The sequence below is a fragment of the Thermobia domestica genome, chromosome 1, assembly GCF_964235325.1.
Source record: "Thermobia domestica chromosome 1, izTheDome1.hap1.1, whole genome shotgun sequence".
In the NCBI taxonomy this organism is placed as follows: Eukaryota; Metazoa; Arthropoda; class Insecta; order Zygentoma; family Lepismatidae; genus Thermobia; species Thermobia domestica.
This window is the reverse complement of record NC_137454.1, coordinates 128,593,288-128,737,466: the sequence shown is the minus strand read 5'-3', so window position 1 is coordinate 128,737,466 and position 144,179 is coordinate 128,593,288. Positions and strand designations below refer to the sequence as shown.

At 35.0% G+C, this 144,179-nt stretch overlaps 3 protein-coding genes and 1 long non-coding RNA gene across 4 annotated transcripts in view; 3 read left to right on the top strand and 1 right to left on the bottom strand.

Annotated features, from left to right (window-relative positions):
• Positions 1-28,420, top strand: part of SMC3 (structural maintenance of chromosomes 3) — a 152,963-nt gene extending 124,543 nt beyond the window's left edge. Inside the window, exon 26 of the mRNA XM_081763303.1 lies at positions 27,147-28,420. Coding sequence (XP_081619429.1) covers positions 27,147-27,218 — 72 coding nt within the window. The 3' untranslated portion in view covers positions 27,219-28,420. The remainder of the gene's footprint in view (positions 1-27,146) is intronic.
• A 19,318-nt stretch (positions 28,421-47,738) lies between these two features.
• On the top strand, positions 47,739-72,337 carry LOC145663093 (ionotropic receptor 93a-like). Its single transcript, XM_081729404.1, has 7 exons — positions 47,739-47,881; positions 56,619-56,739; positions 62,041-62,193; positions 63,271-63,363; positions 65,725-65,874; positions 70,299-70,453; positions 72,329-72,337. The coding sequence occupies exons 2-7, from the start codon at positions 56,649-56,651 to the stop codon at positions 72,335-72,337; spliced, it is 651 nt and encodes a 216-aa protein (XP_081585530.1). The 5' UTR covers positions 47,739-47,881; positions 56,619-56,648.
• LOC145689154 (ionotropic receptor 93a-like) lies at positions 69,427-134,971 on the top strand. The gene is made up of 15 exons (XM_081763288.1): positions 69,427-69,441; positions 72,329-72,434; positions 74,927-75,085; positions 91,966-92,133; positions 92,889-93,092; positions 94,397-94,503; positions 95,087-95,159; positions 101,311-101,385; positions 103,267-103,422; positions 104,874-105,036; positions 111,654-111,874; positions 123,840-124,020; positions 133,317-133,395; positions 133,717-133,874; positions 134,124-134,971. Exons 2-15 carry the CDS (start codon positions 72,426-72,428, stop codon positions 134,219-134,221), a joined length of 1,851 nt encoding a protein of 616 aa, XP_081619414.1. The 5' UTR covers positions 69,427-69,441; positions 72,329-72,425; the 3' UTR covers positions 134,222-134,971.
• A 2,007-nt stretch (positions 134,972-136,978) lies between these two features.
• On the bottom strand, positions 136,979-141,849 carry LOC145689160 (uncharacterized). The gene is made up of 2 exons (XR_014132102.1): positions 141,640-141,849; positions 136,979-137,926 (listed from the first exon to the last, which is right to left on the bottom strand). It is a non-coding gene; the product is annotated as an uncharacterized LOC145689160 (long non-coding RNA).
• Between the last annotated feature and the right edge of the window lie 2,330 nt (positions 141,850-144,179).

The window sequence follows — 144,179 nt, the reverse complement described above, 5'->3', positions numbered from 1 at the left end:
ATAAAAGTGACTACTTTTGTGACTTAATAACTTTTGAACCACCCATCGATCACAATCAAATTTTCAACATAGATGAGTTCCAGCCTGGGATGGTTTTTATTATTTCATTTTAACGGTACAATGTAAGGGAGGGGAAGGGGGATTCATTCAAAAATGATCGAAAATTACCGATATTAATGTCGAATTCATAGTTTTTAGTGTCTTGAGATGAACAGTGACACTTCCGATGCCGTTTAAATCCAAATTCAGCTCTGCAAATTGGAGGAAGGAATGGGTATATATATATATATATATATATATATATATATATATATATATATATATATATATATATATATATATATATATATATATATATGTGTGTGTGTGTGTGTGTGTGAGTGTGTGTACATATGTATACCTTTCGGGTCCTTGTCTTCAAAAGCGAATTGCACTTTGTGGCAACGTCGCAGATAAAGAACCATTGATTAGATCTACCAATGCATCAAATAATTACATCGATTCTTGCCAGGTAACAGTTAAAGTCAATCATGGGCATCTCTAGCATGTTAAAATTGGGGGGCGGGGACGAGTAGAATGCTAGTAGACCTCAACTAAAGTTATGTGAAAATTATGAGTAAACTGAAATCTACTTTACTAATGACATCCGCTCTTACTAGCCTTAGCAACACAGTTCATCATAATTTTCTTCCATGACTTTTAGACTACTTGCCGAAAAAAAATATGTTTGTATATAATATGGTTATTAGGTTATTTCTTCACCTTGACATTCCTACCGTTGAATTCCAGCTGAGTTTTCTTAAACGCATTTGCAGCAGTGTAGTTTTATAGTTCTCATATATTTTGATTGTTTAGCTAACAAAATCTTAACTCTCTGAAAGAAGTCTTATGATGATGCTTGATTTGATTGTGAATTTCGATTTTTTTTTAAAATTTTTCTTCTTCTGCGTTCTTAATGAACTCAAAAGGTATATTATCTACCTTTTTGTTCTTCATTTCGCTGTATGTTTTTGAACTCCTCCAATGAACCATCCTCGTTTACTTCATTTTCCGTTTTAATGTCTAAAATGTACTGTTTATTCATCATGGTAGTAGGTGTCATCCGACTCCTCAATGTATTCTTTCCATCTTCTTCAAACTCAATTCACTCATTAAACACTCATTTCTATCTTTAGTTTATATATTGTCATAGTAGTTGTCCCTTGCTGTCCTTCTACAGTATTCGCATGAAATTTACTCTCATATATAATATTCAAATTTCTCTATCTTTTAAAATTCTTTTTGGTCACCTTCGATTCTATTGTATATTTCCGTCCTTGTAGATTTCCCTTCTTAATTCGCAGATAAACTTTCTATACATCCTTTCCTCCCCTTATCCAGTCTCCCTTCGTCATGGAAACCAATTGTTGCTGGTTAAGCAATGAAAAATTTATGTTCCTGCAGCAGATACTACTTTGACTAACCAAGAAGCGTAACTTTAAAAATAAATAAAATCCTTCTTTCAAAGTGACATACGTCAGGCGGGCATTCTATTCCCGTTAACCTGATGTTTAAGAACAGGCATAACTTTAATTTGTTCTGCCTATATTTTTACTTCTTCCACATATATCTAAATACTTTCAGCATGATCCATTTATCTCGTACTCAGAATATTTGGGGGACGCGTCCCCTCTTTAGACCGCCAGAGACGCCCGTGAAGTCAATAGACGTTGATACTAGCACCAATTATTATCTTAACAATCGATATAACTGTTTGATGGATTTGTAGAGCGATGCTAATGCTCCAAATTAATATGCGATGTTGCCACATAGTGAAATTTTAATTCCCCATACCAGCTGAGGGAGGCCCCGAAGAGCATTCCATCATATAAGATTTTCCCTTTATTTTGACCTGCAGAATAGTGTTCTGTAGTTTGTGGGTGCCATTTTTAGGACATCCGATATACTATATATAAAAATAACCGATAGTAGTGTCGAATCCATAATTTTCGGGGTCCCTGAGACGAACAGTGACACTTCCGATGCTGTTTAAATCTTCTAAGTCCAGCTCCCATTAGTGCTCTTAAAGGGGATGGTGACTTAAAAATAATTGACAATAATCGATATTAGTGTCGAATTCATAGTTGATTGATGACAGTATTTTAGCCCTATATTCCAAAATGAAACTTATTCTCCCCGTGCAAAGAACGGGCATTCTGGTAGCGAACAATAAATGAGAAATTGTAAAATTTAAATTTCCTATCATTCAAATACATTCTTGCTGCTATCTACTGTGTTATCTGGTAGAATATTGAATAACAGCAGGAAGGAAATTAACTATAGTATTGAAGTTGACTGTGAAGAGTTTCTCTGCATAGCAAGTACTGAGGTTATATGATAAGATCTGTTGTTTAAAGTGAAATGTGGATCACTATTCGAGTTTTATCCAATGTTTGATATACACCCTAATGATTGAACCCGCGAACACGCATAAAAAGCACGAGTGTTGGCCACCTAGCTACGAATGGATATGCCACACAACGATTCAAATAGAATAATAAAAGCAAAAAATGATACTACTTACACATTTTATTTACTTTATACTATTTACTTTGAGACGAGATCGATCGGGACTGAGACCACTTTTGTCAAACGAAACGAAACCGAAACTGCAGCCTCGTGTGTATACCATCCCTACCCGAACTCCTTCAAATTCGACGATTCTTTAAAAGAGCTTTAGTCTCAAAAAAAAAAAAAAAAAAAAAAAAAAAAAAACTATAATTTAATTTAGAAAGTTTTAATGATTTTTATGATCAATTTTATATCAATTTGCGATCATTATTAGCGAATCATTCATATAGGTATTGAGAGTAATCAATAAATCACCATAAATCATCACCAGGACTGTTGTTCACACAGGCGGTGTCAGATACAACTATATGTAAAATTTGAATGGCTGATGCCATGAATGATAAGAACGGTACCATGTTTTATTAAGCTTATTTCTACTGTATGTGCCAGATAAAAAGGAAAGACAACCATATCTTTGAAGATTTTTAGGGTACACAGACAGTAGAGCCTACAAACAATGAAAGCAAATATTATCTACTCTAAATGCACTAGCTCATTCGTAACACTTGAGCAAGTGACAAGAGAGCGTTGCTTTTTTATAATAAGAAAAAAGAAAAGAAAAAGAATGAAAAAACAACTAACATAGTTTTCTTGAAACATTCATCGTAAAGGGAAATTCAAAAGATTTAAGAACACAAAGGAAACATTTAACTTGATGATACCACATGGAAGGAGTCCCCCCCTTCCGCATTATGAAACCTTTTGCTGTGATTTTTCCGTTTCCCGACTATCCACTCATGGGCGGCGATTAGGGGGGGCAAGAGGGGGCAGTTGCCCCCCCCCACTTTTTTGAAGTGATCACTTAACTCTTTTAAATTATATAATCTATTTTTCATTGATAGGCTAGAATATTCATTATTCGATTTTAAAAAGTACTAAAAAAAGCTTTTTAATTCTTTTTTCTCAAGTCTGGAGGCATTGTAAAACACGTTACATATGCTTTCACGCCTTTCTGCGTCGAGACGTAGAGTGTGATGACGTCATAACAAAAATATTTTTTGTTATGACTATTTTTATTACTTTTGCAGGCCTTACTTTTGTAGCTAGAAGATTGAAATTTTGCACACACATTCAGTGCACCCCTTAATATTTTCCAGATTCTTGTCAGATTTCTGCGATAAAACAGGGGTGTCCGGAGGGGACAAAACGTAAAAAAAAAAAAAAAAGGATTTATTTTTAACAAAAATCCCTTTTTTCGCGATTTTCCCTCCTCAGATACATGATGGAGACATGTGAATGGTACCGTTTGAAAGGCTGTTCTGTTCCAAAAAGAATGATGTACGAACCATGATTTTAGTATAAATAGGGATGTCTCAGGGAAGTTTTACCTGAGATCCTTTTTATACGGGAATCTGGAGTATTCTAGAGATACTATTTTTGGCGGGCTTACTTTTGCAGCTAGAAGATTGAAATTTTGCACACACATTTAGTACACTCCTTAGTATTTTTCAGATTTGTTTCAGATCTCTGCGTTAAAACAGCGGGGTACAGAGGGGCAAAAAAGTACAAAGAAGGAATATTTTTTAAACAAATAATCCATTTTTTCATGATTTTTCCACCTCAGGTACATAATGGAGACATGTGAGTGGTACCGTTTGAAAGTATTTTCTATTCTAAACGGAATGATGTTTGAACAATGATCATAGGATAAATAGGGATGTTTCAGAAAAAATCTATATTACATCCGGGTCATCTGGGGCATTGTGGGAATGTTCTTAGCTCATTTGTAAACATTTTCCCGCACTTAGTTTTCAAGATAGAAGCTTGAAATTTTTTTATACACATTTAGTACACCCCTTCGTATTTTTCAGTTGATTTTGCGATCTGTGCGTTAACAAAGGGGGTCCAGAGGGGATCAAAGTTTGAAAAAAATCCAGATTTCCCTCAAAATTTCCCATTCTTAGGGACACGATAGGAAAACGTAAGTGGAACCGTTTGAAAGGTGTTCTATTCTGAAGGAAATGAGGTACTAACCATGATCCTAGGATAAATAGGGATGATGCTGTAGCTGATTGACAGAAATTCAATAACTTACCTTTAAAAAGCCATAATTTAAAATGGTTAATGCTTATAGTTTCATTTGGAAATGTAAAGTTTTTGCATATATTACTGGTTCATAGAAAAAAATGGTACCATATAATATTTGTCGTTGCGTAAGTGTGTATTGGTTATTTGTCTTCCCGTGGAGTTAAGACAGCTACAGGAATTGCGTTTTAATTGCAATTCAAAGGAATTAATATTACAATTGCATCGTAGCATATGCTTATAGTATTTACTGTCTTTCATTTTCTAAGAGTAATAACATACCTTTAATGACAAGTGTGGAATTAAAAAAGTAAGTTGTTCATTAATCCCCAGTTTCAATATAACTTTTACAAAACAAGCCTCATTATTCATTAGCGTGATTAATAATATCCTTTCTATTTATTTGTTTTACAAATATATTATTAAATAATTTGATCACACAATTTTTCTGACAGAATTTTAAGATGTTCATGAGCAAAGAATCAAGGGTTAGTACCTATGTGCGTTTCTCTTGTCAATTTACCTAATTAAATATGAAACACGATACACGGTGTTTTAACTTAAAAAGATGGTATCCTATTAGTTATACAACCTTTCGTCAAATAAAGTGTTAGAAACAACCAGGAACAGTAACATTGATATACACATATTCAGATCATATCTTGCCCCCCACTTTTAACGTCCAATCGCCGCCACTGTATCCACTACCGATTTCTTCACACAACTGGATACTTGAGATGATACTTGAGAGTTTACAGAGGTCACATGGATCACAAGCACTTTTGAAAGACACCTGTGAAAAAGGGGTAAGGGGTCATCGGGTTAGTGATCCCTAAAGGGTACCGCAGTGACTAAATGCTAAAGGTATAACATCTGGTGATATTCGTCCTTTGTTCAATGGCAGGAAATTTCATGTGAATTTTATAGTGTACAACGCGGTGTTTGAGCTTTATTCTACCTTTCTTTTGCATTTTCATTACATGGGTTCCTCCATTATAATTCACTGTACATCATTGTTGTTCTTCATCTCAATGGGAGTAAAACGAAGATGTTGAGGACTCATGCTTGGTTTAGAGGTTAGAACGCTTGCCTTCGGCGCGCGTAGCCCTAGGTTTGATTCCCACGTGATACTAAAAAAGGGTTCTGATTCCACAATAATAAGTAGGTTCACGTCTCCTTCAGCCACCACGGCGTAAGAGTGGGACGTTAAACTCAAACAAACCAAAAACAAAAATAGGTTAAGCTTTCATTTCATGTCGAGTTTTCTTCAATTATGAGTTTTATTTTTAAAAGTAGTGTACTTAACCCGTAGTTTTAAACACAACTTACGAGTAACGAGTAAGTTCTATGTTTAATTCTATGTCTAAAATCCGTCGATCGAGTTTTTCATTGCTGCAATGTTTTGAAATATTTTCCATAAAATTTATTCTACCCGTGCGAATAGCGGTCATCATAGGCGCCGACTTCGGGGGAAGGGGGCAGGACACTTTTGCCCCCCCCCCCCAATATTTAAAGGTGGGGTCCTCGCCCCCCAATATAATCCAGTTTAGGAAAAAGTAATAAAGAGAACTGTCGTAAACTTCGTCGTACCTTTAATTCAATATTAGGAACAACCTTCTTATTCGATACAAAACGCCACTTCCAAAGTTGTGTTTAATAGAGCACTGAAGCTTCAACTAACACTATCGCAGCACTGATATGACAAGGGACGATCAATGTGGTGCGCAAACTTGCAGTGAAGTTCCCAAATTTTGAACTTGAATTTGTTTTAGGCAAATTTGATTTAGGTCTTGAAATTCGCAGCGGAACGGATGGAGCGGACCAAGATCCTGTGGGGAAGGGGCTTTTATCCAGCACCTGATAGAAAACGTCTGAATATGATGATATATTTATTCATTGTTTGCCCCTTCCCCCCCGATCGGCGCAAATCCGTCTTCAACATTGAGCGGGACGGGTAATATATATAAGCAATGTACAAAATATTTATGAAATTCAAAAACAATGTTGTGGAGGATCAGGGGAGCAGAGTTGTCTTCAGTGGCGTATAGGGTGCTATCGGGCTCAAGATCGCCCCGCAATAAATATGTTAGATTTTCGCATTCCACTTAGAACAATAATCAATAATCCTTCTTAGCATTTCCAAGAATTTCATTGACTTTCCATTTTCTCATGCTCTTTGTTCAGAAATAATACTGTATTTGTCAAATTTCATATAATGTAAGAACTGCGTCCTCTGTTTCTTTCTTTGTTCCTTTCTAATTTTCTGTTTCTTTTTCTTGATGTTACTATCTTTGGTTTCGCCTATCATACTTTATCGACCGTTGTTAGTTGTGATTCAAGTCGGCTGTCATCAGTAACACCTAAACTAACAGGAGTTGATAAGTGAAACTGGTGTTCCACACTAACTTGCGTGGATATCAACATAAGGGAACTTTAGTTATTATAACAAAGGAAAAATTATATCGTTTTGTTATTTTAAAAAGAAGAAAATGTTTGAATTAAAGAAAATCAAAACGGGGGAATAATTAACCTAGAAAATTAGGTAGGCCAAGAATATACTTCCTTTTTCTTCTATGGATAGAATAAAAGGTGAGATTCACTCCTAAGTTTTTGTATTATACCATATAGAATTTATCGGTCTGCAATTCTTGCCATTGAAATTTCAATTCATGCATAAATTAAAATACATTTAATTCTCAAACTCAGGTGGGCAATTGCCACTTCCTTCCCTGTGTTGGGCGTAGCCCTTCGAAACAAAATCCTAAAGGCCCCACTGGTTGTCTGCAACATTGCGAGGTGGGCAGATTTGAAACTTATTCTAGGGAAGGGAGATGAAATCCATATTACGGTAAAGGGCCGCAGTGGCTCAGTGGTAGAGCGTTCACCTCTGATGCATCGGGTCCCGGATTCAAATCCTGCTCCCGCAACGTGCACTTTGTAGTGGACAAACACCATGTGCGTGGGTTTATTCGCGGTTCTCCCGTTTCCTTCCACTTTCTTCGTTCCACCATTTCATTTATTTCTCATTATCACAGTCTCCTTTAGCACAGCCATCATAACCATGGGACATAAAACTCAAAGATTTTCATATTACGGTAGATGAATCTGATTTCTGTGATGAACACGTTGTAGAGTATATTATATATTAGGCGATGTAGATGAAGTAGTAGTAGTACACATCCGTATTACAAATCACTGCCGTGAACGCATTCTGAAATCTTAATACATGAATATTTATAATTGGTATGTTTCCAATTAGGCATCAACAATGATCCACGTTAAAATTTTGGACACTTGTTTTATAATAATATAAATAATGACTTCCCCAAAACTATGAAGAAAGAAAATTATGTATGACGCAACAATACTCTTATTTGAGCAAAATGATGATAATCTCAACAGCATTACAGGAATCGTTACAGAAATCTGACACGTGTCATATACACTTTAGTTAACAGATGTAACCTTAAGATTACGGAGAAAAATATTCCAGCAATTAAATTCTTTTCTTTACTTACGAAGCATAAGTAGATGCTTAGGCTGATACTACAAATAGATGAAATGCGCGTTTACTGAAAAGATGGGTTCTACTGACGTAGGGTAGTCTATATACTCTTCGTGTGCTAGGGTCTAGGAGAGTGGAGGAGATAAGATTTCACATCAGGTTACGTCACGCACAGTCGCACACCTTCATTTTAATTAAAAATGGAAGAGCCAAAACAAATCAATGTCATCTCACTTTCCTTTGAGGGAGTCGGACACAAATATCACACTTATCTGCAAAAAGCACTTTTAAAAACGGATTATTGGGGGAGCCTCCAGTTCCAATGTTGGGGGACATGTCTTCCAATTTCCCCGGGATTTTTGCCCGTACCTACAGCTGAAACAATTTTCCAGAATGAGGAGAGGGGCATATTCTCCTCTGGCATTTATTGCAATTTGTGCCCAAGTAGCGGATGTGGAATTAATACATATTGATGAAACTACTAAACGCACTACAGCACGAAGTTCAGTTTGAAATACTACAGAATCAGAGTTGGCGTGGGTCAATGAAAACATGACCCACGACCCACTGACCCACCACCCGCCATGACCCACTCTGACCCACGACCCACCACCCACCGTGACCCACTCTGACCCACCACCCACCATGACCCACTCTGACCCACCACCCACCATGACCCACTCTGACCCACCACCCACCATGAACCACTCTCATCCACTTTGACCTACTCTGACTCACCAAAATCCATCGTCATCAACTCTGAACACGATCCACGGCCTCTTCGAAACTGACTAAATTTTTACACTTGTAATAAAACAAGACTGTGAAATTGTCACTAATTGGAGTTTGAATTTCTAGTCAATCGCTCAAGCACCACTCTGTTACAATAACAGTGGATCTGCCCTTTACGATATAAAATGGTAAAGTGTTTATCAGTGAAGAAGTTGAAACAGTTTGAGGTGGGGGAAATTAGTGTGTGCCTAAAATATACTTGTACTAAGAGAGTATTCTTTCAAGTGTTAATTTCTGAACGCATTCCACAAGAAACTATTCGCAGGAAAATACCCCTGTACAATATGGAAAAGGTTATGATATCTCAGTTCACAGTATTTTTCTCACAAAAGACTTGAAAAATCAGTTGTTCATAGGGTATAAAGGTGCTCGGTTACCCTCTGTGAGAGCATCTCCATAAAGTATGCTCATAATTGTAATTTGTGTAATCACTAAAACACCATGTTAAATTTAAGTTACAATTATGCATAATTGCAATTATTATGAATATTTATTCAAAGTACCGTAGTTTACCTAAAGCAAAGAAGAGACTTACTAAAAATTAGGTACAAAGTTGAATAACACAAATAAGCCATTAGTAATACAAGTATACATTTTCCGTAACACGTAATTTTCCACCTTAAAACAAATCTGAAATCGGATTTATTTCCTGTTGGTAACTTTTTGGCGGTAAATCATCAGCAGTGGAATGATGTCCATCCTTCAGCCAAGAAATAACTAACTCGTCTACTTTGAGCTTGTCTAGCGGTGGGCCATTAACATTGATGAGCAACAAGTTAGACAATGTTTGAGTACTTGGTGTATTTCTAATACTAGTCATCTGTAAATTCATAAGGGGAATTTCCCGTTCGCACTCTGTCGTGGAAATTGATAATATTTCTACCCGATTTCTGCAACTTCTCATCGACAATGTACTTGTTAGACTTAATGGGCCCGCGGTGGCTCAGTGGTAGAGCGTTCACCTCTGGTGCATGGGATCCCGGGTTCAAACCCTGCTCCGGCCAAGTGAACTTTGTGGTGGACAAACACCGTGTGCGTAGGTTTTCTCGGGGTTCTCCCGTTTCCCCCCACTTTCTTCATTCCACCATTTCATTCATTTCTCATAATCACCGTCTCCTTTAGCCTAACCGGCATAACCGTGGGACGTAAAACTCAAAGATTTCATTTCATTTCATTTCATTTCATTTCATTTTGTTAAACTTAAGTAAGTCTGATAACGATTTTTCTTGGTTAGGTTTGAAATACTCAGCAAGAATTATCATCTCTCTATCACCATACATATTTTCCATATCGACCATGTCGTTGGTAATGTCGACCCATGTAGAACAGAAACTTCATCTACCACGCCTTTGATAGGGAATCTTGTGAATAAATTATCAATTAAAGCCTGATAAACTGATGATTTCTTATTTGTTTATAAATTTAATTTTTGTAATTACACATGAAGGTTTGATACCATTACCAAGTTCCCTCCCGCGTCTAGAAAGCGAAAGGGAACGAGGTTCCTGGAAAGTGTTCAGAGGTGAATGGGAATTTCCCTCCTTCTTCAACTTCAATTACCACACTGCTGTTTGCCATGTGCCAAATCACGATGAATTTCAATTAAATTATCATAGTATAATTATTTCCTTGTTGAATTATCAATACTTTTCAGTGGAAAAAGGATGAAATTTCAAAGTTCCAAATCAAAGTAAGTAGACCAACGTAAAGGGAGAAAAAGTATAAAATTTTCCATACAATTATGCGTACAATCCAAACTTCAAATTTCCGTGTAATTAAGTTTACAGTACAAATTTTATGCCTATTTTTCTCACAACTTTATGGGTTGATTGCCTTGTGCTGTAAGCGCTCCATATAATAAACATAAGCTTCAGCAATTATTATAGCAGAAAGCAATAGATATATGAAGCCAAGCACAGTATTTTTTGTTTCTAATTTTTTTTTTCATAAATAACATCGATCGTTTTCGATCATTTTTACAAACCAATTCACTACCAATTTTCCATATATAGAAATGCCCCCCCCCCCACATGAAGGAAAATTTTAAAAAATGCAAGGACACACACTATTTATTTTCAATAAAGAGTTAATACACTGAATTTCATCTCCGTAAGTTTAACGGCTTGCGAGATACTCATTTTTTCCCCCCGCAAAAATTCGGATCCTCTCTACCTCCTTAGGATATTATGCATTATAATAAAAGCAATATAACATCCCAATTTGGATTAAGGCCTAACTATATACCAAAAGTAATTTCATTTGACTTTGCAATTTGACCGTGATGATCAGGCACACATAGTTACATTCATTTTTTTTATATATATATATAATAATTTATATATTACAGTGATTCAAAAATGTATTTTTTCCAGTAGTTAGCTCTAAAAACTCACAGGTCTCGAAAGCCAAGTAGTAGTGTAAGTTCTATTGCTATTATTACTATTAAAAATATCAATATCCAAAAGTGCCTGAAGTTCTTTTTTCACTTGGTTAGATATACTCACCTCAGGTAAGTAGACAGAAACAAGTGGAAAAGAAAGGGAAATGAAGGTCTTGAAAGTAAAATGTAGACAAATTTACCAGTCCTCAGAAGATACTGTCTACAATGCAGTGAGCAGAGAGGGTCGGTAGATCATACTGAGTCGGTGGGTCGCAGTGGGTCACGGTGGGTGGTGGGTCGCAGTGGGTCATGATGGGTCACAGTGGGTCATGGTTGGTGGTGGGTCACAGTGGGTCCCGGTGGGTGGTGGGTCACAGTGGTTCACGTGCTGTTGACCCACGACCCACTGACCCACCCAGAAAACTTGACCCACTTGACCCACTGACCCACTCCATCTCTGTACAGAATGCGATTCTTTCTTATATATATATATATATATATATATATATATATATATATATATATATATATACCGGTAAAAGCTAAGAGAAATACATTCCTTTATGGCAGACGGGCACAAATCATAACACTTATCCCAAAAAGCACTTTTCACGTCAGATTATTGGAGGGACTGTCCCCCAGGTCCAAGATTGGGGGACATGTCCCTCTCATCCTCCCGGGATTTGCGCCAGTGCCCCCCAATATTTTCTTCAAGTCGGCGCCTATGAGTGTTACATTCCTTTATTTTCATCTTTTTATTAAGTCATCTGGGGCATGATGTGTGTGTGTTTGGTATAAGTTATTATTAATGTCTGTATAACATGAATTATGATATATTCTTATTAACACTCCTAAAGGCAATATTTAGATGCATGTAGCAAATTCCTTAGTGTGTCGAATTTTCAACAGCTTCTCTCTCCCTACTATGTTCTAAGAAATATGGGTATATTTTATAGGTTTTAAAATATATCACCGATAAAAGCGTCAACCAGAATAGCTATAGCGCGAATTCCATTGCAATCAGTACAATAATTTCCAACTTACAAAGGTGTACAAGTATACACAATTTTGAATCAACCTTTTATCTTATCGGTGTCATTATGAGGTTTCACTGTATATTATTATTAATATTATTATTTTATGTCATTCTTTTTTCATGACGTAGCATTCATATATCACACAGCTGGAAAACTGGGATTATAGTTCTGTATAGTTAATGAGACCATGTAATTAATACATTCGTTTAATGTATCTTTTAATGTCTTTATTACTGATGTTGAACAATAAATCACATTTTACTTATTTTTGCATAAAACGTGATATTTGATATACTTCTTAGTAGATGTAGCGAATGTGTTCCTCAGGGATTTTGCTATTTCAAGAATTTCAAACCAAAGTATTCTAAAATCAATACTTTGTATTTTTCTGCAAACATAAAGTATGTAACTGAATTAAATTATGTACCGCTGTATTTTCTAGTTTTCTTGTATTGCTGATAAAACATTCTAGTCTTGGATTTGTGTGCCTTAATATGCATCTCTATTACAGTACACAAATGGCATGTCTGTTACAGCATAAATATTCATGAGCCAAGTGAGTTTATATCATAAGATTTGTAAAAGGAGCTTCAATTCTTCCCAGATTCTGTATGCAATAAATAAACTCTTTCTTGTAATCTTTGGTGACTTTGCCATTGCACCCTCGGTATTCATATCTCCCTCACGTAAGAAATCCGTCTGGCTATTCGTGGCTAAGTGCTAGAGTGTTTACTTTGGTGTATGGGGTCCCGGGTTCAAACCCTGCTCCCACCAAGTAAACTTTGTGGTGGACAAACACCGTGTGCGTAGGTTTCCTCGTGAATCTCCCGTTTCCTCCCACTTTCCTCATTCTGCCATTTCATTTATTTCTTATCATCACCCTCTCCGTTAGCCTAGCCGAAATAACCTTGGGACGTAAGATTTCATTTCATTTTTCCGGCTGGCTATTGGCCCTCTAACGCCCCTTTTCCTCGTTAATAATACTTCTGTGTAATTTGCAATCGCGGAAAATAAACTTCCACAGATTCTAAACATTTCATATCAGTCTCTACTGTGAAGGCACGGAAAATTCTGGAGTGCTAGATGTTAATAGAACGACGTCATAATTCTATCTTTTTAATCGATTAAATTTGGAAGTGGTAAAAACAAAGTAATATGGAAATCAAAGAATCGGAACAAAACTCTCCCTAAAGACAGAATCTACTGCCATGATGGCTTGTAGTTAGGGATGGACATGGCGAGTCCAAGCGAGTTTTCTTTCAATTCCACTCGAGAGCTCGGCTCGGAAAATTTATCCAACTCGACTCGAGTCAAATCCTGTGTAGTTTGAAGTACACTGGATGGGCGGATATATGAAGAGGGAAAGGATCACACGCGAGTATTTTCTTTGTTCAAGGGAAGGATACAAGGAGGAGTTCGGACCTTCAGCACCGAGGTCACATTCGACCTTTAGGTTGGGCAAGGATTAAGAAAGAAAGGGGCTCTAGCCTAAAAGAGTAACTATCATCCCAGCATTCACCTGAAGGGCTTGAATAAATCAGGAAACCCCTCAGTCAGGATGTCCTACCGGAGCAGGGTTCTTGCAAACCTCGACCTACTAAATAACGCGTGGCAGGCAGAGTGATCTCTACTCCACCGGCTGAGTGATTACACGCGACTTCAATATTCATGGCAGTACCGTAACTACTCATAAACAAGAGGAAGGGGCAAATACAAAAAAAAAAAAAAATAAAATAAAATAAATAAAATAAATAAAAATAAATAAAAATTAAAAAAGGGTGAATTTTACTATACATATGTTTATTAAAACGTTGATATTTAGTTATGATAATAACAGAAAATATAGAAAAATAAATATCTGTCTACTGAGCAATGAGCATTACTATCTCAATAGAAGTGGCCTAATAGATTAAAGAATTTGTCTTCAGAACAACAACTGGTAGTTAAATGTTAATTCGTACTGTTCTCCAGCGTTGGATAAAGGGAAAATGTCTGCCTATTAAACGGTTTATTCGTTTCACAATAAATGAAATTCCAACCTTGAATCAACGTATGTATCAGAGATGGAGTGGGTCAGTGGATCGGTGGGTCAGTGGGTCAAGTGGGTCAACTTTTCTGAGTGGGTCAGTGGGTCGTGGGTTAACAGCATGTGAACCACTGTGACCCACCACCCACCGTGACCCACTGCGACCCACCACCCACCATGACCCACTGTGACCCACCACCCATCATGACCCACTGCGACCCACCACCCACCATGACCCACTGCGACCCACCGACTCAGTATGATATACCGACCCTCTCTGCTCACTGCATTGTAGACAGTATCTTCTGAAGACTGGTAAATTTGTCTCCGTTTTACTTTCAAGACCTTCATTTCCCTTCCTTTTCCACTTGTTTCTGTCTACTTACCTGAGGTGAGTATGTCTAACCAAGTGAAAAAAGTACTTCAGGCACTTTTGGATATTGATATTTTTAATAGTAATAATAGCAATAGGACTTACACTACAACTTGGCTTTCGAGACCTGTGAATTTTTAGAGCTAACTACTGGAAAAAATACATTTTTGAATCACTGTAATATATAAATTGTTATATAAAAAATTGAATGTAACTATGTGTACCTGATCATCACGGTCAAATTGCAAAGTCAAATGAAATTACTTTTAGTATATAGTTAGGCCTTAATCCAAACTGGGATATTATATTGCATTCATTATAATGTATAATATCCTAAGGGGGTAGTGAGGATCCGAATTTTTGCAACAAAAACAAAAAAAAAAAAAAGAGTATGTCGCAAGCCGTTAAACTTATGGAGCTGAAATTCAATGTATTAACTCTTTATTGAAAATAAACAGTGTGTGTATCCTAGCATTTTTTTAAAATTCTGCTTTATGTGGGGGGGGGGGGCACTTTCTATATATGGAAAATTGGTTTGTAAAAATGATCGAAAACGTTCGATGTTATTTAAGAAAAAATTCAGAAACAAAAAATATAGTGCTTGGCTTCATATATTCATTGCTTTCTGCTATAATAATTGCTGAAGCTTATGTTTATTATATGGAGCGCTTACAGCACAGGGCAATCAACTCATAAAGCTGTGAGAAAATACGCATAAAATTTGTACTGTAAGCTTAATTACACGGAAATTTAAAGTTTGGATTGTACGCATAATTGTATGGAAAACTTTACACTTTTTTCCCTTTATGTTGGTCTACTTACTTTGATTTGGAACTTTGCTTTTTTCCACTGAAAAGTATTGATAATTCAACAAGGAAATAATTATACCATGATAATTTAATTGAAATTCATCGTAATTTGGCGCATGGCAAACAGCAGTGTGGTAATTGAAGTTGAAGAAGGAGGGAAATTCCCATTCACCTCTGAACACTTTCCAGGAACCTCGTTTCCTTTCGCTTTCTAGACGCGGGAGGGAACTTGGTAATGGTATCAAACCTTCATGTGTAATTACAAAAATTAAATTTATAAACAAATAAGAAATCATCAGTTTATCAGGCTTTAATTGATAATTTATTCACAAGATTCCCTATCAAAGGCGTGGTAGATGAAGTTTCTGTTCTACATGGGTCAACATTGCCAACTGACATGGTCGATATGGGAAAGATGTTGTATGGTGATAGAGAGATGAAACTACTTGCTGAGTATTTCAAACCTGACCAAGAAAAATTGTTATCAGACTTAAGTCTAACAAGTAGATTGTCGATGAGAAGTTGCAGAAATCGGGTAGAAGTATTATCAATTTCCACGACAGAGTGCGAACGGGGATTTCCCTTTATGAATTTACAGATGACTGATATTAGAAATAGACTAAGTGCTTAAACATTGTCTAACTTGTTGCTCATCAATGTTAATGGCCCACCGTTAAACATGCTCAAAGTAGACGAGCTAGTTATTTCTTGGCTGAAGGATGGACATCATTCCACTGCGGATGATGATACCAACAGGAAATAAATCTGATTTCAGATTTGTTTTAAGGTGGAAAATTACGAGTTACGGAAAATGTATACTTGTATTACTAATGGCTTATTTGTGTTATTCAACTTTGTACCTAATTTTTAGTAAGTCTCTTCTTTGCTTTAGGTAAACTACGGTACTTTGAATAAATATTCATAATAATTGCAATTATGCATATTTGTAACTTAAATTTAACGTGGTGTTTTAGTAATTACACAAATTACAATTATGAGCATACTTTATGGAGATGCTCTCACAGAGGGTAACCGAGCACCTTTATACCCTATGAACAACTGATTTTTCAAGTCTTTTGTGAGAAAAATACTGTGAACTGAGATATCATAACCTTTTCCATATTGTACAGGGATATTTTCCTACGAATAGAAGTTTCTTGTGGAATGCGTTCAGAAATTAACACTTGCAAGAACACTCTCTTACTACAAGTATATTTTAGGCACACGTTAATTTCCCCCCACCTCGAATTGTTTCAATTTCCTCACTAACAAACACTTTACCATTTTATATCGTAACGGTCAGATCCACCGTTATTGTAACAGAGTGGTGCTTGAACGATTGACTAGAAATTCAAACTCCGATTAGTGACAATTTCACAGTCTTGTTTTATTACAAGTGTAAACTAGTCAGTTCAGAAGAGGCCGTGGATCGTGTTCAGAGTAGGTCACGGTGGGTGGTGGGTCAGAGTGGGTCACCGTGGGTGGTGGGTCATGTTGGGTCAGAGTGGGTCTCGGTGGGTGGTGGGTCAGATTGGTTCATCGTGGGTGGTGGGTCATGGTGGGTCACAGTGGGTCACGGTGGGTGGTAGGTGAGTGGGTCGTGGGTCAAGTTTTCATTGACCCACGCCAACTCTGGAAGGTTTGTGGTGACGCCAGTGCCGTGAACATTGAAGTGGGATGTGATCCTTCATCCTTCATATGCTCGTCTCTTCATCTTTCATCTTTCTTGGTTCAGAACACTTCAAACTACCCCGTCTTTCATCCACTTTGTCCATTAATGGCGTGGCGTGGTAACGCTACATTATTCTTTAATTGAGCGCTACACAACTGTAGAGCAGAGATGTTTGGTCCAATTTGAAATATTGCAACATTTTAGACCGAAAGCCTATAATTTCCAGTAACATTGCTCTCTTATGTCTCATCACTTTTTCATATCTTTAATCGCTATCTAGATGGCCTGTGCAACCAGACTTATGGGGCACCGTTTATTTATACAGTACACTCACATCCTATATAATATACTGTACATACGGGGATAATGTGTGCAGATGGATGTTTGTTGTTCATGAAAGTAATAGTACTTCAGATGTTTTTAATAATATTGAAAACAAATCTTTCACAAAGCCTGTAACACATTGTTGGAAATCCCTGAGAAAATGAATCGTTGCAGAATGTTAAGCAGCAAGCAGGGGTGCAGCTGCACTGCAACAGAAAATATACTTATTCCTTGTCCACTTTGTTGAAATGATCTGAATATTTTCTTAAAGAAACGTAGCATTCAGAAAACAATGCTCTGAATAACTAAATTTCTCCACCAAAAAAAGAAAAAAAAACGGGAACAGTAAATGAAAAATTAAAGTTGGGGTGCACATGCATTCAATTGGTGGTACTTGGTTTAAAATGAATGAAAATAAAAGTTTTATATAATTTCAAACTTAGTTTTAAATTCTATATAAAAGTGCTCTCAAGGTACTCGTATTAGTAACTCCTGAATCAAAAGGCCACCCTGAAAAAATAACTATATGCATGTGAAAGAAATGGATGAGAATAAAGTGTAACAGTTTCAAAAGTTTCAATTCTGTAAAAATGCTCCAAAGAACCATGTCATAGTGTTTCTGAGGTCAACTTAAAAATTTTAAGTGATAACTGTTACAAAAAGTAGTGTTTTCTAATTCTAGAAGTTAAAAAAGTTACTTCGGAGTCTGAGGGAGAAGCCCCGAGAGGAGCTTCGGGGACGAAACCCACATGCGTAGAAACATGGAATATGAGGGCCTATACCTACGCTTGGTTCGTCGGTGTCCGGGTCAGGGATCCTTGCGGCGGATTATCGGGGTTCTACGGTAATAGATTTTCACACTATTCTTCCGAGTTCATCCGCAGGTTAGTAAGCACTGTGTTAGCTTTTTCTCGAACTACTGGGGAAGAATCCTATTTACAAAATTTTAGCTTGATTTTGCTACATACAGCGATGTTCATTAGACGATATTTCAGATTGTCTCGTGTTGTCTCAGAGTAATGCAGTCTCGTCTCGTTTTCGGGATGTGACGAGATGTGAGAATTGCCCTTTCTCGGGAGCAACACTAAAATTATTCCACATTACTGCTTACTTTTTCATAGCTTTCGTTTTCGAAACAAAGAAATCTATGATCTCTAAATGAGCTAAAAGGAGCCGCACGGGTGAACGAAGTATCAAACTCGATTCGACTCGAAACTCGACCTAAAAGTGTGACTAGAATACAGAAAATTTCTTTGGCTCGGCTGAAAACTCGACTCGTGCCCATACCTACTTGTAATAATCTCACAGTCTTCTAAGGCTATTCGTGGTATTTCTCGTGCCTTAACCGGCCTCTGGGGCCGCGATTGTGCACCATTTTGTGTAAAAGTAAACAAATCATTATTTTGGCAGGTTATCCTTAAATATTCACGAATATAACCACAACTAGGAATTCAGAATACATGTGTGTATGGTTTTGTTCGGAAAGTATGTCCGTGCTGAGGATAATGACGTATAATACACGATCCACATGACTACACCAGCAAATCAATTTGTAGTTGTAACTATATTTTCGGAATGTGTATTTTCAGTTCTCCGAGAAGCATTGAAACCCTTGCAAAATAGTCCAAATTGTTTGAAGTTTCACTTTTTTAAAAATTATTTGTCTTTCCTCAAGAGAGTAACACATAAATAGGTGATTATATTACGATAATTATCGAACGATCTATGGACCCTCGAAAACGGACATTTTTCTTGTAAATATACGCTGATAGAAGAATTCTTAAGGAAATATTACACATGGCCTTACGCTTCTCTTTAAGTCCCATTCCACTTTGAAACTCTTAAGTAACAAGACAATTTGGCCGTAGAAATAATGGAAATGAAGATTGTTTCGAAAGTAAACTGTGTAATTTGAATTTCCTTATCTTGTGTTCCATTCTATTATTTTTATATCTGCATCTTTAAAGAATTATAAATGGGTGACGATAAAACTCTATATTATGAGAATTCAACTAGACAATAATACATTATAATTCATTTTAGAAACAAATTCAATCTCGAAAGTCGAGATGTGACTACGTGAGATAGCTTAGTGCCGCAACGTAGAATAGTGGTCAAAGTACTTGTTCCAGTTTCTATTCTCTGTAGCATACTAAGCGTGAATGAAGAACAGACAAAACGCATTATATCATTACAGAAACATTATATTATGTAGCTTCGTTTATGAACAGGAACGTCAGATTGCACCTAATAAAATAATCGAAAACTTATTTGTTATACTTTGCGCAGTTTTATCACTACAAGATGCTATATACCCAGGAATACTTTCTTGTTACCAAATAAGCAAAAATCGACCGTATTCACCAGCTCGTTTCATTGATTGTCATATTCTTTGCATAGCCTGTTGTAAAGGCAGACAAAAGGAGCTGCAAAGCAATAAATCACCTCTAGTTTCCACGTGTCAGTACCTCACTAATATTATTTTCCTCTTGGGAATTCACTTTACGTGTAGTTTTTACTTATACACGATATACCATAACAAGTAAGCGGAAATAATGTGTTTGTTATGATTTTCAGTAATAATTTTGTTATTTTTTTATTTTCAAAATTTAATACCTACTTAATACTAATCCATATTTAGTCAATTATAAACACACAATAATCTCTGAGTTGCTTCGTGTAAATAGACAGAAGACATACTAGCTGAGACTAAGCGAAAACTTGCATTGACGCACTGTAGTGTCCATAAATCATGTCTATTTACTGTATAATTGCAGTATGTTTTCTTCTTCACAGAGAGAATGAAAATACTGTAAAGCATATCGAGAATGTAGATTACACTTTATAGCCAAAAGCCATATTTGTAACAAGTTTTGGCTATTTTTGTCTCATGGTAGCTAGCTATTTCAGCCTTTTAAAACGGGAGTCATAACAGTGTATAGAAAAATAGTCGAAAACGTTGTTTCATTTAGTCGTCCGTTTTAGACCCCTTGCATATTTTAGTTCATTCCAAGATGGGTCTAAAAGTGACGAAAACGACGCGAATAAACCCCTTGAATATGAGGCGCTTCTATCTATCTGAACTTACAACAAATGGCAACAGCGAATCAAATGGCATACTTTGACTCAATCGTGTGTGGGCAGCGCGTTGACATCCAATAGTATTTATTTATTTATTTTATTTTATTTTATTTTATTTATTTTGTTTTTGTTGAAACAAAGATTTGATAGCTCATAATGTAAGGGTTTCCCAATTGCCTTAAAACACGAGAGCAACACCGTAATAGTCATAATAAATTAAACTGTGAACGAAAGAAATCTCGAAGAATCTATTACGAGAAGATAACTTACAGCTTAGAAGCTGAAACAGAACAATCTTATATAGAAAGATGGTCACGTGATGAAAAAGGAGTTGAAGACAGACATATTTTTGTACTGTTAATAATATTAAAGTATTAGCAGAGAGTGGTGGGTCTGGTGTAACCAAACAAACTAAACATAAGAACATCAACATATTGTAATATAGTAATCAAAAATAGAAAATTTTCATCATGAGTTTAAAATACTTTTGTATCTGTATGTATATAAAACCATCTGCTAACTTTTATTTTGAACAGAATGCTTGGTTACAGGATTTTCCGATTGCAAATCAGTAAAGATCGCCGATGCTCGCCCAGTAAATACACATCCTGCTTTGACCTCTATTGATACACATATTTGCGGGCAAGTAAACCTCAGTATGATGAAGCCGTAGTTACTCTGTTATTGTACACTAGAGACCTGCATGAGCCGAATTTTTCGGCCCAAGCCCAATCCAGTCTGAATGTACGTAGGCCCGGCCCAGCCCGGGCCCGAAAACTTCTGGAGATTTTCGGCCCGAGCCTGGCCCGATAAGTTTTTTAAAATTCTTGGCCCAAGCCCGGCCCGGGCCCGATAAATTTTGGAAGTTTCATTTTGTAACATTTTTCACGGGCACACTTTATTCTAATTATCGTTTAACGAATGTCAATAATTATTAAAGAATTGCAATTAATCGGCCCCAGCCCCAAAGAAATATTAGAGTCGGCCCGCCCAAGCCCGGTCCGCGGGGTTTCGGGCCAGGCCCGGCCCGTGCAGGTCTCTATTGTACACGTAAAATCTCTAATTCTATAGCTTTATACTCTGCAGTTTTTACATACATTTTTGAACATGTCAGAATTGCTCTCTCTAATTGTGTACTATTGGTCTACTAATCTCGACTGTGTCCAGCAGAATACTTCCTTACAAGTACACATACATGCACAGATGCATCACTTTCTAGTAGAAGATCCCTGGCAGGACTAGATTAAATCATCTGGAAACCCGGGGCTAGAAAAAAATAGTGAGCTCTGTAGACTTTGCTTAATACATTTCTGTGAAAGTGCAATAGGAAAGTTAAGAGAATAATATTTTTGGTTATATTTTATCTTATGATGATTGTATCTTGTATGATTCGTTTCAGACAGCCAGTTGAGACTTTGATCAAATTCGGGGCCCCATCCGCCTTTAGGCTCAGGGCTACACCCCCCTAAGCCCTCCTTAATCCGGCCTTGATCCGTGGGTAGGAAATGAAATGAAATCCTTGAGTTTTATGTCCCACGATTATGCCGGATAGGCTAAAGGAGACGGTGATGGTGAGAAATGAATGAAATGGTGAAATGAAGAAATTGGGAGGAAATAGGAAAATCCTGAGGAAATCCACGTACACGGTGTTTGTCCACCACAAAGTTCATTTGGCGCGAGCTGGGATCGAACCAGGAACCCCAAGCACCAGAGGTGAACGCTCTACCACTAAGCCAATGCGGCCACTAATCCCTGGGTAGGTTTAACAATATTTTTATTTAATTATGCTATATCAATTCCTGTTGTTCATAGAACTTTCGTGTGGCCTTAAACTTAAAGTAATTTGACAATAATTGAATTTCGCAAAATAACTATAGAAGAATATACTCAAAACACAAACTAGACAAAACATATATTTAGATGAGAAATTAGAGTAAATACTGGCATATTTAGAAACATTAGAAATTTTTAAAGTTGGAAAATTAAGTGCATTAAAAATGTTTACTTTGCATTGGAATGATTATATTTTTTAATAATATAAACAATAACACACCGTGGCGTATTTAGGAGGGTCTTCCGGGCTTAAGCCCTCAGAAATCTTACTTACTTAGTAAAGTAAATGAAATATCTTGCAAAATTTTCACATTCACAGGCTAAGCCCCCCTCCCCGAAAGTTAGCAAAGCCCCTCCCGAAACGAAATTTTAAGTACGCCACTGATAACACATATTGCGATTTTCCACTCATTCAATCTAATGAATGTAATCCTTCTCTCTTTGAATTATAGAATCTGTAAATCCGAGAATGTTAACACAAATAAAAAGCTAGTTGTTATTAATGATCCTATTAGCTATATTGATTACTGAGGGAGTAATCAAAATTCGCATTACACTAAACTGTCAATTAAAGAAACACTCATTTTGGAACAGGTTGGCCCCTTTTGTAAGTTTGCATTCATGGCATGGCTTCCACACATAAGGGCACGGGTTAAATGAGATGACGTACATCTTTCATGTTTAACTTAAACCAAACATACCAGTGCCCCTTTGTTATTTAATATACATTTAGGCTTTGTCTACCTTACCATCCATCTAACTCAGCGTTTCCCAACTGATGTGCCGTGAATGGGCCGCCGGTGTGCCGCGAAGAATCGAAACATAATTATTAATTTTATAGCAATCAAATTGCAAAACGTAGGGCAAAATGTATATTTGTATTTTACATTACTATGAACCTCTATTATGAATCTACAATTTAAGTTTCATACCGGGTTACTGTTCTGTACATTTCTAATGTTGAAAAAAGTATTTGTTATCATTGTTATGACCATTATTGCTTCTTTATTGTTGCAGACTATTTTGTAACTTGAAAATTTAAAATATCATTCAATCCTTTCGACAAATTACCTACATTTATGTTTTAAGAGTAAAAGAGATTTGTTTGTTCGTTCGTTATTTAGTGATCTTCCTTCTTAGTAAAATGTTGGATACAGTTTCTAAAAAGAAAGCGTATTTTTAAAAACCTGAGTCCAATATTTCATTGCAATTGTTTTCTATTTTTAAATTAGAATGAAAAATAAGCATAATGATTTACCACGGGGAAAAACCAGTGATAGAGTTTTCTTCTCTGTGAGAAGGAGATCAATAATCACAGAAAAATACCGCTGTGTTTTATATTTACAAATAATAATATCTGTAAGTGTGCCGCGAGAATCCAAGTAACAACTGTAGTGTGCCGCAAGTTGAAAAAGGTTGGGAAACGCTGATCTAAGTGGAAGCTTCCAAATATCTAGTTCTTAATTGGGTTGTAGTCAGGGAAGTGTGGGGTAAATGACAAAGTATAAATAAATCATTATGTGTACCTCTAAGAAGCCTGGGGTGATTGGAGCACGGTGGCTAGAAACTGTTTGCCACTAGATGGATTTAAAATACTTTTTCCCAAGTTAAATTTTTTCCTTACCAAAGGCGTAAGAGTAGTGAACTTTGAATGCATACTACAGGTATCTCTTTACTGTTTCATAAGTTGAGACTAATCTAATTCGCTTCCGTGTATCACGACTTTTTTTTTTTTTTTAGTTCTTGTGAAAGCTGGTAGATCAATTTTCAAGATGTAATATATACACTTTCAATTTTTCCCCAAACTTTTTGCTGGTCTAGTAATTAACACGCACCCTTGGTTCATTAGATCATGGGTTCGATTCGTGATGAAAGAGTACCTAAATTTTAAAGTATTATGGTCGTTCACATTCCATATTTCAGCTGTAGATCTACGTCTTATATAGCCTTGGTGCATAAAAGAGATGCTAAACTTCTATAATCATCATAGTCTTTCCCCCACATACTTGTAACCGGTTTGAGTTTTATGAAAGTTGAAACACATTTAGTTTGCAACATCATACTTGAAAAAGGACTTTGACCACATTTCGTGAAAATAGTGGAGCTTACAAAATGTTTTTTTCTACGGGGGCTATGAATCCTCCCACACTTGATAATAAATGATACGGGAGAACCCGGAGAATACCGATGCACACGGTGTTTTTCTATCCCAAATCTGACTTGGCACTAGCCACCATCGAACCAGGAAACGCCACCATAAGCGGTCTACAACTTTATCAATAAGATATTTATAAACTATACCGAAAAGATGTCCCAAATTGTAAATGCTACATCAAGTGTTTAATGTTTTATGTTTCTATTTTAATGTTTTTGTGTATTTATCTTTTTATTTATTAAGTATTCCGAATTACTTGGAATTAAGATGTGTTTTGTTTACTTGGATGACTGTACTTTTAGTGATCTTGAAATAATGGTAGAGTTGAAAACTAGTATAATATTTTTCATTTAAAAAAATCCCAAATTAGATGGAAGAAATATAATGGATATATGTAGTTTGATACTATAATGCTACCACAAGCTCGTATGTCATGATTATTGCTATTCTCGTTGCTATAGTGGCTAGCACTCACGACTTTGGTACGTGGGGTTCCGAGTTTGATTCCCGGTTGAAAAGAACAGAAATTGGAACGCACAAATGTAATTCGGATTCCACCTCAAACTTTAGATTCAAGTGTCTAATAGCCTTACTGCTGAAAAGAAACACTAAACTTCAAATCACTATCAGATGAGCATAATTTATAAAGTTTCAGTAAAATATATTGAACACTTCAAGAAAAGTATGTTGGTAGCACTGGTCGTCCTACTTAGACCCCTCCGTCCCATTTAAACCCCTATCGTCCGGCTTAGACCCATTTTTGGTCCTCAATAGACCCATTCGTCCCGTATAGACCCCTTGTGTATTTTCGTGCATTGCAAAAGGGGTCTAAACTGAACGAAAACGTCCGGAATAGACCCATTGCAGCTACCTATCTATCTATCTATCTATCTATCTATCTATCTATCTATCTATCTATCTATCTATCTATATATCTATATATATATATATATATATATATATATATATATATATATATATATATATATATATATATATATATATATATATAACAGTACATTAATAAATAAAATACCTGTTCCAGCAGAATATAAACTCAGTTCTTATGAGCAATTAACGAAATATTTTTTACCGCGGTAAAAATTCATTTTTCTCAATTTTCTAGAAAACTGCACATCAGCATTTACCCTCAAGCATCTTATTTTATTTAGCTCTGTATTATAAATCGACTGATGTTATGTCTTACATTTAGGCAATATTTTAACAGGAATTAAAATTTATGAATTAGTGACAATTTTAGACTATATATCATTAACTAAATTATGTACTGTCGTCTTTCTAGTATAATGAACAGCGTAATTAGGGTATATTTCTCTACTAGTTTCACCTCATTAAGTGATATGGTTCTCGTACTGCATCAGTTTTTAGATATACAAATTAATTGGTATTGAATACCCATTTTCTCGAAAACTACGCATGAACTTTTACACCCACATATATCATTTTGTTCAGCTCAGTAAGATTTATCGATGGGTGTATGTCTCATTTTTATACAGTTTTTTTTTTTTTTTCTATTAATCGCTAATAATATTGTAGAATTTGCTGTTTACACTCTGAATTGTGTATTGTCATTGTTCATATAACAATAAACTTTTAAAGCAAGAAGTATTTATTTTACTCAATACAAATATTTTTTTCACACATGTGCTCTTTCTTTTGACTTTGTGTATAATCATAGAGAAAGAAAATAACTTTTCAGTCAAGCAAAATATTCTGACTAAATGTTTATTCAATTGCGCTTTGTTCTTCTTTTGAAAAATGCGAAATTTATTATTAATGTTGAAGAAAATGTGTTATTTCTTCACCGTTATGTCAGTAACCGTTTAAATGCTATTAATAACCAAAGCCGGGAAATAAATATAGATAAAAAAAAGGCAACAAAGTCTAAATATTTATTTAATCAGTAATAATATTGGAGATGGAGAAATACAAATACTTAAGCGTAGTTATAACACTAAGAATACAGTTTCTGAGGAAATAAAAGTAAATTAATGGTAGAAAGTGCATGAGTACTTCGTAAAATACTCCGGCGGCTGTTAGAGCTGTTCTGTAATATTGGCACAGATGTCCATGCACAATGTGGTACAGTTCATCTGGTTTCAGAGGTAGAATGTATGGTTGTTCAGAGAGCGAAACGGGAAGCGTAGTGGTAAACACGTCAGCACGGTAAACTGGAGACCTGGGTTCGAATTCCGATCCAGTCATACATTTTTTCACTTTTTATATACTCATAGATTGTACTTCATAAGTTTCCAGTGTTTAAAGTTAAGTAACCAAATAATTAAATGAAAATTGAATAGCTTTTTCTTGATACAAGATTGCATTTGAATTTTACAAGCCTCGACAGCCTCGCTCATGATAAAGCATGAAGAAGACTATTCTGTAATTTTCTGAAATAGGCATGACTCAAAATTTGAGTTGAAAATATGTTAAAGATATCCATTTAATATCGTGATGTTTATAACTATTTAAAAATAAACCTTTTTTTTTTTTTTGTTTATAGGTAAGTCACGTAGAGTGTGTGACGAGAGAGGAGGCCTATGATTTCGTTGAAGATGATACAACCCACGGCTAATGTTCTTACGAATATGAATGGGATATGCATTGATTCTCTGCATGTACTTGTGTGTGTGATAGCGTGTGTGTTGCTTTGAAGACGTACAAAAGACCGTAAGAATATTTGGGCCTCGTTGAAAGCAGACATTCCATCATTGTTGTGTTCTTGATGAGTATAAAATGATTGAAGTGTCAAGAAGAACAGTCATTTTAATTAGCAAGAAGAGTATTTTTAGTTAGTGCTTATTTTGTTGCAAGAATTGTGGTAAATAAGATGTATTAAACATGGCAATATGATTGCATTATGTTGAGAACGAAACTCATAAATATATTTATTTTATGAAGTTTCTAACAGGCATGTGAAAAGAAAAATTAGGTGAATTTTGTATATTTATTTTAGTCCGTTGAAGCTAAATAAAATGATCAGTAGCACCAGTTAACTAACTGAACTACGTAACTTGCCAAGCACTTTGAAATATTTATTGAAGCAATTTCTTCCATTGTTCGTATAGCTCAGGAAAAATTAAGGTGGGAAGATATATGGAAGGGATAAGCAATGAGGACAGATGTACCCGAAGTGCGTTTAATTTTATATCTTCTACACCATGATAAACAGATATTTCAGGGTACTTGATAAGTTACATGTAATGAGTTTAGTTAATATGGTAGCACATATCGTAATTAAAATGAATCCATAACACCAAGTGTTATCGAAGTTGATAAGAATTGAATCATTGGCTATTTGATACTTGACTATTCGCGATATATAGAGAAGAATTATGTTAAAAGTACAAATTATTTTATGAAATAAAGTATATTTGCAAAATACAGTCAGCTTGTATAGTTGGGGAAAACGAATGGACACCTCTTTTTGTTTTAAATTTTGTGCTTGCTGATGCCTAATAAGGTATTCGGTGTGCCTCTGAACTGTACAATTCTACGTGTGAACACAATTTTTAAGGGTAAAAGGAGGTAGCCAGACTTCGTTTTCAAGGACATCTATTTATATGTTTTGTAGATTTACATTACTCCTTGCAATTATATTCTTTTATATGGAAATTTCTAGAGAATCTTCATTTTTCTATTGTGTCTAAATTATTTTTGTTCTATAAGTGAATTTACCTGACATTGTAAATAAGTTTTAAAAAGTAAGGAGTAATTATTTAGTTGTAATGTTTACGAAATGAATAAAGAGGAATGGAGTATACACTTTTTTCATAAGAGTTATTGTATTCTTTCAAAGACCTTTTGTATTTGAATGTTAGTGGTGAGGGATTCAATTCCTTGGGAAAATGTAGCAATTGTACCGATGTCTGTTTCGAAACTGTTAATTACTCTTCTGACTTCCTGTTTAGTACTCCTTGTTTGCACACACACAATTCTAGGTTACAATTTTTTTTCCGGTTCCGTAGCAACTATGAATGCAGCTGTGTAATCTTGCGATTAACGTACAAATATCTTATTTTTTATTACTTCTCTTTGAAAGGCTGTATTTTGCGTTCGTTTTATTCTAAATACAACGCTGTTACCCTTATCGACTGTTGAATGTAAAAATGATCAGTGCATACTTGTGATGATAAAATGCGAAAACACCTTTTTATGGAGAGATTGCCAAGTACTCACCTTCCTTTACTTTGAATACAGTGGCAAGGACCCATCCCAACAAACCTGAAACTATAACAGGCTGTGGAAGATGAGGTTTGTCTCTGACAATCAATGAATTGAGCATTAAATGTTTTTATCGGCAGAGTATTTATCAGTTGATGAGCAAAGAGACACGAGAGACTTACGGGACAAAATGGAACCAAATCTACAAATTCCATGATTCCGTAAATATACTGTGCATAAAACATTGGCTAGTAGAAGTCTTCGGTCTTCGCACGGGAAGAATAAGGATGAGTGAATAACACATTCGTCACGTGTGTAGCTGTTCGTGACACACTTTGTGCATTATCAGAAAACTTCTGCTGGATGGAGCGATTGAAGATTGTGGCGCAAGCTCGACACACCCACCACCTCTTTCTCTTTTTATGTAAAATATCAAGAAGTATAGAAATATTTTCTTAATTATTTTAAATGAAAGTCTAAATTTAAATTTCATTTCACAATACCTAAGTAATTCCGAGATACGAGCATTTTAATGAATCACACCCACCAATTTTTCTCCCCTTTAGGTAAAATATTTAACGAAAACAAATGGAACACTCTTTTAATTACTTTAAATGAAAGTTTAAACTCCAAATTTTGTCTTTAAACTCCAAATTTTATTTCTGCCAGATTTTTTTCAAAGAAAATTTGAGAATTTGGTGGAAAACCTTCTTTAGACTGCAAATTAATATTTTTAAATGAAAAATGTTATGTACAATGCACCGTGAGCGATTTATGGCCCGTAACATATATGGCACGCTAGGCAGAAGAGTGAATTTTGCCCTAGCGCATTGGTATATGTCACATTAAGCAATAGAAATTAATATTTGAAGCACAAAATATAGTTTTGCAAGTAGTAATGTTCAAGAAAGAAAAAAAAAGTTGGTGTGGAATGGCTCAAAACATTCAATACATAAGCCTACTTCACATCTCAAACATATAGTGCGGAGGGAACTTTCACAGTTTTCTGCAGTACAACAGCGACGTTTCTTGTCTAGGATCATTGCCGGTATGTGATTCCTTCGATCGTATGTTTTGTCAATCTTTACTCTTGTGGTTACCAGTGAGCTTCCTGGACGCTCAGGGCCCTTGAGAAGTGATGAATTAGTAGTAAGATAACGTTCCACGATGTGTGTTCTAAATTGCAGCTGCGACATGTTTTGTCCAGGTTTCATTGAAAGGATTCAGGCATTTTGAACACAAGTGTCCAGAAGTCACGTAAATATGTGCCACCATCAATTTTTCTCCTCTTACGTGAAACTTATATTTTGAAACACTGACCCATTCTGTCTGTACCACCCATGAACTGGTTGTACTTCCCTATAAGACTGGTCGAGTAACAGCAGTCTTCTTTTTCACTTCCGTGGAAAGTCTGGATGAAAATGACACGGGTTCCACTGCATTAGATGTGATGGCGATGGTTACCACTGAATTATCTAGCCAGTCACAGACAACAACTCCACTATCTTTGCTACTTTTATATTCGTAATATCCTCTTTTCTTCTTCTGAACCATTCTTTAGATGATTTCAGGTCACAGTTCTTGGGAATTATGTTCTAACAGTTCAAGTTGCCCCATAACCACGTTCTGGAAACTCTTTACCCTCATTATCTTCATCATCGCTATATTTAGTGCCTCCGATGCGTAAATTATTTTGAAGTGCAGCTGCCTGAGGTTGTTACTGTCGTGGACCCAGGTTATCTAACAATCCGCGACTGTCATCAACGGCTGAACCGATATAGGGTGCAGGGGGCTCTATGTACACGCAATGGATATCAGATTCCTCATTTTCTAGTATTTCTGATATCTCGTGGACGCTCAGGCCCCTGAAAAGAGAATTTTGAGTAAACTTCAGTGAACTGCCTAGCGTCATATATGTAACACTAAATTCAAATACAAACCACAACAGGAAACAAGCCTTTATATAAAGAAAATGTTTGTGTGAAAAAAGTACAATCATTCGTACTTGTATCAATGCCATCAATATGTCTTTAATGTTAGTTAGACATAAAAAATATACATACCTTTGTTAAACTACAGCTATGCTAAAAATTAATTATATAATATCGACTAAACAGCGTTATAATTTTTATATGTATTTAACTATTAATCAGTGTCACAAGAAACTATCAGTATAAAACTAATTTCAAGAGCACATCTTCTATTACAAACTATTTTCCACAAACTTCTAGAATGTCTCAACATTCTACTTCTTTCTTTTCTTATCAAAAGGAAGGAATGTGCACCAAAATTAAGCAGATTCCTCCCTAACATCCTCCTCCCCTCTAAGAAATGTTTACTCATATCCCGATAGTAATTATGTAATTTTGTATTAATAGACCCCTTCCAGAACGCATACCAATATAGAATAAATTACTAAATACAGATATGGTTTTATATACATAGATAATAATTTGTTAATAAACGAGTTTCACATATAAACATTAAAAATATCTTCATGGAAACACACGTTTATCTTAATAAAAAACATTCCAAATCCACAGTGTATAAAATATACACTCAAAACTAGGTTCTGTTTTAAAAGCATTTTCTATCAACAGCTCACCCCTTCAATTAAAAAGTTACCAAATAAATTTTCAAAATCAAATCTTCAGTCGCAAACCTAACCGGTAATAATATATTCATACGTAATCTAACCTAACAAGTCAGTAAAAGGCCGTACAATTCCTCCTGAACAATGTCAAGAAACCTCATCCTCAGCGATACAGGATAGTTTCTACTAAAAGGGTGCATAAATTCTCCACCATGCCTCAAGCGATACAGGACTCTATCCACCACGCCAGGCAATACAGGACTCTCCACCATGCCTCAAGCGATACAGGATTCTATCCACCACGCCAGGCAATACAGGACTTTTATTCAATCACTTCGCATAAAGCGATACAAGAAACATTACCACGCCCTATACGCTACAGGGAATCACTTTGTCATCCACCATGCTAAGGTGAACTTGATTATTATGCTGATTCATTTAGGCTACAAACATCGAGATCTATTCATGGAGCTCAGCCGGCTTTTCTTCTTTCTAATTGAAATAAAATACACATGTGCTTTTCATTTCTTTTCCCTACCGTCTGTCAGGAACGTAAATTCTTGAATGCACCCGCCAAATGTTAAACTACAGCTATGCTAAAAATAAATTATATCGATTAAACAGCGTTATACTTTTTATATATTTAACTATTAATCAGTCACAAGAAACTATGAGTATAAAACTAATTTCAAGAGCACATCTTCTATTACAAACTATGTTCCACAAACTTCTAGAATATCTCAACATTCTCCTTCTTTCTTTTCTTATATAAAAGAAGGCATGTGTACCAAAACTATAGCAGAATTCTGCCCTAACAACCTTTTATGCGTATTCATTCTTCGTTAGCTGTCAGCAGATTGGAAGCTTCCGAAGACAATAAGACGAACAAAACAAAGGTTCTCAAGTGTGCTGGTTATCGCATAGCAGTAAATCACATGATCATGTTGCCAGTCCGTAATAAAAATTTTTTCATAATAGTTTTTTTTTTTTTTTTTTAACGTTTATATTCTGTTCCATATATGACACACTAGACAGAAATGGGTTAAGGGATTCCGAAGTATGAATATCATATTACAATAATTGCAATTCCCATTTTACTCCGTACAAAGCCGAATTTCCAATAAGATGTCCATATCTAGGAACCCGTTAGGTCTAGACGTGAAATGAAATGAAATCTTTGAGTTTTACGTCCCACAGTTATGCCGGTGAGGCTAAAGGAGACGGTGATGATGAGTAATGAATGAAATGATGGAATGAAGAAAGTGGGAGGAAACGAAAGAACCCCTAGGAAACCAACTCACACGGTGTTTGTCCAGCACAAAGTTCACTTGGCGGGTCTAGACGTGAAATTTGTTATTTAGATTAAGTAAACACTTGTTTCAGCGTTTCCTGATATTTGGCCTAGATAAGTAAACTACCTCTGTAATGCGTCACGTATTAACACTCGCTTCAATTCGTGATGCATTCGAAAGTTCCTTGTTTTATATTTTATCTAATTCTTATTTTTCAATTTCAAACTCATTCTTCTTCCTGATAATCATTGATGTTAAGGAGCCGCGGTGGCTCAGTGGTAGAGCGTTCACCTCTGGTGCATGGGGTTCCGGGATCAATCCCAGCTCGCGCCAAGTGAACTTTGTAGTGGACAAACACCGTGTGCGTGGGTTTCCTCGGGGTTCTCCCGTTTCCTCCCTCTTCATTCCATTTCATTCATTTCTCATCATCACCGTCTCCTTTAGCTTAGCCGACATAGCCATTGGACGTAAAACTCAAAAGATTTAATTTAATTTTCAATCTTAGTTGATATTATTTCACAATCATGGATGTGCTTTACCATTGGCATCTCAAGACACAAATTTTGACGTCCATCATATATATATAAGGTAAGTGCAACAATAGCTGACACTTTAAGGATGCATTTCTAAATCTAATGCTTTGGTTTGTAAATGAAGCAACATAGGAAAATTATGGCTTTAGTAACTGAAAGGTTTAAGTTTAAGGAAAGGTTTTCAATTTATATTGGAATATAACCCACTTGTACCAGTTGCTGACACAGAAAATACCAATGATCCAATACCTGACATAGTAATGTACCAAAAGCTGACAGTTTTACTTTAAAGAATGTATATATAATGAAATCATTTATTAGTAAGAATAACTTCACGTATTTTTTTAAAATATAGGTTAAACAGAAGTAACAGATTTATAATAGGTAGAATCTGCTCTTTGTTTAGTACTTATTCAAATATATCCATTTAAAATTTCAAGACATTTCTTACCTTTTGTTAACGCGATAATTCTCAGTTTCTTCTATCAGATATGCTCCCACCTTGGAATCAAATTATATTTAGGTGAATTGATTCTTTTCCAATATGTTTTCATATGCATACCATAGCTTGTCTTCAACTTCCGGCCAACACCAGCCATATCTAGTCTTTAGCGTATCTTTGACGAAAGCTTCGTTTTGCTTAGTCTTCAAAACCTTCCTGGAAAATATTCACTTTTATATTGAACATTTACATAAACACGTGAAGATTGCCCTCGGACTCACTTTCACAAGTTGACAGCCTTCCCTGATACCAATCGCCACTGTCTGTCAGATTCAAGTTGAACCTCAATGGAAGAGTCGGATGATTCCTCGAAGAAAATGTCACATTTTCTCTTTCGTCGAACTTTTAGTTTCTTCTCTTCCTTGCCTTCTTCGCTAATTTTCTTTGTTTCCTCCTTTCTCCCTTTCCTTCCTGGATACATTCCTTTTCCTTTCGCTTATTTTCATTATATTTCTTCCACTCTGCCGATGTTGCGACTGAAGCTATTTTCTCTCGGTGCAGCCAAAATAAAGTTCTTTTAAATGGTGAGGGAATTAATAGTATCAGTACTTTCCTTTGCTCCCTGTTCATGGGTAGGAACGCCAGTTTCTGTAGTTTTCGAAGTCCTTGGAATTGAAAACATAGTTTCACTTCTGTTTTGATAAGTAGAAATTTTAGTTACTTCTGCAACTTGTTCTTGCGTAGAAACGTGAGTTCCTGTAATTTCCAAAGTGCTTGAAATTGATACGAGTATAATAGTAGTGTCATTCGTATTTTGTTGAGTAGGTATTTCATCCGTAACTTGTTTGTTGTCTATTCTGAGTGGAGGATCATGTCTGCTACACTTCTCCGCATCCATAGGAGGAAAAGATTTTTATCTTCTATGTTGCCTAAAAGCGTGCCATCACAATCGGAGATTTTTTTTAACTTTCTCAGTACAAATTGTTTGTTCTAGAAAACGCAAGAATTAATTTATTTGGCCGTGAGGAGTTTCATTGGAGAGATTTCCGGAAGATATCTCTAAAGTTGTTCCTCCTTTCCTGAACTTTTGATAGTCTACATTATCAGCGTTGAATGGGTAGAGACCACATGCTCTGAATCCATTTTGTATTGGAGTTGGAGTTATTGACATTTTCTTTTCTTTTTTCTTTCTTTTTCTTTTCTTTTTTTTTTCAAAAGAGGTGCAAAGTCTTTATTTCTTAGCTTTCTACCGTCATGTTTGATTCTCCACTGATGCACACCACATTTCCAAGCGCTCTTGAGTGGATGGAAAACTGAAACATCCATCGGTTAAAGAACATGAGTGGAATTCGGATACAAAGCTGCAAGCACAATACCATTGTTACTACAAAAAGTGCTTAGAGACTCAGTGAGATGCGATGCATGACCATCAAGGAAAACCAACACAAGACTTTTGATATTTGACTTTTCAAGCCATGGTTGAAACACATTAGTTATATATTCATAAAATGTCTCTAGTGTCATCCAACCTACTCAGATCTACCAATACCCCAATTCTTAGGCATTGAATTAGCTACAAAAGCTGGTATTCGTTTGCAACTCTATACAACCATCGGGGAAGTCAAAATACATGCTCTAGTTGTAATCAGCATTGTCATACATTCTTTTGCATCATTGCTTGCATATGTGTATATAGTTTTTTCTTCCTTACGAACTAACACCTTATTTCCTTTCGGAAACAAAAAGGATGCAGTCTCGCCTGCGTTAAGAATTTTGGATGGATCTTAAGGTGCCTGGATAAAATAGCACTCTCGGCTGTTCCAAGAAGCTCACACACCTCGGCTCATCTAGTTGCCAACTACAGGAGAAAGTGACACTATCTATCTGTGTTCTAATCAACGAAAAGATAAAAAGAAGCAGATCACGAATTATTTTGTCTTCAATCTGTTTCAGAACAACCATGAAATATTTTTTTTTCTGTAAAATAATGATGTTTGCATCATTGTGTTGCTCAAATCCATTGAAAATTTTTATGTCAGGTCTTGGTACAAAACAGTATTTTGCTGCTCTAATAAGTGACAACCCCTGTCAGCTTTTGGACCGAGACATCCAAATTTAGTGAAATTGATAACAGAAGACAAGTGTTACTTTCTCGTGTAAATTATGTATGAAATTCATAAATAAACTTCTCTAAACGGACATCAATGGAACCGATTATTTCTCCGTAAATGAGAGGTATCCCTAAAAGGAAGCGTTCTCTCTCATAACACCACACCACACATATTTATGGCATGGAAGAATAAGAAAGTTTGTCCTTTTATGAAAATGTCCACTATTGAGAGATGCCCGTTAAGAGAGATTTCACTGTATTAGGAATTAACCTCAAATATTTCACCCAGTAATTACATGTGAATTGATTACATACGAATTATTGTAATTATTTTGCAAAATTCTGCTATTATTTCAATTTATTCACCCCAGCAAGTTTTAGTGGGTGATTTTTTCCAAAATATTAATTGGGAAAAAAATTCCCTCGTCCCATGCTCAAATCACATTCGTTTAGTAATTAATACTGTATATAGTTCCAATTTCATTATTTTAATATTCTAACCCTGTTGTTAACGTTAATTTTTCTAATATAATTTGATCTCTTAATCTCCAAAGACCTGCCCTTTCCTGGCTACGTTATTCGCTCTGAATATATTTCATAAGAAAATTAATCATTGATTTAGTTGTTTTCCAGAAATCCAGTTTTTCAATTTACAAATATTTTGTATCTTTCTGTTTTGTCTTCTTTAATATACCCTAATTTTAATAATCCCAGGGCTCATAGTGGTCTCTGGCCTCTTGTAAATAGTTGAAAAGTGACCAAAAATGGCCGAAAGCACACGATAAAATGACCAAAATCTCATCATGACCCTTTTTTTCTTTGTCAATTTCTCCATCACCTCTCTCTTTGTTGTTTTGTTTCTTCTTTACTTCTTTTTGAGCTTCCTCCTTTCTTAGGATTTCAAAGTATGCTTTGTAGTTACGGTAAGCAGACTTAACAGATGTAAAAAGCTTCTGAGTAAGTGGAACCAGTTCTGGCTTATTTCCGAATTTCTTCATCCCAGACATTATATTTAACTTAACATTAAGAGTTCTCAAAAACGTGAAATATTCAAATTCATCACCTACTCTTAAGAAGAACATTCAAGAAGCATAACACAAGACGAACATGATGAACCACACAAATACACACACAACGTTGAGCGTAGCGTTAACTATTACGAGAGAAGACTCAAAAACTATTATGATAGAAGAAAGAATAGACACAGAAGGATTCTCAACCCCACCTTGAGAGCTTAAGCACCCACCAACCGTCCACTGTGCTTTAGAAAGAATAAAAGCTGAAGCGAGAATAAAGCTGACTGTTTCACATGTGGCAGCAAGTGCTGAAGCTTTCAGAAGAGTAATGAGTAATAAGTTTCTGCCTTTTTCCATTTGTTTTTATATTTTTCTTAGAAAACTGCCAATGTAAAACATAAATCACACGAAAAAGTCACTTTACCTCTCAAAAAAGTAACTTTTAGTGACAAATTTGAAAAAAAAGTAACTTTTAGTGACAAACTTGAAAAAAAGTAAATTTTAGTTTAAAAAGTGACTCGCTATGAACCCTGTTCCGCTCAATAAATTTACGTGAATAAAAATATACTTTACAAAAAATTAAGCTAGCGCAAATTGCGTTCCTGCATATCACTAGACTCAGTCTAAAATATATATAATTCTTAATTCGACCGATCTCTTCATTTCTAAAACGTTTTGACTACACCCTTCTAACGTTCGTCCGTTGATACACCACTTGCAGGGTAGGCTCGAAACCAGCCACAGAGCTTTGGGGAAGGGGGGGGCATGAATATGTTAGGAGGGGCCAAGTTATTAAAAATTCTCTTACAAATATCTAAATTGTGCATTTTGTATTGAGGTCTGGAGGGGACATGAAAAATTTAGGGAGGGCCAGGCCTTCCCTAGCCCCCCTCTGGTTGCGAGCCTGTTGCAGAGTAGCACTTACCAACTGAATCTGGTATAGGCTTATTACTATATTGTCACATTTTTCCTTATTGAGGAGGAGGTAGGTGAATGACCGCTCAAGACGATGTCAGTCATCTGCATCTGTCCATCAATCTATTTTCTCGGAAACGACCGCGGAGCCCAGAAGGGTAGGTATCAGCGGTCTGTTTTGTCAATTGTTTCAATCGAAACACCGCCCGAAACAATGAGGTCATGTGGTTCTCGAAGCCGTACATGAGAAAGAAGTCGCTTCGTATTATGAAGTGAAATAAATAAATAAGAATATTACCTTCCTTCCTAAACGCTAAACCTTTTTAAACTTGATTTAATAAATAACCTATATGATACTGATTGATACAATTGGATTTGGGGGAGTATTCCTTTTCCATCCAGGGGTGTGTGTAAAGAAATTTGGAGGAGTGTTAGGGGGGTGTTGGGGGGGGGTGTAGATTACTCCCTGATTGTAAACATTTCTCCTCTCGATTCTAGAAAAAATGTATGTCCATTCTATAAGTAACAATTGCTCTGTAGACTGAATCTTATAGGGTTTTTGTTACTTTGTATTTCAGAGCTCATTGAATTATGGTCTATGTAGGTATTTTTATAACAAAGCTTTTATAATTACCTCTGCATATCCTAAAAATTAGTTTCTTAATGCCTTACTGTTGAGTGATATTCAGTTATTTTATTACAGCTATTTTCCTTAAAACATACAGTAGAATACTTTCTACATGAAACTTTAGTGGAAAGCTTGTGTTTAAAATGTGGGTAGTTGCAGAGGCGTGTCTTGAAGGTATTGGATCCCTCTCCGAAATCCCTAGGTTTACGTAAGTTTTGCCAAATTTTAGGGCAACTTTAAAAGTTTTAATACCATTATTTATTATATATTATTATTATTATTATTATTATTATTATTATTATTATTATTATTATTATTATTATTATTATTATTATTATTACTGAAGTGTTGTTAATTTGAAGATTCACCCTCTTCCACCCAGCTCACGTCTAGTGGGATTGTGCTGAACAAACACCCTGTGTGTAGGTTTTCTCCGGGTTCCGCTTCCTCCCACTTTCTTTATTCCAATATTTCTTTCATTCTCATCATCGACGTCTTCTGTAGCTTAGCCGACATAACCATTACTTAAAAACAAGTTTTCTTATGTCTCTTGTCAGTTCTGTATCCCTACTTTCTACATGAAATTTACCTCGAAACTTAGCTATAACATTTAGCTATTTGTAGGGACGTATGCAGAGGGTATGTCTTGATGGTCCTGACACTTCTCTCCAATCCCGGCTATTTTGTAACTTCTGCCTAACGCTACGGCGATTTTACAGATTTTAATACAATGTGTCCTCATACAGAATTTGTCTTCTATATTATTATTATTATTATTATTATTATTATTATTATTATTATTATTATTATTATTATTATTATTATTATTATTATTATTAATATCATTATTATTATTATTATTGTGAGAAAAATAGCCATAACATTTGTAATGTTAGCTTCTGTACGTTGGTTTACTGCCCTTGAATTAGGGCTTTAAAATTTCATCCGTTTTCCCACTTAAAAGTATCGATAATTCAACAAGGAAATAATTAGACCATGATAATTTAATTGAAATTCTTCGTAATTTTACCAATGACAAACACTTTACCATTTTATATCGTAAAGGTCAGATCCATCATTATTGTAAGAGGTGCTTGAGCGATTGACGGTAGAAATTCAAACTCCGATTAGTTAGAATTTCACAACCTGATTGTATTACAAGTGTAAACTCTTTAGTCGGTAAAGAGGCCGTGGATCATGTCAGAGTTGATGACGATGTGTTTTGGTGAGTCAGTGGTTCATGGTGGTTTGTGAGTCAGAGTGGGTGGTGGGCGATAGTGGGTCACCGTGGGTCATGGGTCAGACTAGGTCAAGGTGGGTGGTCGGTCGTGGGTCACGGTGGGTGCTGGGTCAGTGGGTTGTGGGTCAAGGTTTAATTGACCCACGCCATCTCTGGGTTAACTGGTTTGGGTTCGGTTTAAACTTGAAACAGAATGTGTCCGTTTATTTCAGAAAACGAACCGTAATTTGGTTCAGTTTTGTTTGAAAATAGACACTATATTGCCACTTTTCAGAATATCCTTGCATATTTTGGAAAACTTCCAAACGAAATGTAATGGTTTCGTTTTAGGTTAAGGTATTATGAGTCTGCTGTTTCACTTTTGAATGGAATTACGATTCCCATGTTTTTTTCTACATATTTTTTGTGAAAAACGCTAATGAGCAATAGAAAACACAACTGTTTTCTCGATTCGGATTGGTTTGGGCTTACAGTTTGAAAATGAAATCTTTACGTTTAATGTCCAACGATTATGCCTGTTAAGTTGAGGAAGACTATGATTGAAGCAAGTGAATTATGATCGACGAAATGGTGGAACGAGAAAGTGGGAGTGTCCCAAGAAAACCCACGAACACACGTTGTCCGTCTCAAGCTTACTTGCCTTGGGAACGAACTAGGCACCCCACCCATCAGATAGTTGAGTAGGCGGGGTCTCAGTTTCGATTCCCGGTGGGAGAGCCTTTGAAATATTAAATGTCCTCGATGTATCTGTGTTCGTGTCCCTGTCGTTCAAGGTTACTGGAAATACCTGTAAAACGAGAATAACCGGATATAATAGAGATAAGTTACGGAGATACTTTCGGTCTCTTTTTAAAATTTAAACTTGAATTCTCTGGACTATAGTATTTTATCATGACCGACATCAGTGTTTCATCGTTAACAAAATATTGGAATCGTAAACGTCTGCAATTTGCTACATAGACGAGTGTTTCTTGACTCTTATTTAAAAGAGCGATCTTAGGGTAGTGGCTTGAGCATTCGTTTCGTGAGTTAGAGGTCCGTGCTTTGCGTCCCTCCGAGAATATTCAGAAAACTTTTATAATTTAGAAGGTAGATATTTCTGAAGTATAATAACATGAAAAATAGTCAATTTCTCTCGTTCTTACAAGTTAGAGTTGAAAAGACTTCCTTCACAGGGGAAAATCTAATATGACATTATAGTCTACAATCTCGATTCCTACTGTCTGAAAACTTCGCATATTTCGCAAAGAATTCATGAATACAAACGGGTCATCCTTCAGGCCTAGTATGAGTGATAAATTTGTCTGAAACGTCATTGTGGAATTGTCATTAAGTTCTTCTACTCTAACTAGAAATAATAATATTTTCGTTCGCCAATTTTCAACACGTTCCATACATTCGTTCAACAAAAATTGGTAAATAGGAACTATTCTTTTTTATATTTGTTTCTATATTTTGTTAAAATATCAATATAACACATACATAATCCAATGTCTTTAACCCAAAGAAAGGGTGTTACTATGTATCGTGATGAAGACAAATCCTACATAATTTCTGCTAAGGCATCCGAAGGTTCGATTTTCATATTTTCCAGTACCTGACACCTTCTTTTCCCCCTCTTTTCTTTCCAAAGTATATCTTTTGAGGCAATTCATCCTTATAGAGGATCTAAAACTTTTCGTTTTATTTTTTTTAACTTGAGTATGCTAATTTGCATTGGAATAGGACGTAATATTGAGGTCTCAAATATACAGTAATAATAATAATAATAATAATAATAATAATAATAATAATAATAATAATAATAATAATAATAATAATATAGAAGACAAATTCTGTATGAGCACACACTGTATTAAAATCTGTAAAATCGCCCGTAGCGTTAGGCAGAAGTTACAAAATAGCCGGGATTGGAGAGAAGTGTCAGGACCATCAAGACATACCCTCTGCATACGTCCCTACAAATAGCTAAATGTTATAGCTAAGTTTCGAGGTAAATTTCATGTAGAAAGTAGGGATACAGAACTGACAAGAGACATAAGAAAACTTGTTTTTAAGTAATGGTTATGTCGGCTAAGCTACAGAAGACGTCGATGATGAGAATGAAAGAAATATTGGAATAAAGAAAGTGGGAGGAAGCGGAACCCGGAGAAAACCTACACACAGGGTGTTTGTTCAGCACAATCCCACTAGACGTGAGCTGGGTGGAAGAGGGTGAATCTTCAAATTAACAACACTTCAGTAATAATAATAATAATAATAATAATAATAATAATAATAATAATAATAATAATAATAATAATAATAATAATAATAATAATATATAATAAATAATGGTATTAAAACTTTTAAAGTTGCCCTAAAATTTGGCAAAACTTACGTAAACCTAGGGATTTCGGAGAGGGGTCCGTACCTTCAAGACACGCCTCTGCAATTACCCACATTTTAAACACAAGCTTTCCACTAAAGTTTCATGTAGAAAGTATTCTACTGTATGTTTTAAGGAAAATAACTGTAATAAAATAACTGAATATCACTCAACAGTAAGGCATTAAGAAATTAATTTTTAGGATATGCAGAGGTAATTATAAAAGCTTTGCTACAAAAATACCTACACAGACCATAATTCAATGAGCTCTGAAATACAAAGTAACAAAAACCCTATAAGATTCAGTCTACAGAGCAATTGTTACTTAAAGAATGGACATACACTATTTCCAGAATCGAGACGAGAAATGTTTACAATACTTTTCATCTCGTCTCGATTCTCATTTCCAAAGCGAGACGATAATTTGAGTTAGCCTTGTCCCGTCTCGAATATAAAATGTTAATTCTATTTTTTTATGTTTGTTTTAGAAACGAGGTGAAAAAGTCCTCTTCTCGTGGGCAAGATTAAACAAAACCAAAATATTATTGCCAAATGTCACGTTTCTGTTTGTAATGGTATGAACTGAGCGATAGTTAGCTCCTAGCTTTTAATCTACGAAATAATAATTATTATTATTACTCTTATTATTCATGAAGATTTGATAGTTCAAGTATTGAAACATCCGAGAATTCGAATATCTGAATATAATAAAACGTGTCATCGGCGATCAAGGGCCATTAAAAATCCTAAAGTAAAAAAAAATCCCGACGTGGATTCGAACCACGAACATCCAGATTACTGATCCAGAGCCTTGACCACTGAACCACGATCACTACGTGATAAATGACCCGTCTTTAGTCTCGTTACTGTAGGTTTCTTTGCCTCCGCTTGAAAAGTTGTATTTCTTCGTTTCAGAACGTATTTCGTATTCCTTTTATGATGATATAAGTGAATAATCTTCGGCAAAGTTTATATTAATAACTTGAGTTGTTCTTAAACCTTTGGTTCACAAGTTTGTTTCTTCTCCACACGAAACCACAGATATGACTGATTTAATTCTCATACTCTACATTTGTTTCAAAGCAGTCGCCATTACCTGATCATCAATGATTTATATCCGCCACGATACATTGTAACTAAGTTACAAGAGGTTTACGTCCTATCTGAACGGCGCATCCACCGAGTCAACTTTTGGAACATCCCATTAAGTTAGCTTTCATCGTAGCTAAAGGAAACGTATGTAAATGAGTGCATAGAGTTCTCCGTAGCAGAATGGATAAAGTCATGGTTCGATAATTGCAAGGTTCGTGATTCGAAACCCGTCTCGGAAGTTTCACATTTTTTAAATTCTTAATTCCTCAGTTCTCAAGATCTTTCTCTGCCTTCATAATCATCTGATGCTCTAAAAAGAGTTCACCTTAATTCAACAACTGCCTAATGTGATCCTCGCAGTTCAAAACCTTCCCTTCTTCTGTTTCACAAAATTACAATTTTCGTCATAATACGAATGCTGTCCGATTATTTTTCCCCAATTCTAAATCTGTGTATATAAATCATCCTTCTCTGTCTCCATACTCTAATCTCCTTCTCTCTCAATGTCGCCCAGGAACTCATATTGCTTGAGATCAAACCTTTGACTCTTGAAACCAAATGTAAGCTCTTTAGCAATGTGATATCGTAACTCTATAGGTTTTTTGCTAAAAGCAGTGTCTTTTAGATTTTATTAGGGGGGTGGGGAGGAGATTCTCCGCTGACATAAGATTTTCACTTTTTTATTAGTGTATTACTATACATACAATCAAACAATACATATTTATGAAGCTCAAGGGAGGGGGAATTACACCCTCCTGTCCTGCCCGAATGACGCTCCTGGAACATTTGCTTGCAATTACTGAAAAGAAATGAAATGAATCATTGAATAACACTCATTTCTGTCAGTAGATATTTTAGAGCTCTGTGCGTGCACTACAGACTTTAGGAAGCACAACACCTACTGCCGTTATTGGGAATTTCCATAGATTTCTTAGGGAGCATCTTACTAGCTTGCAGTCTTTAAAGAAGGGAAAGAATGAAACTAAAGGTCTTTATGAAGCTCTGGGAACATTGTGAGGCCTTTTTTTTTTTAAATTTAGGCTCTTAAAAATATTTCAGAAAAAACGAATGGAAAAGACTGTTTTAAAGCTCTAACGTTGTAATCTTGATTTCTGTTTCTTTTTCAGCTGAATACTACGTCACACTCACTGCTTTAGACAAGGAGAGGTGGAGGAGGGGGAGGAGTTGTATTGAATACTAGAAGAAACTATTTGATTGAGATATGTATTTCTGGATGCATAAGAAACGGGGTACGAGTTTGTTATTAATTTGGACTTAGAAGTTTTGTAACAATTTCTATGCCGCGAACTGTATCAAACTCAACAGTCAATGATTTCTGACATTTTAAATGAGGTGCGACAGCTGCGCCTCCTGTGGTTTGTTGCTAGTTCCGACGTCCTTTTCTCATCTTTGGTAGTAGCCACGGCAGCTCGCGAATACCCGACAAGTCGCGCTGCTTCGGAGGTGGCCATAGTTGTCTGGCCATCATAATTTGGTTCCAATCAAACTCTTCCGATCGTCGTCACTCTACGCGCAAGCATCACATTGACTGATCAAGCGAGATACTTGTCACCGTCTAGGGAGCGGTTCTACTGCTCTTTGTGCCTCTTACACGTCACCCTAACAACTAAGTTCGAAAAGCAGCGGGTTTTGGCTGATAAGTATTTGTTTACTTCTCAATTAAATGAAAACACCTGGAGTTAGCACCATGTCTGATGTCAGGGTTGGCAATGCTCAGGCGATGTTTGTGGTGGTTTATTAGGTGCAAACTCCGTACTACATGAGGACAGTGTGCAGTGAACTGAGCAGCAGTGATAGTGGAAAATTTGCGACCTCTCTTATTTCCAAAAGGGGGAATTGTTGATGAGTGTGTGTTGTATGTGTTATGAGGGGCAGTATGAGAACAGTGGACGTAAGAAAATCCTCAGTGACAGATTCCGCCGAGCATTAGGCGGATTGTCCTTCAGAAGCAGAACCATTGATAAGGGACCATTAACACAACGCCAACGTTAACATGGACTGCTGATGACTGAAAATCTGTGATATGATCGGATGAGTCATCGTTTGCTCTATTTCAAATCACAGACCACTTTTATATGTGGTAGACGCCGAAAGAAGCATATGATCCGCAATGTCTTCACCCTGGAACACCGCAATGGCTCTGTTATGAAGAGCTGCAATATTATTACCGGTCGCGTCACTGCAATATCGTTACCGGTTATGTCACCATTTTGGGGCACCATGCCCATGTCCAGATATTGTTTCCGGGCAAAGATATATACCAGGATGATAATGTGCCCATTTACATATCATGGTTTGAGCATATCGGAATGAAGTTACAAAGTTCCCCTAGCCCGCCCAATTCCCAGACTTAAATATAATTGAATATTATGGTATCTTTTGTAAACACGAATCCGGTACAAATTTCCGATGCCGCCTCTCTTACTCGGAACTGAGTGATGCACTGCACGTGGAATGGAGTAACATTCGAGTTGGTACATTCACTGTCTGTATTACTTCGTTCAACGTCGGATCTGAGCTGTTTCGAGGACAAAAAGTGGACCAACGTCATATTAATCATGTGAGTTGCAGTTTCCTATTAAATATACAGAGTGGTTGCAAACTCAATACCTATTTTTAATTTAGATTATCCTATAAACTACCATAAGCTCTAGCTGGCGTGTAATACTGTTTACTAATGTGAAGTTTACCATTTATGATTTTAGAAGTTGATCCAGTGAAAACCACAAAATGGCTAATGTATACAGCGTAGGAGACAGATCTAAGATTGCCGTCAGTATAAAGTTTGGAGGTGGTGGTGTAAGTGCAGAGATGGTGAAGACAAGAGCGAAGTAGAAATGCAACGCTCAACCCTAAGACAATAAAAAGCTTACAAGAAATTAATGACAACTGGTAATGCGTTAGATGCAAGTCGATCTGGATGGTCCTCAACATCCAAATCGGAAGATAATGTGCATGTTGTTCAGGACATGTTTGAACCTAGCTCTTCAAAGTCCACAAGACAAGCTGCTAGGGAAACGGTATTGTCACGTCACATGGTAATGACCATTTTAAAAAGTGAATTAAATTTTCGACCTTGGAAGCCAAATTACATTCATGAACTTTTTGATGAGAATGAGGCAGGCGATTGGAATTTTGTGAGATTATGCTTGGTTGGGGAGATTATTATCCAAATTTATACGACGATATCTTGTAGTTGATGAAGCGGTATTTCACATTGGAGGTTTTGTGAACCGTCACAATTATCATTATTGGTCACATTTCGATCCAGCTGTAACGGTGGAAAAAATGCAATCAAGACTAAAAATAGCCGTCTGGTGTGGAATGACGTCTAGCAGATTCATTGGTCCATACGTGCAACGCAACACCATGAACGGTGGACGATACTTAGAGATTCTTCGAACTTAGTATGGCCTGTGATTCAAGAATGGGAAAATAGAAGGGAATTGCTGTTCATTCAAGATGGAGCCTGCCCCACTACGCAATTCCAGTGACAGCATGGCTTGATGACAATTTCCCTGGCAGATGGATTGGCCGCCGGGGACCGACAGAGTGGCCTGCACGTGGTCCCGATCTAACCTCATGCGGCTTCTCCCTTTGGGGTTGGGCTAAGGAACAACTGTACAAGTTAAAACCAAGGGATATTAACAGCCTTGAACAAACTATTAGTGAAATGTTTGCAAATGTTCCAGTTGAGATGCTAAGAAGAGCTGTGGATCCTGTTCCTAAAAGATTCCAGAAGTGTGTGGAAAATGAGGGTGCATATGTTGAAACATAACTTAATAACCCAATAGTAATCTTAATAATGTATTCAATGGAAATAAAACTGTGATAAGTTGTTTACTTTTTGAAATATTCAATGTTACAAATAGATACTGACTTTACAACAACTTGTATCTATATCAAACTGAATCTGGCTAATTTTCGCCTTCTTCCTCTAAGTGGTGCACCTGGGCTGTATTAAAACGAAAAGCTTCATGAACGTGTAGTTTCATATTTGAAACCTTTGTTCTTTCTAAATAATCGTCTGGTTATAAATCTTAGAAAAATATGCTAAAATATTTGTCAACGTTCTTAGAAAGAATACGAAGTTTTTGTGCTATTTGTTAATACACCTGTCTCTTTTAATTTTTAATTATACTCTTTCGTTGTTCTTAGATTTTAGAATATTATTTGGGAGAGATGAGTGTCGCAGGTGTACTCTGATTACGTATTGATAATGAAATATTCACAGTGACATTTCTTATTTCTTTTACTCGTAAACAAAAGTTTAATGTACGGTATTACAATTTCATTATATTTTCAGCTTCAATTCTTCGTTTATTAGATTTATAGATAAAATGAAATAACCAAATTGCACGTGGTCTCCATTTTTATGTATAATTTATTTTGTATTATTCTTTCTGATTAGAAACAATTGAGAAGAGAGAGACTGATTGAATTCTTATGAGCATGTTTTTTCAGGTGTACCAATGCAACAACAGTGTTACACGTGGACTAACGGCACACCCATGCATGAAATCTTAAAGTGGCGTGGGTGACCTTTCCAAAAAATTGTGCAGTATTGATGAGCTTTTTACTACTACCTGACTTGTCACTCTTTAACACGCTAACCATCTGCCCGATTAGCCAAGATCTTTTACCTTCAGTTTTCAAATAGCTGTTGCACAATGAAGAACAGTCATCGATTTCAGCAACTTAAACAATCTTCGAAAATTATTAGTATTTTGTTTGGAATTTATGATGGTACTCGTTTATGCGTAAGAGTGTCTGCAGTGGTGAAACTTTAAAGATACTAATGCAAGATAAGAGACAATCGTAATAGTAAGTGTTTATTTATGTTGGTTTTCTCTGTGTTTGAACGATGTTTTTATATAATTTATTTTACAAGGTCTGGTTATTATGTATATTTACACAATAGGGCTTCGTTGAACTACGAGCATAGTAATAATTTACGTATAGAAATGAAAATGCTGCTGTGCTAAGGTGTTGAAAAGATGAGTGGTGAGCAATATTTGCTGTAGACTTATATAATTGTCTTATTTCTCTCCCTGTCTATCTATCTACAGGGTGTTACAAAAGCTCCACTACTATGGGACCTATCGAAGATGGGTCAAGATATCACTGAGGAACTATCCAAATATCCATGTTTAAGAATGCTCCAGTACTTGAACACTAATTTTTAGAGGTAGGTGAAGAGAGTTCAAGTACTCCCAAACAATCTCTCTAAAAATGACCGTACAATTACCGGAGGTTGTGAAAGATGGACAAGTCACATAGTAGTTCCTCAGTGATGTCTTGACACGACTACAATCGGTTCTATGGTAATGGAATTATGGACCTTTAAAGTTCATTTTTTCACGTTTTCGTCCACCTGTAACTACGAAACTATGCACTTACGATTACAGATCCATATTAACTTTTTTGTTTATTTTGATGTGAAGAATCTATTCCCAAAATATAGTGACAAATTTTTGTAACACCCTGTATGATTGTATCTATATCTACGTACGTATCTATTTTATTTACCTCCATTACTGTGACACAAAACGAAAAAAATATGCCTTTGAAACTATTTTAAGACAAATATGTCAGTACGTCATTGCATTTCTAATAGTAAAAAATCATGCTAATATTTGTTACTAGCAGCGTTTCCTGCCTAATGCTGATGGACGTCACTAGGGTACAGACATTGCAGATTTAAAACTATTGTGACTATTAAATTTCAATTTAAAAACTGTATTGTTTCAATTTAATTGTTTCAAAATAGAACAAGAGCCGTAACCATATTAGATTTGAGCATTAGAGCCACCAAATATAACATTTATTGATTTGGCCATGGGCTATAAGCCCACCAAATTTGGTTCAGATCTGCCTAGTAGTTACCGAGAAACAAAGTACCATAAGCAAGGCAAGCTGAGGCTGTCCCTGGCGGAGTCCCGGCCATTAAATATAAACGACATTTATTTCTAGGTCAATGAGTTACTCCCCACTGAATTTCGTGTAAATGCGACTAGTAGCTACCGAGAAATAAAGTACCATATGCAAGGCGATTCGAGCCTAGCCAGGCCTGTAGCTGGCCTCCGGCCATTAAATATAACATTATTTATTGATTTGGCCATGGGCTATTTGCCCACCAAATTTGGTTCAGATCGGGTCAGTAGTTATCAAGAAATAAAATACCACATACAAAATGAAATGAAAATTATTTTTTTAAAGTTTTACGTCCCACGATTACGCCGGCTAGGCTAAAGGAGACGGTGATGATGAGAAATGAATGAAATGTTGGAATGAAGAAAGTGGGAGGAAACGGGAGAACTCCGAATAAACCCATACATACTGTGTTTGTCCACTGCGAAGTTAACTTGGCGCGAGCTAGGATCGAACCTGGGACCCCATATACCAGAGGTGAACGCTCTACCACTGAGTCACCGTAACCCCGTACCACATACAAGGCGAGCCGAGCCTGTTCCTGCACAGAGAAGAAGAAAACGTATGTGGCGTACGTAAAAGCGTAGGCTACGTTTTTGCACTTAATGTAGTACTACTATATGTAACATCCTGGAGGAAATGTATAAGTGACAACGTATGTTTTATAATACTTTCCGTATAAGTAATCTATTTATTCGTATCTTCCATATGAAAGAAAGAACTGTATATAAGCGATAAGAATCTCACACACAGATGGACGTATATAACATATATCTGACGTATGTAACATAACATACGTATGTAATATACGGAAGACTGTTAAATGTCAGACATCCTGCAGCGGCATGCTGTAACATCTAAGGGGAAAAAAGCAGTACGTATGTAACATATGGATAACGTATGCTCCGTACAGATTTACGTAATAAACATATGGAGTCCGTATTTTGTACAATATACCGCTGTCCGGATAACGGATTTTTCTCAGTGTGGCCGAGCCTAGCCACTAAATATAGCATTTTTTAAATACATACTTGGTCTTGGCCATTGCTTACCAAATTTGGTTCAGATCTGGCTAGTAGTTAACGAGAAATAAAGTACTGCATACACCTGAGTGAAATTTAAGCTCCCGTACAGGTAAGCCGGGATCTAAAAATGAATAATGATTATATTGATCATGAATGCGCTTTGCTGTTTATCATTAATACAAGGGCAGGAACCATATTTAGATTTGAGAATTAATATTTGTGTAACTGCAAGTTGCTTAATGAACAGACTGTGAAAGAAATTAAACGCAAACGTTTAGAGCTCTTAATTAAACACAGAAGGCCGAACTCTTGGAAGCAATAGAAAATTAATAACTATAATTTGCAACGAATTCTTTATCTAAAATTTTTATTCTAATTCTGAAATACCTAGACCGAAAGAATGTAACCTGTTTATGTTCCTGGAACATTTTGCAAGTTCCTGGAATTTTAGAATTGAAGAATATTTATTGCTGTCAAGGGAATTACGAAATATGGAACTGTAATTTAATCATTGTTCTCATTTCGCCCTAAATGGTGTGCTGATTGTAGCTTTTATCTTCTAAATCTGAAGTAAGTCTCAAGGACGAAACAAGTAGTAATAATGTAATTCCAGGGAACTCAAGAAACTGGTTTCCTGAATTACTTTTCTTAATAATAATAATAATAATAATAATAATAATAATAATAATAATAATAATAATAATAATAATAATAATAATAATAATAATAATAATAATTTGTTGTTTTTGTTGCTGCTGCTGCTGCTGTAGCAGTTTCATTGATAATTATATTATCTGTGTAGGATACTTGAAGAGAGTACTTTGAACAACACACAAGGCTTAGCTCGAATTGGCTCGTTTTAGCTCGACTCGACTCGAAACTCGACCAGAATTAGAGTCGAGTTGCAGCAAATTTTTCGAGCCGAGTTCTCGACTCGATATCAAAGACGTCTGTTTCGAGTCGAGTCGAGTTTCAAAGAAAACTCGCTGGAACTCGCTCGTGTCCATCCCTATTTGCTCAGCTTGGAGATGTGAGGTAATATTTATGAGCTAACCGACATGAATGATGTATATGAGAAAATATATGATACCGTACTGCAAGGCATAGTTTTGAAGTAGCATTTCCAATAAAGAATAATTTTATTAAAATAAAAAATAAAAAATAAAATGGATTAAACCTGGAATCTTAAAAGCAAGTATATTAAATATACAACTAAATAAAACTAGGAAGCGTTACCCTACTAGAATGAATAAATTAAATTACAAACAACACAAAACTAGTTATAAAAAATGTTGAAGATAGCGAAACAAAATTTTAACAGTACAAAAATTCTTCAGTCACACAATAAAACAAAGGCAATGTGAAAAATAATTAAAGAAGCGCTCAACATGCAAACGCATAGTACCCATATAAGTAACATAATTTATGAGGCGTAAACATGACAAATCCAAAGGACACAGCAACATCTTTAATAAATATTTCACAAATGTTGGGCAAACCCTTATTTAAAACAAAAGAAACAAGTAAAACTAACTTAACGGAACTTAAAATTACGAAATGAGTTAAATCTACATTCTTAAAACCAGTAACAGAGTGAAATTAATCATCACAATAAAACAAATGAAAAATTCGAATTCGGCTGGGACGGATGAAATATCTAACAGTTTGATAAAAAGTTGTTACAAATATTTAAAATTAAACTAATATGTTATCTCTAAAATATTTCACTCCCATAGGAACCTTTCCTGATAAACTAAAAGTTGCAAAAGTTAAACCATTACACTAAAAAGATAAACGCAACGAAATAGAAAATTATAGACCAATATATAGACTATAGGTAAAATTCTGGCCAACACACAACATGGTTTCTTGAAAGGTAAATCTACAGAGACAGCAATTTTTCATTTTCTAGAAACCTGCAGAAAGTTGCTGGATGAAAAAGGATTATGTATAGGAACATTTTTGGATCTAACAAAAGCCTTTGATTTAGTAAATCATAATATATTGCTAGGAAAAACGTAGTTGCTATGGTATTAAAGGTTTAGCAAATAAAGGTTTGAATCATATCTTAAAGGTCGGGTAGCAAGTAACTGAAATCACAGGAATAATTAAGAATAAAATTCAAAAATGTGTATCAAGTGAAGAAACTATTAATCGTGGAGTACCACAGGGATCAATTCTAGGGCCACTTCTCTTTCTTCTTTATATAAATGATCTTTCTGAACATATAAACAGTTCATGTGTGACTTTATATGCAGATGGTACAAAATATAATAGTTAGTGGGAAAGATGAAAGCGAATTAGCTTCAAACTGCCAAACAACAACGAACCAACTTTCAAGTTGGATGAATAAAAATGACCTAATTATTAATGCAAATAAAACACGAGCCTTAAATTTTCACAATGATAAAAGTAATCAAGCCAATATAATAATAAGAATAAATAATAAAACAATTAAATATGTAGAAACTGCTACCTTTCTCTGAGTTAAAATAATAATTTCAACTGGGAACTACATATAGAACATGTAAGAAGTAAGTTAAGCAAACTGTCTTATGCAATTAGATGTATAAGTGATAAGATTAATGTAAAAACAGCTAAGTATATATATTACTCAAATTTTCATTTTATAGTAAAATATGGCTTGATGTTCTGGGGAAATACACCTAAAAGTCTTGTCATCTTTAGGCTACAGAAGAAAGTGGTAAGGATACTTGCAGCAGTAGAATGGAACTCTCCTTGCAGAAATATTTTTAAGGAACTTGAAATAATTACTCTTCGCTCAATGTATTTGTTCGAAATATTAATATATTTGAAAAAAATAGTAGTGCATTTATTGTTTACAAAGACATTCACAGATACAACACAAGAAGTAAAGAAGACCTTTACTTGCATACACATAGAACAAGTATATACAATAAATCAGTTACTCACGAAGGTATTCTATTATACGATCTACTTCCATCATGTATTAAAAAAAAATCAGGCCATCTGTAAGTAGCTTTAGGATCAAACTTAAAATGTACTTGATAGAACAGCGCTTTTACTCTGTTGAAGCATATATGTGCAAAATAATTCGTTATAGAGATGTTCTCGGGATGTCAGCCAGGTGAAGTCCGACGATAGAGCCGACGTTTCAAGAAATGCCATCGTTCTCGTCTTCAGGGCTCTATCGTCGGACTTCACCTGGCTGATATCCCGAGAACTCTCTATAATATTCGCCGCCAGAAAAGCTTCAATTCTTATTTTAAAATAATTCGTATAAGTAAAATTAGTGAATCTATAAGAATCCATATGTAATAATAATATGTATGTTTATGTATACCGGTATAACTGACATGTCCAATTTCGTTGTATGACGATGAACGGATGCAATAAATCATGATTATGATTGTGATTGTGAATGCTTGGATGATTGGTGTCAGTGGCATAGCAATAGGGTATTCAGGGTAGGCATTGCCTACGGGCGCAGGAGATTTCGGTATATTAGGGGCGCCCCAGGCTTTTAATAATAAAGAAGCAAATTATGTACATAGGGCCCCAAGTTTCGCTGTCTTCATTTCCGAACATGGCAAGAATAAAAATTCCACTTCACTCGCAGCTTATTACATTTGCATATCAAATTATTGGCATTAATGTAAAATCGTCGAGGTTATAGCACTGTCTGATTAAGAAATTAATACTCCTGTAGTACACTGGCGTCTCTGGCATGTAATTTTTTTGGGGGGAGGGACATCAAAGAAAGTGATTTAAATGGTACTACCTAGCTCAACCTGTTTATTAACTTCGATTACATTTGTTACCTTTTTGCTTACCTTCACGGACCCCCTAAGGTATATCAAGAACTCGATTACAATCGTTTCACAGCCTGAATATTATATTCCAAATAAATATAATTATTATTATTTACATGATATTCTCTCGTTAGTAAATAAATTAAATTAGAATAAAATATTGAATATTTTGTACTTCAAAATATTGGGGGGACGCGTCCCCCTCGTCCCCCCACCAGAGATGCCCGTGTTGTAGTAATACGATATCAGTTCTATATTACATGTACTGAGGTTACTAATGTTAAATAAAATTCCCCTGTGCAACAGGCATCAACAATAATGACAAATTCTATGACCTAGAAGATCTGGATTAAAACGAGTTAAAAATAGTTGACATGGTTATGAGGCACAGTACAATTGCCACGTACCGCGGCTACCCAGAACCAAGCATAAGCACCAAGGGTCGGGCAAACCGCGTAACTGCCGGGAGCGTCAATGTCAGGGGGCGCCCAAACCAGCACACCAAAATAAATTTTCGAACGTATTTCTAATATCACTACGATAAAATATTAAATATAGGCTAGGACTAAGTGGGAGGGGGAGGAAGACACTGACTGGGTGAAAATTTTCTCATGAATTGGACATCTCTGATCTGATAAAAGAATTTACAGCAGTAAAAGTGACAAAGAAACACTTCTGATTTTGTATACAATTTGTTGATTTAAAAAAAAAAAAAAAAAAACAAGCGGTTTCAGAAGATTTTATAATTTATTTTATAATTATGTAAGATCGTAACATACTATATAGATATACTCACTTGAAATCCTTTTGGTAATATTGTTTGATACATTACTGTTTATTTACACTACCACTACCAAAAAACAACAAAAAAAGTCCGAAATTTACATGAGTATATTCTTAATGAACAGGAAACTCTGTCTAGTTTACTTTTTAAAGACATACCACAACGATATGAAAAGAAAAACGATCAATAGTCTCATTGATAATTTTCGGTTTATGGTCATTTCTGCGCGTATACATAAGTTATAGATGGTCATGCATGAAGTCTATCCGATGGATGAGGAGGCACCACTAGGAATTTGGCCTACGGGCGCCAAAGACTATTGTTACGTCCCTGATTGGTGTTCAATGTTCCTGCATAGTGCATACTCTTGTGTCGAATAACGTGCATTTGACTCGAGCATGCTTTTACTTTGCTCCGTCATCAACCTTTGTGAACCTCTATGACCAAGATACATCGTTGAGACTGGGGATGACCATTTCCGGAAATCACATTTTCCATTTTCCGTTTTTTTCGGAAAATTTTTCGTCTTCCGTTTTCAATTTTCCGATTTCCGGAAAATATTTTCCGTTTTCCGTTTTTCCGGAAAATGTGGCCATCCCTAGTTGAGACCAGCCAGCATTTTGTGTACAATTTTAGCACTGACGTTCTTGTAGATCATTATTATGCAAACTTGACGCAATTCTTTACAAGCTTGACGCGTGTTTTTCTCTTTACAGAAGTTAACCGTAAAATATGGACAAAATACGGTTGGTTTTCTATCTTCAGCTTGTAAAATCCGGATTCCCAACGAAAGTTTTTCCTTTTTTTTTAATGATGCTATAATAATTATCATCTGTCAATGTCTGTAGGCAATACCGTAGTATTTGTTGTTATTTTTGCTGTACCATAGCAACGTTGCGAAGTTGATTCTTAAATTTGTGTTGGTTGGTTAGTTTAGCGTTCCGTTATTCAGCAAGGCTATATGAGACGTGAATCTACAGCTTAACATGGGATTCGAACCACAAGAGCGGAAACCGAACCCAAGCTTCCAACGACAAAGTCGCGTACGCTACTATATAGCCAGGAGGGGCCTCTGTTAAACTTGTTATCTTCATTAAACGCACATAAGCAACGAAAAACTGACCATCAATTTCTCTCTCCAGTAATGTACCTTTTTGTTTCCTCTTGTAGATAATATTTAGAAAGATATTATCCAAAGCCTTCTAAAATTCCTCTTTGTTTGTTTGGAGTTGAATGTTCATTTTCAGCACTGAGGCTATAGAAGACACGGGTGTGTAATTTAACGTAGTATTCCGAACCACATGCACTCCCACCGAGAATCAAATACGCGTCTCAAACAGCACACTGAAGAAACCGTGAAATGAGAACATAAACCTGTAAATAAACAAGCAATAGACAAAAATAGTTAGTGACGAAATTGACGGAATGTAGAATTCAAGGTTATACCCCAAGAAATCCTATTCTTACAACATCTCCACTGTAAATCCTTGAGAATCTGAGGGTAAACTCGCATCTATACACATTAGAAATGGGTATAATCTATAATCAAAATTATTTTCATGGAAAGGATAGAAATTTTGTTACTGATTTTAGCGAACACTAATAGTTGCTTGGTATGGAGTATCTTTTTATTAAGAGACTTCACTATACTCATATTTCTTTTCTGGAATTTCATTGAATACTTAAGAAAAAAATATAAAGTTACAGAATAAAACACATAATGTGTAAAAAATGCTATGAAATAAATTAATTAATAAATGTTCTCAAACCTTCTTACAGGGCAAGAAATTTGAGTATACACTTTCTGGCAACATAATTCTCGGGCACTCAATTTTTTGCACAATACGAAAGAGTTTAAGGGTATTAAAAGTTAGTGTATTAATTAAATAAATTACTCTAAAAAATTATATTAGTTGTTGTTATTGATTGCTAAGGAGCCATATATAAAGAAATACTGTATAATTGATGCATTTATGGCATGTTCAATTTTCTTTAGTATTACAAATAACGAAAGTATTTCTTTCCAGTCTTAGTTGAAATACAAATGACAGGCAATAATGAAACCAGTGATGTTCCTCAGCCTTTTATTTTTCTTGATTATTCCGGTAGAACCAGAACCAAACCAGGTTTTTGCCAACATAACATTAGGTAAGTGGCCTTTGTTAATTCGTTTTAATTATTGAAAAAGAAATGTACTGCATATATACTTTTAACTTTTTGTTAATTTTATGAGTGTGCTAATTTTAAATGTTGTTTTGAATGTGGGTATCTATACTGTATTGTTACAAGTACCGGTACCATCACATATTCAGAACATATTCGCGCGGTGAATGGATTTATATACTATTTGCACATGAAAACCATTGCGCTATTACAATAATAGTTTCTTTGAATTTACATGTTCAATATAGATTTCAACGAGTAATTTTATTTAAGGAAAAGGAACTAGGCATTCAATAATAATAATAATAATAATAATAATAATAATAATAATAATAATAATAATAATAATAATAACAAACGGAGCAATTCGATTAGCACACGAGCTTCTTCGTGGCTAAGCTGTTAGCGTATGTACATTTGGCGTGGGGCACCCGGGTTCAATCCTTGGCGGGAGCTCATGTGGTTCGGGTTCCACGTTAATCAATAGGTTCCGTTTCATATTTCTATAGCCTCGCTGCTGAAAGGGACGTTAAACTGAAATTCAACTCAACTCCACTCGATTTGCACACAAACAAACTTAGATAGCTTTAATGTCTTTTTTTCGTTCTTAAGTTTTATCAATATACTCGTATGTTCTTTCCTTATTTCGCGATTCGTAGATTTGGGTTTCAAAATCATTCTGACTTTATTATTATTATTATTATTATTATTATTATTATTATTATTATTATTATTATTATTATTTAATTATGACATTGAAGGGAAAGGTTGAATTGGGATTTTGTGTATCTTTCAACACCGAGGTTATATAAGACATGGATCTACAGTTTAAATGTGGTATCCGAACCACATGAGCTCCCACTGGGAATTGAACACGAGTCTTCTGTAGTTCAAACAAGGAAAAGGGCCAAGCCATCAGTCAGCATATCTTACGTATCTTATACGCTATACAATGTAGTTCTCTGCCTTCTATTAATGTATTTTCTTAGATGTAAGGCTTAATATTGTGATGAGAACTTAAGAATGGAACTATTTATCTTATAAACATATTGTCTTGTGTTATTGTTGTTTACCATTTTCTCTTAATTCACCGAAAATGATTTGAACGCTTTTTTCGATCGCCTTATCTACAAATGGAATAAGCAACAAGTATAATGTGTACTTTCTTAGAATTTTGCCACAATGTCACAATCTCTATATATATCGTAAATGAAAGTGACTATGTTCGTAACTTAATAACTCTTGAATCACCCGAACGATCAAATTTTCAACATAGGTGAGGTTCCGGCCTGGGATGGTTTCTATCATTTCACTTTGAAGTTGCAACTTGGGGAGGGGGTAGATATATAAAAATGTTCAAAATGACCAATATTAGTGTCGAATCCATAATTTTCGGGGTCTCTGAGGTGAACAGTAATAGTTCCGATGCCGTTTAAATCCAAATTCAGCACCCATTGGTACTTCTAAGGGGGATGGTGGCATATAAAAATAATTGAAAACAATAGTGTCGAAGTCATAGTTTTTGGGGTCCCTAAGTTGATTGGTGGCAATTTTGGTGCTTTTTATGTCTAAAATTAAATGTATTCTCCCCGTGCGAAGAATGGGTATTCTGCTAGTAGTTTAATAATTTCTTACTTAAAACTTATTTTCCTGCAGAGATCGCGCATGCTTCCCATCGCGAAATGATTGACTTCGTCTTTTCTGCTGGAGCTCTGAGTTCCATCCCCAGTAGAAACTCACATTGCTTTTGAATCCTATGTTAAACTACTGTATACGTTCGAGTCTTCCATGGTATCGGTGCTTTAAGAAAAACTAAACTACAAGTGAAGAAGCAAACAAATATGAAAGATGTTACGAATTGCTGTTCTTCCTTCGTAATATGATTGTTTCGAAGAAACATATAGTTCTCATTTGCTTGGGAAAATGAAATAAAATGCAAGGGAAAACTCAGCTAGACAATCAAACTCACTATCAGTACCTTTTGATCACGAAAGAATACTGTGTACTGGAAAGTAAATGGAAAGCTTGGTATCTTAACAAGTTTATTCGTCATGTCTTACCATTTCCTGGATGTGTGCGTGTTTCAGTAAATCTTCGCCCTTGACAGGAAGCCCGTGTTGAAGAACTTTGATTTTAAAAGGAGAAATTAGGTCAAACTCTCATCGTGGCCTAATTTGGCCTATCCTTGAATCTTCACTCCCCCATCTTGCCTTGTGCAACCTCATTAATCAATCATAGCGTCGACTCAAGCAGTGAGCGCAGACACAGCTCGTTCAATAATAGACGCAAAAGTTTTGCATCTCCGAACTCAGCAGATTTGTTTTCATTGAAACAAAAGTAAAATTTAAGAGCAAAAGTAGAAAGACCCTTTTTTTTTCTGTTAAATTATATCCTCGCTCGAACGTGCCAACATCCCATGTATATTATACATACATGATGTAAGTTTATCACTGACTAAAACTTATAAAATGCCGTGAGAAAACGGTACATTGATGAATTAAATGCAGATATAATGTTGTAAATAACTCTTCAGTTGCACTTTAAACTGCATATGTTTGTTTTAAAGTAAATTTGTGAAATCGTGTAAATTTGTGTGTGTGTTCACTTTGTATTCAATGCTCATTTACGAGCGGAAAGGCATTTTTACACAAAGTTGCTGCCTAAAAATTTTAGTTTGAATTTTAAATAAGTTATTCATCTAAAGTAGTTAAAAATAAACTCATGGTTATTACATTATATTTGAGTAATGTAAATCGACTTTAAAGATCTTATATAGGTGATAATCCTAGATTTAGTCAAGAGACTCATTACAAGCGAAAAGAACTCATCACAAGTGTAAACTACAGTACTTGTAAACTTTTTAATGAAAAACTAATTATATAATATTATAGGATTGTTAATGGACATTTATTTATGAAATATAAACAAAATTGCTTGGGCTGTTTTTGAGGAAAGCATTTGAACTGAACTCAACCCTACTCTTGGATTTAATGGGATAAATTGAACACACATTTCATAATTGTCACAAACACATGTTGTAAATGCTATTTTATTCGTTCTACCCTGAAGTAACTCATTTGTTAAATTCAGTCTTACGAAAAATCCAAGCATTAAATTTTCAATGCACGTATATCATTATCACGAGTATGTATTGTATTAACATTTTATTTTCATGAAAATAAGTGCAGTAAAAACAGTTGGTGTAGATTACCGTGAATACCATCAAATGAACATCCTTGGTATCTCGAATATAATCTTGCATTTTCTTCCAGTTCTGACACGCATGCTTTTTCTTTGTCTCCTCACATTGAATCCGTGCAAGTAAACGAAAAATTCATTTCTATATATCGAAAATTCCTCATATACTAAATTTTGTGCCTTTATGTCCATCGATTCAAGAGAATCAGGATAATGTTTTTTTTTTTTTTTTTTAATTCGTGGAAACAAGTGACACATTCTTACTCTGTATAGAAGGCACGGTGGCTCAGTGGTAGAGCGCTTACCTCTTGAGCACGGAGTGAATGGTTCGATTCCCGGCCAAGTAAGTTTGTGGTGGACTACATTGTGTATGTAGGTTTTCTCGAGGTACTCCCGTTTTCTCTTATTTTCTCATTCCACTAATTCTTCCATCATTATTCACTTGCTTTAATCATCATCTCCCTTAGCCTAACGGGCATAATTGTGGGACGTTGAACCAAAAGATTTCATTTCATTTTTTCTTACTTTGTATATCATAAGTCTCTATGTAACAAATTTCACGTCTACATTTAGAACGCCTCAGAAGAACTTTGCTTGTTCTGTGTATGTGTATCACTGTTGGAGTTGCGTATGATCGTTAGGACTAGGAATGTACTCAGGGGGTTGGTTTTAGAGATCCGGGTCCCCGAACTCTAGACTTCTCTGCAAATTTAATCTAATGTTAGTTGTAATATTACAAATTTTAGTATAGTTCAACCTGAAATTGAATTTAGACCCCGTTTGGAGCTTTGGAAGCCCTCCGAAATTTATGTCAGTTTATTCACCTCGATTTCATGTATCGACTCATGTATGTGTCATTTTTACACAACGTTACAGTTAAAACAATTACTAAAGTTTACGAGTTAATCATAATTCGGATTCTTATCTCATTAACCACATTTTGTAGGGCCTAACTAGTGTTAGGTGTATATTGGTAGTGTCATAATAAAAAGCTAGATCAGTTTCATCTTAAATCATCAGAGGCGTAGCAGCTATGTTTAGATTTAAAAAAAAAACATGTTTTTGTCGATGTTGTCGAAAACCACACATGAAAATTTAGTGTCACCCATATATTTTTGTTCAGCTTAAGAGATCTATCGGTTGTTGTACACCGAGAAAGAGACGTACCTTGTGTACGTAAAACCGTGTGTTACATACGTAAATCCTGTAGTTTTTATACTTAACGTACAACCCTATGTAACATCATGCAGCAAACATATAATTGAAAACGTATCAGTCCTGGTTTCGATTCCCGGTGGGGTCACTCGGTCGAAAAAGTATAAAAAGCTTCTTCAGACCAGTCATCCTGAATGAGGTTTTCCTCATTCACACCAGGCAAATGCCGGGATGGTACCTAATATATAGATCGCAGGCTCCTTCATTCCTTCCCTTTCCCCGGATAGTGTGCTCGCCGAGGGACGTCATCCATCAAACATGACGGACTAATATGGTCATAGATGCCGAAAACCCAGAACTCTAAACCCTAAATGCTGAAAACATATGTTTTGTACATACTTTCCGTGTAAGTGTTCCGCATAAATGTACTTTCCGTGCGAAAGAAAGAGCGGTCAGGATCTCACATACAGATGTACATATATAACATACGTATATGTATGTCATATACGGAAGAATACTAGATGTCAGACACCCTGCTACGACATGATGTAACATCTAAGTGGAAAAAGGCAGTACATATGTAGCATATGGATAATGTATGCTCCTTACAGATTTCCGTAGAAAACATAAGGATTCCGTATATTTATACAATACACCGCTGTCCGGACAACAGAGTTTCTCAGTGTATATCTCTGTTTGGACAGTTTGTTTCGTTAAACTCTATTAATATAGTATACTTTCTTACTGAATATCAAATTTACATAAATAGCTACCTCTACATGATTCCACAGATATACAATCAAATTACGTACTTGGCTAACTTGGTTAGTTTCACTGTATTTATTAATAAACATTACTTTTATAAATTGTATACTGTATACTAATTGAAATGAAAACAATACTACTCATTTTTTTGTTTTGTTTTGTTTGTAGGTGTTGTTGTAGACAGAAAGTTTGGGGCGACTCTCGGAAGAAATATGCTAGCGACTGTCAGAGATCAAATAGCGCAAGCAACAGAAAATTACCTCAAACACGCTGGAGTTACTGCAGTGTTTTCGACACACCCTGGAAGAGACTTCAATCATGGTAAAAATATATATATTTTTAATTCAATAGTCTTTAATTCAGACAATTGCATCAGTGTATTCATTTATATACTATGTGAAACATCTATACATTTAACTGAATATTTTATTTATTTTATAAAGGAACTTCTCATTAAACTTAAGTCTAAAAGAATTTATCCTTAAATTATTTCCTCCGTGAAATAAATAGTTGTAATGCATATTTGTCACATGCCATTGTCTCATTTGCGAGGGGATAACCACCGTACATTAGCATAACTGCATATTGCATGAAATTAGGCCTAGTCAGTAAAAATTTCTGAGATTTTATGAAATTGAATAAAAATTGAAATAAACTAATCCAATATCTCAAACGAAGCTTAATGTAATTTTAGTTTCGAATTGCCATAGTTACAAAGAGTGTATTCTTATTGCGAAGTCCCAATTTGAAACTTCTACTTGGTGACTTGAATAATTAAATCAAATTAAAGTAATAAACATATACCTAAATAAATAAATAAATAAGTCGAGGCTACTTGAGTTTCTATTCGTAGATTTAGTATAACTTCTGCAGTAAAGTTTATACACTGAGAAAAGATCGTATGTATCGTACGTAAAATCGTATGTTACACTTGTAAATCCTGTGATTTTTTGACTTAACGTACAGCAAACGTATAACTGAAAACGCATGTTTTATAATACTTTCTGTATAATTGTTCTATCTATACGTACTTGCCGTTTGAAACAATATAGGTGATCAGAATCTCACACAAATGGACGTATATAACATATAGCTAACGAATGTAACATACATATATGTATGTAATATAAGGAAGACTGTTTGATATCAGACATCCTGCAACGGCATGATGTAACGTCTAAGGGCAGTGCCTATGTAACATACGAATAACGTATGCTCCGTACTGATTTCTGCAGTAAGCAAGATGATTCCGTATATTTGTACAATATACCGCTGTCCGGAGAACGAACTTTTCTCAGTGTAGCGTTAGTCACTAATTCCTCATATGAGAGTTGTAAATACGTGTATGTTTGATTTATTCTTCTTAAGTTCTTTTCCACTTTATTCTTCTTTTGTTAGATGTGATAGCAGTGTTAACAGTGAGTTCTTGTGATGATACATGGAAAATTCACGAAGATATGGACGCAGACATGCTGCATCTAGCCGTTACAGGTATAGAAGCTGTCGATCTGAATGTACACGCACAAATACAATATCGGAAAGACTAATTAAAACGTCTTACTATTGTAGAGTTGTTGCAGTAAAATATATAGAATTGTCCATCTTTCTGATATGGCTGTATATTACGTTGAATGTTAGACCATGTAAGCGTAGGCACATGCTGTTATAACTCACTAAATTGGTCACTATTTTTGTACAAGTTAGACATTTTCTGTAGAAATAATTAATTGTGTGCCATACGAGGGGAGTCTGGAAAGTTCATGAAATGGCCAAGAAGAAATCTACCTGGAAGAAACATTTTAATACACTAATCAACGTATTCCCCCCGAAGCTCAATACACTTTTCACAACGATGTTGCAACATTTCTAACCCTTGCAAACAAAAGGTCTTGTTCTGGTGTGCCTACCAGCCCTCCACCTCCGCAATGAATACCTCATCGGATGGAAAATGTTTGCATTTGAGATGTTTTTTGAGATGTGGGAAGAGGTGATGGTCGGAGGGGTCAGATCAGGTGAGTAGGGTGGGCGAGGTACACAGACGAAACCCAGATCCACCAGCAATTGCATGGTTTGATGACACTTGTGGGAGGGTGCATTGTCCTGGAGAAACTGAATACCATTGCTCACTTTTCCCCGACGTTGTTTCTTCAGAGCCTCCTTCAGCTCAATCAAATAGTTGGAATAAAAACCAGCATTGATGGTTTCACCCTTTGTAAGATATTTGATGACACCGTCCTTATCCCAAAACACCGATGAAAGCACCTTCCCAGCTGATCTTTGGCCTCGGAACTTCTTCGGTCGAGGAGATCCACTGTGGCGCCACTACATGGATTGCTGTTTAGTCTCTGGATCATAGTAGTGCAGCCATGTTTCATTTTGTCACCAGACTGCGCAAGAACTCACCAGGGTTTTGAAACTTTTGCAAAATTTCCTGTGAAATCTGCACCCGTGTTCTATTCTGGCCAACATTCAAACATTTTAGGATCCATTTGGCACTGACCTTCCGCATGTCCAAATATTCTGCTATTATGGCACCCACACGCTCACGCAATATCCCCACACACGCAGCAATGTTTTTGATCGATATGCGCCTATCCTCCATGATCATATCATGCATTTTGTCTATGTTTTCCGTGGTCACTGCACTTGAAGGCCTGCCTGAGCGAGGTTCATCTTCAGTCTCACGATTACCAGTCTTAAAACGCCTCACCCACTTCGCTATTGTTGTATATCCAGGAACGTGTTCCCCCAAAGTATCCTGCAAAGTTTTATGAATTTACGTAAATGATTTGTCTTGCAGCATAAAAAAACTTGATGACTGCGAAGCTCATTCTTCTCGAATTTCCTTAGATCCTCCGCCATATCTTCTTACAGAACCTGTAACAAAGGAAATAACATTGATAAAATGACCATATACGGGATGAGAGGTTCACAATATATGACCTTTCTAATGACTACAATAATATGTTACAATTTGGTGATTTCATGAATTTTCCAGCCTCCCTCTCACATATTGTGTACCATTTACCTTAAAACCTCCATGTAACTTACAAAGTAATTGACTATATTTGATGAAGTTTTGCAATAAGCAAATATTGACAGGGAATATTGTTTGATACACCCAACTAACATTATAAAACAAACATAAAGTTGTATTTTTTTTTAAAAAAAAAATAGTACTGCATCCGGCTATCATACATTTCAAATTTACATGTTAAGCAAAAACTTACAATTCCCTTATTGTGTTACAAACTTAAGAACACTACGGTATCACTTTAATGTCTACATGGAACAGTTGTGACTCAACACGTTAGTAGGGTATATGTGAGAAAAAAAACACATTTAAGTACGTAAAACAATAATCTGATGTGCACTATGTTCTGTGTGCCCTTAATTATTTTCCGATACTCTTTGATGCATCACTTGTCAATTATGTGTGACTAACAGAGTACAACAAAATGTGGAAAAAATATGAAAACACTATTCATCTCATCACATTATAACATTGAACTTGATATAATAATGTAGATTGCTACAGATAAGTTACTAATGAACAGTGGCGTATTTACGATTTTGTTTCGGGAGGGGCTTTGCCTGGAAATGTGAAAATTCTGCAAGATATTTCATTTACTTTACTGTACTAAGTAAGATTTCGGGGGGGGGGGGCTTAAGCCCGGAAGCCACCCCCTAAATACGCCACTGCTAATGAATAAATGTTTTAAAGAGTAAATACATTTCATAATTTATAACTTCACTCATAATTAACTCAGTGCGTCAGTATTTTAGTAGCAGTAGTTTTCAATAAGATTTTCAAAATTTAATCCTGTCTAATTTTCTACTTACTTTTGTCAGATACAGACTGTGAAAGATTGCCACTGGAGAAGGCTGTTACAGTTCCTTTAATGGACAGTGGTAAAGAACTCTCTCAATTAATTCTAGATTTGAGAACTACTAAAGCCATTAACTGGAAAACTGTTGTAGTTATTTATGATGATACTGTGGGTAAGTTGCATATATTTCCCTAAATATTCAATATAATTTTTAAAGTGTGGTCAACCTATTTCTTCTGCGGTTGACCGTAGAAACCACTAACATAACCGTGATGTATTTTCTCTTCCTTTTCTCTTGTTTTACTTTAAGATTGACAGATTTCTCCAGGTTATGCGCTAGTGAACATCACCACTACAAGATTTTGGAAATTAGGGCAATACGATGTAGCTGGGGATTTAAAAATTGCAACGTAGAGTTTAATCTTAATATACAAATTTCTGTTGACCATCGAAGCTACTTTACATTTGTTATTATTCATAGACAAATTAAGAACAATACGAGTCTGCATACGTATAATTAATTAAACCAGGATATTATTATTTTCTTTCAAATCCTCTTTCACTGCTTTTTTCTTCTTCCTTCAATTCAGTATTAATATGTAGAGATTTCTGAGGGAGAGACAGCTCACTTGTCAGTTAGGCCTTTTGTAATTTTAGTAGAGGGCACGGTGGCTCAGTGATAGAGCGCTTACTTCTGGTGTGTGGGGATCCTTCGTTCGATCTCCGGCCAAGTAAGTTTGTGATGGACAATATCATGTCCGTGGGTTTTCTCTCGGGATACTCATGTTTCTTCTCACATTCTCATTCCACAAATTCTTCCATCTTCATTCACTTGCATTAATGATCCGTCTTTCATAGCCTAACGGTATAATTGTGGGACATTAAGTTGGAAGATTTCATTTCATTTTTTGCAATTTTAGTGGAGGAAACTAATAAATAACGTAACTAAAAAGTGATCTACTGATAACAGAATTGTGACTGAAAAAGACTTATTAAGGTGTTTCAATAAATAATAATAATAATAATAATAATAATAATAATAATAATAATAATAATAATAATAATAATAATAATAATAATAATAATAATAATAATATATTGGTTGTGCCGTATGAAGTGATACAAAATTAGAAATCTTAAATTCCTTAGTTTAATTTACCTTAAAATAAGCTATGCTAACTGATCTTTAGGGCCATCGTTAATCTATAAGCGAAACTTACCTAACCACAGCTAATTTAAGACAAACTTATATAACCTTAGCTAAACGTGTGAGTGTGATTTCGAAGAGCTTCTTCTCAACCCAGTGACTATAGCACTTCAACTCTCAAACTGCTTACCTATCTTTACTTTCCAGCCTGCTGAGTGTGGATCCACATACTACACTGAATGCCGGGTGCAGACGCCAAATACAAGTATGCAGACACGTAATACGAGTGTCTTTCCATGCCCCATCAGAGCATAATCTTTCTGCTCAAAATTAATTAGACTATATGCAAACGGATATTAAACTATGATGATAGAAGGTTTAATATGTAGAATTTCTACCGAGAAAAAAAAATACTTTTAAAAAATCTATTCGCTCGTAGATTGGTTTCTAGGTATAAAATAACTAGCCAGCGAATTCATATTTTCCCTCCAGGACCCAGACATTTGAGTGTCCGATCACTGTCATAATTAAGGTAACTAGCAAGAAGAAATCTCCTTCGTGAAAGTTACAATCTCACGGAATTATTCTTATTTAATAAAAGTCTTCTAGAAGGAGCTAGTTCCTTCCAGTTACACCTGACACTTTATAGAAAAGTTAGGAATTTGAAAATGGATTTCTACAAAACGTCATGTTTTTACCGGCTACTGAAAGTGTGAATGGTTGCCGTTCATAAGTAAATTTCTTGTGTTGGCGAGAAATAAATCTCTGAGTCGTTAAGAAGACCTACATAATTAATGTAGCTAAATCTCGTGAATATTTTTGGATGAGGGACTTAGCTGAACGAGACAACGAGACACACACACACACAATATATATATATATATATATATATATATATATATATATATATATATAGCCGGCTATGTTTCAAAACAACACCGACAACGTTTGGGAGGTGATTCCTGACACCAAGACAAAAATTATTGACCAACCTGGGTGCACAAGTGTTTCCTTTCGGAGTTATAGGCTGCCGAAAACATGAAAAAATCAACTTTGAAGGTCTATAGTTCTAAATCTATGGGGCCTACCGTAGTCGGGTCAAGACTTCACTTAGGAACTAGTATGTGCCCTATTCAAATTTCCATGTTTCAGAATCCTGCAACACTTCCACAACAATTTTTATAGAGGTAGTTGATGAGTACTTCAAGTGATATGACTGTAGAAAAACGCCCTCTATAACAATTGTTGTGTGAGTACCTTAGGATTTTGAAACGTGTATTTTTGGATAGCGCACATATTAGCACATATTAGAAGGTTTTAGAGGAAACTGCTACAAGAAACTCTGAAACTGCTTCAAGAAGGTATGCTCTGGTGTAGATAGACCTGTTTCTGAAGGGTAAATATCCTCAACGGAAGTTGCGTTTTTATCTTGCTGGTTTGTGATTTGTTTACACTGTGCATTCGAATCCAAATTCGGTTCACTTTCGTTCACTGGCTCAGGGTAATCTGTACTAGCAGCTGGTGTAGATACAAATGGTTTGGAAAAAATATCTTGGTTGAAAGGACATATGCTAGTTGCTTTGAATCCATTAAGGACATTAAGCGTTTTTGTAGATTTCAAATAAGCATTTGAAAACAATTTGACGTCTTTACTAAGACTCACCGTTTTTCCCGGATGTTTTTCAGCCACTTTTTCACTTCTTGATTGTAATAAGTGACAAATGTATTTGAAGAAAACTGTTTTAAACGCTTCAGAATTTTAGCAGATTAAACCAGGGCAAAATTGCATAGTACAGTATTTACTGTGCCATCTTGCCCTGATGAGCAGGAAAATCAGAAGCAGGTAGCTGCACATTATGTAAAAGCTTAACCTTGAAGTTTCTACACTTAACCTAACTTTGATTGAATGTACTTTACAATTGATATGTTTAAATGTCTGTACTTTCTTGTGTTGTAAAATAATTCAACATCAAAAACAGAAGAAAATAAAAGTTTTACCAACAAAATCACCTTTTCGCTGATAATAGCTATTGCGTTTCACCTACACACGCGCCATTTTTACTCACTAGTGTTTGTAGATCAAACTATCATTTAAACCATTTGCTGACTGTTTCTAATCAAACACTTTTCGAAAACAGCCACTATGCAATTTTTGGCCGGTTTCCCATATATATATATATATATATATATATATATATATATATATATATATATATATATATATATATATATATATGTGTGTGTGTGTGTGTGTGTGTGTGTTTGTGTGTGTGTTGTGTCTTCAAAAAGTAGGGTTATTTTAACTTCAAAGTTATTTTTGAACTATTTCTACATACTTTGAATGTTGTAATTTTCAAATATACAGAACAGTATGCCTTTGCCATTGACTATCTTATCCGTGGCTTTTCCTTGCATCGCTTATTTACTTCTTCTCCGTCTTTTAAATATTAAACTTATTTGTCTTTTATAATTAGGTCCATGGTTGGTTCGTCGAGTTATTAATGTCCTTTCAAGGGAAGTAATTCAGCATGGCGTTCCCTCAGCTTCAGTCACAGTTTATCGTATTGAAGAGCTGAATACAGATTATGCCAGGTAAGAACAAAACTAGACCAAAGCCTCCAATATACTTTAATGGAAATAATAATTATCAATTTAAGGAAGATAAAACGAATGCTTTGAGAGAGACAGGGACGTTGAACTCAAAATCAACTCAACTCAACGAATACACTACCAAATTCTTTCTATATCAAGCCTTGAGACTTGGTGTATCAAGAGTAAACGAAGAATGTTGATCTTCACATGTATCCGAATGAGTAGTGCCTATGTCTTAGATTTCCGGTGAAGGCAAATATGTTGTTTTGATCTAACAGCGTGAGACAACGTGGGAGTTACCTGAATTAAAAGGTAACTAAAGCTGGATCAAATAGGATGAGTATGTATTTTGAGCTACATTACCCAAATATAAGCCCTAGTGGCAGAGAGTTCGATTTTAGATTTTTTTTTTTTTAAGGTACTGACTTGTAACTAATTTTTATAGGAGCTTTATGCTTTATTAATTTTAAGCATACCATTTTCCGTTTATATACTATATCATTTTAGAAAGTCACTTTCTATTATTATTTTATAAAAACCTTCCAATCTCCCTATGAGTATATGAATATTTTATTGAAGTTTTCAGTATGCATATTTAAGTAAATCCCTAACTATAAGGATACACATTTATAATGTCATTGTTCGATTAGTAAATATTGTACACTAAGAAATAAACATAAATCCCACAGTCACGTCATAAAAGACTGTATTACAACTCTTAGTTAAATTTTTGAGAGAAGAACACTGAACGTAAATCAAACAAAAATCTGAAGCTTTGATGTGGACCCAGTAATTCATTTTATTGTGTAATTTGGATTAACTTCGTAATTTTAATTGATTTTGATTTGATTTTTAAGATGATGGAACCCCTTCGTGGCATTCGTTGAAGAATTATTCGAGAATTCTTCAGGCAGTAGACCAGTTCATTAGAACTATCAACAAAACAGGTGCAGCTACGGGTATTCAACGACTTCCATATCCAATGCTGGTGACTGCATTGAAAGGTTGTCCTGTAAACCTTTGTAACATATATCTTTTTTTTGTATCATTTGTATCAGTTGTAAATAAACACACACAAACACACACACACACACACACACACACACACACATATATATATATATATATATATATATATATATATATATATATATATATATATATATATATATATATATATATATATATAAAGATTTTATGTGTCTTTGTACGGCCTGGAGACCAAACGAGTAGACCGGAAGTTGCCAAATTTTGGTCACGGGTAACTTGGTCCAGGCCCCAAACCGAGACAAAGCGTTTTCCTCAAAATTCGAACCAGGGAGGGGGCGTTTATCGGGACATGTAAAAGTAGTAGAAAACGACCGATATCAGTGGCTAATTCATAGTTTTCGCGGTATATATAATGAGAGAGAGAGATACAGGGTAGACTATTTATCGACAAGGGGATATTGCTTAACATACACTGTGATACTACCAGATTAACAGTGTATGCTAATCCAACTTAAAGTTATGTTTTTTTCGTATAGAACTACAACGTCAGGTTATTACATATTTCAAATCTACATGTTAGACGAAAACTTACAATATCAGATTTGTTATTCAATGTTGCAATTTGAGGACAATACAGTATCACAAACATCCATATTTTTGGTGGTCTCTACAGCAGTAACAACACAAGTGAGACAGATGGTGCATTGGAGATTCAAATTATTTTGGTATAATACTATGTTCATGATATGTCAGATTTCGAATTAACAGGAACAAAGTATAGAGGGATTGAACATTTGACTTTTTTAAAAAAAATCTTTATTTATCAAAACTGCTTAAATAAGTACCTAATCCAATTTCATAGATAACTTTCAATAGATGCAAAGATCATAATACCGTTTATAACAAATTGATATCCCAAACCGTTCTGAAGACATGATAAATACTTAGAAACCTTGCAACAGTGATTGAAATTATGTAATTCCGAGTACTTGTTGCAAATACACCTACCAAAGAAATATTGTTGTAATATCGTAGAAGAAAAGTAATTAAAAAAGGCGTTTTAAAAAGTCTTACAAATTCGCAATTTTAAATATATTAATTTTAACCTTGCTTTTCTACTTCCAAAATGGTTTTAAATATCGAATGGTTCTAAATGGCATTGTAATCTTTATGTAAATTGAAAACCATCTACGCAATTGGATGTGATATTTATCTAAACACGTTTTTGAAATATAGACCTTTTAAAGAAAAGTAGATGTTCCGATTCCTTGTAATTATATTTCAACTTTTTCGAAATACATCATATGATGACCGTATATTTGACACTAAGAAACTTTGGATGTGCGTTACCTCGTCCGTTTCGTTTCCGTAATTACTGTAGTAGAAGCCTTCGAAGTTTGATTGTTTTGCGAAATTTGTGATACTGTAGCGTCCTCTGTTTGCAACACTACACAATAAGTGTGAAAGTTCTCGTTTACGTGTAGATTTGAAACAAAGTTACATGAAACAAAGCAATAACCTGACTTAGCGCCATTTGAAAAAAAAAAAAAAAATAAAACTTTATGTTGTATTGGCAACACTATTAACCAGGTGATATTGAAGAGTATGTCAAACAACGTCCTTCTCTAGATATTTTCATAGTTCTAAATTTCCTGTGTTTTGTATCTATTAGTTTAAAAGTTACAAGGCCTTATCAAGATAAGTAAAAGGTCCTCCCTGTATGTATTTTATATGATTCATAACATTTCATATAAGCTTTTGAATGACAATAGAAAACATTATTACCAAAGTTTTATAGGGCATGTACGAACAGTGATATAAGTTGCAATCGTTGGTTTCCAAGAACTATTCAATTTGTATTTTATAGTAATAATAATTTACATATTCTCTTTTACAGACGCTTTAGTATAAGGAATATATTAAAAAATCTTCCTGTTGAGCGCCTAGGATCCAATTTTATTGCAATTGTAAATAGAAATTTGGTGGGAGTTATTATGGACGTTGTAAGTATTTTTTTACACATTTATACACTTTCATTTACTGTTTTCAATAGTTAAATAATATTTTATTAATTTTCAGTAAATACAATCGCATACAACCCGTATTATAGTCAGTTAACTTCTGAAGAATCTTTTTGTCTTTTGCAACATCATTTTTGTCGTAGTTTTAACTTATTTGGGGGCGTCTACATATTTATAACGAGGCAAGAGGGAGGAGGGGTTTGACTTTGTGTTGTCAAGTATGACAAGGAGGAGGAGGTTTATGCCTTCGTTACGTAATGCGTTTTTTCTGTAATTCTTATTTTTATTTTCAGGTTTATATGCAACCTTTGAAACAATTTTATTCAGTTCTTTTCCTTTTTATAAATAAAAACTAATCTTTCTGTTGTTTTGGAAAATTGTAAACGTATAGCCTGCATAAAATGAATCTTTCAAAAGGGATTCAAAGATAATATTAAACACCAGCATGAACGGTGATGAACCCTGCATGTATTACAATACAATAAAACACTGTTTTGTGGCTTACGGCACACGAAGCTTTTCTGGAGTTAGCTGTTAGCGATCGTAATAGCTTAAAAATGCCCTCGCGTGCCCTTAGCGATCGTATTGCTTTTTCCGATAATATGATTAAAAAGTTTTGATTTTAATCATTACCCAGATTCTAAGGAGTTTCGCAAATAAGAAACTCTTTTTCGTGAAATAATATTTTCTGCCACGGAATGATCCATGATTTGCAGAGCAAAATAAGATAGAGCAGGTTAAGTGCGCTAGCATTGCTAAGCATTGAAAGTGAAGCGTGTCGCAAACTAGACCTGGACGTTGTGATGAACAGATTTTTAACCGTCAAACAAAGGCGATTTCGAAAATGTTGCACGTATGAAAGCCTATTAGGTTGGCAACTTTTTTCAACTTCAGAAGAAATTTTGGGTTGCTTAGTGAAAAATTATTTAAAAAAGATTTGTTAATTTTCAGAAATGATTTGAAAACTTTTAATGCTTCTAGTGTATTTGACATTCTGATATACGTGTGTTGTTCTATGTTTCTTTTCTTTCTTACACGAAATGGCGTTTACGTTTGAGTTTGATTTCTTAAACCAAATGTGGTATGAAACTATATAGAATTCAGTTCTGTGTTCAGAAGCAGGTTAAAACCAGAAATTATGCAAAAGTGTACATTTCTGAACTATTTCATCATAAGCCTTGATATCCAGCAAGTATCGGTATTTTTTTGAATTGAATGTTTATATTCTTCGTGTTTGTATGACCAAAAAAAAAAAAAAAAAAACGTTTTCTGTGTTTCAGTCGTTCGGTTTCAAACCGGATTTTGTCTATTTACAGTAAATCACGGAAAACTGAGAAAACTTGTAGAATCTGTATGTTTTGTAGAACTGGAGGAAATACTTGAGGGTGTTCAAGAGATTCACGTGAACCCATTCAAGTACGTCCAGTTCTATAAAACTCAGATCCTACGAGTTTTCTCAGTTCTCTTGTATTTGGACAATAGCTGGTTTGGAACTGAACGAATCATATAGGCATAACTTTTAGAAGTATTGTACAGTGGTGGTTTCCGATCTATGGTGATAAATTTCATAAGCCATTATAGCATCAGTAAGTCTTTCTTGAAAGTTGCAATAATCGTCCCTGTGTTTCGTATAGTCTTTCCAATAGAAACATGGAAAAGGGACCCCACTCCACGCTGTCTGCAGGGGAACCGCGAGCCTTTGTTACGCCATTGCATAATGTCATCATATAATTTATACGAGGGTTTGTTTTTTTCAACCTCCGTTATTCCACCAGAGGAGCACCACGTGAGATGACGAAACGGGAATAAGACAAAGCTATTCATTGAACGTTGCACACCCTTCACACCATTAAACAGACTGACATTCAACCATATGGAATGCGATCGAAACTCCCGCCAAGTGTAAACTATGTGAAGTTTGGCGCTGATCTTGAACTTTCAGAAAAATTAAGCAGGCAGTTCAGAAACCATAATCTCAGTATATTTCACAAACCACAAAATTTACGTGTTCAGCAAGGTCATCTGCTGCCAAAAATGTTCATCCTTAGTCACTCTCTTCGTGTACATCTGGTAAGCCCTTCTTTAATGCACAAAGACATCACTTGCAAAATTCCTGCCGTAATTCTTACTCATTTGACAATGAATTACGGCTGTATTTTTCCTGGGAAAATGGAATTACATATCATACTTTACACTAGGCGGGAACTTCGATTCAATTGCACTCCAAATGTTTTCAAGTTCTCTACTCTACAACAAGGATAGAGTGGTGGTGGGCGACGATCAGCTTTGTCTTATCTTCGTTTCCTCTGGTGGCTTAACGGAGGTTTAAAGAATTAGTCCACACTGTAATCTCAATAAAATATCATTTTATTAATACAAAACTTTAAATATTCAAGACTCATAGCTACATTTGTTGTAAATATTTAGAATTATTCTGTAATTGTTGAGAAATAACACATGAACTTTATTTTCAGGCGAAGATGTACAATTTGGTTCGGCCCACAACGCAATGGCTCTATTTGATCCCTGATACTAGTCATCTTTCGGATGTTTCAGAGTTCGCTGCTCTTGTAGGTGAAGGAGACAATGTAGCCTTCGTGTTCAATGCTACACAGCATGAAGTAAAATGCACGGTAAGAACAATAAAAATACATATGTTGCTTTTTCTGTCGATCCTGTACTTTAGGGTCCATTTAGTTGTAGTGCGACATCTTCAAATTCGAATTTTAACTAGCTAAGAATTTTGTCCAATTTTTGTCCATTTTTGTCCACCCAAGAAAAAATTTTGTACCATTAAAATAAACGAGGGAGGGCCATTTCAAAATTTGGGGTACTTCGATCACCTGTAGTGCGACATCTTCAAATTCGAATTTTAAGTAGCTCAGAATTTTGTCCAATTTTTGTCCATTTTTGTCCACCCAAGAAAAAATTTTGTACCATTAAAATAAAGGAGGGAGAGCCATTTCAAAATTTGGCCGAACCATTTAGCTGTAGTGCGACATCTTCAAATTCGAATTTTAAGTAGCTCAGAATTTTGTCCATTTTTTGTCCATTTTTGTCCACCCAAGAAAAAAGTTTGTACCATTAAAATAAACGAGGGAGGGCCATTTCAAAATTTGGCCGAACCATTTAGCTGTAGTGCGACATCTTCAAATTCGAATTTTAAGTAGCTCAGAATTTTGTCCAATTTTTGTCCATTTTTGTCCACCCAAGAAAAAATTTTGTACCATTAAAATAAAGGAGGGAGAGCCATTTCAAAATTTGGCCGAACCATTTAGCTGTAGTGCGACATCTTCAAATTCGAATTTTAAGTAGCTCAGAATTTTGTCCAATTTTTGTCCATTTTTGTCCACCCAAGAAAAAATTTTGTACCATTAAAATAAACGAGGGAGGGCCATTTCAAAATTTGGCCGAACCATTTAGCTGTAGTGCGACATCTTCAAATTCGAATTTTAAGTAGCTCAGAATTTTGTCCAATTTTTGTCCATTTTTGTCCACCCAAGAAAAAATTTTGTACCATTAAAATAAACGAGGGAGGGCCATTTCAAAATTTGGCCGAACCATTTAGCTGTAGTGCGACATCTTCAAATTCGAATTTTAAGTATTTGGTCTAGGAATTAATTCGTGCGGGTGGACAAGAGATGGCGCAACGAACGGAGCGTCCCACAGTTCCGTGTATCCACACATGTGTTGCGAACCCCTGTCATCGCGTATCGTTCGTAGTATAGGGCAGTGGATTAAAGCGTCAACAACACCAGTTTGTAGTTAAGTGAACATGGCGCAATTTGTGCCTGATAAAGTGTTTTTGCGGGGTGTCCTGCTGCATTACTTTAACATGCAGAAAAGTGCGACTGAAAGTCATCGTATTTTGGTGGAAGTGTATGGTGACCATGCTCTAGCTGAGCGAACGTGTCAGAAGTGGTTTGCACGGTTTAGAAGTGGTGATTTCGGCTTGGCAGACCAAGAGCGAGCTGGACAGCCAAAAAAATTTCAAGACGAAGAATTGACAGCATTGCTCGAGCAGGATTCGTGTCAAACGCAGGAACAACTTGCAGCAGCATTAGGCGTTGATCAAACAACAGTCTCCAAACGCTTGAAAGCCATGGGAATGATTCAAAAGATGTCACATTGGGTTCCACATGAATTGAAAGACAGAGACGTTGAAAGACGAAAAACCATTTGCGAATTGCTGCTTCAACGACAGAGCAGAAAGGGGTTTCTGCATCGAATTATTACGGGTGATGAGAAGTGGATCCATTACGAGAACCCTAAACGAAAAAAGGCCTGGGTGAAACCAGGTGAACCAGGTCCATCACAACCAAAACGAGATATTCACTGTGCAAAGGTTATGCTGTGCATATGGTGGGATATGAAAGGTGTGGTGTACTATGAGCTGCTGCAACCGGGTGAAACTATGAATGGAGAACGTTATCGACGACAATTAATGCGTTTGAAGCAAGCTCTGGCCAGAACACGACCAGAATGGGAGAACAGACATGATAAACTTATTGTTCAACATGATAACGCTCGCCCACATGTCGCAAAACCGGTCAAAACCTATTTAGAAAATGTCGGATGGGAAGTTTTACCCCACCTGCCGTATTCACCAGACGTTGCTCCTTCGGACTACTACTTGTTCGATTGCATGAACAACGATTTGATTGGACAGCGGTTTACTTCTTCAGAAGATATCGAAACATGGGTCTCTGACTGGATCGCTTCCAAGGATGAGGACTTCTTTCGCCACGGAATCCGTACATTGCCTGACAGATGGGCGAAAGTGGTGGCTAGCGATGGACAATATTTTTCTTAAGGTATTTATGTATTTTGTGTTTGTACTACAGCTTCAATGTGTGCGTACCAACCGCACGAATTAATTCCTAGACCAAATAGCTCAGAATTTTGTCCATTTTTGTCCACCCAAGAAAAAATTTTGTACCATTTGAGATGCGCTTTGCCTAGCTAATGCGCTTTGTAGTATTTAATATTGCCTGGGTCGCCACCACGCGTTCTGACGTGGAAAAGTCTTCTCAGAAGATTCAGGTAAGTGTGGAGATACTAAGTGTAACAACAACCAGGAAACAATCACATCGCGCGGGCACTGAACACCGCGACTTCGTTATTATTTGTGGATTATCTATGTATTGATTTAATTAAACTAATAAGCATTAAAGAAATCAAATGTCACAGTAACAGGAAGTCAAATTTATGTTCTAATGGAATTACAATAGCTTCTTGTAGGTGAAACAATATACATAAAACTGAATAAGTTGAAGCAGCATAGACAAAATTACATATAACTGAATTTATATATATATCACATAACATTGTAAGAATCCGACAGTCCGGCAGAAGACAACTGTATATATATTCCCTATATTAAACTTCATATTAATTACATTATTTCAATTACTCTTAACACATTTAATTGTATAATTCAATATCTTTATTATAATTATGTATCTTTTTATCTTAATAAACCTTCACCTATGTCATAATTATTCTTACTTTGCCGTAATTATACAATGCATAACTTCATAACTTTGTAATGCTGGATTAACCGGGTAATCTTGAGTTATTCAACTCCTATAAATCATATTAGGTGCTGTGCTACTGAATACCATTATCGACATTTTTAATAAAATATTTGGTCATTAACATATTAGCTTTGCTAACAATGAAGGTCACGCCAATAGCATATATCATATCAGGTTGTATATCCTTCCGAAGAAATACAATTTTAGAGAAATTGTCACTGCGAAATATAAATACTAAAATTTTGTTTGCTTTGTATTTGTTAAGCCATGTTTTTAACTAAATCGTATTTATCTGGTGTCACGGCGATACAGAAGAATAAGGGCCGAAGCCCCCAGAACAGATTATTTAGCTTCTCATGTTGGTTATTTTCAGGTCCACCATTATAAAATATCTTCAATATTCTAATAATTTATCTAATTTTCTGTTATTTCAAACGTTAATAATTCTTCGTTTTCTACATTGTATCTTTCTTCTTTTTTTTAAACATTTTAAAGTACAAAATCTTTTTCTCTTCTTCTTCTCGCAATATATATTTCACATTCACTAATTAGTGTATTAAATAGGTAAATAGTAATTTTGGTGCAGGTAAATAATAAAGTAGCCAATTAAATACAGTAGGAAATTACGACCTTAGAAAAATTAATCAAACGACCACTATTACGAATTGCATAACATAAACACATTAACTTATAAACTAAGTCTGTGAATAAAATAAACCAAGTTAAAAGTAACAAATAAAAACAGAACTGTTAATGCCAGTAGTGGGGCATAACACATTAAAATAAAGGAGGGAGGGCCATTTCAAAATTTAGCCGAACCATTTAGCTGTAGTGCGACATCTTCAAATTCGAATTTTAAGTAGCTCAGAATTTTGTCCAATTTTTGTCCAATTTTGTCCACCCAAGAAAAAATTTTGTACCATTAAAATAAACGAGGGAGGGCCATTTCAAAATTTGGCCGAACCATTTAGCTGTAGTGCGACATCTTCAAATTCGAATTTTAAGTAGCTCAGAATTTTGTCCAATTTTTGTCCATTTTTGTCCACTCAAGAAAAAATTTTGTACCATGAAAATAAACGAGCGAGGGCCATTTCAAAACTTGGGACATTTCGATCACCCGTAGGGCGACATCTTCGAATTCGAATTTTAACTAACTTAGAATTTTGTCCAATTTTTGTCTCTAGTGCCGTTTCAAAATTTTTCCATATACATCACTTGTAGTGATAAAGTTCAAATTCTAATTTTAATTATTCAAAATTTAGTCTAGCTTTTGTTCATTTTTGTAAAACCATGAAAAAAAATTGTACTATTCAATTTAACAATGGAGGGTAATTACAAATAGTGGCCAGTTCGATCACCTGAAGTGCGATATCTTTTTATTCGAATTTTGACTAACTGACAAGTGAGAACTAAGTACATTTCTCTTACCACAAAGAACTTTGTACCATTCAATTAAACGATGGAGGGTCATTTCAAGATTTGGCCAATTCGATGTCTTGTAGTGTGACAATATTGAAATCCTAATTTTAATTAACTCATAATTTTGTCCGATGCGTGTACGTTGTTGTAGAACCAAAAATAATTTTGTAATATTTAAAAGAACGAATTAAGGACATTTTTAAATTTTAACCACATGGATTATTTGTAGTGCAACATCTTTAAATTAAAGCTTTTAACAAGCTTACAATTTTGTCTAAATTTTGTGCTTTCTTCTATCACCAGTAAAAGATTTTCTATAATTTAGGAAAGCATCAAGGGGTCATTTCAAAGTTTGGCCTATTCGAACACCTGTTCATAGTGATGTCAACCTGTTCGGCTCGGCAGGAGCCATCTCGGTTGCGATAAGCCATCGGCTCAGCTCAGGCGACCCATCGGCTCGACTCAGGTTAGCCACGGCTTGGGTCGGTTCGGCTCACGTGAGACATGGGCTCGGTTTGATTCGGCGGAATTGAGTCATCAGCTCGAACCGGCTCAGTTGTGACGAGACACCGGCTCAGTTCGGCTCGGCTCAGGTGAGCCATCATCTCTCTTTTTCTCGGCTCGGCTCAGCTCATGTGAGACATCGGCTCGGACCGGCTCGGTTTTGAGATCTGTTGGCTCGGCTCAATTCTCGGTTCTTCTCGGTAGTGACTTAACCGTGAGCCGAGCCGCTCGAGCCGTTGACAATACTATTATATTCGAATGTTATGTAGCTCAGAACTTAGTGAATTTTTACTATCAACAAAACTTTTGTAAAATTCAAATAAACGTGGAAGAGTCATTTCAAATTTGGCCAATTAGATCACCTGTAGTGTGACCATCTTCAAATTCTGAATTCAAAATGCCGAATTACCATTAACTTGGAATGCCACCAATTCGTATTAAAGAATTAAGAACAACAGCGTCCTCTACGAGTTTTGCACCTTCAGAAAATGTAGATATTTTATTTTGTACCCTCGCCGTTAATGAGAAATTCCTAATTAAAAATGGGGAATTACCATTAACTTGGAACACCACCAGCGTCTTCTACGAGTTTTGCACCCTCCGAAAATGTCGATATTTCATTTTGTACCCTCGCCGTTAATGAGAAATTCCAAATTACCATTAACTTGGAACGCCACTATTTTATACTGAAGAATTAAGAACACCAGCGTCTTCTACGAGTTTTGCACCCTCAGGAAATGTCGCTATTTCATTTTGTAGCCTCACTGGTAATGATAAATTCTTAATTCCAAATGCCGAATTACTATTAACTTGGAACGCCACTATTTTGTACTGAAGAATTAAGAACACCAGCGTCTTCTACGAGTTTTGCACCCTCCGAAAATGTCGATATTTCATTATGTACCCTCGCTGTTAATGAGAAATTCCTAATTCAAAATGCCGAATTTCCATTAGCTTGGAACGCCACCAATTCGTATTGAAGAACCAAGAATACCAGCGTTTTCTAGAAGTTTTTTACGAACAGAAAATGTCGATATTTCATTTTGTAACCTCACAGTTAATGAGAAATTCCAAACTCAGAATGCCGAAATAACATTAACCTGGAAAGCCAACAACACATTTTGAAGAAATAACAACATTAGAGTCTTCTGCCGTTTTAGCATTTTCAGAAAATGTGAATAATGAGAAATTTAAAATTCAAAATGCCGAATAATCATTAATTTGGAATGCCACCAATTCGTATTGCAGAACTAAGAACACTTCTACGTCTTCTACGAGTTCTATATTCTCTGAAACTGTCGATATTTCATTTTGTACCCTTACAGTTAATGAGAAATTTTCAATCTAAAGTGCCTAATTATCATTAACTTGAAACAGCACGAACTCATTTTGAAGAAATAAGATAAGCGTTTCCTATGAGTCCTGCTCCGTCAGAAAATGCCGATAATTCGTTTTGTGTCTTGTCAGTTAACGAGGAATTCAAATTCAACATGTCACAAATCACATTTTGTCTACAGTAAAACAACATATTTTAGCAAAAGGATAGTTTAGTAATGAATAATTAATTAAACTGTACTAATACGTAGATATTAGGTTACAAGATAGTTCAGTTAATTACGTTAAAATATGACTAAGTATACTGATAAAGTACATTATTTTATTATTAGCATAGGTGAAAGTGGATCTGAAAAGGAAGAGGACACATGAGGTCTCGCTGTTCCTGTACCTATCTTTGTCAATTGTATTTTTTTTTTTTTTTTTTTTTTTAGGAAGTAGAGAATGCCATAGATATTGTCATTAACTTTTAACGCCATAGATAGTTTTTGGAAGCGGGGTAACGGCGTCCACTTGCGTTCCCCCTTCACTTTTACATCCAATTGTTTGCTCGAAGTTATTTCGATGTGCAAAACTCGTAGAATAAGCTGGTGTTCTTAATTCTTCAAAATGAGTTGGTGGCGTTCCAAGTTAATGGTAATTCGGCATTTTGAATTTTGAATTTCTCATTAACTGTGAGAGTACAAAATAAATTATCGACATTTTCTAAGGGTGCAAAACTTGTAGAAGACGCTGGTGTTTTTAATTCTTCTGTACAAATTAATGGCGATCCAAAATAATGGTAATTCGGCATTTTGAATACGGAATTTCTCAACTATAGGGGTACAAAACGAAATATCGACATTTTCTGAGGGTGAAAAACTCGTAGAGGACGCTGTCGTCTTAATTCTTTAATACGAAATTGCTGGCATTCCAAGTTAATTGTAATTCGGCATTTTGAATTCGGAATTTCTCATTAACTGTCAGATACAAAACTACATATCGACATTTTCTGCGTGTGCAAAATCGTAGAAGACATTGGTGTTCTTTATTCTTCAATACAAATTGGTGGTTTTCCAAGTTAATGATAATTCGGCATTTTGAATTTTAGTTATCTCATTTACTGGGAGGGTTCAAAATGAAATATAGACATCTTCGGAGGGTGCAAAACTCGTGGAAGGCGCTGGTGTTCTTAATTCTTCAGTACGAAATAGTGGCGTTCCAAGTTAATGGTAATTCGGCATTTTGAATTCAGAATTTCTCATTAACTGTGAGGGTACAAAATGAAATATCGACATTTTCTGCAGGTGCAAAACTCGTAGAAGACGCTGGTGTTCTTAATTCTTTCAAACGAGCTGGTGGCGTTCCAAGTTAATGGTAATTCGGAATTTTGAATTCGGAATTTCTCATTAACTGTAAGGGTATAAAATGAAATATTGGTATTTTCTGAGGGGGCAAAACTCGTAGAAAACGCTGATGTTCTTAATTCTTTAATACGAATTGGTGGCGTTAAAATTTAATGGTAATTCGAAGTTTTGAATTTTAGATTTCTCATTAACTGTGAGGGTACAAAATGAAATATCGACATTTTGTGAGAGTGCAAAACTCGTAGATGACACTGATATTGTTAATTCTTCGAAATGAGTTGGTCAAGTACCCCAAATTTTGAAATGGCCCTCGCTCGTTTATTTTAATGGTACAAATTTTTTTCTTGGGTCGACAAAAATGGACAAAAATTGGACAAAATTCTGAGCTACTTAAAATTCGAGTTTGAAGATGTCGCACTACAGCTAAATGGTTCGGCCAAATTTTGAAATGGCCCTCCCTCGTTTATTTTAATGGTACACAATTTTTTCTTGGGTGGACAAAAATGGACAAAAATTGGACAAAATTCTGAGCTACTTAAAATTCGAATTTGAAGATGTCGCACTACAGCTAAATGGTTCGGTAAATTTTGAAATGGCCCTCCCTCGTTTATTTTAATGGTACAAAATTTTTTCTTGGGTGGACAAAAATGGACAAAAATTGGACAAAATTCTGAGCTACTTAAAATTCGAATTTGAAGATGTCGCACTACAGCTAAATGGTTCGGCCAAATTTTGAAATGGCCCTCCCTCGTTTATTTTAATGGTACACAATTTTTTCTTGGGTGGACAAAAATGGACAAAAATTGGACAAAATTCTGAGCTACTTAAAATTCGAATTTGAAGATGTCGCACTACAGCTAAATGGTTCGGCCAAATTTTGAAATGACTCTCCCTCGTTTATTTTAATGGTACAAAATTTTTTCTTGGGTGGACAAAAATGGACAAAAATTGGACAAAATTCTGAGCTACTTAAAATTCGAATTTGAAGATGTCGCACTACAGCTAAATGGTTCGGCCAAATTTTAAAATGGCTCTCCCTCCTTTATTTTAATGGTACAAATTTTTTTCTTGGGTGGACAAAAATGGACAAAATTTGGACAAAATTCTGAGCTACTTAAAATTCGAATTTGAAGATGTCGCACTACAACTAAATGGACCCTGTACTTTATCCTCAGATAAGCATATATGGTTTCAATATGATTTTATAATGCTGTTTCATGTCTCATATATGCTGAGTGTGAAAAAAGAACATAAAACTACAAACAGACAAATGAATAATGAAGCACAAATTAATTATGATACAATACTATTATTTACAGGAATGCCCAAAGATCAGACATATAAAAATCGATAGATCTCTCTGATAAGGGGTAGAAGTGACGGGGAACGCTGGGAACGCGTCTATCTAAAGCGACCCCCACTTCATAAAAAATACAATGGCCAAAGATAGGCACGGGGGACGGAGTGACGTCATGCGTCCTCCCACCTTTTCAATTCCACTTTTATCCCTGCCTGATATATCCCTAATTAATAATAACCACAGATGTCAACACAAAGTTTTCTCTATGGTTCAGTTCAATGCTAGATGACAAAAGAGTTCAATTGGAAGACGTTGTAATGGCCAAACAAATTAGACGTACACAATAAACCCGATATCCGCCAATATATAGAGGCAGACATAATAATGGTGAGAATTTGACACAACATGAACGAAAAACTTTAACATCAAAAACTGGATGATAATAGAACGTAGTACTACAACGATCATAATGTATTAATATTAGCCAACTCGAACACCAATGTATACATAAATGAACCAATAATGAAAAGCCTTAATATAACCAATAAAATGAATTGTGAAAAGTTTGCAAGAAATTTATGTCTTCCCAATATCAATTACACAGATGACCCAAACAATACAGCAGAAGAGGTAGATAATATAATTAAGGAGGCTCTTTCGAACTGCTCATGCAAAGAGAAGATAAGCAACTCTTTTAGAAAATCATTTCAGAACCCTCAACTTCAGAGACTACGAAAAATAATGAGAGCATCAAGGAAAAGCTATCAACACTCATCTAATCAATTAATTAAACAAAGAATACGGGAAAAATATAGAAGAGATAAAGAAGAATATCGTAATGCACTAGTTAAGACAAAACAAGTCTCATGAGAAAGATTTATCAAAGGAAAATTTATATACCAACCCATGAGGTTTCGCTTATAAAATTATTACGGAAAAAATTGGATCCCCAATTCAATTATATCAACAATAAAGAAACTGGATGGAAGGATGAACAAGAATTGGGAAGAAACAACCAATGTTCTCTTCTACTCCCTTTTACAGGAAATCAAAATAACTAAAACAAATATCTTAAAGAACTAAAAAGTAACTTTAACAATACTGAAAATATTCCAGGAATAAATGAAAAAATATAGAACCTATAACTAAGGAAATGGAAATAATTAAAAATGTAAGAAAAAAGCTCCTGAACCAGATTAGATAAAAAAAATATTCAAAGAACTGAAAGATTTCTGGACTCTCTATATCTGAAGATTATTAAACTTGTGCATACAAAAGCAAATTTTCCCAATGATTTGGAAAAAAGCAAATTACTACATAAAGAAAAAGATAGAGATAAAACACTTAGCAAATCGCACAGGCATATCTGTCTTCTAAATACCTTAGGAAAAATATTCGAGAACACTAGTAAACAGGATTAACAAATTAAGTCCCAATCTGGATCAAGACAAGATACAACACGGATACAGGAAGAATAAATCCACAGAAGATGCAATAAACAGATTTCTTAAGTTAATCAATAATGATAGCGTAAATCGTAAATATGCAGCAGCAATGTTTGTAGATATTTCTGGAGCTTTTGACAATATATAATGGCCGGCACTATTAAACAAGATGATTAATTTAAATTTTCCGAAATCACTTTTCAAATTATGAGAAATTACTGTGATGGCAGAGGAGCGACATTAACCCATTACTGCCCCTTGGCAACTTAAGTTGCCACGGCAATTTTTCGTTATAGCGCAGAAATTCATGGATTGACGTTGCAGGTTTTAACCATGAAGTTACTTTGGAGTCTGTTTCGTCATAGCATCGTTGCATTTTCTTTCTATGATATATTGACGTAAGATTAGCATTGTTTTTGGCTACAATGTGTTTTGAGGAGAAAGACTCAACTGGATTGATTTCAAAGACTCCAGAAGGAAAGATTGAAGGTCTGTAAAGGAAGGATTAGCTCGATTTTAATAGTTATGTTTTCGCAGTGTATTTTCTCCCTCAAAATTGTAACTTTCCAAAATGTTCCCTTTTTTGAATATGTATGTGCCATTTGGCAACTTAAGTTGCCGGTCTAAAAAACAAGAAAAAATAAATATTTTTCAAAAATATTCTAATGTCTATTTTAGAGTACTATTAAGACCAAATAGGCGAAAAGAAACTTTTCAAAATACCACTGGGGAATTCTGGGCACTAATGGGTTAATATCACCTTGTAAAGATTTTTCTAAGAAAATCACTAAGGGATACCTACAGGGATCTGTATGTGGTCCCGTATTATGGGACATTGCTATCGACCCCTGCTTAAAATTATTAAATAATGTGGAGGAGACTATGCAGATGATTTAGCTATATGGTTGGCGCCCTAAGTAGAGTTCAAGTTCAATAAAATTATGGAAAATTTGGAAGTCTGGTGATAATAATAAATTGTAGATTTCAACAGACAAAACAAAATACCTGCTGGTAAATAGAAAATTAATCAGAAATTCAACATAATCAAAATATAAAAAGAATGAAAGTATTTAAATACTTAGGTATAATCGTAGATGAACAAGGGAATTATAACTCATATAAAAACGATAATTAACAAAACCAAAAGAGTAGCTTATAATGTTATAAACATAGCTCTAAAAAGCCATATACCAAGAAAAGCAATAATAACATACAATAATGTCATCCTTAACTCAATATTAGTCTATGGAGCTAGTGTCTGGGCCCACCGTGTAAACAATAAAAGAAACAGGAAATGATTGATGCAGCAAAACGCACAATTTTATTAAGACTCACCGACTCCTACCTACAGAACAATATCTCAGGGGTGGATTCAGGGGGGGGGTGATCGGGGCAATCGCCCCCCCAGAAGAGGAAACTTTCTTGGAGCCCTTAAAAGTAGCAGTATGACAACCCATCGCCCTCCCAGAAGTCGGTCCTGGATCCGCTCCTGCAATATCTACATCATTACTCACTAGTACAGTGGGTATTGCTTTCCCAGTTTGAACATTAAAGAAAAGGCAGTTAAATCCTGAATGAAGAAAGACCAACAAATCCGAGTAACCGAAATAATGGAAGATCAAATCCATAAAAACAATACCAAGGAGCTTACCATTAGAAAATGGCAACAACAATGGAAAATTGAAGATAAAGAAGGATATGTGAATTGATCCCTAGCATTAAAGAAAGTTTAGGACTCACATATTTTCAACCAAACGATGGACTTATACGTTTCGTATCGAGATATGGTCCATATGAAGCAATTCTACATAGGTTGGGACTCAAGATGACGTCTTTCTGTCACTGTGGAACCATTAGAACATCAGAGCACAAAATTTTCTTTCGCCAAGATATATTCAATCCAAGATTTGAGTCCCTTAGAGCAAAATTACAAAATATAAATATAAATGATGTATTAATCAACAAACTGAAGTATGAGAAACCCCAGATTTGGAGTACCATGGTTTCACAAATAATGAAGGAACGCTTTGTAGTGGAAAGGAGAATAAACCATAACTAACAAGGGACATATGCGAACCATGACAGCTAGATATTTATGAAAATTGGCACCCTAACTAATCGTGGATCGCTAATCATCGTGGTGACAGTCACTCGGTGCGGAAATGCCTTGTTTACCCGCTATATATAATACATATACCAAGCAGTGACCGTGTGAGGCTGTGCCGAGTTATATCCCAAAAACGCCAGAAAAAGGCAGAAAATGAAAAATGTATGCAGGTAAGCTGATACCCACGAGAGCGGGACGCGTGACCAACAACACGGCAGTATAGTCATACAGTTGTTTGCCATCTTAATACAAATTTATAGTTTTTCAGATAGAACGTATACCATTTTACATCATTAAAACAATTGTCATAAAACGTAAAAGAAAATGAGCAAAAGGTGGGTTATCATTGTTGTCAAACAAGGGAAATATGAGGCCCTAAAATTAATAAATGAGGCTCTAATGGAGTTCTTACAGAGGAATGAACAATGTACAAGAAAAAGACTGCACAAGAATCAAATGTACAGTAGAAAGTAAACTACAGCATGCACAGCATCCAGTGACTATCCATCTTGATACAGGATTCACCCAAAAGGGGCACATGGTAGAATTGCCGTAGAAAGAAGAAATTCCATGAGACATTATGCGGAAATGTGAACAAGTTCTCCTGTAGCGCAGCAACTTCAATGGCGTTTGTGTGGAATCAATATCAGGAACCGTTCCCGAGAGCTATACAATGAACTGTTTTGGGATTGCAGCACTGTATAAAATCCTGCATGCCTTCCAAACCACAGAAACGAAGACGTAGTGCCTGAAAAGAGTACAGTAAAGCTATGATACGAAAGGTAACACATCTGTAATAAAAAAGTAGGTCAGAATCAATTTGCAAAGATTAATGAACTGTGATAGGTGTCAGTCGAGAGTACAGGAAACGTATAGTTAGCATGTGAGATAACGATGAAGATAAAACACACTGCATTCAGGTTACCAGTAATATACAGGTGCCAAATAGTTTAATATAATACACCAATACATACAACAGAAAAGCCACACATAGTATCGTAAAATACATACATTTCTCGCCCTAACCACACACTCGACATGACGGATCAAGCCTGTTAGTCACTGGATGCTGTGCATGCTGTGATTTACTCCCTACTGTACATTTGGTCTTTCTGCAGTCTTGTTGTTGTTATACATTTGTTTGTTTCATTGTACAGACCCCATAATTTCTCAACTTCATAGCCTCATATCTCACATATTTGGCAACATTAATAACGCAAGTTTTGCTTATTTTCTTTCACGTTTTATGACAATTGTCTTAATGCCATAAAATGGTATACGTTCTATTTGAAAAGCTATAAGTTTGTTTTGGAATGGCAACACTGCTGGCGTGAGACTACTGCCGTATTCTTGGTTACCTGTCCCCCTCCGGTAGGTATCAGGTTACCTGCATACATTTTTCATTTTCTGCGTTTTCCGGCATTTTTGGGGTATAACTCGCACAACCTTATCCGGTCACTGCTTGACACACTACTATTATTATACATAGCGGGTAAACAAGGCATTTTCGCACCGAGTGAGTATCACCACGATGATTAACGGTCCACGATTAGTCAGGGTACTAAGTTTCATAAATATTTAGCTGTCGCGGTTCGCATACATCCCTTGTAAGTCTACCCCTCTTCCAGTTTTTCCATATCAAGAATCACATACAACAAAAGGATGGACGACGAAATGGATTTAAAAGAGGAAAAGTGATTAATGAATGAGTATGATAAAGTGGTCCCCAACTTCAGAGTGCTGGAAGTCCATACTCTGAGATGCTTACGGTGGTCCAAAATGGGTTAGTTTGAGACATTAGTTTATGTGTGGAAGTAGAAATGACTAGAAGTATGAGTGCATGGTAATTGTGAAATTGTTAAAAATAATAATTATGTGTATATGTTAAAATTTACATGAACATTAGTGAATATAATTGTACAAATAAAGTAAGTAACAAAAGTGAAAAGTGTAGCGTGTTCCCGAGAGAGAAACCAAACTTATTTTAAAGAACCTAACAAAGTACCCAGAAGTAAAAATAATTATTTAATAGTTTTTAAACGTAAATATATATTACCAAGAAACAATTTGCAATTACATGTTGAAATCTTGTTTTAAACGATAAGAGACAGGACTGTAATAAGCAGTAAATAAATAAGTGAATAAACAGTATGTTGAGTCCATGTCCTAATGAAAAATACACATAATTATATGTATTTACATAAGCTACCATATGCATGTACAAAAATCATTTTCACGAAAACAGGTCGATGGGGAAATGTCACAATTAGATCTGGATTGAGGAGTGAATTATCTTCCAGAAACAGTTTGTATTGATCCTGTGCCATATATATATATATATATATATATATATATATATATATATATATATATATATATATATATATATATATATATATATTCTTTTTGTTTATATCTATGTATGTCTTCGTGTCTTCTCCTAGTAGTGACATATGTACTCCTAACAGTTATGAATATAGTACTTGCCACATTTTGTCATATTAATTCAATTTTTCACCAATGTTGGTATATATTTTCCAAAACTAGGAACCATGGGTAAGAATGTACAGAATAACGTAGATAATGCAGACAGTGAAAATTTCATAGTAAAACTTTCATTTCATTTTTTGTGACCATTTAGATTGGCTCAAAACTACATAATTTAAAATGTAATATATGGACAACATAAATACATAAACAGTATACTCAAAAGAATAAATTACTAGGACCTTGACATTAAAGAAGAAAATATTAGTGAGGTAGCATCTTAAAGAGAAAGTTTCTATAACGAAACGGGCAGTCACACAAGAGTTGATTTTATTTCTTCTAGTCCTGGTCACAAAAATGACTACAATTTTGTATGTATATACAAAAGTAAGAAATGTACAAAGTGGGGTGTATTTTTCTCCAATCATTTTAATTTCTGAGTTTCACTGTAGACCTATTTTTAGATTCTGATTCACGAGATAAGTTATGAAGAAATGGGTTTATTGAAAGCACGTGTATTTTCTGGAAAATGACAAAATAGAATTTAAGACTAATTATTCGGCACATTTAAAAGTGAAGGAAAATCTTATGTTCATGAAACTATCACACACTATGTACGATGATTACGTAGTGTGTGATTGTTCTATAATATTAGGAGCGTTTAACGAGAAAAAAAGTATCCAAAGATGAAGCAGATATCAAATCGATAGATTTCATTGAGCTCAACGGAGTAAATTCTCATGCGTATTTTTCAAGAAAACAGTTAAAAACTACTTTCTTTTTGTAAAGTTAAGAATGTACGCTGTACTTTAAAGTGAAGCCGACCCTGAAGTACAAATTGATCGAGTTTTTCATTGTCACTAGTAAGACGACAGTATATAGCATGATTGATGAGATATAACACAAATTTATTATCTAAACATAAAAAGTTTTACTGTTATATTCTTTAAAGTTAATACATATATCAATGGGTAAATCACATTGAGATGAAGAAAATGACAACATAAATACACAATGGCATGCTTCAAGATGAACTATCGCCTGTAGTTTTCGAGAAAATCGGGAGAAACGAATTTTTATAGCATTTAAAATGCATGTCATTTGATGCCAATGTGATTCAGCTGATAATTTTTATTCTGCTGGCTTTTTAGCTATTAATGTATGTACTGTATAAGAAAAATATGACCCATTGAACAGAAGATTGTCTCTATCTGGTTTGATTTTCCCTAATAGTGACGCACATATTACTTGTAAAGGTAATACTGACACTCATTCGAAAAGTTTACGCATTTATCCTTGAACAAACATATATGGTAACATGTTAACAATACTGTAGGCTCGAAATGCCAGCATCTTGTGCGGAATGGTAATCAACATTGTTTGTACGGCAGATGCAGACTTCGATCCTTGGTGGCAATACAAGTTCGGATCCTATAATCTACTATAGATTCTCGTTTTATATAGTCTCGACACTGGGAATCGGCATTAAAATCCGTAATAAACGAATTAACAGCTAAATTATACTTATAGTATTATGAAAGTAGAATTGTTAACGGGACAAAATTTTCATGACATGCAGAACGAGATAGAGCTCTTACAATAGAAACAGTTGCACTCTCAGAGACGAGACATCAGCATCACGACATTTCTCACGATAGTCTTACCATAACATCAATTGCTGTGTTGTAGGCAACCCTATAATAAACTGAGTACTGGAATTTTCTGTATAAAAGAAAAGACAAATTCTGACCAAAGCATATACTATTTAATAAATAATATCATTAAAGTTTCGATAAAGTATCTTTGCCTTCATCAGACACATTATAAATCTAAGAAAATGAGAGGAGGTCATATCCAGGAACCAAAAAGATCCGTCTTTCATTTTTAACAGTTAGAATTTATCTTTTGTTTTATACAAGAAGTTCCGAAGCTAGAATGAATGATATTCAGATGGAAGTTTCTTTTCTCATCATTACTTTTACTTCACTAATAAAGATAAGATGATAGTAATTGTTCTGTATTTTTCTTTATAGGCTGGTGCAATATGTCATGTGGGAGAACTGGTGGATAGTTTCATTCGGGCAGTTGAAAAGACTTTCAAAGAAGAATCTGACCTTAAGAAACAAGTATCTGAAGAGGAGTGGGAAGACATAAGGCCTTCTATTGAAAGCCAAAGAAACTCCATTCTAACTAGCCTCAAGGTGTCAGCATATCAATATTTATAGATCTTTTTCGATACATAATTCGTTCCGTCTGCTTCTTTGCGTTAAACTTCATTCTTCCATCCATATCATGCTCAAGAAATTACTCTCACCTGATTTTTGGAAGCATTCTGTTTCCCTTTCTAGTTATACTTTAATTTATAAGTTTGTTTGTGGGAACGATATAAGTTAATTTTTACGTCATACATTCTCTTATCGTATTGCTGAAAGTTGAAAATCTTAAAAACATTGACTATATTATTTTTGTGGAATTCGAATAAAGAATGAAATCACTGTTTCACTGCATAACTGAAAAATTATCCAAAAAATATCTATTTTTAAAAAGGACATACCTGTTCATTTACTGAAATTATTAAATGCTATATGGTTTTTGCAATATTTTGAAGAAATAAAACGCCATAAAAGTCAACTATTAGAAGAGAGAGAGAGAGAGATTGATAGTTAAATAGAGAGAGACATAGATAGATAAATAGAGAGATAGATAGATTGATAGATAAATAGAGAGAGAAGTTATATGAAAGTAATGCATGATGATCTCAGCAAATGATCACTCACTAAGTTTTTTGTTAAGAAGAATCAGTATCCTGAAGTTAGTGTTCAGTTAACGATATTCTCTGAGATGATCGTAAGTTTTTAAAGAAAAATGTTCTGTAAGTAGATCCAGTTGCCGGTTGCTATGTATAAAATTTTTCGAACTTTTATAATAACTATATATGATCATTTTCTGTTTAAAGGGATTTCTCTTAAATGAGGGTCATTGTGGCAGATGTATAAATTGGAGACTTCAGGCTGCTGAATCGTGGGGCACTGGTGGCAATGTTCAACTTCTAGATGTTGGTTCGTGGAAGCCAAGAGAAGGACCAATTCTAAAGGATCATGTATTCCCTCACGTAGCACATGGGTTCAGAGGTCGTAATATTCCTATTACATCATTCCATGTAAGTATTAACAAAATACTGTTTTGATTTTACATATATAAAATTAAAATAAGAATGGATTCGAAAAATTAAACAGAAATATGAGGTTTAAAACATTCTTATGGGAGATGTACATATCTGAATTAATTACAAGAAGGTGGTTAACCCTCTTTTTAAAGTCAATGGAAAGCTTTTGTGAAGGCAGCATTGCACCTCCGGGTTCCATAGGTCATAAAGTTAGTTAGTTAAAAGTGTACAGATTTTAAATGCAATATTAAAAATAAAAAAGACTATTTTGTGAGTTATAAACAAAATATTTATTCTATTGTAAAGTAAAAGCTATACTCAATTCAATAGTGTTATTCTTAAAGTAACTAAAATTGAATATCTACAGGCATAAAAAATGTAACATATTAAGTTGTGAGAGACTATATCCTTCAAAATGTTCTTGAAGCAGAATAATTATTAATTGCATACTTTTAGTTTGCTCTCAAGGTGCACATCTTTTATTATGAGGATTCTGAAAACATGAGTCAGAATCTTCATACCTGCTACAGTAGATTGTTTTCTCTTAATAGGGTAAACTTTCCAAAGTTTCTACTTAACTGTTTCGATAAGATAAATAAAATAATTTGTATGTTGTCAAATTCCTGACAATTGTGTATATGAAATAAATTAATGATTCAACTGAACTTAGAAAAAGAGCAACAATTTAATTAAATCAATTGATAAGTAAGGTGTGAAACAGGGGCGGATCCAGGACCGACTTCTGGGGGGGCGGTAGGTTTTTATACTGCTACTTTTAAGGGCTCCAAACTTTGGGATGGGTTTTATTCATATAGGCAAAATAAGAAATTTTCCTCTTCTGAGGGGGGGGGGGGTGATTGCCCCGATCGCCCCCCTGGATCCGCCCCTGGTGTGAAATAAGTTTTGTCTTGTCACTTTATTTCGATAAAACATCAAACTGCAAGCAAATATTTGTTACTCAGTGAAAAAATCCTAGAACTTAACACCTATGAAAGGAATTTTAGTAATTAAAACATTATTTACATTATGTATGTATTTTGCATATAGTCAGTGGAATAAAGTTGAGAGTAACCATTTTTTACATGATAATGTGAAAGACTAATTAAAAGATAAATATTTGTGATGGTGTGCAGCGTGATCAATTGAATATTTTACTTGTCTTTACTGAATGTCTTTTGTTATATATATATATATATGTGTGTGTGTGTATGTATGTATGTATGTATGTATATAATGCTTTCATTGCTATGTTCTTACTGTGATTTCTTTAATTTTAATTTGTGTTTATGATTAAATAGTTTCCTCCATGGCAAATTTTACGTTTCAATGAAAGTGGACATGGTGTAGAATTTAAGGGACTCATATTTGAAATTGTTGATGAGTTGGCGAAAAATTTAAATTTTAGGTAAGTTTGAAAATGCGTATACCATATCATAAATATAATGTTTAAAATGTTCTCTTAATTTTGTTATTGCATATGATAATTTAATTAAAAATAAGAGTATCATTATGATAGTTCTCTTTATTTTAAATACGTTATATGGTGTTATCAAAATCGTATATAAATAAAATCCTCTCATCCTATATAAATAACATATCAAGCTTGATGTATAAACAAAACACATATTGCTATTGTGTTAAGTACAATACTTCAAATAAGTTTATGCTTGAAATTGATTTCGCTAGAGAAAATGGCCAATCCTTAAACAGTCGTTTCGATAATGTGTTTATATATACTTCAAAACTCTGTAGAGATTAAAAAAAAAAAAAAAAGATTTCTTGAATAACATCTTTAAAAGAAACACTTATAAATCGAATAATAAGTAATAAGCTTCTTATTTGTAATTTATTAGTGCAAATTTTGAACCACAAACATCTATTCAATTTTCAGAATCAAATGCAACTTATTTTTATTTTTTTAAAACTTATTTTGATACTTTTTTCACCCTTATCAAATGTCTATTCAATTTCTCTCTCTCTTATTGTAGTTATTCTGTATTTGTGTTCTCGGAACATAGAGAGAAACTGACCAATGAAACTGTGTTAGCAGTTCAATCAGCAGTAAGTATAGATATTTACTTTTTAGAGTATCAAAATACGTTATGGGAAAGTATAGGATGTCTTGTAGAACTATTCTGTTTGTCCGTACGACTTCCACGGCTATCAGAGTACAGTAAAAACCGTAAGATAGCAAGAAACTTTTTCCCAACATAGATTAGGCTATTTAATAATTGGATTGAGCTCTGGCTTGTTTTTGAAGATATTAGATGAAAGAGTACTCAATACAGCTATCACTGATTTCCAATAATCGGCGGTCCGTTTTATATGTTCCCGGCACAGTTTCTTCGATCTAAAGCGTTCTTGATGGTGTTAAAAAGGTAGGAAATTTCAACTCGATTGTGAATGTTCAGATTATTAATTCGTGTCGGATTGTTACAATAGGCTGTTCTAGGTACTGATTGAGCTCCGCAGGCACTTTTGTCGCATTCGCTCAATTGTTCTTAGTAACAACCCCTTTTAATGTTCGGCAGTCCCTGTCACAGAGGCTTCTCTTCCATCTACTATTACTTATCGCTGTTGTTTTCCCGTGAGCTCTGTAGGTCATCATCACCTTGGACACTTCCTTACAACGCACTTAACAGACTGAAGACTTTAGGTACACTTACGCCAAGTAACCGCGTAGCTACAATTTAGCTTCTTTAAAATTCAGAAGGATTTCCCAGTTTACATCATCACCACCTGCCCGCTTCAACAGACGCGTCCGTTCAACGTGCTGACGTACTACAAACAGGAGTAAAAGTGGATCAGAAAAGATAGGGGACGCATGACGTCACACCGTCCCCCTTCCCTATCTTTGTCCATTGTAACTTTTTTTTAGAAAGTGAGGGGACGCCACATATATTTTGTGAAAGTAGGGGGACGGCGTCCCCGCCTTCACCCTCACTTTTATCACTGACTACAGACTATTATCCAATGTTCGTAGGTTTCCTTAAGAAAATTTCCCTTGACTAACACAAAATTTTCCCTTTTCTTATCAAATTTTCCCTAGTTTATTGAGAGTCCAATACCCATGACAGAATTTGTGATAAGATTAATTTAGCTATATTGAAAGAAATACCAACCACATGTGTTTTATTCATTTGCTTTTTGCTTCTTTTAACTTTTTTCTTGACTTTTTCAACAAAAATATACACACAAATAACTCAGCCAACAATGTGTGCAAATTAACGCGTGTCAAGTTAGACCAACCACCAACACCAAAACGCACGGAACATATCTCAGAATTATGGGCTATTTATGGGCTAATTAGTTGCTCTAATCCCAATTTTTGGGCTCCTACTGTTTAGCGGGAAATCGGATTCAAAGTGGGCGAGTCCAGCTTGATATCAAGCTAGAACCCCCCATATGGTTAGAATGGTCCTATCGAAAAAATTCAAACGCCAGAATTATGGGCTATTTATGGGCTAATTAGTTGCTCTAATCCCAATTTTTGGGCTCCTACTGTTTAGCGGGAAATCGGATTCAAAGTGGGCGAGTCCAGCTTGATATCAAGCTAGAACCCCCCATATGGTTAGAATGGTCCGATCGAAAAAATTCAAACGCCAGAATTATGGGCTATTTATGGGCTAATTAGTTGCTCTAATCCCAATTTTGGGCTCCTACTGTTTAGCGGGAAATCGGATTCAAATTGGGCGAGTCCAGCTTGATATCAAGCTAGAACCCCCCATATGGTAAGAATGGTCCGATCGAAAAAATTCAAACGCCAGAATTATGGGCTATTTATGGGCTAATTAGTTGCTCTAATCCCAATTTTTGGGCTCCTACTGTTTAGCGGGAAATCGGATTCAAAGTGGGCGAGTCCAGCTTGATATCAAGCTAGAACCCCCCATATGGTTAGAATGGTCCGATCGAAAAAATTCAAACGCCAGAATTATGGGCTATTTATGGGCTAATTAGTTGCTCTAATCCCAATTTTTGGGCTCCCACTGTTTAGCGGGAAATCGGATTCAAAGTGGGCGAGTCCAGCTTGATATCAAGCTAGAACCCCCCATATGGTAAGAATGGTCCGATCGAAAAAATTCAAACGCCAGAATTATGGGCTATTTATGGGCTAATTAGTTGCTCTAATCCCAATTTTTGGGCTCCTACTGTTTAGCGGGAAATCGGATTCAAAGTGGGCGAGTCCAGCTTGATATCAAGCTAGAACCCCCCATATGGTTAGAATGGTCCGATCGAAAAAATTCAAACGCCAGAATTATGGGCTATTTATGGGCTAATTAGTTGCTCTAATCCCAATTTTTGGGCTCCTACTGTTTAGCGGGAAATCGGATTCAAAGTGGGCGAGTCCAGCTTGATATCAAGCTAGAACCTCCCATTCGGTTACGGTTAGAATGGTCCGATCGAAAAAATTCAAACGCCAGAATTATGGGCTATCTATGGGCTAATTAGTTGCTCTAATCCCAATTTTTGGGCTCCTACTGTTTAGCGGGAAATTTGATTCAAAATTGGCAAGTCTAGCTTGATATCAAGCTAGAACCTCCCATTCTTTTACGGTTAGAATGGTTCGATCGAAAAAATTCAAACTCCAGAATTGTGGGCTAGTTATGGGCTAATTAGTTGCTCTAATCCCAATTTTTGGACTCCTACTGTTTAGCGGGAAATCGGATTCAAAATGGGCGAGTCTAGCTTGGTATCAAGCTAGAACCCCTCATACGGTTACGGTTAGAATGATCCGATCGAAAAAATTCAAACGCCAGAATCATAGGCTATTCATGGGCTAATTAGTTGCTCTAATCCCAATTTTTGGGCTCCTACTGTTCAGCGGGAAATCGGATTCAAAATAGGCTAGTCTAGCTTGATATGGAGCTAGAACCTCCCATACGGTTACGGTTAGAATGGTCCGATCGAAAAAATTCAAACGCCAAAATTATGGACTATTTATGGACTACTTATTTACTTTAATCCCAATTTTTGGGCTCCTATTAATTAGTAGGAAATCGGATTTAAAATGGGCAAGTCTAACTTGATATCAAGCTAAAAGACCCAATTTGGTTACGGTTAAAATTGTCCGATCGAAAAAAATTCAAAGCCAGAATTGTGGGCTAGTTATGGGCTAATTAGTTGCTCTAATCCCAATTTTTGGACTCCTACTGTTTAGCGGGAAATCGGATTCAAAATGGGCGAGTCTAGCTTGATATCAAGCTAGAACCTCCCATTCGGTTACGGTTAGAATGGTCCGATCCAAAAAAATTCAAACGCCAGAATTATGTTCTATTTATGGGGTAATTAGTTGCTCTAATCCCAATTTTTGGGCTCCTACTGTTTACCGGCAAATCGGATTCAAAATAGGCGAGTCTAGTTTGATATGAAGCTAGAACCTCCCATACGGTTACGGTTAGAATGGTCCGATCGAAGAAATTCAAACGCCAGAATTATGGGCTATTTATGGACTACTTATTTACTTTAATCCCAATTTTTGGGCTCCTACTGTTTAGCGGGAAATCGGATTCAAAATGGCGAGTCTAACTTGATATCAAGCCAGAACCCCCTTGTAGTTAGGGTTAGAATGGTCCGGTCGAAAAAATTCAAACGCCAGAATTATGGGGTAATGTGTTGCTGTTATTCTATTTCTTGGATCCTAATGTTTAGCGGGAATTGGCAAACAAAACAGGCGAGTCTAGCTTGACATCAAGCTAGAACCTCCGATTCGGTAACAATGGTCCGATCCAAAAAAACTCAAACGCCGGTATTATGGGCTATTTTTGGGTTAATTGGTGCTCTAATTCCGAGTTTGGGGCTGCTACCGTTTAGCAGGAGTTCTTCATCAAATTGTGGGATTTGGCATAACTTCTAGCTATAAACCTAGTGCTATAAATAATCAAATAATTAAAATGCCGGAATTATGGTTTATTTGTTTTCAAATTAGTTCCTCTAATGTCGATTTTAGTTCTTCTATCGTTCGCAAGAAATCTCATGCAAGATTGGTATTGATTTCTAGATAACGTGGGATGATAGTTGCAAAGTTGCAGTGAGAAAACGTCGATATCTATTAACTGAAAATTGATTTTTTTGCATTCTTCGCGAATGCAAATATATATCTCTACTAGTAAATTTATGAAATGTCTTTTCACGTTTATATGTTCAGTATGTCTGGAAGCAAGTAGTGTATATATAGAATTTATATGGTGAAATATCATATTGTTTTTTAAATATTTTTTTTAGTTTATAGGAAATGCCTCTTCATCGTTGCTGGGGCCCGCAATGGCACAGCGGTAGATATGCCGATAAAACCCAAGTACATGGTGTTTGTCAACCACAAAGATCAATTGGCGTGATCTGGGATGGAACCAGGAATTACACGCACAAGAGGCAAACGCTCTACCACTGTGCCACTGACTGCGGCCCCCAGCAACGGCAAAGAGGCTTTTCCTTAGAAAAAAAAATGATTTAATAAATAATGATATTTCACTATATAAATTCTATATATACACTATTTACTTAAAAACATAATGAACATACACACGTGAAAAAAGAATTCATGGATTTACTTGTAGAGATATAGATTTACATTTGCGGAGAGTGCAAATAAATCAATTTTCAGTTAATAAACATCGATGTTTTCTCACTGCAACTTTGAAAGTATCATCCCAACTTATCTAAAAATCAATACCAATCTTGCTTGAGATTTCTTGCTAACGATAGAAGAAAAAACTCGACATTAGAGCAACAATTTAGAATACAAATAACCCATAATTCCGACGTTTTATTTCTTTTGATCGGAGTGTTATAACCCTAGGTTTATAGCAAGAAGTTAAGCTAAATCTCACAATTTGATAAGGAATTCCTGCTAAAACGTAGCAGCCCTAAACTCGGAATTACAGCATCAATTAGAACATAAATAGCCCATATCTCTGACGTTTGATTTTCTTCGATTCGAGATGTCTAACCTTATGGAGAGTTTTTACTTGATGTCAAGCTAGACTCGCAGAATTTGATTCCGATTTTGCACTAAAAGGTAGGAGCCCAAAAATTGGGATTAGAGCAACTAATTAGCCCATACATAGTCCATAATTCTAGCGTTTGAATTCTTTCGATTGGACCATTTTAACCGTATGGGGAGTTCTAGCTTGATATCAAGCTGCACTCGACCATTTTGAATCCGATTTCCCGCTAAACAGTAGGAGCCCAAAAATTGGGATTAGAGCAACTAATTAGCCCATAAATAGCCCATAATTCTGGCGTTTGAATTTTTTCGATCGGACCATTCTAACCATATGGGGGGTTCTAGCTTGATATCAAGCTGGACTCGCCCACTTTGAATCCGATTTCCCGCTAAACAGTAGGAGCCCAAAAATTGGGATTAGAGCAACTAATTAGCCCATAAATAGCCCATAATTCTGAGATATGTTCCGGTCGTTTTGGTGTTGGTGGTTGGTCCAACTTGACACGCGTTGCAAATTATGCTACTTTGAACACACACAAACTTTACTATTATATTGGTTTATTTCTCAAGAAAAAAGAAAATTTTAAGCATTTATATTGGTCAATTAGTTAGTGCGAAAATTTCTCTGGATTTTCACATTTTATCAAAAAATTCCCCGTTCTCTTTTTGCTAAATTTACCTATGAAATTTCCCTAGATTAGGGAAATTTTCTTCAAACTACGAACACTGTCATTACCTAACACACCACTAACTACAGCGAGGCACTGCACACATAACCTGTGTTATTACTCAGATATCTTATATGTTGTAAACTACAGGTGTTTCTATTATTTTGATAATCATTTACACTACTTCAGTCACTCATTATATTTTAGAATAAAACATTGGAAAAAGTGAATTTAAAGTTATAAATTGTGTTTGGATAAACTGGAAATTCGTATTAATGAGGGATGGCTAAACGTGGTTTAATTACTTACATGTTATTGAAGAAAATGTAAGTAAACAGTGATTTGCCAGTTTTCTACTACCAATATTCGTAATTTATTAGTCAGTTATGAATTTTCTTGTTTTGTTATGAGTATTCTTTCTGAAATCAATAATAAGCATTGATACGAAATGTCATAGTTGCTAAATATTTTTTTTCTTCTCTTGAAACAACTCATTGCATAAACGCAGTAATACAGTAAGCATGTAAGTCTTATGTGTGTGAAGTAACTCGAAAATAAAGAAATATAATTTTGTATAATGAGTATTGTTTACTTTACGTAGGCGTCAATGGAGAAAAATCGCCATGCAATTGCAAGAGCCTTCAATAAAATGATCGAAGCAGTTAGAAGAAATGAGGTAAGATTTCCATGTGAATATTCTCTGTGTAAAATTCTTTAAAGTTATAGTAAGTTCCTAATCAACTTAAAACAGAGGGAAAGTAGTGGTTATAAGTGTTTTAACATCACCTAATAGATATATTTCTCTGTCTTTACTCTGTTTTGATTAATTCTTACTTTAAAAACATATTTACAGTCATATATACAAATGCTAAATATAATTCAGTGTTACGGATGATGTCATTTGCTTTCATCTCAAAATACTTCATGGATGACGGTAAATTTTGTTACATAAGTCAGATTTCTATTCCTCTTGCTTCAAAAGATATACACGATCAGTCTAAGTTGCGTGAATTCACAGATGCGTTAGATGTTATTCACACATACAGTATATAGTGTGTAAATCTAACGTTATTGGCTTCACGTAAAACGATATTTCTATCGATATATTGCGGAAGATCATAAATAGAACGTAAATCCCATTTTAAAATTTGTTTTTTATTTAATTGACTGTTTCAAATTTCAAATTGAGAAAAAATGTCCTAGTTCTTTATTCTGAAAACCACTATTATTACATAATTGGTTAATTCTAGTAATGTTCTAGTTTCTATCATTATCTAGCAAATATTCAAATAATAAAATTCATTATCTTGAAAATATTCAAAATTTCACACACAGTTTAGTTCTAGGTAATTGCAAATGTTCTAGTTGATTTTCCTGTTCATATTCGTACTAAGAAGATAAATTTACACTGTTTTTCAAAATCAGGAACTATTTTCTAAACTTAACTTTATATGTACATGGATTCTGAAAAAAGAAATTGTTTTGTGATTTAACAATTTTCTTTTATTGTGATAGGACATTCTGGAAAAAAGAAGTTGTTTTTTGTAACTTAACGATTTTCTTTTATTGTGAAATATTGTAATGACAAATCTCCCTCGCGGATAAATGTTTTCGCCTTTGGGAGACCCAATTCAATTCCAAGTGGATTACGGACATGTTGGAATTAAATTTCTAGCAATCACTCAAATAATGATAATTAGTTTACGAGGGGTAGTCATGCAGTTTTAATCATCACCTCAAAAAAATGAAGCTGCAACCCTGAAACTTGGGCATGGTTGTTCGTCTTTCTCTACATATTCACACTTCAATGCGACACATTTTTCCCAACGATGGGTGATATGGCAGAGACCTTGGTTGTAACAACAACCTTTCTGGATAACAACAAAAATGCGAACTATGTACAGCTATTTGAGGAGTTGTTGACAAGCCTGCACATTATGCGATGCAATATGTCACTCAAAATGCATTTCCTACAAAGCCACCTATCCTTTCTCGAAAATCCTGGAGCTGTGCCTGAAGAGTATGGTGAGAGGTTTTACCAATCAATTCAGATCCTGGAGCAGCGATACGAGGAAAAATCTTGTGTGTCAACGCTCGCAGATAACTATTGGGACTTAATACGTGTCACGCTCCCCATATATCACATAAAACTGCACGCAATACTAAGTTATAAATATTGGTTTATCCGTCTGATGACTGAATGTCATGTAGATAATTTTTTCATGTAATTTGTATTTACATAAAAATAGCAATTTTATTATAGACATAACTTTCAGAAATGTGAGATTTCCTTCAAAATTTCATTTCAACATTTCGGAAAAATCAGACCTGATACAGCATATCTGACTTCAGATTCGTAATCATGAGGTCACTTCCATTCAGGAAAGAGAGAGAGAGAAAAAAAATGTAGGACAGTGAATTATTATTTTCACGGAATATATTTCTTTACAAAATAAGGCATGCCTCTAGTTTTCAATAATGCTATAAACTTTCTACTTAATTAGCTGTCTAATTTCAAGTAGATTGAGTTTAGTTTATAGCATATGCATCTTTGCAGGTACTCTTGGCTGCAGCTGCTTTTACTGTCACTGAAGAAAGGAAAACAATCATAAATTTTACATTACCTGTGTCTATTCAAGCGTACACATTTATGATAGCCCGCCCACAGGAACTAAGTCGAGTACTTCTTTTCATGTACCCATTTACTACTGATGTAAGTGTCTTTCTGCACCCATGGTATTTTTCTGACTATATATATATATATATATATATATATATATATATATATATATATATATATATTCCTTAATTTTTATTTCTGACTTTAGATGTATTTGTGCACAAAATATCTGTAATATTACAAATTTTATTTTAAATTGTTAATAGGATAAACATAATTAATTGCGCAAGAATATCACCTGTATATTCTGTAGAAATGAAAGTCAAAACGGTGATATCAATGTCTTTCAATATTTTAAAGAATTGCGAAGGATTATGTGGAGAGTCTTTTTTCTAGAAAAAGTGAGTGTTTCAAGATCTCGAAGAACAAGTTGTTAATAATGGATTTCCAAACTATGTATAAGCGTCGGAAGTCTTATAGAATGACTACGTTCGTTCGATCCGTCCAGGTATCAGAGCAAAAACGGTAAAAGCTATTTTTTTTTAAATGTCGAATCAGCATACCAAAAATAGGTTCCATTTCCTCCGTTAACTTTCTATTCAAACCGAAATTGGTTTAAATTAACCATTTCCAGTTTCGACGTTTATCGCCATATAACAAAAACGCTCATAGATAGCGACAAACTATTTACTTTTTCTACAATCAATTCAATCTACAAACAAAAGCACATCATCACTACCCGGAACACTGCACCGAAAATGACAAATATTTAAAATTTACTAGTACTTACGGTTTCAATGCTGATTTTCATAGAGCAAAAACGGTAGGAGATGTCGAGTAATGGCTTTTTGATATGAATTTAGCAGACTCTATTTTAATCTTCTTGCTTCACTAACTTACATACAGATATACTACTTCAAGTTTGAGTATTAAATTCGCATAGTTTGGAAATTTGCTATAGTTTCATACTGTGAAACGAAACTTACTTGTTAGGCTAATAACTTGTTCTTCGAGATCTTATAGTTGAAACCTTATATGCTACTTTGTTTAGTACTTCTAATTTTAACATTATATCAACATTAAATGTACACTCATGTCCAAAATGATTGTCGCATGTCTATAAATATGATGTTGTTAGAATATAATTTGATAACGATTTCGTCCGGTATTTCTTATAATGTTAGTATGTGTATAATCGGCAGAGACATGTATGTGACAAATTTCATGTCAGAATAGCAGCAAATAAGAACAATAAAACGAAAATAAAACGTTCTTGTTCATTTAGCAACATTTTGTTTTTACTCATTCTAATTTTCGCACTTATAATTCTTTTCCTATGAAATTTACCACAAATATACATTTCCCGATTATACACATAGTATCAGTATTAAAAGTACCCTGCAAAATCATTATCAAATTATATTCTTACAAGAAGACAGTTATAGATATGCGACAATCATTTTGGACATTAGTGTACTTATATCATTATTTTATATGAATGCTTTATAAATTCTAGTATATACTAATAGTGTTTAATTTTCCAGTCTTGGTTGTGCATTGCCGTATCAGTAATTCTGATGGGTCCTATTTTAAATTACGTCCATCGCCGGAGTCTAAATTACAGATTTCAGTGTAAGAAGACTTCAGGAGGTCTCTTCCGAATCACCAATTGCTACTGGTATGTTTATGGTGCTTTATTACAACAAGGTAAGCACTAGTATGTTAATAGCCTGGTAAAAGTATCGCAACTTACTGTTGCATATTCCTATGGTTTAATGAAACATTAATCTCTAATTGAACATAATTTAAACTCCGATATTTCTGAAATTCTCATTGAAACTATAATTTCACTTATAAATTGGTGTACAATTCTTAATGTTAAAAGTTATATTATTAGTTTAACATTACCCTGATTTTGTTTTTCTTTTGTATCATCAAACAGTTGGCACGAACTGTATCCGAATTCATATCCTAGAGTTGATTGTTGGAAGGTCAATATTTTAGTTTGAATTCAATTAGTAGTTACGGTCTTTGTCAGCAGCGAAGCTATGTAGAACGCGACCTACAGTTCAAAGCGAGATCTGAACTACTGTAGCCAGTTCGATACTCTCACATCGGAAAATGAATCCGGGACCTCGTGCACTGATGGCGCGACTGCTGCCTTCAGTCATTCTTTAACCTCGAAAAATTGATTTTGAATTGCTAAAGTAATACTTGAATAGAAATAACTATTATCTTTTCATCGCATTAGAGAATAGATGCATTTCTCAAGAACTCATACAGAAAACTGTAAAAGAATGGGAGCGGCTTACGTTTGTGGCCTGCTCCGGAGGAAGGAGCACTCTCAAAACTCCGGGGAGGCAATGCCCCCCAAAAACAGGTCTGAAAGAAACACTAATAGCAACTATAATGAACATAAATTAAATACGTGTGAAATAAGAGAAAGCATGAGGTCCGTGAACTTGCCTCCGCCACATGACGCACTAACGATAAACTTAGTCTCAATCCTTAGTACATTGTTAATGCTTCATAGTGCACAACCCTTAACGTTAGTGCTTCATTAGTGAAGCCTAAACAATGGTTGGGAGTAAGTAGAGGAGGGTTACCAAAGAGTACGCACGCCCTAAGAGCGCGCAGTGCCAATTACGCTGAAGTGGTAACACACAGAATTGTTATTGCTACGCTGTTTGATGCGTCTTTGTGTAAGAGTTGATACGAAGAAAAGGGAAGTTAACGGATCGCTGCAAACAGAAAATACAGCTAAAAATAACTTTTTTGAATTCTTGATGTAATATTTTAATACTCTTAGTTAAGAAATTATTCTGATATAGCAGCTAACTACAGTACTCTTGTTGCATGGTAGGAAACATGAATGCAGATAGAATTGTTTACCATGGCTTTGTTTCGGGGGTCTTGCATATGCAGCCACATGGATGAATTTTACTCGAGTTGACTGCTGTTTCCCAAAGAGTGCGCGTTAGTGAGTTACCAAAGAACGCGCACGTACTCTTTGGGAGAATTTCTTTGATAGTGTGTGTGGGTAGCGGCATTCATATTACAGACTATGGTTATTCTCATCAGTTACTCTCGGAGTGTAATATGATGTTTGAATGGATTGTAGAATTATTTGTAATTGTCTTCGATTCAAGCACCAACTGTAAATCATATATAAGAAGTATTTTAAATTCACAAAATTTCTTAAATTACAATGATGATGTGGTGTTCTGCCCAAAGTTAGGCCTTTGGTCCATGGTAGTTTGCCATTGCCTTTCATAGTATGATGATGTCGTCCTAAGTAGTGAGGAAATGATCAAAATAAAGATTCTGGAAGTGTTCTGGAGGAAGATGCTGAGTGAAATATGGCTTCGATTACGATTGTAATGAAACTACAAACTAAGAATTAAAAAAGACATACACTAAAGGTGTTGTTCAGGATTTTTTTCCAGTTGGTGGAATAATGTAAAGAAACCACGAACTAAGAACTTTAAAAATCATAATTAATTTTACTCATAAAAATCATAATTTGTGAGTGAAACTAAACGAAGATTTTCTCTAATGTTTTAAATTTCGTGTACGTTCATAATAAATTCTTTAAAACCACATGGACGTGTAATGAAGAAATTGTTGGAAGCAAAATAGTTTAGAATTGTCTGTATACGAACAATTGGAAGCAAACCTTAGGGTAAATTAAAGTTTACGAAGGGGTTTAGGTTTCAAGTATGATAGGTGTTGAGTGCGCCCTCTTAGGGACCGCAAAACGCACTCTTTGGGACACTGGTCCTTAAGAGTACGCATTTGAGTTTTTTAACTTTTTAACGTATATCTCCATTTCTACATCTAGTAGTAAACTTTTCTATTTCTTACAATGTAGCCTAAACTTCAATTAAAATTTTGTACAATTTATATAATTTTTGCTTCATTACTTTCGGAGCTATTTGAAAATGAATATTAAGTGCGTGCTCTTTGGTAACCTTCCTCTACCTGCTGGTTCCCCTACTCAAACATTAACGAAAAAATCAGTGCCAATCGTTAGTACTTCTAGAAAATACTAATAGTTTCGTTAGTGCTTCACTATAAATGTAGATATGACCACTTACATGTCGCCAATGACATAATATATTCTTAATTATTTCATTTTCAAAATGGTACCATCAGGTTACACACACACAGAGAGAGAGAGAGAGAGAGGGAGAGAAGTCTACCCGTCGTAATCTTGGAATTATATTTCATGTTTGTTTACACCTATTCCTTTTCCAAAAATAAAATTCCTTAGCTCTATTTGTTACCTGATATAACAATTTTCAAATTGCTTCACCAGTAAAATTGTCAAATATGTGTATTTTATAACATTTTTCTTCAAGTCAACTTTTCTTCTATTCTATTCTATTCATCTCCCTCGCGGGAGATTTTATAATTAAAAGTCACAGCACTAAGGCCAAGTTGACTGCTTCACTAGAATTGTTTTAAATCTTTTTGTTGTTATTATAATTGTAGAAGATGGCCCGTTCCCAAATGGACGAATTGGCCTGTTTCAAATAGTTCTGTTTCCACACTAGTTTGTGAATTAAAAAGGAAGGCAGAAGCGTAGAACATACAAAAAATTATATAAACCAATATAAAAATTGTAATACACTAAATCATGTCCTAAATTGAAACTGTTGTTAAAAATTAAATTGAAATAATTGAAGAGCATGACGCTCCATTGTGTAGAACATTCTACGCCCCAAAATCTTCTGTCAACTTTTCTTGGATCAATAATATACTGTGTATTATTATTTTAATTTTCGATTCGGAAACATTTCTTCTTTAGATTTTTACATCATATGCTAGAGACTAAAATTCACATCGCCACTGTCTAAATTTATATAATGTAATGCGGGTGCTGCTATACAATTGCGAAGCATTAGAAAAGCGTCAGTTCAGGAACCAGCTGCCATGTCCTTTTTTGGCTAAAGTTTGGCATAAATGCCATCGGAACTGTAGCAATCACCTTAGGAATCCCGAAACCTATGGTTTTGACACTAATATCTGTCATTTTGAGTATGTTATTTTCCACGCTTCCCCTAACATAGGAGAAAGGGGGAGACATTGGAAAGATTTTTACTTATACGAGATTGTAGAACGTATCGTTAGCTTGAGAAACATTTTTTTCCTACTCAAACCGTGATTCTTTAGCTACATTTACAATGTACAATATTGTTTCTACTAATGTCCTACCTGGAGTAAATTACATTTTACGAAAGCTCTGCAATCTGTACCAATCTTCCCCATGTAGGGGCAGATTGGTACTGGCTTGGGACACATTGGTACGAGCAAAGTGAAATATCACACAGACTTTTTACATACTTTTTGATAATAGTGATAACGTAATTTTCTGTTATATTTTTCCATGAAATATTTTGAGATATAATATTCTATTAAACTTCCACAAACTCAAGTATATTTTAACAATAGATTTAAGGACCTACAACGGCAAAAATTCAAAAGAAAAACATGTTTCATAAAAAGAATGTGAAAATTTGTAAGAATCTTTAGTAATTCAACAGATCTAGTTCAACCTGTTACAAAAAAAATAATAAAATAAATAAAATAAAAAATAAAAAAATAATCTTAAAATAAAAATAAAATAAAGACTTCAATACTTGATTGTGTTCTCATCAAAATTTAAAAGTTCCGGAAGCTATTTACAAAGATAAAAACATACTATAAATGAGATTCTGTCTCTATAAGGAAAAATAGAAGTAAACAATCCAAGGGCTACCTACAGTTTACAAAATTTTGAGATCTTTCATATCTCAACTACTAACTGGAAAAGATGTTATACTCTTAGTTCGAGCGTACCCTTGTCTCCAAAGGAGGTGGAGCTTTGTTATTATAAAGGTAACCAAGAAAGTTCTATTGCTTTTTCACCCACAATCTTCGAACATCGATATGTCACCTAAGACGTACCTGGAAGATCAAAAATAGTCCCATCAGCATCGTCGACGAAATTCTGACAACATTCTGGAAGGCCATGGATTCCATCGCAGTAGAACAGGTGATAATCGGATGGTGCAATGCCCGGGGAGTATGGCGGATGCAGTAGTGTTTTCCATCCAAGGCATAGAATGGTGTCCCGTGTCATCCTAGCCACTTGGGGCTTAGTATTGTCCTGTAATAGGAGGGCCCCTTTGCGATTCAGGTGTGCTGGCTCCAAAGTTTTGAGTTTTTCTTGAACACGACTCAACTGCTGACAGTACACAGTTCCATTGATCTTCTGACCAACTGGTAGCAGTTTCAGAAGCATGATGCCGTGAGCAGTTCACCAAAACACATAGGAGGAACTTCTTCTGGTGCAATGCTGGTTTCGCCTGTTTTGGAACCGGTTTAAGGGATGCTAACCAATAATGACGGCACCTTAGATCTTCGTACAGGACCCACTTCTAATCATATGTCAACACCTTGTCCAGAAATGGCTTCTTCCTCAGACGAGACAGCAAAGAAACACAGTTATCTGCTCGCGTTACCTTCTGGCCCGGAGTCAAATCATGTCACCTATCGACCCAACTTGTAGTGGTTCCCAAGCTGATGAGGTGCTGCCGAATGGTTTCTCTACTCATACTGAATTGTAGTCCCAGTTCCTCACATGTTTGGCCACTGTTCGCCTCAATTGCTGCCTGAAGATCTTCATTTTGTACATGTGTTGGTCTTCCGGCATGTGGTGAGTCTCCCAGTGTTTTGTCACCGTCTTTAAACTTGTTAAACCACCGTTGCAATGTCCGCGTAGTCACGACGCCCTCACCAAAGGCCTGGTATATCTTCTCCCTTGCTACAGCGGCGTTTGACCTCAGTTTGAACTCGTACACCATACTCGCTCTCTGTGGAGGTCCCCTGTTCACTCTGTCCTTACGCACGTTCACTGTGTAACTGAAGTGCCACAATCAGGTAGTATGTTGGGTACATCCACACCAACAACTGACCTTTGCCTTATCTCCATTCGCATTCAATTCACGGTGTGAGGTCCATTGAACACAGAACTCCACAGAAAGCGAACTTTCCTGGTTACCTTTATAATATTAAAGTTTCAAGAACTTCGCCGAATAATTTTCAAATAGGTTGCTGAAAGTAGAATAACTATGAAGCTTACTATACACTGTGTTTTAGCGTCCATGTACAAATATATATTTGAGGTTGATTTTATTAGACATATACCTATTAAAATCACTCGCATGTTATGACCTGGGGAGAATAATCTTCACATTTTTGCTATCATGGCTCCTAAATGGTTAAACAATTTTCCATTCGAAAGTTTTTGTATATCGGCTAAACCTATAGTTCCGGAAGGTCGGAAATATAATAATAGGAAAGCATATTACTTTGGTTAATTTATTTTTATGCTTTGATTATGGAATCAAGCGAACACACAAGAGATAGCCTATATTATTAGTAACATTTTTTCTACTTGATTACAATGAAAACTGTGATATATGGGAAATGCACAAAGAGTAGTCTACCCTTATAATTACAAATGGAAGGGGTAGATTGGTACAGAGCAGTGGGGGCACATTGGTCCGTACCAATCAAGCCCACATGCATGTGTACTAATGTGCCCCAACCGAACTTCAGGATCATTAATTCCTATAACTGAAAAATTACACCACGTAGTGCAATAAAACATAAATGAAATTATTTGTAAAAAATACACTTTCATGCAACATACATAAGTTTTCAAAAATCCAGTGTTTATTACAAATATAAGCTTACAAAGACATAAGTGAAAACTTACATTTGCTCTAAGAAATCAAGTTTTTTCTGCACAGAGAAAATAATACTGCGTCCATGCATCAACTGTGTCTCACGATATTCGTTTGTCACCGATATTGCCAACACCTAACCGCTGTCCATTTACGTCTTCACAGTGGAAAAATATCTAGGGTATACCTCGTACATATGTGCCCCGTGCACCAATGTCCCCCCTCTCCCCTACATGACGATCAAGGCTAAGGTTGAAATTGAACGGCGTCGGAAGTGTTATTATTGACCTCAGCGATACCAAAAACCATGAATTTGTCACTAATATCCTGTGTCACAGACATTTATCATCTCCATTTATATATTTATTTTGACCCCATAATTCTTCCCCCCTCATACCGAAATCCAAAAAAGGGCTTTGTAGGCAATTAGATCTAGTGAAGGTGTGAACGTATGCCAAATTTGCTGGTTCTAGGTCTCTTTATTCCATGTGAAAATCTTATGACACCCCACGCAATTTATTATTATTAAAGATGTATGATTTGGCTTGTTTAAAATACCTTGCAGTGGTTACTGATTATTTACCTTTGCAGGTGGAATGCATCTACCAGAAACAGACAGCGGTCGTCTCGTAATTGGCACATGGTGGTTGGTTGTTTTAGTTATTGTTACTACGTACTGTGGGAATTTAGTCGCCTTTCTTACGTTCCCCAAAATAGAGAATCCTGTGGAGTCAGTGGATGATCTGTTGAAACGAAAGGGAACCATTACATGGGGCTTACTTAAAGATTCAAGACTTCAAGAAATTCTTTCTGTAAGTATCAAATAGTTTCTTAGTTGTTTGTAAGTGTGCTAGTATGATACTTACGCGAAATCTGAGATACATGAGAAGTTTTGGCTCGTGAATCTAAACTAGATTGAAATAAGAAAATAAATAAATAAAGTTCGCTAAATTGTGTCAAGATGAAACCCATATTCAAAAGTAGGAAAATGCATTTATGTTATACTTAATTGATTTAAGCATTAGAAATAGATAACTTTCTTATTATGAGGAAATATTATAAAAGACCGTTTCTTCAAGAACACAGATATTGGAAACGTGAAATGTGGTAGTACAAGCCGCGTTCTTATTTATGTTCCTATTACGTAAGGCACCTAATGCACCAAAAAAAAAAAAAAAAAAAAAAAAAAAATACCTCAGTGTACGAAGGATGTGGTTCAATCTGGCGAAGAGTCTGTGATTGTTTTCGTACGACTTAAGCCCACTCAAACAGGTGAACGTGAATAAGAACCAGCATGTTCATTTAGATATTTTCAGTGACCAGGTGCTGCTATTGATTCAATATTTTGATGATGAGTAGGATATGCAGTGGACACTCACAACTTTGAAGATAACATCTGCCCTGTTCATCGACTTCAATGTCAAACATTCCGGGACCTGTCACTCTTGGACAGGAGTGTTAAGTTCCGACATTTAAGTCTAATTGAAAATTTATGAGACTATTTGGGTGAGCGAACGAAACCAGTGAAGTTATTTCGGATTTTGCCAGGAGGGAGGAGAATAAGCTTGTTCATCGATATAAGAGTTCACAAAACTATTTCACCCAAGTCTTGGACCTCAAACACTGTTTTAGTTTTACTTGATTCATAATATAGAAACTATAAATTGATAAAGTGATTGTATAAACATAATGAACAGCATATATCAACATTTCAAGATAGTCAATATACTCCAACAGAAAATATACTTTGAATCTTGTTATATATCATCCGTACCGTAGTGGTCCTCTTGTGAAGTGGAAGGATTCTGATAACTCGTACATGAAATTAAGAGAAAATCAAGTCAAATTTTATACACTTCTCCAAAACATAATTACGTGCGTGAATTTTTCCAGTCCCTTAAAAGTATCACTTTGGCAACAACGCATTAGACGTAATAGGAAAAAAAAAACTAACGGGTCTTCTGAACACAGCTCACAGTTTGCTGCTTGAAATACTCAGCTCCTCGTTTGTTACGTAATGTAATGGTATAGTGTGAGCACAAAAACAGTCCCTGATTTCAAAATCGCATATTATTAACAGTTATAAAATATTTTGAAGTAATTTTGGTGAAAGCTCGGTTAACTCAAAATATTTTCATACCTTTTTTTTTTCAGAATCGCTGGTTTAGACTATAGGTAGCTAGGGGGCATAAAATGGAGTTTATCCAGCAGTAAAGAAGCTGGTTCATGCTAAAACTTGCCAAAACAAGCAGTGTAACAATGTACCGTATATTTAAACGGAAGTTTGATTTTAATCCACCTATGCCCAATTTTATTGTGAAATGACATAAAATATTTGTTCACACAGGTGCATTTGTGTTTTTTTGTGCAGTGTCAAACCATCGAGTGTACGTCCGTTCTTCTTTGAGGAACAAGCAGTCACAAGTGAAAGCTACTTACGAATGCTACGCGACTGGTCAATTTCTCAACTTGTTGCAGAGGGAGGTGACTACGTTCTACAAAATGGAGGATCTCCACATTGACATCAGTCTGTACGCAGCTTTCTGAGCTACAACTTGCTACATCAATGGATAGGACGAGTTGGACTAAATGATCAGCATTTTTGCAACTGGCCCTCACGATCACTGGATTTAACTCTGTGTGTAGTTTACCTTTGGGGTTTCTTGAAGAACAAAGGCTTTATACCTCCACTACCCAAAGCCCTGAGTGATCTTCATGAACGCATCAGTGCAACGGTCAACTGCATGACACCGGATACGCTTCAGATGTATGGTTGGAGCTCGATTACCGTCTCAGTGGTTGTTGCGTAACAAGTGGAGTGCACAACGTGTGTTCGTGATTCTAATAAAAATCACCAAAATCTTTTGAGTTTATGTAAAGATTGTAAAAATTTGGGCAAGATAGTCCTTTTGGTATTAAAGTTAGTATATCCTTTCGAATTCAAGGACTGTTTTTGTAATCACCCTATACTTTTAGAACAAAATAGTATCTTGACAATTCAGAAAACTTGTTGTATTAATAAAAAAACACACACACGCTTCGACCAGGGGTGGACTGGCCATAATCAAGTACCGGCCCGATGGCCGCTGCGCCCTCCTCACATCAGTGCCTTTGCGCCTTCCTCGGGAGGGACTAAGACCAGTTTTAGCCTCGGGAAGGCGCACAGTTTCCTCTCTGAACACATTAAAAAAAAGAAAAAAACAAAGCTACATAATTATTTTATAAATTTGCTAGCCTTTGGCCAGCTAGGGCCCTATTCCAGACCCTGGTATTTGCTCGGTCTGCGGCCTCGCTCTTTCTGTTTTCGGCGTGGGAAAGCTATTAATGATATTAGATTTACCCCTAAATATATAGATTTTACTCTAATATCGGTCATTTTGGACGATTTTTACATATCACCCTTACCAACCCCACGCTCCGCCCCAAATCCCAGTATTTGCTCGGCCTACGGCCTCGCTCTTTCTGTCTTTGGCTTTGGGAATGTCATTATAATGATCTTAAGGACCCTAAAAATTTATAGATTTGACTCTAATATCGGTCATTTTGGATGATTTTTATATATCAACCCTCCCACCCCCACTGCTTCGCCTCCAGATCCCGTCTTTACTCGGCCTACGGCCTTGCCCTTTCTCTTTTAGGCTTTGGTGATACCATTAATGATCTCCGCGACTTCGAAATATATTGATTTTACTCTAATCTCGGTCATTTTGGATCATTTTTACATGTCTCTCCCTCCCACTCCCGCCGTTAGGGGCGCTAGTGGCGTTATATACCAAGGGTGTTTTATGTCACACTATAACCTATATGTTTCCAAAATTTCGTTAAAATTATTTTTCTCGTTCTTACGTTATATCATTGAAATCATTCCTACTCTTATAACCCCCATTTAAATTGCATTGGGTTCAAGTTTCCACTCCCTCCCCCTCTGCAAAGGGAAGAGTTGGGGGTTGCTAACCTAGGCAGTGTTGATTACCTGGTACCAAAGAATATTTATGCCAAGTTTGCTCAAAATCGGTTGAACCGTCTAGGAGGAGATGTGGAACATACTCATACATACATACAAACATACAATGGCATTTATAATATAGTAGATATACAGTACAGTATTATTTTACGTATATATGCACATTGAAAAAGTATACATATACAAAATTATATGATGCCCAAATACATAATGTATATAGAATATACACTTGAAATCAAAACAGTAATTGCCAAAGAAGTTAACCAAGTTGGAGTTTTTTCTGTCATGAGGGAAACGACCCTAGATGTCTCCTCATATGACCAGTGCTTCATAGTGCTTCGGTATGTGTACAATGGATTTGTTCAGAAAAAAGTTATTGCCCTCAAACATGTGATTTCAACAACAGAAGAGAACCTCTTTCAAACCCTCGAACTGTCTTTGGCTGAAGTAAAAATACCTATCGAAAAATGTGTGGCAGATGCTTTTGATGGAGCGTCAAATATTAGCGGACTATATAAAGGTGTGACAGCAAAGCTGAAAGAGATCAATTCGAAACACGTTCACATATGGTGCCATTCACATGTATTGAACTTGGTGATAACTGACATCGTCCAGAGTTTGTGTGTTTGTATATCTTTCTTTGGGCTTCTCCAGAAAATTCAGATATTTTTTAAAGAATCCCAGAAACGACTTGAGGTGTACTTGGAATAAAACCTAAGCGTCCGTCTTGAGGCTATTGGGATAACACGATGGAGAAGTAAAAGCAACGCTGCTGTAAAAATATTTGGACACTTTCATTACTGGGCACCCGACTCAAAGGATGTCAGACTAAGAAAATGAATCCAGCATATGTGGAACTCGTAGTAGTTTTAAGTGTGATTGGCAACTCGCAAGAATTCAATTCCAAAGTCAGACATGATGCAATGTCTCTCATTCAAAAGTTGTGCTCCTTTGAGACTATCATTGTGGCTATGATGTTTTTATTGACTTTTTCAGCATACCACACCTTATCAGACTACTTGCAAACAAAAAACAGACTATGTCCAAGCATGATATCCTCAACTCAAAATAAGTTGAAAGAAGCTAGGGACCAGTTTGACAAAGTCTACAAAGCAGCAGAACACTTTGCAACAGAAATGTCAAATAGTATTGAAGGACTCATTACAGATGTTCCTAGTCTAGAACAAGTTACTATAGAAACAGAATTGCCTGAGGTAAGATGTAGAAAAAGAAAGAAAATGGCAGGGGAATCAGCTTCTGTGAAGTAATTGAAGACAGTAAATACAGATTTGAAATAACCGTTTTCAACTGTGTTCTAGAACAAAGAGATTGCCTCACTTGCCATAGGCGGCACCCCAATGTATATTTTCTATAGAACTTATACTCTGAGGCAGTATAAGGTCTATGGAGAATATACGAATATTTGGTGAGTGAGCTTGGCTCAGTTGGCTGTGTTATAGACACGTAAAAATGCCCCCCCCCCTTCCGGCCGAGGTCAACCCGGATCGGATACGAAGTATCCGGTCCAAAAAATGTACAAGTAACTACTCGCTCACAGGAGGGGCCTTTACGCATCGATGAGTAACGATTGAGCATTTAACGGGACTAACTTCCTGCCGTGGCACACGTGCAGATCATGGAGCATGGGCGTGGCCGCTCGGGGCAGTTCCGACGGCGCGCGACCATGAGTCGCTATCATCGACAGACGTCAAACCCCTCACATCCGGAAGGCACCGAGGAAGCTTCGCGGTCAACGATCGTGTCATCATCATCAAACATGCATTGTGCTAATTCTAATAAACGTATCGATAAGCTAAAACGTGCACAAAAGCGAATTTTGAATGGACAGTGGTTCTGTAATTCATGTGCTATGAAAATGTATAGAAGAAACAATGTTCGAAGCCGATCGAGATCAGCTTCCAAATCAGGTTCAAGTGCAGGTTCGGAAATAGAACCCAGTTCGGAGTCAGGCACTGGATCGGACACAGATTGGAATAGTGACGATGTGGTTAGTGCGGATGAAAAGGAAGAAGAGAAAACTGTAAAGCTACCATTCTCTAGAACATCAAAGACGAAATCGAAGTGCTTACTAGGGTGTAAGGGAAAACCGCTACGAAACGTGACAAAAGAGGCAATAACCCAAGTGATAGTTGAAAAGACCATAGTCGTTACTATCGGTACAAGTTTCTGTCGTGATCACGTCGAAAAAGATAATAACTTGAAGCAAGAATCACTTGGAAAAGTGGTTCAACACAAGATCAGTGAGGACTCAGAGCTGCCAGTGAATGAATGGGTAAACCTCATCACAGGACTAAGAATCGGTAGCTCAGTACATGAGAAGGCAAACGATTCCTTCTCAAAAATGTCAGATGTGGAAATGTCACTAGCTACAGGTAGAACTAAAGCTCAGTTTGATGACTTAGTTAGACAATCAAAATGCAATAAGATAGAGCTTGGAGTATATCTGACAATGCTGTACACTGGTGAATCCCAAAGATCACTTGGACTAAGATATAAAATGGATAAGACTCGTGTATATAAATGTATTCAGAATGCTCGTCAGTCAATGTGGATGAACTTCGTCCTAAACATATCAGTGTAAAAATAGAAACACAAGAAGATGCAGATGCTCTTCGAGCTAATCTCAAAAATAACCAATCAATCTTCGCAAATACATTGTACGGAACTAACGATGAATCGATGATAACGGTGTGGGATGATACGTACTTGTACTTGAATAAGAGCCTCAATTTTCGATATCAAAGAATGTCATACTCTGGACATAAAAAGCGAAACTGTGTAAAGCCAATGGTGATATGTGCTCCGAACGGATATATACAGTCCGTACTAGGAAAATCGGACGATGACTTCTGGGATGGAAACTCGTCAGATGGAGCAGTTCTCCGCATGATAATGAATCAAACCTGGTTCAAGATGTTGTACAAAACAGGTGATGTGTTCGTACTAGACCGAGGATTCTCCCATGTAGCAAATGAGCTTGAAGAAAAGGGATTTTCAGTTAAAATACCCGTATCTCACCAAGGAAATAAACAGTTGGATGGCATTCAGGCAAATAAATCAAGAGAATGCACAGCTGTGCGTTGGGTATTCGAAAACACGAATCAAGACCTTAAAAAATATAAGTACTTGTCTAAACAGTTAAGGAGTAGAATGATACGAAGTCTACTTAGAGACACGACAGTTGTAGCCGCCATGCACAACGCGTACGGTAAGAGAAGATACAGAAAGAACGAAGCTCAGGCGGCTTAGAAGCTACTCAGCTTAATCAATGAACGCAACTGGCTAGCTCCGTTAGTTCAGCCGATGAACAAAGTGAGAGCAGGGTTCCAAAAGATGACAGCTTATGAAATACCAGAATTCCCAGAGTTGAGTGAACGAGACATGAACGAACTAGGCTCGACATACATCAAAAGTCTAGCCAAGTCATACTACTTCGACCACGCGTTCAATGGAGAATATGAGTTCTCGATAGTAAAAGATAATCATCATCCTGACTATGCCGAACATATGCGAGCAATTCCAATGCTTGTAAGAGGCAAAATGCAATCGCGTCATTCGAGCAGTAAGCAGTACATGCTGTACATTCTGTGTGACTTGGACTTAGATGGACACAAAGCCATCAAAGCACACTACTGTACTTGCAACAACGGTGCAAGAACTGCAGGTTGCTGCCCACATGTAATGGCAGTAATATGGTATCTCGGATACTATAGACACACTGACGAAACTATACACGCTCCTTCAGAGTCAGACTTCCTAAATAGGCACTTCGACGGAAGTGCAGTGCCACCATACGAACCTGACGATGAACCTAGGATGTAAATAGTGTAGATAAAAAAACAAACCAAAAAACGACAAGAAATAAGACAATCCACACAAAAGTAATAAAGTACGAAAATCCAAAAAAAAACATAAAATACGAAAATCCAAAAAACATAAAATACGAAAATCCAAAAAAAACATAAAATACGAAAATAAAAAAAACAAAATACGAAAATCCAAAAAAAGAAATAAAATAAAAAAACTCCAAAAAAAAGTCATGCAACTATAAAAATATGTAAATATAAAAAAAGAAACAACTGTACATATACATTTTTTCCGCTACCGATTTTCATGCCACGTGATTTTCTCCAGATAATAAGATACATTTTCAGAAAGCTCTTTGTCCATAGTTTCTAATTTTTAGTTTTTTGTTAAACATTTCCGATGTTCACGTAACTAATATCGTATAAAACCTACTTTTTTTTGCTCCTCCCATAGAACGCCATGTTAATTCAAACCGATTTTTAGGTATGATCCAGATGGTCATCGTACTTACATTTGGTATTAACGTACGCAGAATTGATCGCGCTACAACATATATCAATATCATTATTGTTCGCAATGGGGTGCTACAGCATTATACGGGAGGCAATCTCTTTCTAACAGCATGCAGGAACGATTTGCTGAAAATCAAAGCTTATACTTAGATTTAGAGGGCCTTATGCAGAGTCGTTCTCACGAACGATTAGTGCCATACTAAAGAGTTCTACTAACATAGGTTTCATGCAGTAGTCAGGTCTTTAGTATAACGTTAATCATACATCAAAATGACTCTGCATAAGCCGGAGAGTGTTTTGATCCTAAGAAGTTCAAGAGTAAGTCTGGATTCGTTGTCACTGGAAAGAATCACTGAATCAATTCCTGATTGTGAAGAGGGAAAACTTAATGAGGAGCTTCTTTCGTTTTCATCAATGTGGGAAGAGTTTTCAAAATTATGAGAACCAAGAAAAGAATCAAGAAGCTGTTGAGGTTCGTACGATTGAAGATTTGATTGAAGAGGACAAGTTTTCTGAAGATTTCATGGAGGATGAGGAGGAATATTTGGGGCCGACTGACGATATTGTGGATTTAAGGTCTATAAAATGTGATGGAGTGAAGTGCAATTTTTGCTTTAAGTGCGCCTTCGATGTGATTCTGCAGTACAATATGTACTCAAGACTCTACACAGAATTATTCAAAGTTTATAAGTATATCCATACATTACCGGCAACACAAGTGTCCTGTGAGCGAGCATTTTCAAAGCTCAGATACATAAAAACAAGACTCCGTTCAAGACTTTACAGATGAACATCTGGAATCATTGTTCTCAGTGTGCGAATTGGATAAAGCTCCTTCAAGCATAAAGCAGTGACTTTACTTTCATTTTCCAGTTTTGTTTTTGAATTTCTTTGTTTGCTAGGTGGGTATATAATTCTAAATTTACTTTTGTTAATTTGTAGTAAATGTTTCATGTATACTTTTTTATCAACGGTTTTAAAAATAGATGAAAAGTAAGTTAATGTTATGATGAACATAGCTTTAAAAGGACAAAAGTATGAAAAATAGCATAAGCCCCAAACTTAACTCAAATCTTCAGTTATAATTAGGCTGTTAACAAAGCCGAAGAATGTAAACAACTGGTGTGATTTTTGTAGTCTCAGTTAAAGTGTGCAGATTTATATAGGCCTAATATATTTAGTACTCAAAGTATCTTTATTTATGAAAATATTGAATTTGTATAATTCTATCGTGATTAACTGCAATAGCTACTTAATCTTTTGTTGTTTTTTGTGTACTATCAGGGGAAGCCCCCGGCTCTTCCTTTTATTAGGAGGTGGTATTCCACACAAGCGAAAGCCTCGGATGGACGGCGCCCTCCCAGAGTATGTGACCGCGCCCTTTTTACATAGCCAGTCCACCCCTGGCTTCGACCCAAAAAAAATGCAAAGAAAATGAAGGTTCTTAAGGAGTTCGTTATTTACCAATACAAATGAAGGAATTCTCTACTGTTGTTTCGATAGTTATGCGTATTAAATCTTTCTTTTTGTGGGAGAATTCAATACTTTTGAACCTGGTTCGAATTGTAATGAGTGATTTTATTTTTCTCTAACTTTTCTGTTATTCTTGCCGTGCAGTTTTTTTTTTAATTTTTATTTTATGAATGACATGGGAGTGACTGACAATTTTCGAACCTAACCAAAGATAAGAAGTCGCACAGGCGTGAAACTTTTTCTGCATTTTCCAATGTAATTCCTCTTTAGTGCGTCACTTCTTACATCGATCAATAAGATTTTAATAAACCTGAAAAAAGAATCCGGAAGTCTACTGTTCAGGAAATCACTATCAGCCTTAATAACTTGTCACTGCTATAACGTAGTTCATTATTATTATAGTTAAGCTAGAACAGGAAAACAAGTTTGAAGGTACTACTTTATAGATGTTGCTGATACATCTATAAACTTTATGTTTTCTTGGTGTATCAGAGCGATTTCAGTCACCTTTCCACGGCTATCTCACATTTTCTTTCCACTTAAACATCTTATCCGATTTAGATGAAACCCTTACAAACAACTAATGCTGACAATACCGCACAAAAAGAAAATTAATACTCGTACCAGAAAGCCAAAGATGTACGAAACGCTATAAGGGCGGTATCACCAAAGAAAATAGTTGATCTCTCATATTTATGATGAGATAAACAACACTAATTTTCCTTCTATGCGAAAAAAAATCCTGGGTGGGGCTAGGTGAAAATAAAGGATAAATTTATTTCTGTGATCAAACTATCATTAAACATTTTTGTTTTTCTTTTGTTTTTTTTCCCTAGGCGGTATCGTCAGTACTAATTTAGCACTATTATCTCTATTGGTTTAATCTCAATCGGTTAAATGAGTGGGGATAACGTGAACGTTGCCCCACCGGGAATCATTTGTTGTTGTTGTTGTTGTTGTTGTTGTTGTTTCTTGACATTTGTGTAACAGTACCATTTTTAAAACATTATACCTCTCAGCACTAATTAGGCACTACCGTTTGGTATATGTCTTAAAATCAGTGCCAGTGTGGATGGAATCATGTTCACGTGAAAATAGCCCCACCCTCTTTTAATAATACAGTAGGTCTACTAATTTTGTAGACTATAAAAAATTAGTGCTAAATTACTGCTGACCATACAGCATAAAAGGAAAATTAGTGCTGTTTATTTCATCATGAAAATAGAAGAACATTTGTTTTCTTTGATGATGCCACCATTAAAGATTTTCGTATATCTTTTGGGTTTCTAGTAAGAGCACTGATATTCTTTCTATGGGGTATATTTGCACTAGTATTTAGCACTACTAGCAATACTATTGGGTGTTCAGCACAAATTTAGCATTTATTGTTTTATGCGTTCCATTTCAATTGATTAAATGGGTGGCGCCAGTGTGAATCTAGCCTCACCCACAATCATTTTTTTTAATGTTTGTGTAACAACATATTTTTTAACATTATAGGCCGTCAGCACTAACTAAGCACTAATTTTTGGCGTATGTTTTAAAATTAGTGCCGGTATGGGTGGGACTAGATTCACGGACATGTAGGATTACCTTTCAGTTCTGTTGATAACTAACGAACTCCTTAGCGTTTTATGTTTTATGTTTATGTTTTATGTTTTATGTTTTATGTTATGTTTAGCGTATGCGTTTTATGTTTTTTATTAATTTTATTTTATCGAAAAACTGTGTTCTTTAGCTGGAATAAAGTTTTCTGTATTTGCTAAGGTACTATTTTATTTTGAAAGTGACGCGTCAAGTAATAAAATAAAAGCTGGATATTTCAAACTGCAAATAACAAGGTGTCTAGAATTCTTCGAAAACCGAGACGAAACTTCTATAAAATTTACAAGGCAGAGCGAGGAAGCGTCTCGTGGACAATCCTATTAGTGCTCGTGATGAATGGAATAGAGCCACAGTGATGCCAATGTGGAATCGATTTCTGATACTTCCGACATCGCGCTAAAGGATTCCGTCTTCACTGCTGTCAAGGCTTATCGTTTGGTACTTTGCACCAATCATAAAGTGAGCGCATATCTCAAAATTCGGTTTATGGCATGCCTGGGAATTTCACCTTGCAGGGAATACTTTGCACACCCATTGAACATTAATGAAATATGTATTTTTGGATTGTGCATACGTGACTTCCTTTACGATGATAAGGACCACTACTCAACGATTTCTCGAATTCGAAATAGGACCTCTTGAAATTTTGCTACTTCGCGATTTTGGACAGCCCTAGTTCTGAAACTATGCACTTTCCCAACAGGTCCATAAGAACTTTTTGACTTATTTTGATGTGAGGAATCACCTCTTATAGTTTGTCGGTATAGTTCATTAACACCCTGTATATTGTTGGTATGTCAGACTAGGACAATTTGATCAAAGAACATAGCTGTTAAACACAATGAGCATATTTTTTTCCTACCTCACCAAAGGTCATAGAATAGAACTATGTTTCATATTGCTTTGGTGCTGAAAGGAGACATTAAAATCCAAATAAATAAATAAAAGATTAGTACGAAGCTCCTAGAATCGTGTGCTTCTAGGAAACTGCTCACTATGTCCGTACATTAAGAACAGTTCTGATTGGGTGAACTTACTTTTCACGTTCTATAAGAGTAGAAAGAAAATTATTTTTATATAAATATTCAATAAATATAAACATTTTGCTATCTTATGTACAGTCCTGTTCAGTTACATTTTAAATACTGTTTTTATGCAATAATTTTTGAGTGAACTGTCTAGTAGGAGCTAATTTTTCAGCATCTTGAATTAAATGTCTCTACTTTAAATTACAGAAAACTATGAACAAGTTATAGAGTTCATTCAGAAGTTATTGGAAAAATACAATTTATTTAAGTATATCCCATTGTGTATCTGATTGTACTCGTATATCTTTCTAAGAAGTTAGAGATAATTTTTAAAATGTTAATTTGATAAATGATGAACTATTAACAGACTTCTCTCGAGCCAAAGTTCCAGAAGATAATAGAATCTGCGGAGCTTCACGAGAAAGAAGATGCTGACATGGTGGCACGGGTGAGCAGAGGAGAGCATGCATTTTTTGAATGGAAAACAGATCTTCTGTTTCTAATGAAATCACATTTTGTCAACACTAGCAGATGCCATTTTGCTCTTGGTAAGATATATTCTTATTAAATTATAATATTAAAGTTTCAAAATTTTTACTAACTTATTGTCTTTTCTTAGAACTTACATTCCATTATATTTATTTTCTTATAAGACTTGAACCTTCAAGTTAAAATTATGAACCTCATGTCTTAACTACAGTGTTCGGAATAATCCTCACATACGAAACAAAGATCGGATACTTCAGCAAAGACAATGCGCTCACAGTAACTGAAAAAATTAAAAAAGATGTAATGATATGTGGTTTGAATAAACATATACAATGAGAATAATGCTGTATTATATTAATAATAATGTACAGGGTGTTGCAAGATGATTTGAACAATTTCAACTCTTGTATTTTTTTTTTCATTATTAATTATGCAAATTACTTAGAATTTTATACATAAGTACTACAACTATCAAAGTTCTAGTGGTGCTCAACTCACAAATGATCAATAACTATAAGCGCTCTTTGTTACCCTGTATATATCAATTCGGTAATTCAATTCCTCTCAGACCTGTCTCAGCATGTCGTTATCAACAGCATACTTTCCAGCAGTAGTGCGCTCTTACAATTCACGTACATTTTGCGGTAGAACTAGGTGGTACACAAAATCTTTGAGATTTCCCCACAGAAAAGTTACAGGCAGTTAAGTCCGGTGGTCCTGGAGGCCAACGTAAAAACTATTGATCATTGTGAGCAGAGCGCCCAATTCAACAGTGTAACAGTTATTATTATGAACTTATTCAGTTGATAAAGTTTGCGCTGCCATGTTTAAGCTATGACATAAACCCCGTAGTGTGTGGAAATATTTTTTCAGTCATAGTTTCTTTGGGGGAAAAAATTACGAATCGTACGTTTTGAAAGATGAAATTGCAGAAACAAACTTTTTTTTTTGGCGAATAACGCTTAATTTCAACGATTTTATGAATCTTTTCACTCTCTCATATGTGGTCATTTGGTTTATTCATTCTTTCTGTCACATGGAATGTGGCCTCATACTGAAACATTGTTTTTTTTTTTTTTTTTTTTTTAAGCATCGTCACTGCACAATTCTTGTAATGACTTACTAAATTCTTTGCAGGACGTGTGATCATTAAGTGGTAAATTTTGTAACAACTGCAGTTGATAAGGATAATCACTATGCACCACATAGTTGTTCGAGATATTTGAAGTTCTCTACTAGCTCTCACTGTAGATTTTTGACGACTGTATTCAAAACAAGCTCTAACTCTTTCTTCATCTGCCTCAGACGTGATAGGCATATCAAACGATTTTCCCTTGCATCCTGTTGTCTATATCCGGTAATGTATGATGTACTTCTACCGTAATTAGAGGAAGTCTTATATTGCTTGACGACCCTATCCAGGAAAGTGTGGTGGTTGCTCCCAAATGATGGCCTACACATACCATTGGGTGCAGAAGATAGCACCTTACAATGTCTACGTGGTACCTAAACACGTAAAAGAGAGGTAGCCCCGTATTGCTTAGAAAAGCCTGCCAGGGAGCTTCACGTAGTTCCAAAAGGCTATGTCTTCAAAGGTTGGCAGCCTACATCGCTCATTGTCTTTGGTAATTACCGTAACTAGAAGAAGTCCCTAATTTGGGTAATCCTACCAGGGAGAATGTCAGTGATGGAGAGGGACTGAACGGCGATTGCAAAAAGGTGCAATCCCGGAAATTTAAGTAAAGGTTTCAATTCTATTAGAAAGAAGGGATCTCTCCGAGATAACGGACTGGCATCAAACCCAAATGATGACTTAACACGTACCATTGGGTCCAAGATGAGACACAGGAGTATCTCGATATGTTCGCAATACTTCTTCGGGAAAGGCTATAACCATTGAACCATGGTGGAAAGACTACAAGGTGGATGCAATGCAGTGCTACATTCTTGTCGCTTTGGCGCATGACGTCAATTTTGGTCGCAGACGTGGCCAGCGAGAGTCAGATGAACTTTCAAGCGCTTGCTCACTGGTATCTTACACGCAAACTTCTCTTCTATTTATAGTGATCTTCAACGAAGTAAAAATTTTAGTACAAACAATAATTATATAAACGTAATGTAATCAATGCTTAAACTAAGTGAATTCAAAGGAAGATATTTACAATAGCAAAAGAAACAGCAATATCAGTTCATATTAAACAACTTTGAAGCTTGAACAAGCCAATATTGCTCACTACATTTTCTCCTTTTTCTTTCTTTCTTTCTTTTCTTTTTTAAACATCTGAAGTAATACACCCGAGTATGTATATGCCTGAATAGTCTATAATGCAGTGTGTCGTTAATGCATTTCATTATTATATATGTATGCTCAAGTATATTTTCGTAACACTTTGATCGGTTTTGATTTACTATTATTATTATTTTGCTTGAAAGAGAATTCTTTACTGATGACCCCATATAAATTTTGAGAATATCTCAAGGGAGAATTCATGGTTTTCGTAAACAGAAATGCACGTACGTATATTTTCGTTATGCTTGGACGGTTTTATTTAAGAGATTGCTCCTACGTAAGTTTCGTCAGAATCTCAGGGGAGGATAAAAACTTTATTGAGCAGGGACGCGCGTATTTAATATTTAAAACATTGTTTTTATTTTTGATTTATAAAAAATCATCTTATTTGAAGTCGCTGATCGCTTATTTATAGAATTTGTATTTAAACAAAAGGTTTAGTGAATCTGACAGTTCTCTGAATATTAGTGTCAAAATAAGTTTTCTCTTTTCTTGATAAGTTTTCTCTTTTCTGTCCCGTGGACTAAAGAAGACAAAAGATAAATGCAAGTGAATGATTATGTGGAATTTGGTGGAATGAGAATGCGAGAGTACCCCGAGAAACTCACGGACACGGTGTTGTCCACCACAAACTCACTTGACCGAGAAGCGGACCAGTATCTCTTGACCAGAGGTGAGCCTTCTGCCACTGAGCCACCGTGCTTCCTTGATTGGTTGAGAATCTACCATATTTTAAAATTGACTGCAGTTATTCTTAATTTTGTAATTCTGTAGGGAGCCCCTAAATATGTATATGTAATTATCCGAAGTTATTGTTAAAATGAACAAAAATTTCAAAATCTGAGTGTAAAAATGTCCCGACAATGTCGCCCTGACATGGTAGGTGGATACTTTATTCTCTTGATCTAATACATTGTTATATATCTTTGCAACCGTTAATCGTTATTACGAACCTTCCATTCGTTAATTAATTTGAAGTGCAACGTCCCGTTTTAGCACCGAGGCTACAGGGAATGCAGACCTCCAGAATGAAATGGGACCTGAACTACTTTAACGCGTTAAATGCTCTGTATTTGCGTAACTCGAGGGAGGTAAGCCTCCTATATCATCGTGCCTCCCTTCTCGAGTTACATGCCTGCCTCTGTAGGGAAAATTTTGTCTCAATATCTTATGTAGAAGGAAATGATGATAGAATTGATAACCTCTGTCGGTTCCCCTCCCTCATGATTTCGAATCCGGATCTTGCTTCAAAGTTCGTCTTCTTAAATCGTACTATTGGATTTTTGTATGCAGAATCAACACAAGCTACTGTAGCCCTATATACTATTATTACATACTATTCATACTAAAAAGAAACTACATAATGAAATCGCTTTTTTATAATTTCATTTAACATTGCATTTATTTATTACTTTTATGTAAAACTTACCATATTTTAGGTTTATTTTGTCCTGTCGCCTGCAAGCTAAAATCCATTTCTGGAGACATTCCCCCTCTTTTTGAGGAAATCTAAAGTATTTTATATTAGTTCTCTTAGTTTTTCTGTAATAATTACTACAGCCGTACACTGCACACTTAGGCATTCTCGATATCATTTAAAAGAACAAAGTAACAAAGAATTTGCACTTATCACTTAAAGCCGCGCCTTTTCCCGTTGTCTCTTGCAAACCAGATGACGTCCAGCCATAACAGCGCTCCAGGCGACATGCGCATGCAACCACCTTGTAGTCTTTCCACCATGCATTGAACTATAGAAGTAGACAGGGTCGAAAATAATCAAGCCCTCTCGGGTTCGCCTGGAGTTCCCGGATTTGGGTTTGGGTCTGCTGGGCCGTGGTCAAACCGTAGGATTCGATAGATAGTACTTGCACTGACGTGAGGTGATCTTGCCTTATAACGCTCGGGCGCCATGCCTCCAGAGAATGGAAGGACCTGACTCACTAGTAGGTCCGACTCGACCAGTAGGATAAACTGAGAGAAATGCAAGATTTTGATTTGACCTGGGTGTAAGACGGGGTTACTCGCGTAAGCGAACACGAAGATCGAGGGAGAAACCTTGAAGGTGTACTCAGCGCACAAGGACTGGAGTTGTCCAAGATTGAAGAAATACGAGCCGTCTGATTACAGGTACTGGCCCATTAACAAGCTAGTTGTGGGTGACAAACGAATCGTTGTAGTAGATCATTTCATCTTTAATGTTGTCTTGAATTGTTTATACCACTTAGGAATGAAGCTCTTTGATGGTAGTTCTTTACAAAATTTTGTGCAAACATTCACAACAGAACGAGTAATGTGAAAATATAGGACGCAAAATGCTTTATCTGCACCACAGGCAGCCATCTTGCAACTTATCACTCTGAAACCTGGCAGAAGAATTTTGAACTACAACGAAACTCGAGAATGCGGTCGAAAAAATTTCAATATAATTTTAATCGCCGATAGAGTTATAACATGTATGGAACGATTTCTTATCGTTCAAATAATTATGAAACATGGTGTGTAGTACTATATAGTTATGTCTTACGTTTCAAAATATTTTTAAGACAAAACGTGCATCATTTTGTAGAAAGTAAAATAAATAAATAAATAAATAAAATGAAACTAAATAAATTTTATATAAAAAATATTTATTTAAAAATAAAACAAATCGCACTAAAAAGCACAAAGTAGTTGTTTTCAAGAAAATTACTTTTAAAAAATCTACTTACACATGACTGAAAAGAAAACCACAGAGCGGTGTTATATAAAATAATTTTATAATATATAAGAATTCCCATTGCTTAATATTTATAAGTAGTCATAGATCAACTGCCTATCCCATTATCCAAGGATCCTCTTACACTACAGTACTTTCCCTATACAGGGCGGGAACACGGTAGCTCAGTGGTAGAGCGCTTACCTCTAATGCGTGGGGTCCCTGGATCGTTTCTCGGTCAAGCAATTTTGTTGTGGGCAACACCGTGTCCGTGGGTTTTCTCGGGGTATTGCAATTTTCCCCTACCTTCTCATTTCACCAATTCTTCCATCATCATTCACTTGCCTTAATCATCGTCTCTCTTAGCCTATAGAGCATATCGTTGGATGTTAAACTGAAATATTTCATTTCATTTCAATTTCCATATACAGCACGTAAGCCTTGGAAGGAGCTAGCATTAATTTCTTAAAAACAAATTTGTTTTCTACTTTTTATTGGGATTTGTTATGTTTTACTTTTTAGTATGATTTTAAAAGAAATTATATTTTATTTTTAAAGAAAGCATATTTTAAAACTATTTTATGACATTTTAGTCATAATTAAATATATCGCACAAAAGCGAGAAGAATGACACAACTCAACAAAGTTAGTTTTGAGTAAATCGCAATTGAAACTTTTGTTAATTTTAAAATTTTAATTTGGGAATTATAAATAAATATTAGAGCATACAGGTTACGTGGTTTTACACTTTAATCCTTCCTCTTTCTGTTGAAGATTACAATGTAATGTTTTTATAATTATAAAGTATTTTTTGCTTTTAGAATTATTATTGTTTGAGTTGTGTCAGAATTTATGTCATATTTTGATTCATTTCATTTGTTATGCCAATAATATGTCTGGTATAACAAATGAAATGAATGAAAATATGGCACAAATTCTGACATAACTCAAATAATAATAATTCTAAAAACAAAAAAAATACTTTATAATATTATTAATCTTTCTTAGTACCTAGGTATACAATTTGCACTCCACTATAAAGTTGTTGCTTACTTTCTCTTTATCCTTTTCCTTTCCTTTTCTTACAATATCTTCCTCTTCCAGATGTGTTTTATACTTTTCATGCATTTCTTCTTTTTCTTCCGAATTTTCATATGCAACGCAAACTGAACATTGTTTTTTTTTTTTTTTTTTTTTTTTTGGAGGGGGGCACAAAGAAACTAATGTTGAAGTCAGAATTAAATATCTTTGAATACATAGTCAAGTTCGCACTGGGTTTTCCTTCTCTTTTGCACTCCTTTTCATAATCTCTGCACAAGTCACCTAATAATTTTCCTCCTTCTATGTACCCTTAGTAGTCTGTGACCGCAGGTAATGACTTTCAATTCTTGGTATTGAATTGATGTTTTCTGACGCTGTCTTTAATCTTAACATCAACGCTGGCATGACTTTTATGCTTGCCCCGTAGATCTTCATGCAAACAACCATCACTCAGTTTTTCTATCACAGTTCTTATTATTTGGTCAGTGATATCCAACGTGGCTTTAAGGAACTTTTTACAAACTCTGACATGATTTCCATTAACTTCAAAACAAAATGCATTATTTAAACCTCTATGTTTTAAAGCATTCATTTTCGGTACGTATATTGAGGACTAATTTGTTCCATGCATTTGGATATAAAATGTCTTTTTTTTCTGGTAATATCACCTAATGTCCAATACTGATTAAATATTTCAGCACGTTTCATTTCATTAATATTTTCGTAACATTTATCTTTGGAAGAGTGTTTACAAGGCGGCCGTATTTTCTTTGCTGCCACTACTTTTCCACTTGTAGAAATGTATTCTTTACCGGAGTTTGTATTTAATTTTGACTTCTTCTTTTTCCATTCATTTGGTTCTGCAGGCCTTTTCTTGCCTTTCTTTATATCATTATCTTCTTTTGGCACTTTCACTTGTCTTGAAACACCTCCTGCTTCTTTTAAGACTTTAGTACCTGAGTTTCCTGGGTACAGTAAGTTAGGAAACAATCGAATCTTCTTTCTTTTCTCAGTGTTTGGATGAAAATCTGGACCTTTGTCACTGTCATCAAAATCTGATGATAATGAAGATGACACAGGTTTGTCATCCTCGGTTACCAAATCATGAGTTATTTCATTTCATTAACAAGTTCGGTATCCTTTCTCATCTCTTCTTTTTTTCCTTCAGACACTCCATTAATTCTTTGCTCTTCATTCTTTCTTTTGATTTATCCTCTTCTTTTGTAACATGCACTTGCTTTCTTAAAGATTTATAAAACTCATCTAGCTTAGAGCGAAGAAGTAAAAGATCAAACTTCTCCGATTATAGCAACGAACAGAATTCAACGTTTGATGGAAATGGTTTCCAAATGCCTTCTCCATGTTTTCCTTCCATAGTGGTGTCATTCCTGCCCTGAGACGTTTTACATTTTGTATTTGACGTTATCGAATTGTTCTTGGAAATCCCAGTCTGGTCAGAGATTAAATTTAAAACTGTAGCTCTTCTAGACAAAGAAAATCTCAAACTCATTTTTAATGTTTCTACGTCAATAGCAACACAAGCTATACTATAGTAAGCGAGTCACTGAATTATTTTCGTTCAACGAAACTGTCACATCTCCAAAAATTAATGTCATAAATAAAACGACAGGTTAAAATCCAATCAGTACTAACGACACATTAGGGTTGATAGAGTCACAACAAAATCGAAAGTACTGTTTTGAAGCACCGATAACGACACAACTGAAAATTAGTGTCACAAATAAAGACAATAGTCTGAAATCAGTCGACAATAACGTCACAACTAAAAATCTGTCATTATTGTATTCACTGCATGATCAAAATTGGAGCAGCAATAACGGCACAACTCAAAATGTCTTGTAGCATGTTCACTACACAAACACTAGTACTCAACTACGAAATGACAGACGACGTGAATAAAAACATTTTGGGATTATGGAATAGTGACACTTGCGCTCTCACGCGGCAACTAATAAAGCTACAACTATGATTCTTATATTGCCGGATAGATGGCAGTCTCACGAATCTGAATTTATACATAACTCAAAATTGATATTTTTGAGATGTGTCGTCCTTCTCGCTGGTGGGCGATATTTTCTATTTTTATTTTATTCTATTTCGTACATATATTACTTATATTTTACTTTTCATAGCCTCTATTGCCGTACGGTTCTTCTGAGTACGATCCAAATCAAAATTTCTCTTAATTAAAAAATACATATATATAAAAGTAACAATGTAATGTATTGTCACTCAGCTTATGTCACCATGCAAAAGTTTATTATTTTATGATGTGAAATGAGTTAAATTATGGTTGCAGCATCTGAACACACGGTCCGTACGGTGTGATAGGGTAAGGTGGGATTAGGTCTCAATCAATTTGAACCGAATTTGCAGTCCATCAATAATCTTCATATCAATTTGTTCCAAACAGGGGCGTCATTTAGGAAGGGCAGGAGGGGGCAATTGCCCCCCCCAAGAGTTTGAGGAATACATATACTTTAGTTGATTGCAATACTAATATACTAGTACAAAACGTGAAAGTTTTCCGTCGGTGGTGCTCTTGCCCCCCCCCCCAAGCAAAATCTGAATGACGCCCCTGGTTCCAAATTTTCAAGATTTTCCTGAGAAATAAAAGTTTACATCGGTTTCAATCTTCGGTCTTGATCAGGGCCGTGCCGTGGAAAATCATCGCCCGGGGTGAGAATATACGACGGCGCCCCAATACATATATTCCAAGTAATTTTTCCTTTCTTTTGCCCCTTTTTCTCCCGATTTTTTCAGACCCCTTATTTCCACGCCCGGGGCCGTCGTCCCGCTCGTCCTCCCCACGGCACGGCCCTGGTCTTGATCAATCTTAAAATTCGTAATTAACCAAAGTGAGTTCTGACCATTCACCTTAGGTTAATTTAGTGATTGTCGTTGACCAATTTCTATCAAACTTGGTAATTTTTCTTAGACTCCGGTCGGTAATCCTGACTGAATGTTTTTCAACTTTCCTTGAACCCCACCTAGAGAACTTTGCAGATAATACCTTTAAATGTGCACTTCAACCTATTTTCTTCCGAAATTTCCTCCCCCACAACTCTCTATTAATGTTTCGAATACAAAACGATTTCATGACTATAAATAATTGCTTATTTTTAGCTCGTTGAACTTTTTCTAAATTTGCTGGCACATAAAATTGATAATTTTCATAAAATGTATTTATTAATTTGCTGATAGTTGACTAGTAACAAGGTTTAATACTAAGGAAAGCTAAAATGTACTCATGAAAGCCACATAGAACATTTACAAAATATTCATTAGTTACTTTTCTTTCATTATAGGGTCAGAAGAATTTTTAGAGGAAAAGGTTGCCATGGTGGTTGCTCAAAATAGTCCTTACTTACCTATGATAAATCTAGAGTAAGTTTTATGTTTTAAGAAGTCAAATTATCATTATAACATACTAACACTTTTTTTAACGTATCTTATGATTCAAAACGAAATTATCGGTTGTTAACATGACTGGATAAAACCTCTAATATGAATTATGTTAAAGTATTGTTTTGTGTAGATTGAAAGAATGCTTCTAATTTAATGATATTGTAATAGAATAGAAAAAAAATATAGGCCTACATTAATTTTACAATATTACTGTCATAAGTAAACTTCATTTCTGGTAACTACTGTAAATGCTTCATGATTGTTTTAAATTAAGAGCTGAATAACTGTTGTCATTCACAGAATAAAGCGAATGCACCAAGTAGGATTAATTCACAAATGGACAGGGGACTATTGGCCTAAGAAAGACCGTTGTTCGAACACTGCAAAAGCTAATGCAGTGAGAAACCATACAGTGAATCTAAATGACATGCAAGGCTCCTTTTTCGTATTATTTATGGGTAAGTACAACACATTATTGATAATCTTATAATGAATTAAATTTTAAAAAATTTTAATACTTTTAAAGGCAGGAGATAAAACAAAACTAAATATTTATATTTAATTGTATTATAATATCTAATTTGTTAAAACCAGAAAAGTTTATGAATATTATAGATTTTTGCCTTTAAGATAAGAAAACAAATTTAAAACTGCAACAAAAGTATTTTAAGTCATAATGATATTTACAATAACATTTTTTTTAATAGGTTTCTTCTTCGGTACTGTGTTGGTGTTTATAGAATGTTTGCAGTATCGAAGGAATGCCGCCAAAGAAAAATTAGTCATCAAGCCATTTGTCGTATAAAACATCAGTAAATTAATGAGTGCTTGAATAGTTAAAACAAAATTCGTTATTACGAACGCTGAAAAGAAAAGATAGAAGTAAAAAGTCTCATTCACTCTAAAAATTAAGGATTGATTATGCACTGTGTTCCCCGGTAGCAATGATGCCACTACCTTTCTGTACAATTTAGCAAAATACTGTTTTTGAATATAGAATCCACTCTCTATTTTAGAAACGAGATTTTCTTGAAGTGTATGGAAAATACAGCAGTGCCGTTGCTGCTGGGTGAACACCAAACATTTTAGAGTCAACATTAGGAAATTTGGTTTGGTGCACAACTTGTACGAGCAAGTTTGTATAATGTGGGTAAACATGAATTTAAATAGTCAAGTTACGGTTTGGAATTTGTTATCTCTAAGTTGAGAACAATTCTTAAGAATTAGAAGTGGCAGACTAACTTATTATAAACTATCTCTTAGTTGCCATGCATATATCACATTCTAGTTATTTTATATTTCTTAAGTCTGTAATTCTGAAAAGTCTTCAGAAAAAAATAGATATTAAAAATCTATTAGTACCTAGGTAATACTACAGAAGGTCTAATAAGAAGAAAATACTTTTAAAAATTGTTAACTTAAAATATATTTATTCATGATACATACACAATACACAAAAGTTACATACAAGTGTCTTTTGCATGTGTATACGAGTGGCTACTATTCAGTAAAGTTTCTAGAAAAATCTTTACTGAAAAAAAGTCCACTTGTAATAACAGTGAGAATTAGTATCAAGCCAAACATTACACTTCGGGTAACAAACATGTTTGAATAACTTATACGTACATATTCCTTCGCCACATTTGCAAGTTAAACATAAAATAAACATAAAATAATTAGAAGAAACCCACACACAATAACATTTGTACAACTGCAATTACTGTAGCTTACCAGCAACAATGGAATTTTATGAAGAGGTTTATTATAATTATTCATGCTCAGCCAAAAATAAAAACAATGAATGTCTTGAAACAAAACTTTATAGAAAAAAGTAGTGTATTTATTTCGTAGAATTTTAATAAATAGAATAACGTATGACTGATGTCACAAAATAACTGTATAAGTTAATATAATTCGGATATGCTACTGTGCTTATTCAATCAATAATATTTCATTTGCATTCCAATCAGTACAAGTTTTCTTCTAAGTCGAGATCAAATTTAAGATTGTTATACCAGGAGAGATTTATACGATATTTGTACATTTATATGTATTAGAGTTAACTCCTGATAAAGTATATATAAATATATACACAATTTATACATTGATAAGTATGTTTATATACACATACATAGTTATAACTGGCATTATTTAGAACTACACTGGCCAAGCAGCTTAGTTAGACTGCAAAAAGATACAGTAAAAGTAGTGTGTTTCATGTGAATCGCCGATTCAACTAATATCACATCAAAGAAAGAGTTATACCATCAACAAACCAGTTTTAATCACCAAATTTGACAAAGAAGTTTCCACTCTTTAAAAAAAGTTTCATACATTGTCAAATATGGTAAACAAAATTGGTTGTAATGATCTTTCTCATTACAAAAAGATATATAATAATGTTTTTGTAAGACTCCCATGTAGATAAATTTCGAAGTAAATGCATATTACAATGAGCTTTAAAAGTAAAAAATAATTGTTCAGAAATAAACGTTAAATCAAGTTATGATCAACTATACTTGGAAGAGATCTAATGTTAAAAGTGGCTAATTTTTAACATGGATTTCGATTATTTTTCTAGAATGATTTCAAACAGAACCATATTTTCTTCAGGGTCTTAAATTAGTCCAATGACTAACACTTTTACATTCTAACTGCGAAATTGCTATTGCCGCACATTCCTCTGTTTCAGTTTAAGAAGCTTTAAATTACATATAATGAATTAGAGTTTATTTAGTTTTCTCATCAACAGTTGGATTTTTGCCAATAAAAACTTTCCAACAAATTTCGTTAAATGAAATCTATGTTAAATATTAATACCTTAATTCTCTACAAGTATGTATTTTTAGGAACAAAAAAGCTTCGTATCTTAAATTTACATTCTACCTCAATTGATTATATTTCTGTAAATATTGTATTTTTATTGTTAATACAGAATCACTTTTCGATCTATGATAGCTATAAGCATGTTATGCTATAGGACAGTATAGTAAGCACTGCCACTTACAGTTTTTTTTTTGGGGGGGGGGGCAGAAATAAAGTGATAATAAATGTATAATGTGCGAAGCAGAGTACTTACTTGACATATAATAAAATTCATTATATTCACGCTTCGAACTTCCAAGAGGTTTACTAGAAAATAATCTTAACTAATCAAGTAATTAATTATACATCTCTTCCAATTTGTTCAAAATATGAGATATCAAACATTGTACCTACATAAGGCGATGTATAAACGAATTGAAGTAATTTAGTTCGCAAGAGGTTGAAAAAATAATAATAGAAATCCTTAGATAAAGACGTAAACACTTTCTGTAAATTTTCTAGTTTTATGATTTCTAATTTACATAAAGTTACTAATGCGTTTTGATATTTTCGAAGCAGAAGAGCATATTCTACGTACATAGTAGAGTTCTAAATGAAGCAGAAAAAAATAAGCAATTTGCCAAATCACTTTAGTTGATATAAAGCCAGAGGTACAAATTCAGTAAATGATTTTGAAACATCCTCATGTTTTTTTAGTTATATTAATTTCTCATGTATATTGATTTTTTTTTTTAAAAAATGTATTATGCTTGGCATTATCCATTATGAATGTTATACAGAAAGGTTAAATTAATGTGAAGAAAAATGTGTTTATTGTATGTATATACATGTTGTTTATATGGTTGGAAAAAATCTAACAAATGTGTATAATAAACTATTTTCATAAAATATTGTGTTATTAATTTTTTGCTAGGATTCTGTATGGCAATTCAGTGTATGCTTTCTAACGATTCAATACCTAGTACAATATCTAAAGAAAAGTATAATCAATATTAGCAGTTAAGGAAATCTTACGACTGATGTGTTTATATAGTTCCAATAATCCATAGTGAACAATATGTTATCAATAATGATATAACTTGAAAGAGTAATAAATAATGGAGCAATGAACAGATAAAAGAAATGAAAACTTGGTTACACTGTAGTCCCGTTTAACGGAATCTTAATTAACCGAATTCCCATGTCAATTGAATCGATAAACAAAGCCCTTGCTTGTGCGCAACTTTTATTTAAAAACGCTAAAACGAGTATAGTACTTGTCTTGATGTAAGTTATCAAAGAATACGATCATTATTACGATGCATTGACTGTACTGGGAATGGGAGAGTGGGAGTGTACACTGTACTTCCCACTCCCCCATCCCTGTCTATTTTTAGGAATAAACTGAAGGTACTGTACTGTACAGGTCAAGAGACATCTGCCACCGTACAGTACTATGTATTAAAAAAACCGCCATTGGTCCCATCAAATTCTGTGAAACGGGACTCTAGTGTATATAATGAAAATTCTACAAGGAGTTCTTTCGCTTCTTAACTATGTTTACGACCAATGCATATCAACAAAATTTTGTTTATTCTTGTAAACTGGACCCCAAGCACCGTATTTGTTGCTCTGCGCTTGTTTGGCCTTCTCGGCTTCTCTCTTCTGTTGTTCCATCTTTTGGATAGCCTCATAACCAGCTTTCCTGCAACAAACAAAACATGAATATGATAATTTTAACATGGGTAACTTAAAAATAACATTTATTTCTTTTAATTTCAATTGATTAAATCATCATAGCTACTTATTATGAGCCAGTGGTATACACAGAATAAGATCAGATCCTTTCAAAACAAGCGTGATTTTTGTAAATACCAAACTTAATATAGTAAATATTCATTTTGCATAATATCTTCGTCAATGAGGGGATGTTTATACCCCGAACGTCCTTCCACCGCCACTGATCTGTTCAATAAAGCTTATTCTTTCACTATCTAAGTTTCGAGTACCGATATAGTACATCATGTAAATAGGGATACCATATGACAGACTAAGAAAAAGGATACCATTGGATTTCATGGAAATATCTGTATTACTTACTAAATCTCTTAATGTCATATCGCAAAAATATGATTTGTACATCTTTTACAAGCGATTTACGAAAATATTGAATTTCTTGCCTTAGTGCTTACAGCTGAATGTGTTGTATTTCCTAGAAAATTGAACATTACAAGAATATAAACTTATTTTTATTAACGTTAACCATTATTTATTTCACGAAGCTCGAAGTTACAGCAGTTGTCTGTGCCTAAAAAAAAAAAAAATTAAAAAATAAGAAAAAAAGTTCTTATCAATCTTATCTAATAATCTACTCAACCCATTATTAGGACTAGAAAAAGAGAACACGTCCGAATAAAAGAGGGCGCCAGGTAATAGATGTAATGCACGTAAAATGTAGAACAATACTACCGTCTGGACAAACTTTGTTTGTTAGTTATTTAACTGAATTTTATTTTGGATGAAGCATAGTTCAGAGAAAAAAATATGGTTTAAAATCAGGAAATTTTGTAATAGCTAATTCCTAACTACAAACCCAAAATTGGTCCCTTTTTAATCAATAAAACTATAATTACAAGAAGGTGCTTTCACAGAGTTACTTCGAAATTAATACAGAACGAATATTGTACTTTAACAGCATTTAGAGAAAATTAAATAGTATTTTGCAGCAAACAAGGGTTAACTGGCAAATATTTATGTTTCATTATTATGCCTAAAGAATATGACACTCAAATGTGAAATGAAGTATGAATCAATCTAATTTAAGGACAAGCAAATAAATTCCATTGTCAGTCGAAAATTTTATTGTATGTATGTAACTAATATGCTTGATCAAACCCGATAGCTATATATTGTTTCAAAATTCGATGCAGTCTTAGCCAGAAGATAAGAAACTTTGTTGGAAGGGTTCAAGCTCTGGGAGAGGGGTTAATACTAGAAGGTACTACGTCTATGTAGTATTGAAGGGGTACTGTTCTGCACCCGAAAACAAAAACGATAACTAATTGTAAAATACTTCCACCTATATTTTTAGGAGAAAATGATAGGTCTAGATTGTTTTTATAAGAGAAAGACTATAGATAAAGTGTAAGATCAAATTTTCATGCTACATCAATCATTTCCTTGTTAAACAAGTATAGTTTAATTGAGAAAGTTTACAAATGTATGTTGAGTTTGGAAGTTTTGTGAGTGGTCCGGACGCGGTAGATCCCTCTGGGTGCGCCCCTGCCTTAAACTGAATGTTATTGGAACAAATTAATTTATAAAATCCAGATTGGCTACTTATAGCATGTTTGGACACTAATCTGTAAGAAAGGCAAAACAAAATCCCTTGGAACCTTTAATTGTAACCAACTGACTTCTAAAAGTTAAAAAAAAAAAAAATCGAAAGCATAAATACTTTCCTTAAAATGATGAGATTATGATTTAGTTTCATAAAAAAATATTCAGCGATTCTTCTGGATGCTTTATTCGATTATTATTCGAATGTATAAAAGTAAAATTTAAATCAAATGCTCATTTCATTTCTTAAGTTTCATTATGGTATATTTTTCAATATTCAAATTCCAATTTCTTCGGATTCCCGGCGGGAGCTCATGTGGTTCGGATTCCACGTTAATCAGTAGGTCCACGTCTCATATAGCCTCGCTGCTGAAAGGGACGCTAAACTAAAATCAACTCAACCAATTTCTTCCGTAAGTTATCGTAGGTAAATGGAAAAACAAATTCTGATGTATCGCTTTAATTATGTTAACTCTTAAGACAGAAAGCCTATTTATAGGCCTACGAATGTATTAAGTATGTAGACTATTTTACTAAACAAGACGGCATGCATATCAGGATATTAGTAAAACAAGGTGGTTATATTCACATTTCACTAAAATATATAGAATTTATTTGATATTTTGAACATCACAAAAATGTAACTGAAGTTCAGCGCTCTTCTTTCGAATCTGGGAGTTTCCTGGTTCGAATTTTGCAACTAAGCTTCTTGCCTGAAGATATTTCAGTTGTTTTCTCGAAATCTTATCAAGCGAATGCTGAAATAATACCTTTAAAATATATTATGTTTGTTGATTTCCTTCCAAATTTTCTTGTTATGTTCCATTGTTAATAATTGCTAATGTAAAATAGCTTCATACTTGTATCTGGAACTTTGTTAATAAATAAAATAAAAAAATATAAAAGTTCATTTGAAATATTATAAACTTGTTTCAAGAATTTTAATGTAATTACATAATGAGTATAAGCTCTTTTAATTAATCATTTCCCCAATCTTTAAGAAAGCCTAGTTGCATTTTACGAATCTAACAGCAATTCGCTACAGTGTAGCGGTTGAAGGTCTAGTAGATAAAAGCATGAAATGAAGTTAACATTGGTTTTCTAAAGAGAGAATAAATGACATGTTGCTGTCACATAAATTTTAGTTCAAGTTATTAAATGTTTGTTTACATAGATAAATAATATTAATCAGTGACAGGTATGGGGAATTTCATCCCTGTAATTTAAAAACGTATTTTTTTCTGAGAAGTGACAGGGTAAGGTGTCTTTTCCTAGTAGCAAGAGTTTGAATAATTTTGTTATTTCCTTTGATAAATACGATTTTAGAACAAACCTCTCTATAAACAAATATCCTACGTGATCATGCTCATCATATTCTAATAGCCAATGAAATCTCTTTTCTAATATTTCAACGATGAGAGGGACAAATTTAGTTGTCGAATGGAAGAAAAATCAAGGTATCCTGTCAGATATCAACGTCTACTATCAGTATGGATAGTTAATTTACTTCTCTGTCACTTTATGGCATCTTACTATCCTAAGGATGTGTACTGGCCCTAACAACTGTTGAGTAGTGAAAATAATTTTCCACTTAGTGGAAGAAATACTGTTTGAAAATCGTTAAGCACATCGAGCCTTATGCAGAGTCGTTTTGACTGACGATTAGTGCCATACTAAAGGCCTGAATACTACAGGAAAAATATGTTAGCGAACTCTTTAGTATGGCACTAATCACGCATCAAAACGACTGAATAAGGCCCATCTTCTTTACGACAAACTTTACTTTTTTCATTATTATTATTATTATTATTATTATTATTATTATTATTATTATTATTATTATTATTATTATTATTATTATTATTATTATTATTATTATTATTATTATTTATAATCATGAAAGGCTTTAATATTGAAATATGACAGATGTTTGACATTCTAATTCCTTGACAACAGTTTAGTTCGCCGAATGTACCTCAACTTTAGGCCAATATCACGCCAACCACCAGACTGTGAAAAACTTTTCCATAAAGAGAATGAGGACTATTTAAATATTTGACATTGTACTTGCAAACTAACCTGGAGTCTTGATCTCTTGAAGGGCCTGGCATTGCCACAAGACTGTTCTTCTCGCCCTGAACCATGGTGATAATTGGTGACCGATCAACAAAAGAAAGTTTCAGTTTCTTTGTTGAGTTAATTGGTGACAAGCTCTCTTGGTAAGAAATATCTTCAGCTGCCGGCCGTAGCCCAAAGCCAGAAATAGTTCTAGAAGACTTAAGTAGTTCAAAAACTGTAATGAAAAATGTTACATTTTGTTATATATATATATATATATATATATATATATATATATATATATATATATATATATATATATATACACTAATAATAATAATAATTATTATTATAACAATTGGATTTACAAATAGGATTCCATCTGTTTATCTTAAAGGTTAGGTGGTAGAGCAGCCATGGCTGAACCTCGCCCGCTTCAATAAAGACATTTCCATTTCATTTCATTTCATGTGAGGGTCGCATATATATACACAAAATTACAGAACTCACTCAAAATATTTTAAGTTCTCTCTTATTTCTTTGTTATTTTATTTTATTTTATTCTTGAAATTTCTATTGCTGTCACAGCTCAACTTGTTTGTCTGGAATATGAAACGGATTTGTTTTGTTAAACTAAAATGAACATATTATTATTAAAATAGCCCACACTGAGATTCAAATTTACTATGGTCTACTCCTAGACATATAGCTTTAATTTCTATTAAATGAGTATGTAGAATCCATGTGGAAGGTTGAATAAACATTCCAACTAAATTAATGGATAATGTGTTCAAAGCTATAAGTAAGTTCTCCTCAATAAAATATTTTACAAACCTATATTACACTATTAACAATAATCAATCTGTACTTAGCCAATAGATACATAGGGCCTATATATCTTGCGAATAATGAAGTGACTATAATAAGTTTACATGTAGTGTAAGTTACACATTTAATTGAGTTGAAGAAAGATTAAGATCTACATCCATGAATAAAAGCTATATATTTTGGGATCCATTTTTTTAGCTGCTTAAGTTTCTCCAAATTGCTATAACGTAAATAACTTACACAGATACTTTCAAAACCTACTTTATCGTAAGTAGGTTACTTAATAATTTTTAGTTTCTTATAACATTTTAATTCGATGATTATAAATTTTTCATTTCCTATATACAGCTAACATTAGCATTCCCATATTTGTGTTCCATGTGGCAAGTGATACCTCTATACTAGTTTTATATATTTAAAGTATTACTCAAACAAATTAAATACATTTCAACTTCAATATTCCTTATAATTTGAAATGCATAGATAAAACAGTATGAAATAAAATTCAATATTGTACTGTATTTAGAACAAATATATTCTATAAACTGTAAAATATAATTAAATATTCAGATAAGATTCACGACCGGCTAGATCGAAACGACATTAAGTTATATTTAGGTAAAGAGGATATTGTTTTTTAGGTAAAGGGACACAAGGGGAACAGAAGGCACTGAAATATTTTTAGCCTAAGGTGTCAAGATACCTAGAGTCAGCACTAATAAGGTTGGATCATGTAACACTAACTATTCTTCATTAGTATTTAAAGAAACTACGACATAATACTTTAAGTATTGTACCTCAATTTTATCAATACATCAATTGCTTCATTTCAACGTATGTTGAACCTAACAAAATAAGAGATGCTACAACTCGCCAGAAATTTCAACATTAATTACTTAGTACTTACATTTTTTTTTTTTTTTTTGATAACGGAATACTAAATATTAAATAGCAATACATTATACAGATGCTTAATAATTTAATAGAAACAACAGAAAAAAGTCATTTATCACATTAGAATGCAGTTGGACCACCTTTCGCTCTCAGAACAGTTGTCATATGAAGTGGAATAGAGTCATAGAGATTGTGAATGGTAGCAAGCGTAATATTACACCATGCCACATACAATGTGTCACTCAGTTTCTTGAGAGAGGACGGGAGGCGGAAATTCCGACTGAGGTATCTCCAAATCGGATCACAGATGTTCAATTATGTTGAGGTCTTGGGATTAGGCAGACCAGGGGAGATATGCAAATTCATCCTGATAGTCCTCAAACCATGTCACAGTAGCTCCAGCTGTGTAAATGGGCTCATTATCATCTTGGAATATGGTGTCGTTGCCCAGAAAAAAACATCTGAACCATACAGTGTACGAGATTCTCTAAAATGGCGACATAATTATGGGTAGTGACTTGACCGGTAAACATCAGCACAAGACTCACTGAAACACTGGATATTTCGGCCCACAGCATCATCGAGCTGCTATACAGATTGGACGGAGACACTGCGAATCATACGTTTCTTTAAGTGTTTGCCACATAAACATGGTCCAAAGTTTGAAATAAGATGAACGATGATTCATTCGTCTATATCACACATTTCCAGTTATCAATAGTCTAGGTCACATGTTCACAGTCGTGCTAAAGCTTTATGGTACTTTATCAGCGGTTTCGTCCTACAACCCGACCCCTTATGTTAATGCATGTAACTCGCGGCGGACTGTGATTATAGAT

What these genes read in the sequence shown, in the direction of transcription:
- LOC145663093 (XM_081729404.1), top strand. Translation starts at nt 56,649, where the DNA reads ATGAAACCAGTGATGTTCCTCAGCCTTTTATTTTTCTTGATTATTCCG. An exon ending in TTTTGCCAACATAACATTAG is followed by an intron (nt 56,740 to 62,040) that starts GTAAGTGGCCTT and finishes TTTTGTTTGTAG; the next exon opens with GTGTTGTTGTAGACAGAAAG. An exon ending in GCTGCATCTAGCCGTTACAG is followed by an intron (nt 63,364 to 65,724) that starts GTATAGAAGCTG and finishes TACTTTTGTCAG; the next exon opens with ATACAGACTGTGAAAGATTG.
- LOC145689154 (XM_081763288.1), top strand. An exon ending in AGCATGAAGTAAAATGCACG is followed by an intron (nt 75,086 to 91,965) that starts GTAAGAACAATA and finishes TTTTCTTTATAG; the next exon opens with GCTGGTGCAATATGTCATGT. An exon ending in TGTACCCATTTACTACTGAT is followed by an intron (nt 103,423 to 104,873) that starts GTAAGTGTCTTT and finishes TTAATTTTCCAG; the next exon opens with TCTTGGTTGTGCATTGCCGT.